This window comes from Pseudophryne corroboree, chromosome 2 (genome assembly GCF_028390025.1).
Source record: "Pseudophryne corroboree isolate aPseCor3 chromosome 2, aPseCor3.hap2, whole genome shotgun sequence".
Lineage (NCBI taxonomy): Eukaryota > Metazoa > Chordata > Amphibia > Anura > Myobatrachidae > Pseudophryne > Pseudophryne corroboree.
Genome location: NC_086445.1, coordinates 972364684 through 972508862, shown reverse-complemented (window position 1 = coordinate 972508862; position 144179 = coordinate 972364684).

Genomic DNA, 144179 nt, shown 5'->3' with positions numbered 1-144179 from the left:
GGTGGTCACTGTCAGCAAATTTCAAAACGAAAATGCACCACAGGTATAGAATCTAGATGGATAGTATACTTGACGACAAAGAGGTAGGTAGAGCAGTGGCCTTCCGTACCGTACTGCTATATATACTGGTGGTCACTGTCAGCAAACTGCAAAACTAAAATGCACCACAGGTATAGAATCTAGATGGATAGTATACTTGACGACACAGAGGTAGGTAGAGCAGTGGCCTTCCGTACCGTACTGCTATATATACTGGTGGTCACTGTCAGCAAAACTCTGCACTGTACTCCTCCTATATAATACTGCTGGTCCCCAGTCCCCACAATAAAGCAGTGTGAGCACAGATATATGCAGCACACTAAGCACAGATATGGAGTGTTTTTCAGGCAGACAACGTATACTGGTGGTCACTGGTCAGCAAAACTCTGCACTGTGCTCCTCCTATATAATATGCTATTGTTCCCCAGTCCCCACAATAAAGCAGTGTGAGCACAGATATATGCAGCACACTGAGCACAGATATGGAGTGTTTTTTAGGCAGACAACGCATACTGGTGGTCACTGTCAGCAAAACTCTGCACTGTACTCCTCCTATATAATACTGCTGGTCCCCAGTCCCCACAATAAAGCAGTGTGAGCACAGATATATGCAGCACACTGAGCACAGATATGTAGTGTTTTTCAGGCAGACAACGTATACTGGTGGTCACTGTCAGCAAAACTCTGCACTGTACTCCTCCTATATAATATACTGGTGGTCCCCAGTCCCCACAATAAAGCAGTGTGAGCACAGATATATACAGCACACTGAGCACAGATATGTAGTGTTTTTCAGGCAGACAACGTATACTGGTGATCACTGTCAGCAAAACTCTGCACTGTACTCCTCCTATATAATACAGCTGCTCCCCAGTCCCCACAATTAAGCAGTTTGAGCACAGATATATGCAGAACACTGAGCACAGATATGGAGTGTTTTTCAGGCAGACAACGTATACAGGTGGTCACTGTCAGCAAAACTCTGCACTGTACTCCTCCTATATAATACAGCTGCTCCCCAGTACCCACAATTAAGCAATAAGCACAAATATTTGCATCAAGTTTAATAAACGGAGAGGACGCCAGCCACGTCCTCTCCCTAACATTTCCAATGCACAAGTGAAAATGGCGGCGATGTGCGGCTGCTTATATAGAATCCAAATCTTGCGAGAATCCGACAGCGGGATGATGACGTTCGGGTGCGCTCGGGTTAACTGAGCCATACGGGAGAATCCGAGTATGCCTCGGACCCGTGTAAAATGGGTGAAGTTTGGGGGGGGTTCGGTTTCCGAGGAACCGAACCCGCTCATCACTAGCGTTAACACACAGAATTTGTGATAACTTTCCATATCGTGCATTAACAGGGTATCGGCACTCATTAACCTGCTAGTTACCAAATTTTTTTTCGACCTGCTGAGGCAAGTGAAAAAAATCCCCGATAACTTTTGGCTTCAGGGATAATTTTTTTTTGGGGGGGGGGAATTGTCTCAAAGTTGACTACTGCAGCTAATTGAATCACAGCCTTAAGCTTGCAGTCCATCATGAAGGGACCCCAATTCTGTGCAAGTCCTTATGAATACAGTATATGACCAGAACACCATTACAGTGCATACATAGTACTGAAGTTGTAGTATAGAAGTTGTATCCCTGCCAACATTTTATCAGAACCTCTGTCTAAAATATGGGCCCTCATTCCGAGTTGTTCGCTCGCAAGGCGATTTTAGCAGAGTTACACACGCTAAGCCGCCGCCTACTGGGAGTGAATCTTAGCTTCTTAAAATTGCTAACGATGTATTCGCAATATTGCGATTACACACCTCGTAGCAGTTTCAGAGTAGCTTCAGACTTACTCGGCATCTGCGATCAGTTCAGTGCTTGCCGTTCCTGGTTTGACGTCACAAACACTCCCAGCGTTCGCCCAGACACTCCTCCGTTTCTCCGGCCACTCCTGCGTTTTTTCCGGAAACGGTAGCGTTTTTTCCCACACGCCCATAAAACGGCCTGTTTCCGCCCAGTAACACCCATTTCCTGTCAATCACATTACGATCGCCAGAACGATGAAAAAGCCGTGAGTAAAATTACTAAGTGCATAGCAAATTTACTTGGCGCAGTCGCAGTGCGGACATTGCGCATGCGCATTAAGCGGAAAATCGCTGCGATGCGAAGATTTTTACCGAGCGAACAACTCGGAATGAGGGCCATGGTTTCTAAGGCTCTTATATCCCAAATAGACTTCAACAGCTCTTGTAGTCTGAACACTTAAGCCTTAGATAGCTGTCCGTGTCCTAATAGAGAATGTGCAATGAAAGGACAGGGCCCCATTGTGGCTACTTTGCAATATAATGCTGTATATCATGTAATCTATAGCACAAAATAGATAGTAGAATGTAGCTGTAAAAGCTTGTGCTAACAGACATAAGATTGATTATTTGATGACAGCCGTACAGAAATATAAAATATCAGTCACCACTGAAAAATATTAAAATTATATAAAAATGCATCTGTAAATGAAAAAGTTTATCTCAGTGCTGAGGTTTAAGTACATAAAATTACTAATCCTATTTTTTCTAAGTTTTTTAAAATTTATATTAGGCAAATATTTATGTAAATAGCTTTTAATAAAATAAAAATGAAATGAGACAAATTGCAGTACTGGTCTGCCTCCCAATGTATTGGTAAAGTCTATATAAAGATAAATGATGCAAACATATATACAATAATCCCTAATAAATTAATTAAAAATAACCTTATTTCTCATGCTGCACATTAATTATAGGTCTCCTCTATGCTCATTGTTTTTCATAATATGGGCCCTGATTATGTGGTGCAGGCAGTGGCACTGAGAGGGGGGTGGGGGGTGAGAGAGAACTGGTTTCCCAGGCTCAGGCTTCTTGAAGGGGACCAGCGCAAACATGGGTCAAGCCTCCCCTCAGCTTCCACTCTTACCTATCACTGACAGGAGCCTCTTACCCCAGCCTAGTGATTGCAATGATCACGTTTTCTCCCTGAATCTGACCCTGCCTGAAGGGCATACGATGGCACTTTTCTGTATTTCTGTACTTATTTTTTCAAAAGGGGGCATGGTCAGACCACCTATTAGGTCACACTCCTTTCATTATCAGGGCCCAGTAAAGTACTGCCTACAAACTCTTATGGTGCATGTGTTACACGGTGTGTATGCATAGAGGCTCAGTACCAATTGAGACACACAGTTGGTAAAATATATTGGAAATGTGCTGTATTGGGTACTCTGGGGTGGTGACACAGAGGTGGCTTTGCGTAAGACTGGGGCCATAAAGCAACCCTTACATGTCACTGTAAGGGCATGTGACTATGGCTGAGGGGCATGGCCAAGGAAGAAGATGACAAGTGCAGTGCATCCACAGCTCATGGGGGCTCAAGTCAGGGATCCTGACATCGCCGCATGCGCCCATCTATATATATATATATATATATATAAAGCAGTCGGGGTCCGGCACAGCCACATGATGCAGTATTACACTGGGTGCCCTCACAGAAAAGTAGATTATAGTGTAGAGGTGGTGCAGCACTCCAATGATTTTCACAACTGACGCCAAATAGGTGAATGCAACGTTTCAATGCCCGTTTATTAAATTGGCATTTTCGTCAGGTATTAATAAACAGTAAAACCATCTTACCTTAAATAGATGATATCACCCAGTGTGGCGCGAATGCCACCGCGGCGCTGCAAGCTCGGTGGTCGCGCATAGTGAGTGACATCATGACGCACTGAAAGCGTCCGGCGTCACGTGACACAACCCGTAACCAAGCAACATGACATACACATAAAACCAAATACAGGCACTAATAGCACGGCTAAACACGGAGAGCGATCTCCACAGTAATATCATATATAGTAGAATAATAAATATACATAAAGCACCAAAACAAGTAGTTAATAGCTACCATGACCAAAAATATATAACTACAATGGCAGAAGAAAGAAGGATAAGAATTATACTAGCCATGCAATATGAAAGAGATATACAAATAGCGTCATATTAACAGATACATTAATGTAGCACAACACCTACTAGGACAAACCATATAGATAAAGTTATGCTGAGAAAAACCACATTAACTATTGTTAGCCAGAATGCTAATTCCTGAGTGCTCGTTGAGTCCCTTAGGAGCCAACGTCCCCAAGCGAAAAATCCAGCGAGCCTCACATTGCAATAACTTGAGACCACGATTCCCACCGCGCAAAGAGGGTGGGATGTGGTCAATCATTCTGTACTTAAGGGAGGCAAGATTGTGAGCTGCCGCTGCGAAATGCCTCGCAACTGGCTGGTCACTCTTACCAGTCATTAATGCAGCTTTAATGGACGAGCGATGTGCCGCCATCCACTCCTTAAAAGGCCGTTCGGTCTTTCCTATATAGGAAAGTCCGCACGGACAAATTATTTGATAAACCGTAAAAGAAGAGTTACACGTGAGTCTATGATGAATCTGTAAGGTTTTACCAGTTAAAGGATGATAAAAGAAATTACCTGAAATCAAATATTTACAAGTCACGCATGTACATCTTATACAGCCTACTTTACCCCTATAGATACTGGGGGCTGGCTCTGTGATGTCTGACTTTACTAATATATCACGGATGTTTCGCCCCACGCTTATAGCTGGGCATCAATTGTGAGTCAGATAAAGAACAGTCAGGATCAGATTTAACAATGGGCCATAGGTTTTTAGCTATTTTGTTTATCATAGGACTAGATGTTGTATATTGCGTGACCCAAGGAAAAATCGATTTCTTATTTCTGGGTTTGGGCTGTAGAAGTGTCATTCTATCAATACCTAATACCTTAAGTTTAGTTTGTTGTAACTGATTATAATCATAGCCACGTGTCAAAAATTTCTGTAACAACATATCAATCTGAAGTTCAGCTTGCTTGATGTCAGATGTTATGCGTCTTATTCTAATGAACTGTGAATAAGGGAGTCCTTTAAATAGGGACCTAGGATGACAACTATTAGATGCTAGCAAATTGTTACGGTCCGTAGGGTTTGAATAAAGGTTAGTTGCAATGTATCCATCATTGATGGAAATAGACACAACCAAATAATGGATCTCAGTAGTACTCAATGAAAAAGTTAATTTGACAGGGCTATCACTAGAATTATGTACATTAAGATGATTAACAAGATCTTTGCTATCACCCTGCCAAAAAACAAGCAGATCGTCGATATAATGACAAAAGAATAAAATCCTATTAGCAATGGAGCTATCAGAAAAAAATATGGAATGTTCTATCTCAAACATGAATATCATTGCATATGAGGGGGATACCGCCGCCCCCATAGCACATCCAATTAGCTGTAAATAGAATGCTCCATCGTAAAGAATTTTTTTTTTTGTCAAAGTAAACCATAGCAGATCTAGTATAAACCCGATGTCAGGACCATTATAAGACCTCTGTCTATTCAAAAACAGTCCCACAGCCGCCAAACCAAGGGAATGTGGTATGACGGTATACAGACTGACTACATCAATAGTAAACATGGTAACATCAGAAGTAAATCTAGGTAAAGCCAAAAGTTTAACTAATAAAGAAGTTGTATCCAGCAAATACCTCGGGTGTTCCCTTATGTAAGGTTGTAATATACTATCTACATATACCGAAGCACGTTGAGTAAGACCACCACGGGCAGCAATTATGGGCCTACCCGGGGGGTCAATGGAAGACTTATGTATCATCGGTATAGTGTAAAAAAGGGGAACCAAGGGATATGCAGGAAGTAATGCTTTAAACAGATGATCAGAAATTAATCCATTGTCCAACGCCTGTTTCAAAATGGAGGACAGTTCATTTTTAAATAAACTTGAAGGATCTTGCGGAAGACGTCTGTAAGTAAAGGAGTCATCCAAATGGACTGCAACTTGTTGTTTATATTTAGCCAAGTCCTGGATCACCAGGGCCCCCCCTTTATCAGCAGGTCGAAATACCAGGTTCTTATTGTTGGCTAGACCATCCAAAGCAACCTGTGCACTTGAAGATAAATTGCATCTTTGGAATGATTAATTTGATAATGCTGTATCTACATCATTATGTAATAGTCGCATAAATGTCTTGATTGAGGGATTGGATGACTGGGGCTCAAATGATGAACGTGGAATCAATTTTGAAAGCTGAGGCGGATTCTCTGGAGAAGAGTTAGTTTGTACGGGCAGCTGTTCTGTGGTCAATACGTCACATTTACCATAAAATTCTTTCAGTTTCAATTGTCATTGGAGTCTATGCTGTTCGACACTCCACTCCAAAGGCCTAAACTTAGAGGTCGGCACAAATGACAAACCTCTAGACAAAACGGATGTTTCAGATGTGGATAGTTCATAGGAAGACAGATTAACAATTAGGATTTGCTCTTGGTCTGTTTTCTTCCACGACCTCTGCCTTTGTTTTTGGCCACCGCTCCTTGTGAATTTGCATCATCTCGGGTATATTGCGCCCGGGTAGTGACCCCTAAAGGGTCATTCTGGCCGCGTGAAGCAAAACCAACACCATCTCTATCTGTATCACTCGCTGAGGAATTAAATTCCGTGGATGAATCCAACTGCCTTACAGCCGGTCTCCTATTACGTCTAAAGAACGGTTTCCTGTACTCAGACCCTCTGGCAGGATAAGTCCATTGATATACAGTGTTCAATTCATAGTCAGCATCAACTTTTGCCAATTTGGCCTTTTTAAATTTTATCAAATCTCTTTTATACACCTGAATTTGTGAATAAGAATTACACTAGCCATGCAATATGAAAGAGATATACAAATAGTGTCATATTAACAGATACATTAATGTAGCACAACACCTACTAGGACAAACCATATAGATAAAGTTATGCTGAGAAAAACCACATTAACTATTGTTAGCCAGTTGAAAGGCATTTCGCAGCGGCAGCTCACAATCTTGCCTCCCTTAAGTACAGAATGATTGACCACATCCCACCCTCTTTGCGCGGTGGGAATCGTGGTCTCAAGTTATTGCAATGTGAGTCTCGCTGGATTTTTCGCTTGGGGACGTTGGCTCCTAAGGAACTCAACGAGCAGTCAGGAATTAGCATTCTGGCTAACAATAGTTAATGTGGTTTTTCTCAGCATAACTTTATCTATATGGTTTGTTCTAGTAGGTGTTGTGCTACATTAATGTATCTGTTAATATGACGCTATTTGTATATCTCTTTCATATTGCATGGCTAGTATAATTCTTATCCTTGTTTCTTCTGTCATTGTAGTTATATATTTTTGGTCATGGTAGCTATTAACTACTTGTTTTGGTGCTTTATGTATATTTATTATTCTACTATATATGATATTACTGTGGAGATCGCTCTCCGTGTTTAGCCGTGCTATTAGTGCCTGTATTTGGTTTTATGTGTATGTCATGTTGCTTGGTTACGGGTTGTGTCACGTGATGCCGGACGCTTTCAGTGCGTCATGACGTCACTCACTATGCGCGACCACCGGGCTTGCAGCGCCGCATTGGCATTCGCGCCACACTGGGTGATATCTTCTATTTAAGGTAAGATGGTTTTACTGTTTATTAATACCTGACGAAAAGGCCGATTTAATAAACGGGCATTGAAACGTTGCATTCACCCATTTGGCGTTAGTTGTGAAAATTATTGGAGTGCCGCACCACCTCTACACTATATAAAAAAAAAATATATATATATATATATATCATCTGCAAGTGGGTGGTATGGAGGAATAGTGGCTGATCGAAGAGCAAGGAGGCTGTACTGCTTGGCCAGCCCCCACTCTGTGTGGCCAACCGTCCTGACATTTTCCAGAAGTGTTAGTGTCCTAGTCCAGCCCTGGTGTCAGGGCCATGTCACAGAATTGGTTGCAAACACAGTCACTTCATAGTTCACACTGGAGGCCATACGCTGATGAAGAATATGCACTTCAAATGGGGCTGGTGAAAGTTTTTATGGTGCTACAATGGTTACATCAAAATACCACCATGCAGGATTTCAGCATCTAAGATTGCTCAAAGTGGGCGTCTCAGTCCTTGCAAATTCAGATGTATGGCTGCACACCAGGGAAAGACTTCTACTGGTGTTATCATAAAGTTGCATATGTAGATATGGCAGCATGCATTTCAGAGTCTATCCCTGCAGTTTGTGTGATTTGGATTTTATATAGCAAATTATAAAAGTGGTGCTTATTGAATTAACCATTTACAAATTTTTAGTATTTTTTTTTTGGGGGGAGAAGTACAAAACAATATTATTTGCATGAAATAGCTACATACATTTCATGTTGCGTTAACTAGATAGATAGATAGATAGATAGATAGATAGATAGATAGATAGATAGATAGATAGATAGATAGATTTTTTTATTATTTAATAGCATGTAAATATCACAGATAGTAAATGTTATTATTTATTTTTTATTTTGCATTACATCTGCTGGAAAATTGCCCTGAGTGGGTAGCCAGCTCTCCAATTTAATTGAACTATTTTTAATTTCATCTTTATTTTATCACTTAAAATTTTAATTTAGAAACTGAACTTTGGAATAATAATATACATGAGTTTTAAGATTATTTATTTCCCCGATGGTGAGTCCTGAGATACAAATTAAATTTACAGAAAAATAATGAAAAGTTCTTAAAATAAAATAAAAGAAACAGAGCCAATTTCAAACTCCAGAAATAAGCGGTGCAAAGGGAATACTGTAGACGTAATGTGTATGGCTTTCAAAATCTACATTGTGCCACACTATGGTAAGGTACGTTATAGGTTTTGGTTGAGTTGGTTTTCTGCGATAAAGTGAATGATCTAATTTACTGAAACACCTGAATTCTTTATTCCTAGTTGGACTGAAATTACATTTTATCTCTCTTGATATCAAACTTTCTCTGTCAATATTTCAAACCATTTAGAGAAACTGAAAAATGTCAAGTCTTACTGCAAACACAGACACTGCTTTGACATTTGCCATTGGCCATTCTAGCATAATATCACAGTGTGACATAATGTGATGGATGGTACAGACAGTAATATTTACTTTTACAGACCATCTGTGATACGTTTTAATACATTGCAGTACAATGCAATAAAATGATGGCCAGTGGCACAAAAGCATGGATGCACATTTTTTTGCACAGCGTGAGTTAGTCATAGCAAGATAAGACACACCAGAGGTCCTAAAATGAACAGATTTTGTGTATGTATGTGTGTGTGTCTGTCTGTCTGTTTGTGTATGTGTGTGTGTGTCTGTGTAGTTTATTTCTATCTTTTTTCCTTATCTTAACCACATTAATCTTTATAGTTAATTTTACATATGTGCCCTCATACAGTTAATATTAAATATGTGCCCTCATACAGATATATATATATATATATATATATATATATATATATACACAAAATCGAAAAGTCAGTGCGCTACTTCTCTTTCTTCCAAGGTCAAATGGTTCTGAACAATAAAGAACAGGGGTATTCCTGTAAGTCTTTAATGCACACTTCTTCACAGGTGTCCCTGTAACTGGCTGCTCAATTCTTCAATACACTACATGGTAAGTAGCAAAAGAATCTGTAATCAAAGAAGATGGAACAAACTGAATAAATCACTGGTTGCTTGATACCCTATAGCAGTCACTCCTAACCGTGGTTCTCAGTGAGTGATTCACTCATAGAGAAGATCCTCTCTAAGGTTGGGGTTGGCCGTGCTAAAGGTGACGAGTCCATTAGAGCTGATATGCGCAACTGAACTTATTATCTGGTACGCAGAATACCTATATACACACTGTGTGCATTTTCAGTATGTTCAGCATATTGAGAAGTTGCTGCACCATGAGGCGCATGTTCCATCTTCTTTGATTACTGTGAATATATCGAGTTCCAAATCACTCAAGCTTGGTGGTAGATTAAAAACCAACCGTGGTTTATTGATAGAATAGGTTATAACACAGTTCAGCACACTTCTGTAATCCAATTCTACATGATGATTCCCTCTTGGAACTCCTGACAGAACATTATTTCATAGTCAGTCACCTGCAACATTCTGCCCTTCCCACAACTCACACTCTCCTTGTCCCTCAGTCGAGGTCACTCCCCTTGTTTCACCCCACCCCACCCCCTCCCCATCTATGCCTCACACAAGCAGGTCAGTGAGGGTGTTACAGAGGAGTGGAGACAAGGTGTCTGGGTTACTGCACACAATGGGGTGTACATGATCAGATTATCTGCAGGCCCATACACAACCTGTTTACTGTTTAACCTGCTCATTTTACTAACATCTGATTGTGCAGCTAGGGGACTTAAATTACAATGGACTGACTTTACTATATTAAACAACTCTGGGCTCCACTTATCCTGTTACCAGTTACATTGCACACAGTATAACTAAAAAGCCTACATCTTCCAAATATAGCAGATAAACATAACTGTACACTGTAACAATAACATCATACAATATAATACAATATTGCCTATTATATAGCCAAATGCAGATAGGCAATTAGTATAGTCCATGGGATTGGACCAGGGCTAGGATGTAATTGTGTTTCTTTTACCACTGTGCGACACAACGCGCCGGCTGTGTCGTTACAATTACATATATATATATATATATATTACTTTATGAGGGCACATATATGTAACTATGAAGCTTTTCTTACACATTATTCTAAACACAAATGGAACTAATACACATACTGTACATAGAAATATATACCTTGAGAGTGGTATCAAAGATCAGATAATATTTTCAAGATAAGGTATGACAAATATTATTTAGTTGAATAAATATCCATACCCCCAGGTCTTATACATTCCCTAAAAAACAATTATTTCTAGGTAATACTAAAATATCCTAGAACAGTGGTTATAAATATTATTGAAAGCTTCCATATTGTTTCTCTCAAAAGAGGTAGAGCAAAAAAACTGCTATGGATAGTGCCATTAGGTTGGATATAATCAAGAAACATGCTCAGAGGCCCATATCTTTAATTAATGACTGATAAACTCTTGTATCCAGCTGTTCATAGCCACCAACGTTTGTTCCTGGAGTGACACAAACAACCTTTAACTTCATAACAAGTTTTAAATAGTAATGTGTTACACAACAGGCATGATTTGCAAATTGGTGACAATGTTATAAAAGACAGACAGATGGACAGACAGAAGGAACCATGGCACTAATAGTCAATCAGGTCCCAGAAACTGGATAAAGTATACCTATGATCCATTTGCTGAGTTCAGTCCAGAATGAAGTCCTCGCCATAAAAAGGAAAATCTGGGGAAAAAAAAAAAAACACAGTAATTTTATAGAGCAATAATCGCAAAAGTACTGCTAATGTGTAAATTAAATAATATGTGTTTGTTGTTTAGTATAAGTAGCCAAATCCTTTACCAGGGATGTTCCACTTTCCAGAATTTATGAGCAATACATCATGACACCAACATGAATTGTTCAAAATTAAGAAAAGTAACCAAACATGAACATGAAAGGCAGAATATTTCCACAATAAAGCTAACACACACACACACACACACACACACACACACACACACACACACACACACACAGCTTTTGAGGTACTGTATCTTTCAAATGCATTCATGTGGCATGCTGGTCCCAGCAATTAGTATAAGATTTTCTCCTCCACTATCTCTCCATCTCCAACCTACACCATGGCAATCTCTTCCCAAGTCTCTCATTAATCTATTAGACTAATCCAGAGATGGACACTAATAACACAGCTGCTGCATCTTTGTATAGTACGCAGTGGCTGTGCATGCAAAATCTGCAGCAGTTGACTTATGTATAAAGATGCCCACTACAGGTCTCTGTGATCTGCTACTGTATCCGAAGCTGCAACATCGGAGCAACTGCATTAACATCAGACATCTGAGTAACCTTCAGGTTGCTCAGGATGTCCAGCAAAATCACGCTGATGGGGTCCAAGGATACAGCTACTGGGCTTTGGTATTTTCAGCAACACATCCTCATGTTCTGGAATGCTAGTTGTCACCCCAACATACAAGCAGCACGTCAATAATGTTACAGCCACTCCTGGAGGCTGGAGGGAATTGAGAAATGTAAGATGGAAAATATTCTACATTGGAATGACCTATCCTTACTGGTTGGTCGAGGTGGTTTAATGATAAAATCTCCTCTGGTGGCAAGGTGCTTAATGTTAGATAGAACTAATTTCCCATTCCATTGAGGGATAGGTAGACTTAGGCTACCTGTGGCTTTCACGTTGCTGTGGAACTACAAATGTTGGGAAAATTTATGATGAACAATCATTGTCACCAGTGACCTAGAGTAGGCCAGGTTTAAAGTAAAACAATAACCACATATTTGCAGTTAAATACTGTAGATGCATTCCTTTAAAATAATAAAGGATAACTTTATGTACTCCAGAATTTACTATAGTAAGTGCATTATTTGTAAAAGACCATTCATTGAAATGTAGTTTGGAGTGTTTAGAAATAACATTGAAATGAATTGAGCTTTTATATTTTTGGGGGAAGCTGCAATAGTAAATAAATAATTATAATTTTTATTAAAATTCATTACCAGCCTTAATGCTTTACAGCCCAAGCTTGTTGTACTGCGATAGGGGAACAATGACCAATGTGTTCCCTTGCTAAAGTGAAAACAGAACCAGAATAGAAAGATTTTGCTACCTAGTCATACCATAACATGGAATCCCACAGTAGTATGTCACCCTGCCACAGTGTGAACTACAGTAGTACCAGCTCAGCTGGGCATGAAGAGTCAATAATTGAGCCTGCAAAAAGCAAGCATCTTCCCATACTGAAAAGCAATTGGGAATTTACAAGCAGTTCACCGGGCTGTGTATACTGGGATAATTTATATATATATATATATATATATATTTATATATGTATATATATACAGTATATATATATATATATATATATATATATATATAGAGAGAGAGAGAGATAGAGAGAGAGGAACCCATTTAGTATCGAGTTAACCAAACAATGGATTAAGAGAACTCATTTGGTCAGGACTCCCTTAACCACTCAATCAATCAGAAGCAAAGTCGCACACATTTTTGCAATCTCTGTTGATGTGGCAATAAACAATTACCAGTGTTGTGCAACTATATTGTCATCTAATGTCTATTATATTATCTAGCTCCCTCACTTTTATGGCATTTCACTTTATATGTAGGAAATGCTGCTGCAATGAATGGTCTAAATAAACAAAATAACGGACTACAGTATTTAAAACAATACAACAGCAGCCAATTTACTTGTTTAAGATACTATTGGGTATGCATACTTCCATAAAGTAGGCACTCCTGCCAATGAACAAGCAGCATTAAAATCCTATGACATGATATAGCCACACACAGAAATACATGTGAACATAACAGGACGTGGAGTTAAAATTAAGCGTTGGGTATGAAATGCCAGCATTGGTAATGCCAGTGGTCAGAATACTGACCGCAGCATCCCAATGGTGGGAATCCCAACAAGGGAAAGGTAAGAATACTTACCTTTCCCAATGCCCCCTTACCTTAACCCTCCCTACCCACAGGCTAGACCTAACCCTCCCTTCCATACAGCCTAACCTTAACCTTTATTAGGGGCAGGTAAACCTAACCCCCATTCCCACACCCTAACCTTAACCCGCCTCCCCGCAGCCTAACCTTAACCCCCCCCCCCCCTGCAGCCTAAATCTTACCTCCCCACATTCCACGGCTTACCTCTCTGGTGGGCTGGCATACGCTCGTTTGCGATCCCAGCTGTTGGGATCCCAACAGTGGGTTTGCAAACCTTATTGGGATGCCAGCGCAGTCAAGATTCCAGCATCGGCATTACAACTGCCAGGCTCCCGACAGCCAGGATCCCGACCAGATACCAAATAGCGTTGGGTACCTAACCTCCCCCAATTCCATGGTTTACCTTTCCGGTGGGCCGGCATATGCTGTTGGGATCCTGCCGGTGGGTTTGTGAACCTTGTCAGGATGCCAGGGCGACCATTGCGAGCAGTGTCGGGATTCCGGCATCAGCATTTTGACTGCCGGAGTCCCGACAGCTGGTATCCTCACCGGATCCCAAATAAAACCCATTTTGTAGTTGCAAAAAAACAGAAATAAGGAAAAGTGTTTAATCACCAACAGGAAAATGGACTTATCTACACATTTGTCCTTTAAATGTAGCTATGCTAAAATATAATGTTAGTACTGTAGTTTTCTTTTTTAAAACGACACATACAATTCAAAATAATAACTATCAACAATGTGGGATATAATTGTTGTCGTAATGTTGTGTAATGGATTCAGCTAAAATAGCTCTTAGAACTATGGGATACAGAAGGTCAACTATTGCATCTACTCAGTTTGACATTCATTCTGAATGAAACTGTCAAACTGAGGTATCACCAACAGGATTATAGGAAATGGATTTTGCTTTGTGACTTTGAAATAAGACACAGCCAGCGAAGAACAAATCTTTGGTAATTTTTCTAACAAGAATTGTTCCTGATAATGTATGTTTACATCAAGAATAATTCAGATGTTCGGGATACGTATACACTCAGGGACATATTTTTCAATGAAGGAATGGCAAAATGCGAAGACAAAGAAAACAAAACCATTTATCAACAGAAAAAAAATTCCCTTATTTCTACAGGAACTTATCAAACTGATAAATATGGAACATTTAGAGTACTTTGTCCAGCAATTGCTGCAATTTCGTTTTGACGATTATGCCTGCGTGTTTCAGAATGTGTGTCTTTGAAATTTAAAGTGAATATTTTTGTTCCTATATTTTAAGTGAGACTGTTGGCATAGACACGAAAACTGTGTAAAGTAGGTTATTTCTTCAGACTGAAAGGTGATAATTTTGAAGAGCCTAGAGATTTGTCATATAATCAGTTACATCCACAGGTGTCTGAGACATGACACGCATTGCATACATTTTCTATCAGTGACAAGATCTACATATCCGATGTCAAATTATGAGTCTGCACCATAAAAACATAATATCATAAATTTTAAAAACCTTTGGCTGAAATTCTAGCAAACTAGTTGTGAAAACACTGGATTTTTTTATATTTCTGAGTTTGATATACAGATGAGTCCACGTTTATCTTGACCTTTAATAGGATTAACTGAGACTGGCCAGTCGGATTTAATCCCCTGCTGTAATGACTTAATCCCTTCTGTATTGTTCTCTGTATTGTATTGCAGCTGAGAACAATAGATGAAGGGTTTATGCTAATAAATCATGTTGTGCCTAGGCGCAGCAAACTAGTCAAGATAACCGTGGACCCATCTATATACCACTTGAATTCTGTCCATCTGTCATTCCACAGAGCATTTTATTATCTTGAGTGCAGTACATCTCATGGCCATGCTAATGTTCTGGGCCAACATCAGTAGGGAACTACAAGGACTGGAGTCCCAGGTCTGATGGAGAGACGAGCATGGACCAGCAGCAGATTGTGGACCAGCAGCCAGGCATGAAGAGACAGAGGCTGCATTAGTTCAATGTAGCTAGTCATCCCTTTATCACAACAAAACTTTTGCTACGCGTACGGACATTGAGGCTGATTCAGAGTTGTCATTTTTAGCACTGTGCATGCTCCATAGCTGAGACCATGCATCTAGGGGCAATTACACATTTTAGTTGCAAATCCATATGTAAACCGATCGGCATATCAGGGTGATAATCGGATATTTGCACACAGAATCTATATATATTGAGTGGGGACGTGTAGACGGAATTTCAGACTATTCAGGCAGATCTCTTGCAACAGGTATAAGGCTACCAGCATGTTTAAGTTGATAATGATGACAAGCTGATGGATAGGGGCGTTGCAGTCACATAGATGCGTGTAGCAAAAGCAAATATCTGCATTAAGGGGGTCATTCCGAGTTGATCGCTCGCTAACAGTTTTTAGCAGCCGTGCAAACGCTATGCCGCCGCCCTCTGGGAGTGTATCTTAGCTTAGCAGTAGTGCAAATGAAAGGATCGCAGAGCGGCTACAAAAAAAAATGTGCAGTTTCTAAGTAGCTTCAGACCTACTCAGCGCATGCGATCACTTCAGACCATTCAGTTCCGGAGTTGACGTCACAAACACGCCCTGTGTTCACCCAGCCACGCCTGCGTTTTTTTCGAACAGTCCCTGAAAACCGTCAGTTGACACCTAGAAACGCCCCGTTCATGTCAATCACTCTGCGGGAAGCAGTGCGACTGAAAAGCTTTGCTAGACCCTGTGTAAAACTACATCAGCCGTTCTGAAAGTACGTTGCGCGTGCGCACTGTGCCGCATACGCGTGCGCAGAAGTGCCATTTTTTAAATTAATCACACCGCAGCAAACATTTTCAGCTAGCAATCAACTCGGAATGACCCCCCAAGTTCCATGCATGCAATGCAAAAGCAATTGCAGTTGACCTGCAATCTAGAAGGCATACGGTGTTCAGGGACTTCAAAATTAATTCCAATCTGGTGGTCAACTTGTCAAATATGGTGTAAATCTTTATATGGGGTGTTTTGAGCTAGCGCTTCTCAGTCTTATTAGTGAGTATGAATAAAATAACTTCCTCTTAGCAATGAGGTTAAAATTAGAGATGTGCGGCTGGCACCTTTCGTGTTTTGTGTTTTGGTTTTGGTTCTAATTCCACTTTCATGTTTTGGTTTTGGCTTGGTTTTGCAAAAACCACCCTTTCGTATTTTGGTTTTGGTTTTGGGTTTGAATGTGAATTATTAAAAAAAAAAACCCCATAAAAACAGTTAAAATCACAGAATTTGGGGGTAAATTTGATCCTACGGTATTATTAACCTCAATAACATTCATTTCCACTCATTTCCAGTCTAATCTGAACACCTCACAATATTGTTTTTAGGCCAAAAGGTTGCACCGAGGTGGCTGTATGACTAAGCTAAGCGACACAAGTGTGCAGCACAAACACCTGGCCCATCTAGGAGTGGCAATGCAGAGGCAGACAGGATGGCAGATTTAAAATATAGGCCCCAAATAGCACATGATACAAAGAAGCAAAAGAGGTGCAATGAGGTAGCTGGATGACTAAACTAAGTGACAGAAGTGTGCGGCACAATTACCTCGCCCATCTAGGAGGGGCACTGCAGTGGCAGACAGGATGGCAGATTTAAAAAATAGGCCCCAAACAGCACATGATGCAAAGAAGAAAAAGAGGTGCAATGAGGTAGCTAAATGACTAAGCTAAGCAACACTAGTGCGGCACAACACCTGGCCCATCTAGGAGTGGCACTGCAGTTACAAACAGGATGGCACTTAAAAAAACTAGTCTCCAAACAGCAAATGATGCAAAGAAGAAATAGAGGTGCAAGATGGAATTGTCCTTGGGCCCTTCCACCCACCCTTATGTTATAGAAACAGGACATGCACACTTTAACAAACCAATCATTTCAACGACAATGTCTGCCACACGACTGTGGCTGAACTGACTGATTTGTTTGGGCACCCACCAAAAAAGAAGCATTCAATCTCTCCTTGCACAAACTGGCTCTACAGAGGCAAGATGTCGACCTCATCATCATCCTCCGATTCCTCACTCCTTTCACTGTGTACATCCTCCTCCTCCTCACAGAGTATTATTTCGTCCCCACTAGAATCCACCATCACAGGTACCTGTGTACTTTCTGGAGGCAATTGCTGGTAAAGGTCTCCATGGAGGAATTTATAATTCATTTTGATGAACATCATCTTCTCCACATTTAGTGGAAGTAACCTCCTACGCCGATCGCTGACAAGGTGACCGGCTGCACTAAACACTCTTTCGGAGTACACACTGGAGGGGGGACAACTTAGGTAAAATAAAGCCAGTTTGTGCAAGGGCATCCAAATTACCTCTTTTTCCTGCCAGTATACATACGGACTGTCTGACATGCCTACTTGGATGCTGTCACTCATATAATCCTCCACCATTCTTTCAATGGTGACAGAATCATATGCAGTGACAGTAGACATGTAGGTAATCGTTGGCAGGACCTACAGTTTGAACCAGATGTCAGCTTTCGCTCCTGACTGCCCTGCATCACCGCCAGTGGGTGGGCTAGTTAATCTTATTCATTTCCTTGAAGCCCCAGTGGTGGGAGAAATTGAAGGATGAGTTGTTGACAGGTCACGTTCCACTTGAGTTGACAATTTACTCACCAGCAGGTCTTTGCACCTCTTCGCACTTGTGTCTGCTGGAAAGAGAGATACAACATAGGCTTTAAACCTAGGATCAAGCATGGTGGCCAAAATGTAGTGCTCTGATTTCAACAGATTGACCACCCTTGAATCCTGGCAAAGCGAATGAAGGGCTCCATACACAAGTCCCACATACTTTGCGGAATCGCTCCAACTTAGCTCCTCCTTCAATTTCCCCAGCTGCTTCTGCAAAAGCCTGAAGAGGGGAATGACCTGACTCAAGCTGGCTGTGTCTGAACTGACTTCACGTGTGGCAAGTTCGAAGGGTTGGAGAATCTTGCACAAGACGGAAATCATTCTCCAGTGCGCTTGAGTCAGGTGCATTATGTCATAGGTGGATGTATAGGCTTGAATGGCCTTTTGCTGCTCCTCCATCCTCTGAAGCATATAAAGTGTTGAATTCCACCTCATTACCACCTCTTGCTTCAGTTGATGGCAGGGCAGGTTCAGGCGTGTTTGCTGGCGTTCCAGTCTGCGGCATGCAGTGGCTGAATGCCGAAAGTGGCCCGCAATATTTCGGCCCACCGACAGCATCTCCTGCACACCCCTGTCATTTTAAAAAAAATTCTGCACCACCAAATTAATTGAATGTGCAAAACATGGGTCATGCTGGAATTTGCCCAGATGTAATGCAAGCACAATATTGGTGGCATTGTCCGATACCACAAATCCCCAGGAGAGTCCAATTGGCGTAAGCTATTCTGCAATGATGTTCCTCCGTTTCCGTAAGAGGTTGTCAGCTGTGTGCCTCTTACGGAAAGTGGTGATACATAGCGTAGCCTGCCTAGGAATGAGTTGGCGTTTGCGAGATGCTGCTACTGGTGCCGCTGCTGTTGTTGCTGCGGGAGGCCATACATCTACCCAGTGGGCTGTTACAGTCATATAGTACTTAGTCTGCCCTGTTCCACTTGTCCACATGTCCGTGGTTTAGTGGACACTGGATACAATTGCATTTTGTAGGACACTGGTGACTTTTTCTGACGTCTGTATACATTCTCGGTATCGCCTGCCTAGAGAAGTGGAACCTAGATGGGATTTGATACCTGGGACACAGTACCTCAAACAATTCTCTAAGTCCCACTGAACTGAACCAACATAGCTGTCAAGGGCTCAGTTATCCACTTTGCAAAAGGATGACTGCTGTTATAGTTCATCTTCCTCACAAAGGACTGTTGGACAGTCAATTGCTTACTGGAAGTAGCACAAGTTGTCTTCCGACTTCCCCTCTGGGATGACAATCGACTCCCAGCAGCGGCAGCAACAGCAGGCGTACCACTCAAGGATCCTACGGAGGAATCCCGGTTAGGAGAGGACTCCTCATTCTTGATAGTGACATAGCCTGCAGTACTACTGACGTTCCTGACTGATGAGGAAGTTGACGTTGAGGGAGTTGGTAGTGTGGCTTGCAGGAGCTTGGGTACAAGAGGAAGAAGGGATTTAGGTGTCAGTGGACTGCTTACACTCTTACCCAAAGTTTCACAACTTGACAATGACTTATGGTGAATGTGCAGCAGCTGACGTATAAGAGAGGATGTTCCTAGGTGGTTAACATCCTTACCCCTACTTATTACAGATTGACAGAAGCAACAGATGGCTTGACATCCGTTGTCCGGATTTGTGGAGAAATAATTTATTGGTAGTTTACCCAGGCATCACAGTGGGCTTTTTCATCCCACAGACAACAGGTGTCTCCCCCCGGTGCCTGACTTAAACAAACCACATCACCATCAGAATCCTCATCGTCAACTTTCTCCTCAGTGCCAGCAACACCCATATCCTCATCCTGGTGTACTGCAAAAGTGACATTTTCAATATCAGGAACTGGACAGTGGGTGCTCCTTCCAGCACTTGCAGGGGGCGTGCAAATGGTGTAAGGAGACACCTCTTCCCATCCAGTGTTGGGAAGGTCAGGCATCGCAACCGCCAACAAACTTGGACTCTCCTTGCGGATTTGTGATACCATCTCAGAATGCACAGTTCTTTTCTGTGTTCTTTCCAGCTTAACTCTTTTAATTTTTCTAGCGGGAGGATGAGGGCTTCCATCGTCATGTGAAGCTGAATCACTAGTCATGAACATAGGCCGTTCCTTGTCACTCCGTGTCGTAAATGGCATATTGGCAAGTTTACATTTCTCCTCAGACCATTTAAATTTATTTTTTTGGTTCTTTTTACTGAACTTTGGCTTTTTGGATTTTACATGCCCTTTACTGTCAGAATGGGCATCGGCCTTGGCAGACGACGTTGATGGCATTTCTTCGTCTATGTCATGGCTAGTGGCAGCAGCTTCAGCACTAGGAGGAAGTGGTTCTTCATCTTTCCCTATTTTATCCTCCAAGTGTTTGTTCTCCATTATTTTTCTGGAGTTATATATCACAATATGCTGCACAGGAATGACTGATGGCTGATGGCCAGGACACTACCACTGGTCAGATGCAGCACAACACAGCAACACTGTGAGGGACTTGTTGTTGTTATTATTATTATTATTATTATTATTGTTGTTATTATAATACTGTAGCAGTGGACACAGAGCAGCAGCGTATACCACTGTGACTGCCTGGTCACTGGAATGACTGATGACCAGGACACTACCACTGGTCAGATGCAGCACAACACAGCAACACTGTGAGGGACTTGTTGTTGTTATTATTATTATACATCAGCAGTGGACATATAGCACCAGCATATACCACTGTGACTGCCTGGTCACTGGAATGACTGATGGCCAGGACACTACCACTGGTCTGATGCAGCACAACACAGCAACACTGTGAGGGACTTGTTGTTATTTTTATTATACGTCAGCACTGGACATATAGCAGCAGCGTATACCACTGTGACTGCCTGGTCACTGGAATGACTGATGGCCAAGACACTACCACTGGTGTGATGCAGCACAACACAGCAACACTGTGAGGGACTTGTTGTTGTTGTTATTATTATTATTATTATTATTATAATACGTCAGCAGTGGACATATTGCAGCAGTGTTTACCACTGTGACTGCCTGGTTACTGGGATGACTGATGGCCAGGACACTACCACTGGTCTGATGCAGCACAACACAGCAACACTGTGAGGGACTTGTTGTTATTATTATTATTATTATTATACATCAGCAGTGGACATATAGCAGCAGCGTATACCACTGTGACTGCCTGGTCACTGGAATGACTGATGGCCAGGACACTACCACTGGTTTGATGCAGCACAACACAGCAACACTGTAATGGACTTATTATACAGCAGCAGTGGACATATGGCAGCAGAGGATACCACCACTGTGAATAGTCTCTGTACTGACTGATGCACAGGACACTAGCACTGGTCTGATGCAGGACAACATGGATAATTATACAGCAACATTGGGCATATGGCAGCAGATGACACCACCACTGTTGAATGGTCACTGGAATAACTAATGGCCAGGACACTACCAGTGGTCTGATGCAGCACTACACAGCAACACTGTGAGGGACTTGTTGTTGTTGTTATTATTATTATAATACTGTTGCAGTGGACATATAGCAGCAGCGTATACCACTGTGACTGCCTGGTCACTGGAATGACTGATGGCCAGGACACTACTACTGGTCTGATGCAGCACAACACAGCAACACTGTGAGGGACTTATTATACATCAGCAGTGGACATATAGCAGCAGCATATACCACTGTGACTGCCTGGTCACTGGAATGACTGATGGCCAGGACACTACTACTGGTCTGATGCAGCACAACACAGCAACACTGTAAGGGACTTATTATACAGCAGCAGTGTACATATGGCAGCAGAGGACACCACCACTGTGAATTGTCACTGGACTGACTGATGCACAGGACACTAGCACAGGTCTGATGCAGGACAACATGGATAATTATACAGCAGCACTGGGCATATGGCAGCAGATGACACCACCACTGTTGAATGGTCACTGGACTGACTGATGCCCAGGACACTACCACTGGTCTGATGCAGGACAACACAGCTACACTGTAAGGGACTTATTAAACAGCAGCACTGGACATATGGTAGCAGAGGACACAAGCACTGTGACTGGACAGACTCAGCACAAGTCACGGACACTGAGGACACTGAGAGAACGGAGACACATCCTCTCTGTACACTCTCCAATGCCGGAGTGAAAATGGCGGGGACTCGCGGCTCCTTATATGGAATCCAAATCCCGCGAGAATCCGACAGCGGGATGATAACGTTTTGCCTCGTTCGGGTTACCGAGTCAGGTGGGAAAACCGGAGCCGGGCTCGGAACCTGGTTCAGAGTGTGAAGCTCGGTACGGTTCGGTTCTCTGAGAACCGAATCCGCTCATCTCTAGTTATTATATATACGATAATCTCATAATTTATACAGTTGTACAGTCGTTTAGGTATACGGTGAAATATAAAACTTTCCCTATAATAATGACAAAGGTACAGTAGGCATTGAACAATCTTTACACTGTACTCCTGTAGTTGTTGCTCTGCAATGGAGTGTCCCTTGTATTGTGATTCCAAAGCTCAGAACATGGAAAAAAGGTAAAAAGAATGGGACTTTATTTATGAAGAAGCGCCTTATGCTGCAGATTAGAGAAAATTTAAAATGGCACTCATAGTCAGTGTAAAGCACGCCAGGATTTATAATGACTGTGAGTGCCGTTTTAAATATTTAACACACAGCCCCAGGTTGTAAATAAAGTAGAGATGTGCGGCGGGCACTTTTGTGTTTTGTGTTTTGGTTTTGGATCTGGATCCTCGCTCGTGTTTTGGATCTGGATTGGTTTTGCCAAAACCACCCTTTTGGGTTTTGGTTTTGGATCTGGATGATTTTTGGAAAAAAAAACCCTGCAAAACAGCTAAAATCACAGAATTTGAGGGTAATTTTGATCCTACATATTATTATCATTATCATCATCAGTAGTATTAATGTCCACTCATTTCCAATCTATTTTAAACACTGAACACCTCACATTCTTTTTAGGCCAAAAGGTTGCACCGAGGTAGCTTGATGACTTTGATAAGCGACACTAATGTGTGGCACAAACACCTGGTCCATCTAGGAGTGGCACTGCAGTGTCAGACAGGATGGCACTTTTAAAAACTAGGCCCCAAACAGCTCATCATGCAAAGAAGAAAAAAGGTGCAATGAGGTAGCTGGATGACTTTGATAAGCGACAAAAGTGTGCGGCACAAACACCTGGCCCATCTAGCAGTGGCACTGCAGTGTCAGACAGGATGGCACTTTTAAAAACTAGGCCCCAAACAGCTCATCATGCAAAGAAGAAAAAAGGTGCAATGAGGTAGCTGGATGACTTTGATAAGCGACAAAAGTGTGCGGCACAAACACCTGGCCCATCTAGCAGTGGCACTGCAGTGTTAGACAGGATGGCACTTTTAAAAACTAAGCCCCAAAAAGCACATCATGTAAAGAAGAAAAAGAGATGCAGTGAGGTCGCTGGGTGACTAAGCTAAGCAACACATGTGTGTGGCACAAACACCTGACCCATCTAACAGTGGCACTACAGTGTCAGACAGGATGGCACTTTTAAAAACTAAGCCCCAAACAACTCATCATGCAAAGAAGAAAAAGAGGTGCAATGAGGTAGCTGGATGACTTTGAAAAGCAACACAAGTGTGCGGCACAAACACCTGGCCCATCTAGGAGTGGCGCTACAGTGGCATAGAGGATGTCAGTTTAAAAACTAGGCCCCAAACAGCACATCATGAAAAGAAGAAAAAGAGATGCAATGAGGTTGCTGGGTGACTAAACTAAGCGATACAAGTGTGCGGCACAAACACCTGGCCCATCTAGCAGTGGCACTTTAGTGGCAAACAGGATGACACTTAAAAAAACTAGGCCCCAAACAGCTCATCATGCAAAGAAGAAAAAGAGGTGCAAATGAGGTAGCTGGATGACTTTGATAAGCAACACAAGTATGCGGCAAAAACACCTGGCCCATCTAGGAGTGGCCCTGCAGTGGCAGACAGGATGTCACTTTTAAAAACTAGGCCCTAAACAGCTCATCGTGCAAAGTAGAAATAGAGGTGCAATGAGGTAGCTGGATGACTTTGCTAAGCAACACAAATGTGCAGCAAAAATACCTGACCAATTTAGGAGTGGCACTACAGTGGCTGAATGTCGAAAGTGGCCCACAATTTTTCGGGCCACCGACAGCTTCTCCTGCACAACCCTGTCATTTTTCAAAAAATTCATTGTATGTGAAAAACATGGGACATGCTGGAATTTGCCCAGATGTAATGCACGCACAATATTGGTGGACTTATACGACAGTACCCCTGGAATTATACGGCAGTACCCCTGGACATATACGGCAGTTCCCCTGGACATACAGTATACGGAAGTACCCCTGGACATATACGGCAGTACCACTGGGCTTATACGGTCGCACCCCTGGACTTATACGGCAGTACCACTGGACTTTTACGGCTGCACCACTGGACATTTACGGCTGCACCACTGGACTGGGCTTATACGGCAGTACCACTGGACTTATATGGCATTACCACTTAACTTATATGGCAGTACCACTGGACTTGTCTTATACAGCAGTACCACCCGACTTATACAGCAGTACCACTGGACTTATATGACAGTACCACTGGACTTATACAGCAGTACCACTGGACTTATATGGCTGCACCATTGTACTGGACTTATATGGGAGTACCCCTGGACTTGTACGGCAGTACCACTGGACTTATACAGCAGTACTACTGGACTTATATGGCTACACCACTGGACTGGACTTATACGGCAGTACCCCTGGACTTCTACGGCTGCACCACTGGACTGTACTTATACAGCAGTACCACTGGACTTATTTGGCTGCTCCACTGGATTGGACTTATACAGCAGTACCCCTGGACTTATACTGCAGTACCCCTGGACTTATACGGCAGCACCACTGGACTGGTCTTATATGGCAGTACTATTGGTCTTATACAGCAGCACCACTGGACTTATAGCAGCACAGGACACCACCACTTGACTGATGCAGCACAAGACAGCACCACTGCACTGGACTGGACTTATACAGCAGCACTGGACTTAAAGCAGCACAGGGCACCACTACTGTGACTGGACTGATGCAGCACAAGACATCCCCACTGGACTGATGCAGCACAAGACAGCACTGGAATGACACAGAAGAGCAGGTCACCACCCCTCGCACCACACCACTTTCCCATACAGACAATAAGGAGACACGTCCTCTCATTACACTCTCCAGGACTTGAGTGAAAATGGCGGCGATGCTCGGCTCCACCTTTATATGGAATCCAAAAACAGCGGGATTATGACATTTTGCCTCATTCTGGTATCCCAGTCTGGTGGGAAGTCCCGAGCTGGACTCGGATCTTTGTTCGGGACATGATGTTCGGTAGGGTTCGGTTCTCAGGGAACCGAGCCTGCTCATTCCTGAAATAAAGGCCAAAATTTACAGTATAACTTTTAAACCCTATGATGGATACAGTTGCTTATAATGGTTGGGAGAACGGAATGACAGAATAGGAGTGTGGTATGTTAAACCTCCTAGGCTGGGGGCAGGCCTGTAGGGGCATCATGCGCTGGATGATTGTCCTATAGGGGTTGAGGGTGGGGATTTTTAGTGTATTTTGAAGCTGTTAGTGGGTTGGGTCAGTCTCTTTTTTTCCAACGTCCCACCTTCCCTTCCTAATTTTGTTGCGGTTTGATGTTGGGTAGTTCTTTGTCGGCTATTTTGTGGGTGGGGAAGTGTGGCAAGTTACCTGTTTTTTATTAGGAAATTGGTTGGAGGTCAAATTATGGTTGATTACTTTGGTGCACTCACCTTCGTTGACTGTTATACATCTGCTGGACCACCTTTTTTACAGGGGGGGGGCTGCCTCATCACTCATACGGGTGGGTAGTCAAGAAGAATTTTCACCTATACATATATATAGATATCACACTAAGATACCGGCCAGTACCAATTTTAATCTAAAAAATATATATTAAAATTATCTCTGCAACAAAAACAATACATTCAAAATATCCAACTAGAGTAACAATTGCCCTGTATCTCTATAATTCTCCTATTAGGGCTATTAAGATGTATATTCCTTAAATTTTCTATATAGCACAATAAGCCTTTGTTAGTAAGCAGAGAAATCCACATGCATCTGTTAATTTAGGCAAGGAAGAATTTAAAGTAGAGGATTTTATCCAACAGTTCAAGCAGGTTGTTTGTTAGTGCACTATAGATGTAATTGGCGGTGCAGCTGTTAATTTGAGATCAGCTGTTAGTGTTTTAATCAGATAGATATTGAGCCTGTGTTATAATCAATACCGTCCATACCTTACAACAGACTTGATGTTGTTATATTAAGCATTTATCGCTATTATTATATAATCAACTGTGTATACAAATAGGCAGTATGTATACAACTCCGTCTGGATATCAGAGAATCCACAATACACCACAAGTGTGGTACACTCTGTACTCTAATGGATACCTCTCCTCACAATGCTTGTGGGCATATCAGCCTTCCAGCCAGTGGCAGTGATGCTGTGATCCTTATCTCACTCTCTGGTGTAAGGGCTTTTTCTCCTTAATGCTTTTGGATGCCTGGTTATTCAATTATTCACTGAGGAATCCGCCGAAGCCGGAGGGTAGGCGGAGAAACGCATTTGTGGACTCATTGTGCTAGCACCACATCATCATTTTGCTGCTGCTGCCGTGACTGAGTGCTCGTACCGGCGCTGGCTGTGCTGAGGAGAGCCGGGATTCACTGCAGCTTTCATCACGCTGTGTTGCTGCGGCCGCGGCTGTTTGAAGTAGCCACCAGGCATCCAAAAGCATTAAGGAGAAAAAGCCCTTACACCGGAGAGTGAGATAAGGATCACAGCATCACTGCCACTGGCTGGAAGGCTGATATGCCCACAAGCATTGTGAGGAGAGGTATCCATTAGAGTACAGAGTGTACCACACTTGTGGTGTATTGTGGATTCTCTGATATCCAGACGGAGTTGTATACATACTGCCTATTTGTATACACAGTTGATTATATAATAATAGCGATAAATGCTTAATATAACAACATCAAGTCTGTTGTAAGGTATGGATGGTATTGATTATAACACAGGCTCAATATCTATCTGATTAAAACGCTAACAGCTGATCTCAAATTAACAGCTGCACCGCCAATTACATCTATAGTGCACTAACAAACAACCTGCTTGAACTGTTGGATAAAATCCTCTACTTTAAATTCTTCCTTGCCTAAATTAACAGATGCATGTGGATTTCTCTGCTTACTAACAAAGGCTTATTGTGCTATATAGAAAATTTAAGGAATATACATCTTAATAGCCCTAATAGGAGAATTATAGAGATACAGGGCAATTGTTACTCTAGTTGGATATTTTGAATGTATTGTTTTTGTTGCAGAGATAATTTTAATATATATTTTTTAGATTAAAATTGGTACTGGCCGGTATCTTAGTGTGATATCTATATATATGTATAGGTGAAAATCCTTTTATATCTGTATTCTATATATATGAAATATAAAGTAAAGGCTATTTTTTCATACAACGTGAAAAGCGCTGTCTTATTGTTTGTTTTAGTTCTTTTAATTCTTGGGACAACTTGGATCAGTGTCCCGAGACTAGCTGCTTTCACATTGTAGGTGACAGCGCCAGGTGTATATTTTTAAATCTTTCTTAGTCAAGAAGAAGGTTGAGTGGAGACCGGTTTGGTGTTTTAGATGGTTTGCTTCAGTTGTTATTGAGTGGGATTTGTACTGTGGGTTAGGGTTGTTTATAGCCGTTCTTTCGGTGCCACCATACTTTTTGATTTAATGTATTATTCAAGCATTAAAACTTACTAGTTAATCTAAATAAATAGCTGACAATTTTTGCCAAATACATGCCTTCATGTCTTTATTTCAGGTTTTAATGTTAGAATGGTTATATTTGATGCACACACAGTACAATCATCAGCCGCTCACAGTACACTTACCTTTAGTGAATAATTATGGAGTTTTGGACATTTATTTATCTATTCCAATGTCCTTCAGTATGATGAAGAATTTTATTACAACCTGCCCATAAAATACAGAGGACTATGATAAATCCCAATAAATAAAAGGGTCTGGTTAAATAGAAAAATTAAAATAGAACTTTATTTTGGAATTTAAATACCTTTGGATATCTCACAGCCCAGGCACAATGTTGCAGCAAAATATATAAAGGTTAAAAGAGTTGTGAAAACAATTTCAAATAAAAATTATATACTAAAAATGTATAATTAAAAAGAGGATAAGGTAACAAGAGTCTTGTTCTAAAAGATTTGTAATTTTCTCAGCAAAAAATAACAACACGTTTCATGGTCACCTGACCACTTGATCAGACTAAATTTTATATATTACACTCAACCGGCAAAGGTGTATTCAAGGTGTATTCAATGAAGAGCTGTACTCAAACAATACCTCGGAACTATATAAACAATAAAATTAAAATACTGTTCTCCATTTATACAAGCTTTGATTTAAAGAATATGTGAAATGCACTGATATAGTATAGTTGGGAGATCATCTTTGTGCAAATAATATTTTATGAGAACATGCAATCTTGTAGAAGTGATCAAATTAATTAAATTCTATATTACATAATGTTGTCATAACTGAAAACCACCAGCAAGTTAGTTTTTGCATTTATGTAGTAGGACCAGTTTCTTGATTAGTACTTTTCTACTAATTTACTATAAAGATGTAAGGAGAACTTCCATAATTCATTATTCTATAAATAAATAAATAAATAACCGAAGAAATAAAAAACACAAATTGTGCAAATTCAATACATCAAATGGTCAAATTAAGGATCACATTTGGGTAACTTAACTCAATTTTAAGATAATAGCTGATCCTTGGACAATGAAGAGTGATGGGATCCTCAAATTGTTATTATCTTCAATATATTAATAGCAGAAGGACAACATTTATGAGTGACATTTTTATGATGATGTTGTCTGAGAAGGGCACATCATATGACAAATTAAAGGTCTTGATCTGTAGATGTGCAGAAAAATATTGACATTGTACTGTAAATGGTTGCCTTTTTTAAACGTTATGTGGCAAAATGTCTGCCATTTACATTGCATCACCATTGTGCTCTGGAAAATGTAACAGTTGCTATACTCTCCCTGTGCACCTGCTGGGTGACCTGGAACATGTGACCTGCTGGGAGGGCTAGAAACTGTGACAGTTATTTGCAGCTGCACACTAAGAAAATGAGTAAAATAATCCACCCAGCAAAGTTTTGCCCAGTTAAAACAGGGCACATCAGCTAATTATTATTATTATTATTATTATTATTATTATTATTATTATTATTATTATATTTTTTTATACAGCACTACTAGGGGCCTCATTCTGAGATGCATGCAATGGCAATGTTCACATATAGTTCATGAACAATTATTTGGTAACAGAAATGTTGCAAAAAATTGATGGGCATTGACAGGCAGTGACAAGGAGGTGGCTATAAATGCATACAAAAATGAGCTGTTAATGGGTGAGTTAAGGGAGTGTCACAGGTGTGTCAATTCAATCAGGAGCGTTCATAGATGCATAGCTGCAAGCATAGGAGGCCATGGTCAGATGGAGAAACTGCACCTTCTAAAGGGCTGTGGCAAGCTTTGATGGTGCGACCACTGGTGGCAGACAAGGATACACCTATTGGTAATTACAGCTTGCAGAGGAGCTAAAAGTAGGTTTCTCATTCCTTGCACTTTTGGCCACATGGAAGTACACAAGGTAAGGCGTTTGCGAGCCATTTGCATAAACTGTCAGACGGACGACCTTCAAAACATGCTGCTGTGTGCAATCATGCCCAAGATGTCTGCATTGCCGTAGAAGGATAAACTTTCCAATTGTACATCAATAATTTGGATAACATATGATAACTATAGCAAAAATATACAATAAAATACAGGGTGGAGTTACTGGTGGAAGTATGGGGAAGGGTGAGGCAACTTAATAGGGCTAGTAAAATCAAGTAATATTAATTTTGGTGTGGGATGGGGATATGAAGCATTCAACATACAGATGGGTCCATGTTTATCTTGGCCTTTAATAGGATTAACTGAGCCAGGTCACTCAGACTTAATCCCCTGCTGTAATGACTTAATCCCCGGATGTATTGTTCTCTGTATTGTATTGCAGCTGAGAACAATAGATGAAGGGTTTATGTTAATAAACCATGGTGTGCCTAGGCGCAGCAAAGAAGTCAAGATAAATGTGAACCCATCTGTACACAGGATTCCCCTGATGGGGGTTGGGATGCAAAGGATCAGAGTTGTACTGGTGTCAGCAAGAATGCTAGGAAGAGAGAATGAGGGAAGAGGGCCCTACGCCAGGGCTGTAGATGTGCCAGCTTCCACTGCCACTCTTTCCCAGATCATGTGACATCACAGCCTTATTGTATGTGTTTGACATATAAAATGTTTATTTTTGTCACATTTTTTGGTAATGTTACACACATTCTTAGAATTACAATTATTTTGAGGTTCCTACAGTATGTGTTCGACATATTGGCGTTTTGTTAGTTCATTCTGCTGCCCTATGAGTACCTGTTCCGGGGGCAGACACAGGATTTTAAGTGGGGGGGGGGGTTACTGAATAAGAAATTTATATACATGTGTGCAAGTGTGTGTGTCATTATGCATCTTTGTGGCATATAGCAGTGTTTCATAGTTCTGCCACTAGACTGCATCCACCACTATCCCCAAACACACAAGTGGCAGGGGATAGATTGGGGGTCCTAAGGTGTGCCAAAACAGGCAAAGTTCAATAACACCCTTATTATCCTGCTTGAAGTGTGAATTTCATGTGGCTGAAACCTTTTGTTTCTGGATCTACGGAGGAATAGGATGGGTTCTTCTTTTTGTTTCTATAACAAGACCATCCCACCAGAGTTCACTCAAAAATTAAACGAATCAGACTACGTAGTTGACTCATAGTTGGTTTTATAATTAAAAAATCAATAAAAACCTTACTTATCTCCATCCGTCAAGGTGGGTGGGGGGAATTTTTAGGGTACCCAGAAACCCCCCTAAGTGCGCTACTGTATTCTTTATCTAGGCTGCAAAAGATTCCTTGGGACTGATCCTGATCACCTGAAGCCTATGTGAAGCACCAGTTTCTGTACAAATTCAGATCCTGTATTTCCTTACAGATGTACTGAAGCAAGCACCATGACATGGCCTGATGTGTAGTGTGCCACAATTTTATCTTTTTCTGCTATTCAAATGTAACTATCTTGCAACATGCCCGTAAATGCTGTAACTTTAGCATGAATTGCCATTTTTGTTAAAATAATCACTTAATTGTCACCTTGGTTCAGTTATTTGATTATTTTTGAACATTTATTTGATGCCTTAATTTATTTAGCTACCCTGCCACAGCAATCTAATCTGGGAACCTTTGTAGCTTAGGGGTCTTTTCATAAAGAAAGTGAAAATAGAATTGTTACTTATCACTATACATCATATCGGTTCGATGCGATGTATAGCTGGGATAAGTTACAATTCACGTATACTCCGGTGAAGTGCTGTGGTGTCCAGGGCTCCAGCGATGCTGTCTCCACCGGCGGTGCCCTCCTGCGATGTCCAGAGTCAACCGGCGGTTCCCTCTGCTCATGCGCCGCCTGTTGACCTCCTGGCATGCCACAGTGGCTGCTGGGAGGTCAGGGGGCTGAGCTAGTGCCAGGTGCAGACAGAGAGCAGGGAAGCATTGACTTCATGAATCGCATTCACCATACTAAGGCATGGTGATACGATTCAGGCACGGAGCAGGGGTGCCGCTGGAGAAGTCAGAGACTTTTCCATGGTAACCTGCTCTGTGAATTGCGGTAAGCAGAGAAAAGAATTGTTTAACGCAAAACAGGGCTTTCTTCTGCTTTATGAATAGACCCCCTAATTAGAGATGAGCGGATTCGGTTTTACTCGGTTTTACTCGGTTCTCAAAACCGAATCTTATTGGCTCACGGATGTCACGTGTTTTGGATAGCCAATAAGATTCGGTTTTGAGAACCGAGTAAAACCGAGTAAAACCGAATCCGCTCATCTCTACCCCTAATACTGTAGCTAAGGTTTGGTATCTTGTAGTTGCATGTAATGTAATTATGATTTCAGCACAATTCTAATATTTGTGCCACCTTACAAATTGAACAATGATGATGATAATCATTGGCGGCTCATATCCTACAGCCCTGCAGCCCCTTAGGTAAGATCTATCTTTGACTGCAATTCTTCTTCAATTATCCTCAATCACTGTATACTAATAAGTAAAGATGTTCAATTCTCCAGAAATCTGAATGCAACTGAATTTTGTGGATGCAAACTGAACCAAAACCCAGTATGGACCTCCTAAGAAGATCCCATCTGAACCGAGTCCCAAATTTTGGAATTCGGATTTTAGATCTAAATTTCAGAGTTTGGAGCTATTTATGTTGGAAGACCAATCAGAAAGTGCTGGCCCGTGATTGAGTCTTATTCATCCTCCAGATTACAGACACCCTCCATAGAAAGATACAGCCGTGGTTATAAGCCAGGGTTGTCATACTAACCATAGAGTCCTGGGGAAGGGGACTGAGTTAGTAAACTGCATATTGTAAAGCAGCTTTAATAAATATGCTTAAAATGTGTTCACTGAAGTTATCTATAACAACATTTAAATACATGTTTTTAAGTGTTCTCGTAAAACCTATTTCTAGTATCATGTTTCCATACAGAAAATGGCCCAGTCAGTGGGTAAAGGAGGCAAAACTTTTTTTAGGTATATAAGCGAAAGGAGAAAAACAAAAGGCGGAATTATAAAACTAAAGACGGACACTGGGAGTCTTGTTGAAGGAGACAATTTAATAGCAGATCATCTTAATGATTATTTTTGCTCAGTATTTACTACTGAAAGAGATGGGAAGGGGCCACAGTTAAGTTGCAGGGATATTCAGGAAAATGAAACAAGTACATTTACAGAGGAGAAGGTCCTAACAGAACTCTCAAAGCTGAAAGTGGACAAATCTATGGGGCCAGATGGGATACATCCAAGGATACTAAAAGAACTTAAAGAGGTGCTGGTAGCACCATTGACAGAATTATTCAACCAGTCATTAGCTACAGGAGTAATTCCAGGGGACTGGAAAAGAGCAAACGTAGTCCCACTGCACAAAAGTGGAAGCAAGGAAGAGGCAAACAACTACAGACCAGTGAGTCTTACATCAGTAGTAGGGAAATTGATGGAAACACTCTTAAAAGAAAGAGTTGTAGATTATCTCAAATCCGGCAATTTACTGGATCCCAAACAGCATGGATTCACTGGGGGGAGATCATGTCAAACAAATCTTATTGACTTTTTTGATTGTGTGACTAAAGTGATGGATAAAGGTGGAGCCATGGATATAGCTTATCTAGACTTTAGTAAGGCTTTTGACACAGTTCCACATCGCAGACTGCTAAATAAACTTGAAAGTTTGGGATTGGATATTAGGATTATTGAATGGATAAGATCTTGGTTGAAGGATAGAAAACAGAGAGTTGTGGTAAATGGAGTGCATTCACAGGAGGGAAATGTTACCAGTGGAGTACCCCAGGGATCAGTACTTGGACCAGTGCTTTTTAATATCTTTATTGGTGACATTGCAAATGGCATTAAAGGGAAAGTACTGTATGCCTTTTTGCAGATGACACAAAGGTATGCAACAGGGTAGACACACCAGGTGGGGTAAAACAAATGATTGAGGATCTAGGTAGATTAGAGGAATGGTCAAGAGTCTGGCAATTACAGTTTAATGCCAAAAAATGCAAAATCATGCACTTGGGTCTCAAAAATCCTAAAGCTAAATACAGTATTAATGGCACTATACTGGAAACTACTGAGGAGGAAAGGGATCTAGGAGTCACTATTTCAAATGACTTAAAGGCAGGTAAGCAATGTAACAAGGCAATGAGGAAGGCTAGTCAGATGCTTGGCTGCATTGGGAGAGGAATCAGCAGCAGGAAGAAATAAGTAATAATGCCACTGTATAGGTCATTGGTACGGCCTCATCTAGAATACTGTATTCAGTTCTGGAGGCCATATCTTCAAAAGGATATTAATACATTAGAAACTGTACAAAGGAGGGCAACTAAAATGGTGTATGGCCTACATCACAAAACATACCCAGAAAGACTAAGAAATCTCAATATGTATAGTTTGGAGCAGAGAAGGGAAAGGGGGGACATGATAGAAACTTTCAAATATATCAAGGGTTTTAACAAAGTCCAGGAGGGAAACATTCTCCAAATGAAGAGAAGCAATAGGACACGAGGACATGCACTGAGACTGGAGGGGGGGAGGTTCAGGGGAAATTTGCGAAAAAATTATTTCACAGAAAGCGTAGTGGACAAGTGGAATAGCCTCCCATCAGAGGTGGTAGAGGCTAAGACAGTAGAGCAATTTAAACATGCATGGGATAGACATAAGGATATCCTTACAAAGAAATAAGGATAAAATAAGGTTAGAGATAAAAATAATATTAAAAAAAAGGGGCAGACTAGATGGGCCAAGTGGTTCTTATCTGCCGAAAATTCTATGTTTCTATGTTTCTATACACTACATTGTGTTGATTACATATATTGCGTGTAAATAATGTTGGAAAAATGTCTGTACAATACAGGCTTCAGGTTGTAGCAGAGTTCCTGTAAACACCAGCTGATGCTTTGAAACAACAAACAGCCCAGTTGCTTAACCAGTGGAGTAATTTATTAAAAAGATAATGTATACATCCGTGCTCACTGTTATACACACTAGTTGGATGGAGCAGAGTTTGAACAGAGCAGAGTACCATACAGCTCACCAGCTGGTGAGTGTACATATAGAAGCTTCTGGGAAGCAAAATAATATGATGGAACAGCGTTTGGTAGGTACGTGATCACGGGTCTCACCAGTTGTAAGTATAAGACTACTTTCTCCTAATGAGGTGCTCTAATACAGTGACAACATGGCACCGGGCTTGTGCTGGTGGTCAGCGGCTATCTTGGTACAGGGAATGAAGCTTCCCTGGTGAAAAAAACATGAAATCTGCGCACTAGCGCATTTCTCTTTCAACAAATAAGGCACTTGTTAGTTATATGGACACCACTGACTGATGCAGGGATTTAGGCCTAAAATTGGCTGGGATTCAATCCCGAGGATTTGAAGATTAGAAGCCCCCTTGTTTTCTCAATGCCAGGCAGCGTTGTGCTTCCTCAGGAGTCTCAGACGCTGCCCAGCTCCCTTCTCCCAGCTCCCCCTGCCCCTGGCTGTGTGCACTGCGCAGCTTGATGTGAAGTCAGAGGTCAAGTTGCGCAGTCTGGCATAGTGATGAGCGGGTTCGGTTTCTCGGTAACCGAACCCCCCCAAACTTCACCCTTTTTACATGGGTCCGAGCCATACTCGGATTCTCCCGTATGGCTCGGTTAACCCGAGCGCGCCCGAACTTCATCATCCCGCTGTCGGATTCTCGCGAGATTCGGATTCTATATAAGCAGCCGCGCGTCAACGCCATTTTCACTCGTGCATTGGAAATGTTAGGGAGAGGACGTGGCTGGCGTTCTCTCCGTTATTGTTGAACTTGATTGTGCACTATTGCTTAATTGTGGGGAGGGCTGGGGAGCAGCTGTATAATATAGGAGGAGTACAGTGTAGAGTTTTGCTGATCAGTGACCACCAGTTATCCGTTCTCTGCCTGAAAAAAACGCTCCATATCTGTGCTCAGTGTGCTGCATATATCTGTGCTCACACTGCTTAATTGTGGGGACTGGGGAGCAGCTGTATTATATAGCAGGAGTACAGTGCAGAGTTTTGCTGACAGTGACCACCAGTATACGTTGTCTGCCTGAAAAACACTCCATATCTGTGCTCAGTGTGCTGCTTTATTGTGGGGACTGGGGACCACCAGTATAATATTATATAGGAGGAGTACAGTGCAGAGTTTTGCTGACCAGTGACCACCAGTATATAATATGTAGCATTACGGTACAGTAGGCCACTGCTGTACCTACCTCTGTGTCATCATTAAGTATACTATCCATCTAGATTCTATACCTGTGGTGCATTTCAGTTGTGCAGTTTGCTGACACAGTGACCACCAGTATATATAGCAGTACGGTACGGAAGGCCACTGCTGTACCTACCTCTGTGTCGTCATTAAGTATACTATCCATCTACATTCTATACCTGTGGTGCATTTTAGTTTTGCAGTTTGCTGACACAGTGACCACCAGTATACTATATATAGCAGTACGGTACGGAAGGCCACTGCTGTACCTACCTCTGTGTCGTCATTAAGTATACTATCCATCTACATTCTATACCTGTGGTGCATTTTAGTTTTGCAGTTTGCTGACACAGTGACCACCAGTATACTATATATAGCAGTACGGTACGGAAGGCCACTGCTGAACCTACCTCAGTGTCGTCATTAAGTATACTATCCATCTACATTCTATACCTGTGGTGCATTTCAGTTGTGCAGTTTGCTGACACAGTGACCACCAGTATACTATATATAGCAGTAGGGTACGGAAGGCCACTGCTGTACCTACCTCTGTGTCGTCATTAAGTATACTATCCATCTACATTCTATACCTGTGGTGCATTTTAGTTTTGCAGTTTGCTGACACAGTGACCACCAGTATACTATATATAGCAGTACGGTACGGAAGGCCACTGCTGTACCTACCTCTGTGTCGTCATTAAGTATACTATCCATCTACATTCTATACCTGTGGTGCATTTTAGTTTTGCAGTTTGCTGACACAGTGACCACCAGTATACTATATATAGCAGTACGGTACGGAAGGCCACTGCTGTACCTACCTCAGTGTCGTCATTAAGTATACTATCCATCTACATTCTATACCTGTGGTGCATTTCAGTTGTGCAGTTTGCTGACACAGTGACCACCAGTATACTATATATAGCAGTACGGTACGGAAGGCCACTGCTGTACCTACCTCTGTGTCGTCATTAAGTATACTATCCATCTACATTCTATACCTATGGTGCATTTTAGTTTTGCAGATTGCTGACACAGTGACCACCAGTATACTATATATAGCAGTACGGTACGGAAGGCCACTGCTGTACCTACCTCTGTGTCGTCATTAAGTATACTATCCATCTACATTCTATACCTGTGGTGCATTTTAGTTTTGCAGTTTGCTGACACAGTGACCACCAGTATACTATATATAGCAGTACGGTACGGAAGGCCACTGCTGTACCTACCTCTGTGTCATCATTAAGTATACTATCCATCTACATTCTATACCTGTGGTGCATTTTAGTTTTGCAGTTTGCTGACACAGTGACCACCAGTATACTATATATAGCAGTACAGTACGGAAGTCCACTGCTGTACCTACCTCTGTGTCGTCATTAAGTATACTATCCATCTACATTCTATACATGTGGTGCATTTTAGTTTTGCAGATTGCTGACAGTGACCACCAGTATATATAGCAGTACGGTACGGAAGGCCACTGCTCTACCTACCTCTGTGTCGTCAAGTATACTATGCATCCATACCTGTGGTGCATTTTAGTTGTGCGCAGTATATATAGTAGTAGGCCATTGCTATTGATAGTTACTGGCATATAATTCCACACATTAAAAAATGGAGAACAAAAATGTGGAGGTTAAAATAGGGAAAGATCAAGATCCACTTCCACCTCGTGCTGAAGCTGCTGCCACTAGTCATGGCCGAGACGATGAAATGCCATCAACGTCGTCTGCCAAGGCCGATGCCCAATGTCACAGTAGAGAGCATGTAAAATCCAAAAAACAAAAGTTCAGTAAAATGATCCAAAAATCAAAATTAAAAGCGTCTGAGGAGAAGCGTAAACTTGCCAATATGCCATTTACGACATGGAGTGGCAAGGAACGGCTGAGGCCCTGGCCTATGTTCATGGCTAGTGGTTCAGCTTCACATGAGGATGGAAGCACTCATCCTCTCGCTAGAAAAATGAAAAGACTTAAGCTGGCAAAAGCACAGCAAAGAACTGTGCGTTCTTCAAAATCACAAATCCCCAAGGAGAGTCCAATTGTGTCGGTTGCGATGCCTGACCTTCCCAACACTGGACGGGAAGAGCTTGCGCCTTCCACCATTTGCACGTCCCCTGCAAGTGCTGGAAGGAGCACCCGCAGTCCAGTTCCTGATAGTCAAATTGAAGATGTCACTGTTGAAGTACACCAGGATGAGGAAATGGGTTTTGCTGGCGCTGGGGAGGAAATTGACAAGGAGGATTCTGATGGTGAGGTGGTTTGTTTAAGTCAGGCACCCGGGGAGACACCTGTTGTCCGTGGGACGAATATGGCCATTGACATGCCTGGTCAAAATACAAAAAAAATCAGCTCTTCGGTGTGGAATTATTTCAACACAAATGCGGACAACAGGTGTCAAGCCGTGTGTTGCCTTTTTCAAGCTGTAATAAGTAGGGGTAAGAACGTTAACCACCTCGGAACATCCTCCCTTATACGTCACCTGCAGCGCATTCATCATAAGTCAGTGATAAGTTCAAAAACTTTGGGTGACAGCGGAAGCAGTCCACTGACCACTAAATCCCTTCCTCTTGTAACCAAGCTCCTACAAACCACACCACCAACTCCCTCAGTTTCAATTTCCTCCTTACCCAGGAAAGCCAATAGTCCTGCAGGCCATGTCACTGGCAAGTCTGACGAGTCCTCTCCTGCCTGGGATTCCTCCGATGCATCCTTGAGTGTAACGCCTACTGCTGCTGGCGCTGCTGTTGTAGCTGCTGGGAGTTGATCGTCATCCCAGAGGGGAAGTCGGAAGACCACTTGTACTACTTCCAGTAAGCAATTGACTGTCCAACAGTCCTTTGCGAGGAAGATGAACTATCACAGCAGTCATCCTGCTGCAAAGCAGATAACTCAGGCCTTGGCAGCCTGGGCGGTGAGAAATGTGGTTCCGGTATCCACCGTTAATTCAGAGGCAACTAGAGACTTGATTGAGGTACTTTGTCCCCAGGTACCAAATATCATCTAGGTTCCATTTCTCTAGGCAGGCGATACCGAAAATGTACACAGACTTCAGAAAAAGACTCACCAGTGTCCTAAAAAATGCAGTTGTACCCAATGTCCACTTAACCACGGACATGTGGACAAGTGGAGCAGGGCAGACTCAGGACTATATGACTGTGACAGCCCACTGGGTAGATGTATTGCCTCCCGCAGCAAGAACAGCAGCGGCGGCACCAGTAGCAGCATCTCGCAAACGCCAACTCGTTCCTAGGCAGGCTATGCTTTGTATCACCGCTTTCCAGAAGAGGCACACAGCTGACAACCTCTTACGGAAACTGAGGAAGATCATCGCAGAATGGCTTACCCCAATTGGACTCTCCTGGGGATTTGTGACATCGGACAACGCCAGCAATATTGTGCGTGCATTACATCTGGGCAAATTCCAGCACGTCCCATGTTTTGCACATACATTGAATTTGGTGGCGCAGAATTATTTAAAAAACGAGAGGGGCGTGCAAGAGATGCTGTCGGTGGACCGAAGAATTGCGGGCCACTTTCGGCATTCAGCCACCGCATACAGAAGACTGGAGCACCACCAAACATTCCTGAACCTGCCCTGCCATCATCTGAAGCAAGAGGTGGTAAGGAGGTGGAATTCAACCCTCTATATGCTTCAGAGGATGGAGGAGCAGCAAAAGGCCATTCAAGCCTATACATCTGCCCACGATATAGGCAAAGGAGGGGGAATGCACCTGACTCAAGTGCAGTGGAGAATGATTTCAACGTTGTGCAAGGTTCTGCAACCCTTTGAACTTGCCACACGTGAAGTCAGTTCAGACACTGCCAGCCTGAGTCAGGTCATTCCCCTCATCAGGCTTTTGCAGAAGAAGCTGGAGACATTGAAGGAGGAGCTAAAACAGAGCGATTCCGCTAGGCATGTGGGACTTGTGGATGGAGCCCTTAATTCTCTTAACCAGGATTCACGGGTGGTCAATCTGTTGAAATCAGAGCACTACATTGTGGCCACCATGCTCGATCCTAGATTTAAAACCTACGTTGTATCTCTCTTTCCGGCAGACACAAGTCTGCAGAGGTTCAAAGACCTGCTGGTGAGAAAATTGTCAAGTCAAGCGGAACGTGACCCGTCAACATCTCCTTCTTCACATTCTCCCGCAACTGGGGGTGCGAGGAAAAGGCTAAGAATTCCGAGCCCACCCGCTGGCAGTGATGCAGGGCAGTCTGGAGCGAGTGCTGACATCTGGTCCGGACTGTAGGACCTGCCAACGATTACTGACATGTCGTCTACTGTCACTTCATATGATTCTCTCACCATTGAAAGAATGGTGGAGGATTATATGAGTGACCGCATCCAAGAAGGCATGTCAGACAGTCCGTACGTATACTGGCAGGAAAAAGAGGCAATTTGGAGGCCCTTGCACAAACTGGCTTTATTCTACCTAAGTTGCCCTCCCTCCAGTGTGTACTCCGAAAGAGTGTTTAGTGCAGCCGCTCACCTTGTCAGCAATCGGCGTACGAGGTTACTTCCAGAAAATGTGGAGAAGATGATGTTCATCAAAATTAATTATAATCAATTCCTCCGTGGAGACATTCACCAGCAGCAATTGCCTCCACAAAGTACACAGGGACCTGAGATGGTGGATTCCAGTGGGGACGAAATATTAATCTGTGAGGAGGGGGATGTACACAGTGAAAGGGGTGAGGAATCGGAGGATGATGATGAGGTGGACATCTTGCCTCTGTAGAGCCAGTTTGTGCAAGGAGAGATTGATTGCTTCTTTTTTTGGTGGGGGCCCAAACCAACCAGTCATTTCAGTCACAGTCGTGTGGCAGACCCTGTCGCTGAAATGATGGGTTCGTTAAAGTGTGCATGTCCTGTTTATACAACATAAGGGTGGGTGGGAGGGCCCAAGGACAATTCCATCTTGCACCTCTTTTTTCTTTCATTTTTCTTTGCATCATGTGCTGTTTGGGGACAATTTTTTTGAAGTGCCATCCTGCCTGACACTGCAGTGCCACTCCTAGATGGGCCAGGTGTTTGTGTCGGCCACTTGTGTCGCTTAGCTTAGTCACACAGCGACCTTGGTGCGCCTCTTTTTTTCTTTGCATCATGTGCTGTTTGGGGACAATTTTTTTGAAGTGCCATCCTGCCTGACACTGCAGTGCCACTCCTAGATGGGCCAGGTGTTTGTGTCGGCCACTTGTGTCGCTTAGCTTAGCCATCCAGCGACCTCGGTGCAAATTTTAGGACTAAAAATAATATTGTGAGATGTGAGGTGTTCAGAATAGACTGGAAATGAGTGGAAATTATGGTTATTGAGGTTAATAAAACTATGGGATCAAAATGACCCCCAAATTCTATGATTTAAGCTGTTTTTTAGGGTTTTTTGTAAAAAACACCCAAATCCAAAACACACCCGTATCCGACAAAAAATTTTCGGTGAGGTTTTGCCAAAACGCGTCCGAATCCAAAACACGGCCGCGGAACCGAATCCAATACCGAAACACAAAACCCGAAAAATGTCCGGTGCACATCACTAGTCTGGCATCAGCCGCCCACACTGTCTGGACTGCACCTTATCGCCCACCACCTGCAGCAAGTGAACTCGCCCGCACTCCCAGAGGATGGTGAGTAGTTCTGTGGGTTGGACGGGTATGGGAAGGGGTATCCTGGGAATCCCGGGAATGATCATTTTTCAATCCCAACACCCAGGACTGAAAAAAAGGGCTGGGATTGGCCTCCCTATTGGGTATACTTTTTCAAAAAATTCCACTGCACTGCTGATAATATAACAGATCCATAAGGAGGCAGTCACATCAAAAGCTTTTGCAGTTAGTATTGACACTGACAGACACCCCAGACAAACATTCACATACTATAGCTACCTAGGTTTCAGTGTATTACGTGACGTCTTTGAAAATGGTCAATTCTCGGCATGTTTAATTCCAAAATTGAAAACTACAATAACATTTAAAGCAAACTTGTGTGTGTGTTTGCTTTTTATATCACTGCCATTTACAATGTCTTTTTTAACAAAGCCTCATGTTGGGGGTGAAACGTTTCATAGGATTATTGGCTACTTTTTTATACAAGCCCTTTGTTTTGGCTATTAGCCCTGTTCATTCTGGAGAACATCAGCATCAGTGCATCTTTCTTTGTGCTTCCAGGCGAGACAGAGATGTAGCAGCAGTGAGCAGCAGTGAAGAATTACAATTTGGGTGGCGTCCTGCATATTCACCGGAGTTAGGATTTCAGTATACAGCATTCTGGTAATAAAGAACCCATCACTCATTCAGCAATCTGAGACCGAGCTCAGGGCCAGATGTACTAATCCTTAAAAAGTGATGAAGTGGATAGTGATAAACTACCAGACAATTAGCTACTAACTGACATTATTTAAACACAGCCTGTAACATGGCAGTTAGGAGCTGATTGGCTGGTACTTTATCTGTCTCCACTTTATCACTTTTCAAGGCTTAGTACATCTCCCCCAATATAACACACTTTGGGACTTGTGGTTTCTTACTTTGGGTCTGATTCAGCTTGGGACGCCTCTGAGATGCGTTTGTATTCTCTCCGGGGGCCGCCCTAGTGCACATGTGCAGGACCTGAAAACTGGCGATGCTGCACCTGACTTTGCTTCCACAAATCGGCAATGCGATTGCAATTACATTGTGATTACATAGCTGGCGGGCATTTAAATGCTGGGCAGCCTTGCCCTGTGCTGGGAATCCTGAGAACACTGATCAGCTTCTATTTTGCAAAATACAGTAGTTTTGTCAGTGTGCTATACTTTTAGAGCGGTATTAACCTATTAACTACCTCAATTGTGATTTTCTTATGTGAATAAATATTTGTACTGATTACATGTACACGTATGATAAATATTCATTAAAATTGTTTATATTATGAACAGCGTGCCATGACAATATTCTGCCATACCAATAAATGTTGTATTTTTTTATGAGTGGAGTTTCTTATACTGTATGCACTATTCATTTACAATGATGGAGTTAAGTGGCAATTTATTGGTTCCCAACTAATTAACAGTAAGTAAGCCTTAATTGCCTGAAGTAGGTGATTTTTGTACAGTACAGAAAAGTTTCCTGAGAACTTTTTCAGTAATTTTACAGATTTAGGCCCAATTTTATCAAGCCTTGGAGAGTGATAAATTACACGGTGATAAAGTACCAGCCAATCAGCTCCTAACTGCCATTTTTTAAACGCAGCCTGTAACATGGCATTGAGCAGCTGATTGGCTGGAACTTTATCACCATGCAAAATATCACTCTCAAAGACTTGATAAATATGGGTCTTAGGGTCTATTTACTAAGCTTTGGAGAGAGAGAAAGTTGACAGAGATTGAGTACCAGCCAATCAGATCCTAACTGCCATGTTACAGGCTGTGTTTGAAAAATGACAGTTAAGAGCTGATTGGTTGGTACTATGGCCCTCATTCCGAGTTGTTCGCTCGCAAGGCGATTTTAGCAGAGTTGCTCACGCTAAGCCGCCGCCTACTGGGAGTGAATCTTAGCATCTTAAAAATGCGAACGATGTATTCACAATATTGCGATTACACTCCTCGTAGCAGTTTCTGAGTAGCTTCAGACTTACTCGGCATCTGCGATCAGTTCAGTGCTTGTCGTTCCTGGTTTGACGTCACAAACACTCCCAGCGTTCGCCCAGACACTCCTCCGTTTCTCCGGCCACTCCTGCGTTTTTTCCGGAAACGGTAGCGTTTTTTCCCACACGCCCATAAAACGGCCTGTTTCCGCGCAGTAACACCCATTTCCTGTCAATCACATTACGATCGCCAGAACGATGAAAAAGCCGTGAGTAAAATTACTAAGTGCATAGCAAATTTACTTGGCGCAGTCGCAGTGCGAACATTGCGCATGCGCATTAAGCGGAAAATCGCTGCGATGCGAAGATTTTTACCGAGCGAACAACTCGGAATGAGGGCCTTTATCACCATGTAACCAGATTTTATAGCAATTAAAACAAATAATACTGTAGCTGTTTTAAAATTGTGTCAACACACTAGCTGAAGAGATAGCATCCACTCAGGAAGTTATCCGGTCTATAGATCTACACTAAAAAGGTATACAGTCAATAGGTCGACCACTAATGGTCGACATGCATTAGGTCCACATGGTCAAAGGTCAACAATCAAAAGGCCAACACGACCAAAAAGTCGACAGGGTCAAAATGTCAACACATATTTTTACGTTTTTACCCCCTACATTTTTACAACTTTTGCTGCATTTACTATCCATGTCACAAACTATTACCTTTAGTAACCTTGATGGTGCATTTCATCAGATTAACTATCTATGTCGCAAACTATCACCATTAGTAAGCTTGTGGCGAGCGGACGCATTTCAACAAATTAGGGGTAAAAAATGTTTAACACAAAACACCCAATTGTTTTTGTTTGTCAACCTTTTGACCATGTCGATTTTTGACCCTGTCGACCTTCTGACTGTCGACATTTTGACCCTGTTGGCCTTTTGACTGTCAACCTTTTACTGTCTATCTTTTTAATGTCTAACTTCTGTATCACAACCCTCAGGAAATCTCAGTAGATACGACAATCATGAAAATAGTTACCTTTCCAAATATTTGTTGACTGTGAATATCAAGTATTTGTTCCTCACTATCAATCCATGCTTAGGGTAAAGTGAAAAACACACAGACATTTTCATGGCATATTGGTATTACTTTGTTAAAAATGGGGCTTACATGATTCATACTGTTTATGATTGCAATGCACTATATAACGGTGAGACCAAAGGTCCACTCATGTTGGCATTTTATACTCCGTAGACTGCTTTTGGGGACATCAATGTCATCTTCACTTATTTACCATTCTCTTTGTTTGGGCTTCACAGAACACATCAGTGCCTCTTTCAGCCTCTCTTGTGGCAGTATGTGCCGTCACCTGGTGATGTTAAATGACAACACATAGAAACTGAAGACCTTACTGAAGTAAATACTTTTTTCCATAGAATTTACACAAACACTGTGTTAACCTATTTGCTATGTACAAAGCACTTACAAGCTGTATGAATGCAATACTGTAGGTAAATAAAGTGAAATAAATTTTACTTGCTTTTTAGCCTAGAGTAAAAGATAATAAGATAGTGGCTGGAAAGACTGGATTTGAGAACCAGAAAAAGCCTATTTATATTTACAGTGGGGGCTTGCGCCAGATCACCCTTCCCTACATACAGTATATAGAAGGTTCTTGTTAGAGATACTGCGGACAAAGGGGGTGATTCAGACCTGATCGCTGGGCTGCTAGCCCAGAACTTACTCCTATAGGGGTTCATTCCGAGTTGATCGCTCGCTAGCTAGTTTTAGCAGCCGTGCAAACGCTATGCCGCCGCCCACTGGGGAGTGTATTTTAGCTTAGCAGAAGTACGAACGCTTGTGCAGCCGAGCTCTGCAAAAACAGTTTGTGCAGTTTCTGAGTAGCTCTGAGCTGACTCAGCGCTTGCGATCACTTTAGTCTATTCGTGTCCGGATTTGACGTCATACACCCACCGAGAGAACGCCCAGCCACACCTGCATTTTTTCAGACACGCCTGCGTTTTTGCAAACACTCCCTGAAAACGGTCAGTTGACACCCAGAAACGCACCCTTCCTGTCAATCTTCTTGCGGCCGTCAGTGCGACTGAAAACTTCGCTATAACCTGTGCACAACCACAACGGGCTTTGTACCCATACGTCGTGCGTGCACATTGCGGGGCATACACATGCACAGAAATGCAGATTTTTAGCCTGATTGCTGCACTGCGAACAACGGCAGCTAGCGATCAACTCGATAGTGTGATGAGAACAGGCTGATCGGGGCCGGAGCTGATGCCAGACACCCTCCCTGAAAACACTTACGTTTTTCCGGACACTCCCAGTAAATGGTCAGTTACCACCCATAAATGGCCTCTTCCTGTCAATTAAATTTTCGCACCATCCTGTCACTGACCGGCATTGCCCGTTGTTGTTGGCTGACACGCATGTGCATTGCGGTGCATATGCATGCTCATTTATTTCCTGATCGCAGTGACCAAGTCTGAATCAAGTCCAATGACAGGTAGTTATAGACCTCTAGGAATGCTGATCATATGTATCATAAGATTTGGGATCGCTTGTGTCAGTCTTAATGCGCCCTTCACCCGGGACAGGAACAGTGGTGTTTTTTGAGTTTGTTGTTTTTTTATTTATTTATTTATTTTAACCTGAGCCTGTACACCAAGGAATGGCTGATATGCATTAGAGATGAGCGGGTTCGGTTCTCTGAGAACCGAACCCTACCGAACTTCTCATGTCAAACACGGGTCCGAGCCAGGCTCGGTTGTTCCCGCCTGACTCTGAAAACCCGAAAGAGGCAAAATATCATCATCCCGCTGTTGGATTATTGCGAGATTCGGATTCCATATAAAGAGCCGCACGTCGCCGCCATTTTCACGTGTGCACTGTAGAGGGTATAGAGAGGACGTGGCTACGTTCTCTCAGTGTCAAATCTCAGTATCAGTGCTCAGTATCAGTGCTTATTGCTGCTCAGTAATACTAGTACAGTGTCTCTCTTGTGCTGCATCTTGCTGCTGTAGGGTGCTCTGGTGGTAGTGTCAGGTTACTGCATTGGTCATCATTATTCCAGTCACAGTGGTATCTGGGGGTGGTGACAATTCCAGAGTGCTTTTGTGCTGCTCAGTAATACTAGTACAGTGTCTCTCTTGTTCTGCATCTTGCTGCTGTAGGGTGCTGTGGTAGTAGTGTCCTGTGACTGTGTATCGGTCATCATCAGTCCAGTCACATCTGGGGGGTGACAATTCCAGAGTGCTTTTGTGCTGCTCACTAATACTAGTACATTGTCTTGTGCTGCATCGTGCTACTCAGCGTCAGTTCTCTGTAGTATAATCAGTGCTCAGTATCATCAATGCTCAGTATCACTACTCATTGTCTTGTGGTGCTCAGTAATACTACATTACTAATACTAGTACAGAGTCTTGTGCTAATCATGTTGCTCAGTGCCAGTTCTCCGTAGTATCATCAGTGCTCAGTATCATCAGTGCTCATTGTCTTGTAGGGCTCAGTAATACTACATTGCTAATACTAGTACAGTGTCTTGTGCTAATCGTGCTGCTCAGTGTCAGTTCTCCGTAGTATCATCAGTGTTCAGTATCATCAGTGCTCAGTATCATCAGTGCTCAGTATCACTGCTCATTGTCTTGTTGTGCTCAGTAATACTATATTACTAATACTAGTACAGTGTCTTGTGCTAATCGTACTGCTCAGTGTCAGTTCTCCATAGTATCATCAGTGCTCAGTATCATCAATGCTCAGTATCACTGCTCATTGTCTTGTGGTGCTCAGTAATACTACATTACTAATACTAGTAAAGTGTCTTGTGCTAATCGTGCTGCTCAGTGCCAGTTCTCCGTAGTATCATCAGTGCTCATTGTCTTGTAGGGCTCAGTAATACTACATTACTAATACTAGTACAGTGTCTTGTGCTAATCGTGCTGCTCAGTGTCAGTTCTCCGTAGTATCATCAGTGTTCAGTATCATCAGTGCTCAGTATCATCAGTGCTCAGTATCACTGCTCATTGTCTTGTGGTGCTCAGTAATACTATATTACTAATACTAGTACAGTGTCTTGTGCTAATCGTGCTACTCAGTGTCAGTTCTCCGTAGTATCATCAGTGCTCAGTATCATCAGTGCTCAGTATCACTGCTCATTGTCTTGTGGTGCTCAGTAATACTACATTACTAATACTAGTACAGTGCCTTGTGCTAATCGTGCTGCTCAGTGTCAGTTCTCCATAGTATCATCAGTGCTCAGTATCATCAGTGCTCAGTATCACTGCTCATTGTCTAGTGGTGCTCAGTAATACTACATTACTAATAGTAGTACAGTGTCTTGTGCTAATCGAACTGCTCAGTGTCAGTTCTCCGTAGTATCATCAGTGCTCAGTATCATCAGTGCTCAGTATCATCAGCCACCACGTGCCGAAGACTGGAGCACCAGCAAACACTCCTGAACATGCCCTGCCATCAGCTGAAGCAAGAGGTGGTAACGAGGTGGCATTCAACCCTCTATATGCTTCAGAGGATGGAGGAGCAGCAAAAGGCCATTCAAGCCTATACATCTGCCTACGATATAGGCAAAGGAGGGGGAATGCACCTGACTCAAGCGCAGTGGAGAATGTTTTCCATGTTGTGCAAGGTTCTCCAACCCTTTGAACTTGCCACACGTGAAGTCAGTTCAGACACTGCCAGCCTAAGTCAGGTAATTCCCCTCATCATGCTTTTGCAGAAGAAACTGGAAAGATTGAAGGAGGAGCTATAATGGAGCGACTCCACTAGGCATGTGGGATTTGTGAATGGAGCCCTTCATTCGCTTAACCAAGATTCATGGGTGGTCAATCTGTTGAAATCAGAGCACTACATTTTGGCCACCGTGCTCGATCCTAGGTTTAAAGCCTACGTTGTATCTCTCTTTCCAGCAGACACAAGTCTGCAGATGTTCAAAGACCTGCTGGTGAGACAATTGTCAAGTCAAGTGGAACGTGACCCGCCAACAGATCCTCCTTCATTTTCTACCGCCACTGGAGCTGCCAGGAAAAAGGATAAAATTTCCAAAACAACCTGCTGGCAGTGATGCAGTGCAGTCAGGAGCAAGAGCTGACATCTTGTCCAGACTGAAGGACCTGCCAACGATTACTGACATGTCGTCTACTGTCACTGCATATGATTCTGTCACCATTGAAAGAATGGTGGAGGATTATATGAGTGACAGCATCCAAGTAGGCATGTCAGACAGTCCGTACATATACTGGCAGGAAAAAGAGGCAATTTGGAGGCCCTTGCACAAACTGGCTTTATTTTACCTAAGGCCCCCCCCTCCAGTGTGTACTCTGACAGTGTTTAGTTTAGCCGGTCACCGTGTCAGCGATCGGCGTAGGAGGTTACTTCCAGAAAATGTGGAGAAGATGATGTTCATCAAAATGAATTATAAATTCCTCCGTGGAGACATTTACCTGCAATTGCATCCAGAAAGTACACAGGGACCTGTGATGGTGGAGTCCAGTGGGGATGAATTAATACTCCGTGAGGAGGAGGATGTACACAGTGAAAGGGGTGAGGAATCGGAGGATGAGGATGAGGTGAACATCTTGCCTCTGTAGAGCCAGTTTGTTTGATTGATTGCTTCTTTTTTGGTGGGTGCCCAAATCAACCAGTCATTTCAGCCACAGTTGTGTGGCAGACCCTGTCACTGAAATGATTGGTTTGTTAAAGTGTGCGTGTCCTGTTTATACAATATAAGGGTGGGTGGGAGGGCCCAAGGACAATTCCATCTTGCACCTCTTTTTTTATTTCTCTTTGCATCATGTGCTGTTTGGGGACTATTTTTTAAGTGCCATCCTGTCTAACACTGCAGTGCCACTCCTAGATGGGCCAGGTGTTTGTGCTGCCCACTTGGGTCGCTTAGCTTAGTCATCCAGCGACCTTGGTGCGAAGCTTAGGACTAAAAATAATATTGTGAGGTGAGGTGTTCAGAATAGACTGGAAATAAGTGGAAATTATGGTTGAGGTTAATAATACTATAGGATCAAAATTACCCCCAAATTCTATGATTTTAGCGGTTTTTGAGTTTAAAAAACAAACACCTGAATCCAAAACACATCGGAATCCGACAAAAATCTGAAAGGGTGGTTTTGCCAAAATGCGTCTGAATCCAAAACACGACCGTGGACCCGAATCCAAAAGCAAAACACGAAAAATGCCGCTGCAAATCTCTAATACAGTATGTATATAATTAATATTGACTCAAAGACTTTTGTCGTTTTAAAATCCGTTTATATCTATTTCCATTCTTTTATATATATTAGGGATTTGAGGGTTCGGTACCTCAAGAACCAAACCCACCCGAACTTGGGGATCCGTGCCCGGATCCGAGTCAGGCTAAGTTATGCGCACCTGACTCAGATCCCCAGTCAAGGCAAAACCTCAGGATCCCGCTGTTGGATCCTGAGGTTTTGGATCGGATGCTGGTTACCATAGTAACCTACAGATGGGTCCACATTTATCTTGACCTTTAATAGGATTAACTGAGACTGGCCAATTGAACTTAATCCCCTGCTGTTATGACTTAATCCCCTGCTGTTTTGTTATCTGTATTGTATTGCAGCTGAGAACAATAGATGAATGGTTTATGCTAAAAGTCATGTTGTGCCTAGGCGCAGAAAACTTCTCAAGATAACCGTGGACCCATCTGTATGGAAGACCGCTGATTGGCTGACAGAGCCATCTACCATGACTCTCAGCCAATCAGCGTCTTCCCATAGGCTACTATGGGCAAGATGGATGCCCCCACAGTGCTAATAGCACTGCAGTCTGCACTGCCGCCACCGCCACCTGTACTGCCAACACTGCTGGCACTCCTGCTCTGGGGACACTGCCAGCACTCCTGCACTGAGGACACCTCCAGCACCCCCACACTGCTTACACTGCCGGCACCACTGCATTGAGGACACTGCTGGCACCCCAGCACTGCTGACACTGCCAGCAACATCACACCGAGGACACAGCTGGCATCCCTGCACTGCTGATACTGCCGCACTAAGAACACCTCTGACACCCCTGCACTGCCAGCACCACCACACTGAGGACACCACTGAACCCTAGCACTGCCAACACTACCGCATTGAGGACACCGCTAAACACCCTGATCTGCCAACACTGCCGACACCAGCACACTGAGGACACCGATGATACCTCTGCACTGCCGATGTTACCGCATTGAGGACAATGCTGACACCCCTGCACATTCGACACTGCTGGCACCAACACATTGAGGACACCCCTGGCACCCCTGCACTACTGACACTGCCAGCACCACCGCACTGAGGACACCACTGGCACCTCTGCACTGCTGGCACCACAACACTGAGAACACCATTGTCACCCCTGCACTGCCGGCACCAGTGCACTGAGGATACTGTTAGCACCCCTGCACTGCCGATACTACCGAACTGAGAACACCTCTGTCTGGTCGACACTACCGCTCTAAGGACACCGCTGGCACCCCTGCACTGCTGATACTGCTTGCACCACCACACTGAAGACACTGCTGACAACCCCACACTGAGGATCCACTGTCACAGTAAGTGCACTATTGGTGTATCTAACCTGCACTGTATCTGACCTGCACTGTAACCCGTGCTGTATCTGTCTCATATTGTATTTGACCTGTACTGAAACCTGTGCTGTATCCGACCCACACTGTATCTGACCCGCATTGTATTTGCAATACATACAAATATTCTCAAATGCGCCTGCAGAAAAAACAGTGGCAGCCCGTGCGGACACAAAGACAGAGCTTTCACCAAACCCCTAAGTGCAACAGTGGAATAGATAGAATGGCCACACGTGGCGCTACCGTTTAGAAAGACGCAGTAAATTGCTTACACAATGGTAACTGACAGTAAATATCACTATCAAATCAAATCAGAAATCCATCATGATGTAGATCATTAATCCTAAAATTAAAGGAAAATCCAATAGTGCAAATAAGAGATGGCACCATAGAAAAAAAGGCTTGTTTATTGGTCCCACTCACATGGACACAGATGAATCAGCGCTTATCACCCTCATAGGGTTATCACGAAGATCAATCAGTCTTTATTATCCTCATACGGTCGACAAGAGAACAATCTTTATATGACTAAAACTTAAAGAGAGCAATATAGTGCAATTCTGTTTGTATAAAGAATAAATATTTAATATAACATTGCACTCACATAAAGAAATAACATAAAAGCATAAATCACCAGTTCCCTGGTTAAAGTCCCCAACAATCACGTCAGTCCAGATGTACTTGGAGCCCCTCAGAGAATCAGATGTCTCACCCAGTGCTGGGAAGATCAATGAAGAGACTCCTGGATCTGTTGTGGCTGCAAGGTCCAATTGTCCCAGAGTCCCCTTTGTCCTGCTTAAATGCGTTTTCGGATTATACAATCCTTCCTCAGAAGCATGGGGCAAGGAGGGCACCTATCCCACCTTAAATACTCACCACAATGTAGTGTGCTGATCGAGAACAGCTATGGAGCGGCGCCAATCCGGTCGCCGAAAACGGAAGTACGTCACCGGAAGTGACGCGTAATGCGTTCCACAGCTACCTCCCGAACTTCCTGTTTGCGTTCCAGCAACAGGAAGTAACTCTGCAATGCAGCGATTTTTATCCCAAAGACTGCTTTTTTCCTTTCGGAATATGTTGCCATAATGCAGATCACAATCAAGAGGCCCATATAGACATATCCAGCATGGAACATAAACATAAAAAAATACATAATATAAGAATAATGACAGTAAAAATGCATATACATATATACACATATTAATGCATGTACCAACATGTATATATGCCTGTACATCAATTTCATAAAACAAAAGCAGAAGAGATGTAGATAAAAGCTCCTCATAGAGACTCAGAAAATACATTAAAACTTTAGGAACCATTTTAGTTCAAAATCGCTATTCAAACCCTCTGGTGCTAATGTGCCCAATTTGTATATCCTGCGCATTTCAGATTTTGCAAGGAATATATCAATATCCTTGTTGCGCCAGGTTGGGTTTATCAATTGGATACCCCAAAAGGATTTTATACCATTTGGATTACAACCATGTACCCTCTTAAAATGGGCCGAAAGAGTGTGAGATTCCAAACCTTTTTTGATGTTATATAAGTGTTCAGAAAGTCTCACTCTAAGGTTACAAGTGGTTTTACCCACATAAACAAGCCCACATTTGCATTCTATTGCATAAATCACGTTCTTTGAGTTACACGTTATGAACTCATGTATTGTGTGTTTGTTTTTATTTACCTGTTGTTGCCCTGCACATGTTGCACATAGCACAACGATGAAAGCCTTTAGTTCTTATACTGCTTCTTTTTACTGGTTCGATAGAACTATGAACTAATCTATCTTTAAGTGAACGTGATTTCCTATAAATAAATACAGGTTTGGCAGGTAAATCGTTCCCCAAAATGGGGTATTTTTTCAGGATTTTCCAATGTCTCCTGAAGACATTCTCAATTTCCCTGAATTGAGAATTATATTCAGATACAGAAGCCCACTTTACGTTATCCCCTTTACTTTTCTGTTTACTCTCTCTATTCGCGATTAAATCTGCTCTGTCTAAGAGATCAACCCTTTCACGTGTCTCTATAAGAGATTTTTTATTATAACCTTTCTCTAGGAAACGATCCATCATCTCATTTGTCTCCTTATCATATATCTCCACTTCTGTGCAGTTACATTTTGAACGTATAAATTGGCTATATGGGATACCATCTAGCCAATTTGCATGATGTTGACTAGTTTTTTGAATAAGGCTATTTGAATCCGTGGGTTTACGGTACAGTCGAGTCTGCAAGCCCTGTTCGTTCACATAGATGCACAGATCTAAAAAAAAATATTTCTTTAGTACTTTTGGTTATGACAAGATTAATATTAAAGTCATTGGAATTAAGGAGCTCACAAAAAAAGTCAAGTTCATCAAGACTCCAATCCCAAACAAAAAATGAGGTCATCAATATAACGACGCCAGAGCACCAGGACCGCCCCGAGCACACCATCCTGCCATACTGTAAGATCTTCCCAGTAGGCTATAAAAAGATTGGCGTAACTCGTGCGAACCTGGTGCCCATCGCCGTACCCACCTTCTGCAAATAATAGATCCCGTTAAAAACAAAATAATTATTTCTAAGGATAAATCTGATGCTTTCTATCAGGAACCATTTCAAATCTGTTGAGTAGTCTGATTGTTCTAAAAAATAATTAACGGACTCTATCCCCTTATCCTCCTGTATAATTGTATACAGTGAGGACACGTCTGCGCTTACTAAGACATAGTCTTGATTCCAGATGGTATTCTTTAATAAAGTCAGCACATCTCCTGTGTCTTTAAGAAAAGCTCTCGTATTTCTTACTAAGGGTTGTAAATAATGATCAACTACCGAGGAAAGATTTGCTGTAATACTATTTACACCCGATACTATGAGTCGACCAGGCGGGTGGAGGGGGTCCTTATGGACTTTAGGCAGTGTATAAATAGTCGGAATAGAGGGATATTCCACAATTAAATATTCATATTCCGATTTTGTAATGACCCCTTTAAGTAATGCATTATCCATAAATTCTCGTAGTGCTTTCATCATCCTAGGGGTCTGATCTCCCTTTAATTTGCTATAAGTGATGCCATCATTCAACTGGCGATCAATTTCCACTACATAATCTGCCTTGTCCATAAGGACCACACCCCCACCTTTATCGGCTGGTTTAATAATCAGTTGTTCATCGGCCCTTAGATTCTTCAACGCCTCCCATTCTTTCCTCGTCAAATTACAGTTTCTACGTTTCCTTTTTAATATTTGTTCTACATCATCCAAAATAAGTTTGTTAAAACAATCAACAAAACTCCCTCTCGCATGTGTTGGATAAAATGATGATTTGGGTTTAAAATGGGAACCCGAAAGATCTCCAGTGTCCCCACCCTCCATCTCATTCTTATTAGAAAAAAATCTTTTAACGGTTAAATCGACATAGAAGTCGAATGAATTAATTTGGCTAGTGGGGGCGGGCAAACTTTAAGCCTCTTTTAAGGACTTTTTCTTTATCACTAGTCAAAATCCTACTACTTAAATTAAAAATCTTTACAGAATTATCCTGTGGTTCCTGATCCTTCAATGCCTGTTTCGTGGGTTTTGAAATTTTTTCCTTATTTTTATTTTTATTACCTGCTCTTTTACCCCTTTTTTACCTTTCTTTTCTTGGGCTTTTCCTTATCATGTCCTATATTCTCCTCCTTGTCCTTCGGTTCCACTCCTGAAAAGGGGAATTATTCCTCTCACTTCTCCCCCAATCATTTTCTCGATTCTCATTATACTCATCAAACCTCCTTGAATGATTGTCATTATAGTAATCACGTCTCTTATTAAAAGCTCCCCTTTCATTATAATTCTCATTCCTCCAATTAGTACGAGGCCTATTGAAATTATTTGGTCCCTTTTTATGATGGACATGCCAAATATCATCCTGATCCTCATCTCTATTTCCCCATTGTGATGGTTTTACATATTTATTAACCTTTGGTATTTTTTTTGAGGGCAGCATCTCTCTGATTTTCTACTTTTTCCATATAGGATTGTTGTTTATTACCTAGTTTGACATCCTCAATATCTCTTAAATATTTTTTCTTCTTTTTCTATCTTGGATCCCTAGTCTCTTTATTCAATTTCCTCACTCTCTCTATTTCTGCTTCCCTAAACTCATCATGATCTTTAAATGGTGCGACCATCGTTTGTAGATTTGTTATTTCTTCATTTAACTGGTTTAAATTTATTTTTCGTTCTTTAATAATCGAATCTATCAAACAATGAGAGCATTGGTCACATATAAGATCCCATTCTTTCTTGAACTCTTCATTTCCAAACCCAAAAGATGGAGCCTTTGATACCCTTAACCCTCTAGGTATTAGGTTTTCAATCTGATAACGCTCAAGTGTACATATTTCCCACCACATACGATTCTCCTTTAATACTGACCCATCCAATTTATGGAGAAGAGAAGATAAATCCTCATCTCCCATAGTAATATCCATAGTTTCGCTTGAAAAGAGACTGTATAGGAGCTCCTTTCTACCTTCTCTGAAGGACAACATTGCAGCAACAGTGAGAATAAAAGGTGAAAACGGAAAATCCAATAGATACAAATATTCTCAAATGCGCTTGCAGAAAAAACAGTGGCAGCCCGTGCGGACACAAAGACAGAGCTTTCACCAAACCCCTAAGTGCAACAGTGGAATAGATAGAATGGCCACACGTGGCGCTACCGTTTAGAAAGATGCAGTAAATTACTTACACAATGGTAACTGACAGTAAATATCACTATCAAATCAAATCAGAAATCCATCATGATGTAGATCATTAATCCTAAAATTAAAGGAGAATCCAATAGTGCAAATAAGAGATGACACCATAGAAAAAAAGGCTTGTTTATTGGTCCCACTCACATGGATACAGATGAATCAGCGCTTATCACCCTCATAGGGTTATCATGAAGATCAATCAGTCTTTATTATCCTCATACGGTCGACAAGAGATCAATCTTTATATGACTAAAACTTAAAGAGAGCAATATAGTGCAATTCTGTTTGTATAAAGAAAAAATATTTAATATAACATTGCACTCACATAAAGAAATAACATAAAAGCATAAATCACCAGTTCCCTGGTTAAAGTCCCCAACAATCACGTCAGTCCAGATGTACTTGGAGCCCCTCAGAGAATCAGATGTCTCACCCAGTGCTGGGAAGATCAATGAAGACACTACTGGATCTGTTGTGGCTGCAAGGTCCAATTGTCCCAGAGTCCCCTTTGTCCTGCTTAAATGCGTTTTCGGATTATACAATCCTTCCTCAGAAGCATGGGGCAAGGAGGGCACCTATCCCACCTTATATACTCACCACAATGTAGTGTGAAGATTGAGCACTGCTGTGGAGCGGCGCCAATCCAGACGCCGAAAACGGAAGTACGTCACCGGAAGTGACACGTAATGCGTTCCACAGCTACCTCCCGAACTTCCTGTTTGCGTTCCAGCAACAGGAAGTAACTCTGCAATGCAGCGATTTTTATCCAGAAGATTGCTTTTTTCCTTTCGGAATATGTTGCCATAATGCAGATCACAATCAAGAGGCCCATATAGACATATCCAGCATGGAACATAAACATAAAAAGATACATAATATAAAAATAATTACAGTAAAAATGCATATACATATATACACATATTAATGCATGTACCAACATGTATATATACCTGTACATCAATTTCATAAAACAAAAGCAGAAGAGATGTAGATAAAAGCTCCTCATAGAGTCTCAGAAAATACATTAAAACTTTAGGAACCATTTTAGTTCAAAATCGTTATTCAAACCCGCTGGTACTAATGTGCCCAATTTGTATATCCAGCGCATTTCAGATTTTGCAAGGAATATATCAATATCCTTGTTGCGCCAGGTTGGGTTTATCAATTGGATACCCCAAAAGGATTTTATACCATTTGGATTGCAACCATGTACCCTCTTCAAATGGGCCCAAAGAGAGTGAGATTCCAAACCTTTTTTGATGTTATATAAGTGTTCAGAAAGTCTCACTCTAAGGTTACAAGTGGTTTTACCCACATAAACAAGCCCACATTTGCATTCTATTGCATAAATCACATTATTTGAGTTACACGTTATGAACTCATGTATTGTGTGTTTGTTTTTATCTACCTCAAAGTCTTTTATTTTACTTATGCCCGTTGTTGCCCTGCACATGTTGCACATAGCACAACGATGAAAGCCTTTAGTTCTTATACTGCTTCTTTTTACTGGTTCGATAGAACTATGAACTAATCTATCTTTAAGTGAACGTGATTTCCTATACATAAATACAGGTTTAGCAGGTAAATTGTTCCCCAAAATGGGGTCTTTTTTTCAGGATATTCCAATGTCTCCTGAAGACATTCTCAATTTCCTTGAATTGAGAATTATATTCAGATACAAAAGCCCACTTTACGTTATCCCCTTTACTTTTCTGTTTACTCTCTCTATTCACGATTAAATCTGCTCTGTCTAAGAGATCAACCCTTTCACGTGTCTCTATAAGAGCTTTTTTATCATAACCTTTCTCTAGGAAACGATCCATCATCTCATTTGTCTCCTTATCATATATCACCACTTCTGTGCAGTTACGTTGTGAACGTATAAATTGTCTATATGGGATACCATCTAGCCAATTTGCATGATGTTGACTAGTTTTTTGAATAAGGCTATTTGAATCCGTGGGTTTACGGTACAGTCGAGTCTGCAAGCCCTGTTCATTCACATAGATGCACAGATCTAAAAAAAAATATTTCTTTAGTACTTTTGGTTATGACAAGATTAATATTAAAGTCATTGGAATTAAGGAGTTCACAAAAGGAGTCAAGTTCATCAAGACTCCTATCCCAAACAAAAAGGAGGTCATCTATATAACGACACCAGAGCACCAGGCCCGCCCCGAGCACACCATCCTGCCATACTGTAGGATCTTCCCAGTAGGCCATAAAAAGACTGGCATAACTCGGGGCGAACCTGGTGCCCATCGCCGTACCCACCTTCTGCAAATAATAGATCCTGTTAAAAACAAAATAATTATTTCTAAGGATAAATCTGATGCTTTCTGTCAGGAACCATTTCAAATCTGTTGAGTAGTCTGATTGTTCTAAAAAATAATTAACGGTCTCTATCCCCTTATCCTCCTGTATAATTGTATACAGTGAGGACACGTCTGCGCTTACCAAGACATAGTCTTGATTCCAGATGGTATTCTTTAATAAAGTCAGCACATCTCCTGTGTCTTTAAGAAAAGCTCTCGTATTTCTTACTAAGGGTTGTAAATAATGATCAACTACCAAGGAAAGATTTGCTTTAATACTATTTACACCTAATACTATGGGTCAACGAGGCAGGTGGAGGTGGTCCTTATGGACTTTAGGCAGTGTATAAATCGTCAGAATAGAGGGATATTCCACAATTATATATTCATATTCCGATTTTGTAATGACCCCTTTAAGTAATGCATTATCCATAAATTCTCGTAGTGCTTTCATCATCCTAGGGGTCGGATCTCCCTTTAATTTGCTATAAGTGATGCCATCATTCAATTGGCGATCAATTTCCACCACATAATCTGCCTTGTCCATAAGGACCCCCCACCTTTATCGGCTGGTTTAATAATCAGTTGTTCATTGGCCCTTAGATTCTTCAACGCCTCCCATACTTTCCTCGTCAAATTACAGTTTCTACGTTTCCTTTTTAATATTTGTTCTACATCATCCAAAATAAGTTTGTTAAAACAATCAACAAAACTCCCTCTCGCATGTGTTGAATAAAATGACGATTTGGGTTTAAAATGGGAACCCGAAAGATCTCCAGTGTCCCCACCCTCCATCTCATTCTTATTAGAAAAAATCTTTTAACGGTTAATTTCCGTATATACTTTTGCAAATCGACATAGAAGTCGAATGAATCAATTTGGCTAGTGGGGGCAAACTTTAAGCCTCTTTTGAGGACTTTTTCTTCATCACTAGTCAAAATCCTACTACTTAAATTAAAAATCTTTACAGAATTATCCTGTGGTTCCTGATCCTTCAATGCCTGTTTCGTGTGCTTTGAAATTTTCTCCTTATTTTTATTTTTATTACCTGCTCTTTTACCCCTTTTTTACCTTTCTTTTCTGGGGCTTTTCCTTATCATGTCCTATATTCTCCTCCTTGTCCTTGGGTTCCACTACTGAAAAGGGGAATTATTCCTCTCACTCCTCCCCCAATCATTTTCTTGATTCTCATTATACTCATCAAACCTCCTTGAAGGATTGTCATTATAGTAATCACGTCTCTTATTAAAAGCTCCCCTTTCATTATAATTCTCATTCCTCCAATTAGTACGAGGCCTATTGAAATTATTTGGACTCTTTTTATGATGGACATGCCAAATATCATCCTGATCCTCATCTCTATTCCCCCATCGTGATGGTTTAACATATTTATTAACCTTTGGTGTTTTTTTGAGGGCAGCATCTCTCTGATTTTCTACTTTTTCCGTATAGGATTGTTGTTTATTACCTAGTTTACCAGCCTCAATATCTCTTAAATATTTTTTCTTCTTTTTCTCTCTTAGATCCCTAGTCTCTTTATTCAATTTCCTCACTATCTCTATTTCTGCTTCCCTAAACTCATAATGATCTTTAAATGGTGCGACCATCGTTTGTAGATTTGTTATTTCTTCATTTAACTGGTTTAAATTTCTTTTTCGTTCTTTAATAATCAAATCTATCAAACGATGAGAGCATTGGTCACATATAAGATCCCATTCTTTCTTGAACTATTCATTTCCAAATCCAAAAGATGGAGCCTTTGATACCCTTAACCCTCTAGGTATTAGGTTTTCAATCTGATAACGCTCAAGTGTACATATTTCCCACCACATACGATTCTCCTTTAATACTGCCCCATCCAATTTATGGAGAAGAAAAGATAAATCCTCATCTCCTATAGTAATATCCATAGTTTCCCTTGAAAATAGACTGTCTAGGAGCTCCTTTCTACCTTCTCTGAAGGACAACATTGCAGCAGCAGTGAGAATAAAAGGTGAAAAAGGAAAATACAATAGATACAAATATTCTCAAATGTGCTTGCAGAAAAAACAGTGGCAGCCCGTGCGGACACAAAGACAGAGCTTTCACCAAACCCCTAAGTGCAACAGTGGAATAGATAGAATGGCCACACGTGGCGCTACCGTTTAGAAAGATGCAGTAAATTGCTTACACAATGGTAACTGACAGTAAATATCACTATCAAATCAAATCAGAAATCCATCATGATGTAGATCATTAATCCTAAAATTAAAGGAGAATCCAATAGTGCAAATAAGAGATGGCACCATAGAAAAAAAAGGCTTGTTTATTGGTCCCACTCACATGGATACAGATGAATCAGCGCTTATCACCCTCATAGGGTTATCATGAAGATCAATCAGTCTTTATTATCCTCATACGGTCGACAAGAGAACAATCTTTATATGACTAAAACTTAAAGAGAGCAATATAGTGCAATTCTGTTTGTATAAAGAATAAATATTTAATATAACATTGCACTCACATAAAGAAATAACATAAAAGCATATATCACCAGTTCCCTGGTTAAAGTCCCCAACAATCACGTCAGTCCAGATGTACTTGGAGCCCCTCAGAGAATCAGATGTCTCACCCAGTGCTGGGAAGATCAATGAAGAGACTCCTGGATCTGTTGTGGCTGCAAGGTCCAATTGTCCCAGAGTCCCTTTTCTCCTGCTTAAACACGTTTTCGGATTATACAATCCTTCCTCAGAAGCATGGGGCAAGGAGGGCACCTATCCCACCTTAAATACTCACCACAATATAGTGTGCTGATCGAGAACAGCTATGGAGCGGGGCCAATCCGGACGCCGAAAATGGAAGTACGTCACCGGAAGTGACGCGTAATGCGTTCCACAGCTACCTCCCGAACTTCCTGTTTGCGTTCCAGCAACAGGAAGTAACTCTGCAATGCAGTGATTTTTATCCCAAAGATTGCTTTTTTCCTTTCGAATATGTTGCCATAATGCAGATCACAATCAAGAGGTCCATATAGACATATCCAGCATGGAACATAAACATAAAAAGATACATAATATAAGAATAATTACAGTAAAAATGCATATACATATATACACATATTAATGCATGTACCAACATGTATATATGCCTGTACATCAATTTCATAAAACAAAAGCAGAAGAGATGTAGATAAAAGCTCCTCATAGAGTCTCAGAAAATACATTAAAACTTTAGGAACCATTTTAGTTCAAAATCGCTATTCAAACCCGCTGGTGCTAATGTGCCCAATTTGTATATCCAGCGCATTTTTAGATTTTGCAAGGATTATATCAATATCCTTGTTGCGCCAGATTGGGTTTATCAATTGGATACCCCAAAAGGATTTTATACCATTTGGATTACAACCATGTACCCTCTTAAAATGGGCCGAAAGAGAGTGAGATTCCAAACCTTTTTTGATGTTATATAAGTGTTCAGAAAGTCTCACTCTAAGGTTACAAGTGGTTTTACCCACATAAACGAGCCCACATTTGCATTCTATTGCATAAATCACATTCTTTGAGTTACACGTTATGAACTCATGTATTGTGTGTTTGTTTTTATGTACCTCAAAGTCTTTTATTTTACTTATGCCCGTTGTTGCCCTGCACATGTTGCACATAGCACAACGATGAAAGCCTTTAGTTCTTATACTGCTTCTTTTTACTGGTTCGATAGAACTATGAACTAATCTATCTTTAAGTGAACGTGATTTCCTATAAATAAATACAGGTTTGGCAGGTAAATCGTTCCCCAAAATGGGGTCTTTTTTCAGGATTTTCCAATGTCTCCTGAAGACATTCTTAATTTCCCTGAATTGAGAATTATATTCAGATACAGAAGCCCACTTTACGTTATCCCCTTTACTTTTCTGTTTACTCTCTCTATTTGCGATTAAATCTGCTCTGTCTAAGAGATCAACCCTTTCACGTGTCTCTATAAGAGATTTTTTATCATAACCTTTCTCTAGGAAACGATCCATCATCTCATTTGTCTCCTTATCATATATATCCACTTCTGTGCAGTTACATTTTGAACGTATAAATTGGCTATATGGGATACCATCTAGCCAATTTGCATGATGTTGACTAGTTTTTTGAATAAGGCTATTTGAATCCGTGGGTTTACGGTACAGTCGAGTCTGCAAGCCCTGTTCGTTCACATAGATGCACAGATCTAAAAAAATTATTTCTTTAGTACTTTTGGTTATGACAAGATTAATATTAAAGTCATTGGAATTATGGAGCTCACAAAAAGAGTCAAGTTCATCAAGACTCCTATCCCAAACAAAAAGGAGGTCATCTATATAATGACGCCAGAGCACCAGGCCCGCCCTGAGCACACCATCCTGCCATACTGTAAGATCTTCCCAGTAGGCCATAAAAAGATTGGCGTAACTCGGGGCGAACCTGGTGCCCATCGCCGTTCCCACCTTCTGCAAATAATAGATCCCGTTAAAAACAAAATAATTATTTCTAAGGATAAATCTGATGCTTTCTATCAGGAACCATTTCAAATCTGTTGTGTAGTCTGATTGTTCTAAAAAATAATTAACGGCCTCTATCCCCTTATCCTCCTGTATAATTGTATACAGTGAGGACACGTCTGCGCTTACTAAGACATAGTCTTGATTCCAGATGGTATTCTTTAATAAAGTCAGCACTTCTCCTGTGTCTTTAAGAAAAGCTCTCGTATTTCTTACTAAGGGTTGTAAATAATGATCAACTACCGAGGAAAGATTTGCTGTAATACTATTTACACCCGATACTGTGGGTCGACCAGGCAGGTGGAGGGGGTCCTTATGGACTTTAGGCAGTGTATAAATCGTCGGAATAGAGGGATATTCCACAATTATATATTCATATTCCGATTTTGTAATGACCCCTTTAAGTAATGCATTATCCATAAATTCTCGTAGTGCTTTCATCATCCTAGGGGTCGGATCTCCCTTTAATTTGCTATAAGTGATGCCATCATTCAATTGGCGATCAATTTACACTACATAATCTGCCTTGTCAATAAGGACCACCCCCCACCTTTATCGGCTGGTTTAATAATCAGTTGTTCATCAGCCCTTAGATTCTTCAACGCCTCCCATTCTTTCCTCGTCAAATTACAGTTTCTACGTTTCCTTTTTAATATTTGTTCTACATCATCCAAAATAAGTTTGTTAAAACAATCAACAAAACTCCCTCTCGCATGTGTTGAATAAAATGACGATTTGGGTTTAAAATGGGAACCCGAAAGATCTCCAGTGTCCCCACCCTCCATCTCATTCTTATTAGAAAAAAATCTTTTAACGGTTAATTTCCGTATATACTTTTGCAAATCAACATAGAAGTCGAATTAATCAATTTGACTAGTAAGGGCAAACTTTAAGCCTCTTTTGAGGACTTTTTCTTCATCACTAGTCAAAATCCTACTACTTAAATAAAAAATCTTTACAGAATTATCCTGTGGTTCCTGATCCTTCAATGCCTGTTTCGTGTGTTTTGAAATTTTCTCCTTATTTTTATTTTTATTACCTGCTCTTTTACCCCTTTTTTACCTTTCTTTTCTGGGGCTTTTCCTTATCATGTCCTATATTCTCCTCCTTGTCCTTGGGTTCCACTCCTGAAAAGGGGAATTATTCCTCTCACTCCTCCCCCAATCATTTTCTCGATTCTCATTATACTCATCAAACCTCCTTGAAGGATTGTCATTATAGTAATCACGTCTCTTATTAAAAGCTCCCCTTTCATTATAATTCTCATTCCTCCAATTAGTACGAGGCCTATTGAAATTATTTGGACTCTTTTTATGATGGACATGCCAAATATCATCCTGATCCTCATCTCTATTCCCCCATTGTGATGGTTTAACATATTTATTAACCTTTGGTGTTTTTCTGAGGGCAGCATCTCTCTGATTTTCTACTTTTTCCGTACAGGATTGTTGTTTATTACCTAGTTTAACAGCCTCAATATCTCTTAAATATTTTTTCTTCTTTTTCTCTCTAGATCCCTAGTCTCTTTATTCAATTTCCTCACTATCTCTATTTCTGCTTCCCTAAACTCATAATGATCTTTAAATGGTGCGACCATCGTTTGTAGATTTGTTATTTCTTCATTTAACTGGTTTAAATTTCTTTTTCGTTCTTTAATAATCAAATCTATCAAACGATGAGAGCATTGGTCACATATAAGATCCCATTCTTTCTTGAACTCTTCATTTCCAAACCCAAAAGATGGAGCCTTTGATACCCTTAACCCTCTAGGTATTAGGTTTTCAATCTGATAATGCTCAAGTGTACATATTTCCCACCACATACGATTCTCCTTTAATACTGCCCCATCCAATTTATGGAGAAGAAAAGATAAATCCTCATCTCCTATAGTAATATCCATAGTTTCCCTTGAAAAGAGACTGTCTAGGAGCTCCTTTCTACCTTCTCTGAAGGACAACATTGCAGCAGCAGTGAGAATAAAAGGTGAAAAAGGAAAATACAATAGATACAAATATTCTCAAATGTGCTTGCAGAAAAAACAGTGGCAGCCCGTGCGGACACAAAGACAGAGCTTTCACCAAACCCCTAAGTGCAACAGTGGAATAGATAGAATGGCCACACGTGGCGCTACCGTTTAGAAAGATGCAGTAAATTGCTTACACAATGGTAACTGACAGTAAATATCACTATCAAATCAAATCAGAAATCCATCATGATGTAGATCATTAATCCTAAAATTAAAGGAGAATCCAATAGTGCAAATAAGAGATGGCACCATAGAAAAAAAGGCTTGTTTATTGGTCCCACTCACATGGATACAGATTAATCAGCGCTTATCACCCTCATAGGGTTATCATGAAGATCAATCAGTCTTTATTATCCTCATACGGTCGACAAGAGAACAATCTTTATATGACTAAAACTTAAAGAGAGCAATATAGTGCAATTCTGTTTGTATAAAGAATAAATATTTAATATAACATTGCACTCACATAAAGAAATAACATAAAAGCATATATCACCAGTTCCCTGGTTAAAGTCCCCAACAATCACGTCAGTCCAGATGTACTTGGAGCCCCTCAGAGAATCAGATGTCTCACCCAGTGCTGGGAAGATCAATGAAGAGACTCCTGGATCTGTTGTGGCTGCAAGGTCCAATTGTCCCAGAGTCCCTTTTCTCCTGCTTAAACACGTTTTCGGATTATACAATCCTTCCTCAGAAGCATGGGGCAAGGAGGGCACCTATCCCACCTTAAATACTCACCACAATGTAGTGTGCTGATCGAGAACAGCTATGGAGCGGGGCCAATCCGGATGCCGAAAACGGAAGTACGTCACCGGAAGTGACGCGTAATGCGTTCCACAGCTACCTCCCGAACTTCCTGTTTGCGTTCCAGCAACAGGAAGTAACTCTGCAATGCAGTGATTTTTATCCCAAAGATTGCTTTTTTCCTTTTGAATATGTTGCCATAATGCAGATCACAATCAAGAGGTCCATATAGACATATCCAGCATGGAACATAAACATAAAAAGATACATAATATAAGAATAATTACAGTAAAAATGCATATACATATATACACATATTAATGCATGTACCAACATGTATATATGCCTGTACATCAATTTCATAAAACAAAAGCAGAAGAGATGTAGATAAAAGCTCCTCATAGAGTCTCAGAAAATACATTAAAACTTTAGGAACCATTTTAGTTCAAAATCGCTATTCAAACCCGCTGGTGCTAATGTGCCCAATTTGTATATCCAGCGCATTTTTAGATTTTGCAAGGAATATATCAATATCCTTGTTGCGCCAGATTGGGTTTATCAATTGGATACCCCAAAAGGATTTTATACCATTTGGATTACAACCATGTACCCTCTAAAAATGGGCCGAAAGAGAGTGAGATTCCAAACCTTTTTTGATGTTATATAAGTGTTCAGAAAGTCTCACTCTAAGGTTACGAGTGGTTTTACCCACATAAACGAGCCCACATTTGCATTCTATTGCATAAATCACATTCTTTGAGTTACACGTTATGAACTCATGTATTGTGTGTTTGTTTTTATGTACCTCAAAGTCTTTTATTTTACTTATGCCCGTTGTTGCCCTGCACATGTTGCACATAGCACAACGATGAAAGCCTTTAGTTCTTATACTGCTTCTTTTTACTGGTTCGATAGAACTATGAACTAATCTATCTTTAAGTGAACGTGATTTCCTATAAATAAATACAGGTTTGGCAGGTAAATCGTTCCCCAAAATGGGGTCTTTTTTCAGGATTTTCCAATGTCTCCTGAAGACATTCTTAATTTCCCTGAATTGAGAATTATATTCCGATACAGAAGCCCACTTTACGTTATCCCCTTTACTTTTCTGTTTACTCTCTCTATTTGCGATTAAATCTGCTCTCTCTAAGAGATCAACCCTTTCACGTGTCTCTATAAGAGATTTTTTATCATAACCTTTCTCTAGGAAACGATCCATCATCTCATTTGTCTCCTTATCATATATATCCACTTCTGTGCAGTTACATTTTGAACGTATAAATTGGCTATATGGGATACCATCTAGCCAATTTGCATGATGTTGACTAGTTTTTTGAATAAGGCTATTTGAATCCGTGGGTTTACGGTACAGTCGAGTCTGCAAGCCCTGTTCGTTCACATAGATGCACAGATCTAAAAAAATTATTTCTTTAGTACTTTTGGTTATGACAAGATTAATATTAAAGTCATTGGAATTAAGGAGCTCACAAAAAGAGTCAAGTTCATCAAGACTCCTATCCCAAACAAAAAGGAGGTCATCTATATAATGACGCCAGAGCACCAGGCCCGCCCCGAGCACACCATCCTGCCATACTGTAAGATCTTCCAAGTAGGCCATAAAAAGATTGGCGTAACTCGGGGCGAACCTGGTGCCCATCGCCGTACCCACCTTCTGCAAATAATAGATCCCGTTAAAAACAAAATAATTATTTCTAAGGATAAATCTGATACTTTCTATCAGGAACCATTTCAAATCTTTTGAGTAGTCTGATTGTTCTAAAAAATAATTAACGGCCTCTATCCCCTTATCCTCCTGTATAATTGTATACAGTGAGGACACGTCTGCGCTTACTAAGACATAGTCTTGATTCCAGATGGTATTCTTTAATAAAGTCAGCACTTCTCCTGTGTCTTTAAGAAAAGCTCTCGTATTTCTTACTAAGGGTTGTAAATAATGATCAACTACCGAGGAAAGATTTGCTGTAATACTATTTACACCCGATACTGTGGGTCGACCAGGCAGGTGGAGGGGGTCCTTATGGACTTTAGGCAGTGTATAAATCGTCGGAATAGAGGGATATTCCACAATTATATATTCATATTCCGATTTTGTAATGACCCCTTTAAGTAATGCATTATCCATAAATTCTCGTAGTGCTTTCATCATCCTAGGGGTCGGATCTCCCTTTAATTTGCTATAAGTGATGCCATCATTCAATTGGCGATCAATTTACACTACATAATCTGCCTTGTCAATAAGGACCACCCCCCCACCTTTATCGGCTGGTTTAATAATCAGTTGTTCATCGGCCCTTAGATTCTTCAACGCCTCCCATTCTTTCCTCGTCAAATTACAGTTTCTACGTTTCCTTTTTAATATTTGTTCTACATCATCCAAAATAAGTTTGTTAAAACAATCAACAAAACTCCCTCTCGCATGTGTTGAATAAAATGACGATTTGGGTTTAAAATGGGAACCCGAAAGATCTCCAGTGTCCCCACCCTCCATCTCATTCTTATTAGAAAAAAATCTTTTAACGGTTAATTTCCGTATATACTTTTGCAAATCGACATAGAAGTCGAATTAATCAATTTGACTAGTAAGGGCAAACTTTTAGCCTCTTTTGAGGACTTTTTCTTCATCACTAGTCAAAATCCTACTACTTTAATTAAAAATCTTTACAGAATTATCCTGTGGTTCCTGATCCTTCAATGCCTGTTTCGTTGGTTTTGACATTTTCTCCTTATTTTTGTTTTTATTACCTGCTCTTTTACCCCTTTTTTACCTTTCTTTTCTGGGGCTTTTCCTTATAATGTCCTATATTCTCCTCCTTGTCCTTGGGTTCTACTCCTGAAAAGGGGAATTATTCCTCTCACTCCTCCCCCAATCATTTTCTCGATTCTCATTATACTCATCAAACCTCCTTGAATGATTGTCATTATAGTAATCACGTCTCTTATTAAAAGCTCCCCTTTCATTATAATTCTCATTCCTCCAATTAGTACGAGGCCTATTGAAATTATTTGGTCACATATAAGATCCCATTCTTTCTTGAACTCTTCATTTCCAAACCCAAAAGATGGAGCCTTTGATACCCTTAACCCTCTAGGTATTAGGTTTTCAATCTGATAACTCTCAAGTGTACATATTTCCCACGACATACGATTCTCCTTTAATACTGAACCATCCAATTTATGGAGAAGAAAAGATAAATCCTCATCTCCTATAGTAATATCCATAGTTTCCCTTGAAAAGAGACTGTCTAGGAGCTCCTTTCTACCTTCTCTGAAGGACAACATTGCAGCAGCAGTGAGAATAAAAGGTGAAAAAGGAAAATACAATAGATACAAATATTCTCAAATGTGCTTGCAGAAAAAACAGTGGCAGCCCGTGCGGACACAAAGACAGAGCTTTCACCAAACCCCTAAGTGCAACAGTGGAATAGATAGAATGGCCACACGTGGCGCTACCGTTTAGAAAGACGCAGTAAATTGCTTACACAATGGTAACTGACAGTAAATATCACTATCAAATCAAATCAGAAATCCATCATGATGTAGATCATTAATCCTAAAATTAAAGGAGAATCCAATAGTGCAAATAAGAGATGGCACCATAGAAAAAAAGGCTTGTTTATTGGTCCCACTCACATGGATACAGATGAATCAGCGCTTATCACCCTCATAGGGTTATCATGAAGATCAATCAGTCTTTATTATCCTCATACGGTCGACAAGAGATAAATCTTTATATGACTAAAACTTAAAGAGAGCAATAAAGTGCAATTCTGTTTGTATAAAAAATAAATATTTAATATAACATTGCACTCACATAAAGAAAAAACATAAAAGCATATATCACCAGTTCCCTGGTTAAAGTCCCCAACAATCACGTCAGTCCAGATGTACTTGGAGCCCCTCAGAGAATCAGATGTCTCACCCAGTGCTGGGAAGATCAATGAAGTGACTCCTGGATCTGTTGTGGCTGCAAGGTCCAATTGTCCCAGAGTCCCCTTTGTCCTGCTTAAACGCGTTTTCAGATTATACAATCCATCCTCAGAAGCATGGGGCAAGGAGGGCACCTATCCCACCTTATATACTCACCACAATGTAGTGTGCTGATCGAGAACAGCTGTGGAGCGGCGCCAATGCAGAGGCCGAAAACGGAAGTATGTCACCGGAAGTGAAGCGTAATGCGTTCCACAGCTACCTCCCGAACTTCCTGTTTGCGATCCAGCAACAGGAAGTAACTCTGCAATGCAGCGATTTTTATCCCAAAGATTGCTTTTTTCCTTTCGAATATGTTGCCATAATGCAGATCACAATCAAGAGGTCCATATAGACATATCCAGCATGGAACATAAACATAAAAAGATACATAATATAAGAATAATTACAGTAAAAATGCATTTACATATATACACATATTAATGCATGTACCAACATGTATATATGCCTGTACATCAATTTCATAAAACAAAAGCAGAAGAGATGTAGATAAAAGCTCCTCATAGAGTCTCAGAAAATACATTAAAACTTTAGGAACCATTTTAGTTCAAAATCGCTATTCAAACCCACTGGTGCTAATGTGCCCAATTTGTATATCCAGCGCATTTAGGATTTTGCAAGGAATATATCAATATCCTTGTTGCGCCAGGTTGGGTTTATCAATTGGATACCCAAAAAGGATTTTATACCATTTGGATTACAACCATGTACCCTCTTAAAATGGGCCGAAAGAGAGTGAGATTTCAAACCTTTTTTGATGTTATATAAGTGTTCAGAAAGTCTCACTCTAAGGTTATGAGTGGTTTTACCCACATAAACGAGCCCACATTTGCATTATATTGCATAAATCACATTCTTTGAGTTACACGTTATGAACTCATGTATTGTGTGTTTGTTTTTATGTACCTCAAAGTCTTTTATTTTACTTATGCCCGTTGTTGCCCTGCACATGTTGCACATAACACAACGATGAAAGCCTTTAGTTCTTATACTGCTTCTTTTTACTGGTTCGATAGAACTATGAACTAATCTATCTTTAAGTGAACGTGATTTCCTATAAATAAATACAGGTTTGGCAGGTAAATCGTTCCCCAAAATGGGGTCTTTTTTCAGGATTTTCCAATGTCTCCTGAAGACATTCTTAATTTCCCTGAATTGAGAATTATATTCAGATACAAAAGCCCACTTTATGTTATCCCCTTTACTTTTCTGTTTACTCTCTCTATTCGCGATTAAATCTGCTCTGTCTAAGAGATCAACCCTTTCACGTGTCTCTATAAGAGATTTTTTATCATAACCTTTCTCTAGGAAACGATCCATCATCTCATTTGTCTCCTTATCATATATATCCACTTCTGTGCAGTAACATTTTGAACGTATAAATTGGCTATATGGGATACCATCTAGCCAATTTTCATGATGTTGACTAGTTTTTGAATAAGGCTATTTGAATCCGTGGGTTTACAGTACAGTCGAGTCTGTAAGCCCTGTTCGTTCACATAGATGCACAGATCTAAAAAAAATATTTCTTTAGTACTTTTGGTTATGACAAGATTAATATTAAAGTCATTGGAATTAAGGAGCTCACAAAAAGAGTCAAGTTCATCAAGACCCTATCCCAAACAAAAAGGAGGTCATCTATATAACGACGCCAGAGCACCAGGCCCGCCCCGAGCACACCATCCTGCTATACTGTAAGATCTTCCCAGTAGGCCATAAAAAGATTGTCGTAACTCGGGGCGAACCTGGTGCCCATCGCCGTACCCACCTTCTGCAAATAATAGATTCCGTTAAAAACAAAATAATTATTTCTAAGGATAAATCTGATGCTTTCTATCAGGAACCATTTCAAATCTGTTGAGTAGTCTAATTGTTCTAAAAAATAATTAACGGCCTCTGTCCCCTTATCCTCCTGTATAATTGTATACAGTGAGGACACGTCTGCGCTTACTAAGACATAGTCTTGATTCCAGATGGTATTCTTTAATAAAGTCAGCACATCTCCTGTGTCTTTAAGAAAAGCTCTTGTATTTCTTACTAAGGGTTGTAAATAATGATCAACTACCGAGGAAAGATTTGCTGTAATACTATTTACACCCGATATTATGGGTCGACCAGGCGGGTGGAGGGGGTCCTTATGGACTTTAGGCAGTGTATAAATCGTCGGAATAGAAGGATATTCCACAATTATATATTCATATTCCGATTTTGTAATGACCCCTTTAAGTAATGCATTATCCATAAATTCTCGTAGTGCTTTCATCATCCTAGGGGTCGGATCTCCCTTTAATTTGCTATAAGTGATGCCATCATTCAATTGGCGATCAATTTACACTACATAATCTGCCTTGTCCATAAGGACCACCCCCCCCCCACCTTTATCGGCTGGTTTAATAATCAGTTGTTCATCGGCCCTTAGATTCTTCAACGCCTCCCATTCTTTCCTCGTCAAATTACAGTTTCTACGTTTCCTTTTTAATATTTGTTCTACATCATCCAAAATAAGTTTGTTAAAACAATCAACAAAACTCCCTCTCGCATGTGTTGGATAAAATGACGATTTGGGTTTAAAATGGGAACCCGAAAGATCTCCAGTGTCCCCACCCTCCATCTCATTTTTATTAGAAAAAAATCTTTTAACGGTTAATTTTCGTATATACTTTTGCAAATCGACATAGAAGTCGAATGAATCAATTTGGCTAGTGGGGGCAAACTTTAAGTCTCTTTTGAGGACTTTTTCTTCATCACTAGTCAAAATCCTACTACTTAAATTAAAAATCTTTACAGAATTATCCTGTGGTTCCTGATCCTTCAATGCCTGTTTCGTGTGTTTTGAAATTTTCTCCTTATTTTTATTACCTGCTTTTTCCCCCCTTTTTACCTTTCTTTTCTTAGGCTTTTCCTTATCATGACCTATATTCTCCTCCTTGTCCTTGGGTTCCACTCCTGAAAAGGGGAATTATTTCTCTCACTCCTCCCCCAATCATTTTCTCGATTCTCATTATACTCATCAAACCTCCTTGAATGATTGTCATTATAGTAATCACGTCTCTTATTAAAAGCTCCCCTTTCATTATAATTCTCATTCCTTCAATTAGTACGAGGCCTATTGAAATTATTTGGTCTCTTTTTATGATGGACATGCCAAATATCATCCTGATCCTCATCTCTATTCCCCCATCGTGATGTTTTAACATATTTATTAACCTTTGGTGTTTTTTTGAGGGCAGCATCTCTCTGATTTTCTACTTTTTCCATATAGGATTGTTGTTTATTACCTAGTTTATCATCCTCAATATCTCTTAAATATTTTTTCTTCTTTTTCTCTCTTAGATCCCTACTCTCTTTATTCAATTTCATCACTATCTCTATTTCTGCTTCCCTAAACTCATCATGATCTTTAAATGGTGCGACCATCGTTTGTAGATTTGTTATTTCTTCATTTAACTGGTTTAAATTTCTTTTTAGTTCTTTAATAATCAAATCTATCAAATGATGAGAGCATTGGTCACATATAAGATCCCATTCTTTCTTGATCTCTTCATTTCCAAACCTGAAAGATGGAGCCTTTGATACCCTTAACCCTCTAGGTATTAGGTTTTCAATCTGATAACGCTCAAGTGTACATATTTCCCACCATATACGATTCTCCTTTAATACTGCCCCACCCTTATGTTGTATAAACAGGACATGCACACTTTAACCAACCCATCATTTCAGTGACAGGGTCTGCCACACGACTGTGACTGAAATGACGGGTTGGTTTGAACCCCCACCAAAAAAGAAGCAATTAATCTCTCCTTGCACAAACTGGCTCTACAGAGGCAAGATGTCCACCTCATCATCATCCTCCGATATATCACCGTGTACATCCCCCTCCTCACAGATTATCAATTCGTCCCCACTGGAATCCACCATCTCAGCTCCCTGTGTACTTTGTGGAGGCAATTGCTGCTGGTCAATGTCTCCACGGAGGAATTGATTATAATTCATTTTAATGAACATCATCTTCTCCACGTTTTCTGGATGTAACCTCGTACGCCGATTGCTGACAAGGTGAGCGGCGGCACTAAACACTCTTTCGGAGTACACACTTGTGGGAGGGCAACTTAGGTAGAATAAAGCCAGTTTGTGCAAGGGCCTCCAAATTGCCTCTTTTTCCTGCCAGTATAAGTACGGACTGTCTGACGTGCCTACTTGGATGCGGTCACTCATATAATCCTCCACCATTCTTTCAATGGTGAGAGAATCATATGCAGTGACAGTAGACGACATGTCCGTAATCGTTGTCAGGTCCTTCAGTCCGGACCAGATGTCAGCATCAGCAATCGCTCCAGACTGCCCTGCATCACCGCCAGTGGGTGGGCTCGGAATTCTGAGCCTTTTCCTCGCACCCACAGTTGCGGGAGAATGTGAAGGAGGAGATGTTGACAGGTTGCGTTCCGCTTGACTTGACAATTTTGTCACCAGCAGTTCTTTGAACCCCAGCAGACTTGTGTCTGCCGGAAAGAGAGATCTAAGGTAGGTTTTAAATCTAGGATCGAGCACGGTGGCCAAAATGTAGTGCTCTGATTTCAACAGATTGACCACCCGTGAATCCTTGTTAAGCGAATTAAGGGCTCCATCCACAAGTCCCACATGCCTAGCGGAATCGCTCTGTGTTAGCTCCTCCTTCAATGTCTCCAGCTTCTTCTGCAAAAGCCTGATGAGGGGAATGACCTGACTCAGGCTGGCAGTGTCTGAACTGACTTCACGTGTGGCAAGTTCAAAAGGTTGCAGAACCTTGCACAACGTTGAAATCATTCTCCACTGCGCTTGAGACAGGTGCATTCCACCTCCTATATCGTGCTCAGTTGTATAGGCTTGAATGGCCTTTTGCTGCTCCTCCAACCTCTGAAGCATATAGAGGGTTGAATTCCACCTCGTTACCACTTCTTGCTTCAGATGATGGCAGGGCAGGTTCAGGCGTTTTTGGTGGTGCTCCAGTCTTCTGTACGTGGTGCCTGTACGCCGAAAGTGTCCCGCAATTCTTCTGGCCACCGACAGCATCTCTTGCACGCCCCTCTCGTTTTTTAAATAATTCTGCACCACCAAATTCAAGGTATGTGCAAAACATGGGACGTGCTGGAATTTGCCCATATTTAATGCACACACAATATTGCTGGCGTTGTCCGATGCCACAAATCCACAGGAGAGTCCAATTGGGGTAAGCCATTCTGCGATGATCTTCCTCAGTTGCCGTAAGAGGTTTTTAGCTGTGTGCGTATTCTGGAAAGCGGTGATACAAAGAGTAGCCTGCCTAGGAAAGAGTTGGCGTTTGCGAGATGCTGCTACTGGTGCCGCCGCTGCTGTTCTTGCGGCGGGAGTCCATACATCTACCCAGTGGGCTGTCACAGTCATATAGTCCTGAGCCTGTCCTGCTCCACTTGTCCACATGTCCGTGGTTTAGTGGACATTGGGTACAACTGCATTTTTTAGGACACTGGTTAGTCTTTTTCTGAGGTCTGTGTACATTTTCGGTATCGCCTACCTAGAGAAATGGAACCTAGATGGTATTTGGTACTGGGGACACAGTACCTCCAACAAGTTTCTAGTTGCCTCTGCAGTAATGATGGATACCGGAACCACGTTTCTCACCGCCCAGGATGCCAAGGCCTCAGTTATCCGCTTTGCAGCAGGATGACTGTTGTGATATTTCATCTTCCTCGCAAAGGACTGTTGGACAGTCAATTGCTTGGTGGAAGTAGTAAAAGTGGTCTTACGAGTACGACTTCCCCTCTGGGATGACCATCGACTCCCAGCAGCAACAACAGCAGCGCCAGCAGCAGTAGGCGTTACACACAAGGATGCATCGGAGGAATCCCAGGCAGGAGAGGACTCGTCAGAATTGCCAGTGGCAGTGACATGGCCTGCAGGACTATTGGCATTCCTGGGGAAGGAGGAAATTGACACTGAGGGAGTTGGTGGGGTGGTTTGCGTGAGCTTGGTTACAAGAGGAAGGGATTTACTGGTCAGTGGACTGCTTCCGCTGTCGCCCAAAGTTTTTGAACTTGTCACTGACTTATGATGAATGCGCTGCAGGTGACGTATAAGGGAGGATGTTCCGAGGTGGTTAACGTCCTTAACCCTACTTATTACAGCTTGACAAAGGCAACACACGGCTTGACAAATGTTGTCCGCATTTCTGTTGAAATACTTCCACACCGAAGAGCTGATTTTTTTGGTATTTTCACCAGGCATGTCAATGGCCCTATTCCTCCCACGGACAACAGGTGTCTCCCCGGGTGCCTGACTTAAACAAACCACCTCACCATCAGAATCCTCCTGGTCAATTTCCTCCCCAGCGCCAGCAACACCCATATCCTCCTCATCCTGGTGTACTTCAACACTGACATCTTCAATCTGACTATCAGGAACTGGACTGCGGGTGCTCCTTCCAGCACTTGCAGGGGGCGTGCAAATGGTGGAAGGCGCATGCTCTTCACGTCCAGTGTTGGGAAGGTCAGGCATCGCAAACGACACAATTGGACTCTCCTTGTGGATTTGTGATTTCGAAGAATGCACAGTTCTTTGCTGTGCTTTTGCCAGCTTGAGTCTTTTTATTTTTCTAGCGAGAGGCTGAGTGCTTCCATCCTCATGTGAACCACTAGCCATGAACATAGGCCAGGGCCTCAGCCGTTCCTTGCCACTCCGTGTGGTAAATGGCATATTGGCAAGTTTACGCTTCTCCTCTGACAATTTTATTTTAGATTTTTGAGTCCTTTTTTTACTGATTTTTGGATTTTACATGCTCTGTACTATGACATTGGGCATCGGCCTTGGCAGACGACGTTGCTGGCATTTCATCGTCTCGGCCATGACTAGTGGCAGCAGCTTCAGCACGAGGTGGAAGTCGATCTTGATCTTTCCCTATTTTTGGAACCTCAACATTTTTGTTCTCCATATTTTAATAGGCACAACTAAAAGGCACCTCAGGTAAACAATGGAGATGGATGGATACTAGTATACTTATGGATGGACGAGCGACTGCCGACACAGAGGTAGCTACAGCCGTGGACTACCGTACTGCGTCTGCTGCTAATATAGACTGGATGATAATGATATAAAAAATATATATATATATCACTACTGCAGCCGGACAGGTATATATTATATAATGACGGACCTGCTGGACACTATCAGCAGCACTGCAGACTCCTAAAGTAAGCTACTAGTAGTATCAAGAAGATAGAAAAAAAAAAACACCACAGGTAGGTGGTATAGAATTATGGATGGACGAGCGACTGCCGACACAGAGGTAGCTACAGCCGTGGACTACCGTACTGCGTCTGCTGCTAATATAGACTGGATGATAATGATATAAAAAATATATATATATATCACTACTACAGCCGGACAGGTATATATTATATAATGACGGACCTGCTGGACACTGTCAGCAGCACTGCAGACTCCTAAAGTAAGCTACTAGTAGTATCAAGAAGATAGAAAAAAAAAAAACACCACAGGTAGGTGGTATACAATTATGGATGGACGAGCGACTGCCGACACAGAGGTAGCTACAGCCGTGGACTACCGTACTGCATCTGCTGCTAATATAGACTGGATGATAATGATATAAAAAATATATATATATCACTACTGCAGCCGGACAGGTATATATTATATAATGACGGACCTGCTGGACACTGTCAGCAGCACTGCAGACTCCTAAAGTAAGCTACTAGTAGTATCAAGAAGATAGAAAAAAAAAAACACCACAGGTAGGTGGTATACAATTATGGATGGACGAGCGACTGCCGACACAGAGGTAGCTACAGCCGTGGACTACCGTACTGCGTCTGCTGCTAATATAGACTGGATGATAATGATATAAAAAATATATATATCACTACTGCAGCCGGACAGGTATATATTATATAATGACGGACCTGCTGGACACTGTCAGCAGCACTGCAGACTCCTAAAGTAAGCTACTAGTAGTATCAAGAAGATAGAAAAAAAAAAAAACACCACAGGTAGGTGGTATACAATTATGGATGGACGAGCGACTGCCGACACAGAGGTAGCTACAGCCGTGGACTACCGTACTGCTTCTGCTGCTAATATAGACTGGATGATAATGATATAAAATATATATATATCACTACTGCAGCCGGACAGGTATATATTATATAATGACGGACCTGCTGGACACTGTCAGCAGCACTGCAGACTCCTAAAGTAAGCTACTAGTAGTATCAAGAAGATAGAAAAAAAAAAACACCACAGGTAGGTGGTATACAATTATGGATGGACGAGCGACTGCCGACACAGAGGTAGCTACAGCCGTGGACTACCGTACTGCGTCTGCTGCTAATATAGACTGGATGATAATGATATAAAAAATATATATATCACTACTGCAGCCGGACAGGTATATATTATATAATGACGGACCTGCTGGACACTGTCAGCAGCACTGCAGACTCCTAAAGTAAGCTACTAGTAGTATCAAGAAGATAGAAAAAAAAAAAAACACCACAGGTAGGTGGTATACAATTATGGATGGACGAGCGACTGCCGACACAGAGGTAGCTACAGCCGTGGACTACCGTACTGCTTCTGCTGCTAATATAGACTGGATGATAATGATATAAAATATATATATATCACTACTGCAGCCGGACAGGTATATATTATATAATGACGGACCTGCTGGACACTGTCAGCAGCACTGCAGACTCCTAAAGTAAGCTACTAGTAGTATCAAGAAGATAGAAAAAAAAAAAAACACCACAGGTAGGTGGTATACAATTATGGATGGACGAGCGACTGCCGACACAGAGGTAGCTACAGCCGTGGACTACCGTACTGCGTCTGCTGCTAATATAGACTGGATAATAATGATATAAAAAATATATATATATATATCACTACTGCAGCCGGACAGGTATATATTATATAATGACGGACCTGCTGGACACTGTCAGCAGCACTGCAGACTCCTAAAGTAAGCTACTAGTAGTATCAAGAAGATAGAAAAAAAAACAACACCACAGGTAGGTGGTATACAATTATGGATGGACGAGCGACTGCCGACACAGAGGTAGCTACAGCCGTGGACTACCGCACTGCGTCTGCTGCTAATATAGACTGGATGATAATGATATAAAAAATATATATATATCACTACTGCCGCCGGACAGGTATATATTATATAATGACGGACCTGCTGGACACTGTCAGCAGCACTGCAGACTCCTAAAGTAAGCTACTAGTAGTATCAAGAAGATAGGGAAAAAAAAAAACACCACAGGTAGGTGGTATACAATTATGGATGGACGAGCGACTGCCGACACAGAGGTAGCTACAGCCGTGGACTACCGTACTGCGTCTGCTGCTAATATAGACTGGATGATAATGATATAAAAAATATATATATATATCACTACTACAGCCGGACAGGTATATATTATATAATGACGGACCTGCTGGACACTGTCAGCAGCACTGCAGACTCCTAAAGTAAGCTACTAGTAGTATCAAGAAGATAGAAAAAAAAAAAACACCACAGGTAGGTGGTATACAATTATGGATGGACGAGCGACTGCCGACACAGAGGTAGCTACAGCCGTGGACTACCGTACTGCGTCTGCTGCTAATATAGACTGGATGATAATGATATAAAAAATATATATATATCACTACTGCAGCCGGACAGGTATATATTATATAATGACGGACCTGCTGGACACTGTCAGCAGCACTGCAGACTCCTAAAGTAAGCTACTAGTAGTATCAAGAAGATAGAAAAAAAAAAACACCACAGGTAGGTGGTATACAATTATGGATGGACGAGCGACTGCCGACACAGAGGTAGCTACAGCCGTGGACTACCGTACTGCGTCTGCTGCTAATATAGACTGGATGATAATGATATAAAAAATATATATATATCACTACTGCAGCCGGACAGGTATATATTATATAATGACGGACCTGCTGGACACTGTCAGCAGCACTGCAGACTCCTAAAGTAAGCTACTAGTAGTATCAAGAAGATAGAAAAAAAAAAAAACACCACAGGTAGGTGGTATACAATTATGGATGGACGAGCGACTGCCGACACAGAGGTAGCTACAGCCGTGGACTACCGTACTGCGTCTGCTGCTAATATAGACTGGATGATAATGATATAAAATATATATATATCACTACTGCAGCCGGACAGGTATATATTATATAATGACGGACCTGCTGGACACTGTCAGCAGCACTGCAGACTCCTAAAGTAAGCTACTAGTAGTATCAAGAAGATAGAAAAAAAAAAAACACACCACAGGTAGGTGGTATACAATTATGGATGGACGAGCGACTGCCGACACAGAGGTAGCTACAGCCGTGGACTACCGTACTGCGTCTGCTGCTAATATAGACTGGATAATAATGATATAAAAATATATATATATATATCACTACTGCAGCCGGACAGGTATATATTATATAATGACGGACCTGCTGGACACTGTCAGCAGCACTGCAGACTCCTAAACTAAGCTACTAGTAGTATCAAGAAGATAGAAAAAAAAAACACTACAGGTAGGTGGTATACAATTATGGATGGACAAGCGACTGCCGACACAGAGGTAGCTACAGCCGTGGACTACCGCACTGCGTCTGCTGCTAATATAGACTGGATGATAATGATATAAAAAATATATATATATCACTACTGCAGCCGGACAGGTATATATTATATAATGACGGACCTGCTGGACACTGTCAGCAGCACTGCAGACTCCTAAAGTAAGCTACTAGTAGTATCAAGAAGATAGGGAAAAAAAAAACACCACAGGTAGGTGGTATACAATTATGGATGTACGAGCGACTGCCGACACAGAGGTAGCTACAGCCGTGGACTACCGTACTGCGTCTGCTGCTAATATAGACTGGATGATAATGATATAAAAATATATATATATATCACTACTGCAGCCGGACAGGTATATATTATATAATGACGGACCTGCTGGACACTGTCAGCTCAGCACTGCAGACTCCTAAAGTAAGCTACTAGTAGTATCAAGAAGATAGAAAAAAAAAAACACCACAGGTAGGTGGTATACAATTATGGATGGACGAGCGACTGCCGACACAGAGGTAGCTACAGCCGTGGACTACCGTACTGCGTCTGCTGCTAATATAGACTGGATGATAATGATATAAAAAATATATATATATCACTACTGCAGCCGGACAGGTATATATTATATAATTAATGACGGACCTGCTGGACACTGTCAGCAGAATGCGTTTATAGAATAAAAACACCACACGGACACGACGAGTGTTTAACTTTTTCAGGCAGACAATCACAATATACTGGTGGTCAGACAGTGGTCACTGGTCAGTCACACTGGCAGTGGCACTCTGGCAGCAAAAGTGTGCACTGTTAAATAATATGTACTCCTGCTACTGCTCCCCAGTCTCCCCCACAATTAAGCTGTGTGAGCACTGAGCACTCAGCACAGTCAGATATACATAGATGATGCAGCACACTGAGGCTGAGCACAGATATGGTATACTGTTACTGTGTCACTGTGTATCGTTTTTTTTCAGGCAGAGAACGGATTATATTAAATAATAATATAATAAAAAAACTGCACTGGTGGTCACTGGTCAGTCACTAGTAAACTCTGCACTCTCTGAGTACTCCTAAGCTCCAGTAAATCAAGTGTCTCACTCTCACTCTCTCTCTTCTAATCTAAATGGAGAGGACGCCAGCCACGTCCTCTCCCTATGAATCTCAATGCACGTGTGAAAATGGCGGCGACGCGCGGCTCCTTATATAGAATCCGAGTCTCGCGATAGAATACGAGCCTCGCGAGAATCCGACAGCGGGATGATGACGTTCGGGCACGCTCGGGTTAGCCGAGCAAGGCGGGAAGATCCGAGTCTGCCTCGGATCAGTGTAAAAAGGCTGAAGTTCGGGGGGGGTTCGGATTCCGAGGAACCGAACCCGCTCATAACTAGGAGATATATGATAAGGAGACAAATGAGATGATGGATTGTTTCCTAGAGAAAGGTTATGATAAAAAATCTCTTATAGAGACACGTGAAAGGGTTGATCTCTAAGACAGAGCAGATTTAATCGCGAATAGAGAGAGTAAACAGAAAAGTAAAGGGGATAACGTAAAGTGGGCTTTTGTATCTGAATATCATTCTCAATTCAGGGAAATTGAGAATGTCTTCAGGAGACATTGGAAAATCCTGAAAAAAGACCCCATTTTGGGGAACGATTTACCTGCCAAACCTGTATTTATTTATAGGAAATCACGTTCAATTAAAGATAGATTAGCTCATAGTTCTATCGAACCAGTAAAAAGAAGCAGTATAAGAACTAAAGGCTTTCATCGTTGTGCTATGTGCAACATGTGCAGGGCAACAACGGGCATAAGTAAAATAATAGACTTTGAGGTAAATAAAACAAACACACAATACATGAGTTCATAACGTGTAACTCAAAGAATGTGATTTATGCAATAGAATGCAAATGTGGGCTTGTTTATGTGGGTAAAACCACTCGTAACCTTAGAGTGAGACTTTCTGAACACTTATATAACATCAAAAAAGTTTGGAATCTCACTCTCTTTAGGCCCATTTTTAGAGGGTACATGGTTGTAATCCAAATGGTATAAAATCCTTTTGGGGTATCCAATTGATAAACCCAACCTGTCGCAACAAGGATATTGATATATTCCTTGCAAAATCCGAAATGCGCAGGATATACAAATTGGGCACATTAGCACCAGCGGGTTTGAATAGCGATTTTGAACTAAAATGGTTCCTAAAGTTTTAATGTATTTTCTGAGACTCTATGAGGAGCTTTTATCTACATCTCTTCTGCTTTTGTTTTATGAAATTGATGTACAGGCATATATACATGTTGGTACATGCATTAATATGTGTATATATGTATATGCATTTTTACTGTAATTTTTCTTATATTATGTATCTTTTTATGTTTATGTTCCATGCTGGATATGTCTATATGTGCCTCTTGATTGTGATCTGCATTATGGCAACATATTCCGAAAGGAAAAAAGCTATCTTTGGGATAAAAATCGCGGCATTGCAGAGTTACTTCCTGTTGCTGGAACGCAAACAGGAAGTTCGGGAGGTAGCTGTGGAACGCATTACGCGTCACTTCCGGTGACGTACTTCCGTTTTAGGCGTCCGGATTGGCCCCGCTCCACAGCTGTTCTCGATCAGCACACTACATTGTGGTGAGTATATAAGGTGGGATAGGTGCCTTCCTTGCCCCATGCTTCTGAGGAAGGATTGTATAATCCAAAAACGCATTTAAGCAGGACAAAGGGGACTCTGGGACAATTGGACCTTGCAGCCACAACAGATCCAGGAGTCTCTTCATTGATCTTCCCAGCACTGGGTGTGACATTTGATTCTCTGAGGGGCTCCAAGTACATCGTGACTGACGTGATTGTTGGGGACTTTAACCAGGGAACTGGTGATATATGCTTTTATGTTATTTCTTTATGTGAGTGCAATGTTATATTAAATATTTATTCTTTATACAAACAGAATTGCACTATATTGCTCTCTTTAAGTTTTAGTCATATAAAGATTGATCGCATTGCATTTGATCCACACTGTATCCAACCCACACTGTATTTGACCTGCGCTATATCCAATCCACACTGTAGCCGACCTGCGCTGTATCCATCCAACCCACACTGGATTTGACCAGCACTTTAACCTGCACTTTATCAGGCCCACGCTGTATCTTACCCACAATATATACAACTCACAGTGTATGTGACCCGTACTGTATCTGACCTGCACTGTATCTCGCACTGTGGGGTTAATTCAGACGTGATTGCTGCTGTGAGTTTTCGCACAGCGGGCGATCAGGTCTGAACTGCGCATGCGCAGGTGCTGCAGTGTGCTGGCACATGCCAGAGATGCGAACGGCATCTCAGCCCAGCGATCGCCTCTGCCTGTCAGTCAGGCAGAGGCGTTCCCTAGGCGGGAGGGGGCGGGTCGGCAGCATTGGGCCACCATTTTGGGGGGGTGGCACAGGCAATACAGGCATGCCCAGACTGTGCTGGGGTGGGCCACGGTGGCTGCATGACATCACATGCAGCCGCTGCGATCCGGAGAGTGATGGGTAGCTCCCTGCCAGTGCGCAGAAGCTGCGCTCAGGCTTGGACTGGCCCACAGGGGTACAGGGGAAACCACCGCTGCGCCCTCCTGCCTGGGTACCCACCTCCTGCTCTAAGAATCAGATTTCAGATTATGCAGTTGAGTTATACATCATACATATGTTACCTTAAAAGGGACTATGGTGTATTTTCTACAGTGCATTGCTGTTATTAATCTGTTATTAATCTGGTACATTATCATGCATGCAGCAGCTGAATTTACTGTATATATTTATGAAGGGGCCCAAACATTGCACTCTCTAATGGTTAGTCAAACCAATGAGGTGGCAGACCCCACCCCCTCTGAAGACTGGCCACACCCCTAACATGGGTCCCTACCACTGCATCCCCGGTGGGCCCTATATGCCCCAGTTCGACACTGGCTGCGCTGGAGGGAGCTACTCTTAAAGTACAAAAATATTGCTGCCGTGCGATGCTTTTGTACCTGTGCTGGGGAGGACGCAGAGCCAGACATGCGGGGCGGACTAGCCCTGTGCTGGGCGTCTCCCTGTATGTCTCTGAAAGTGATGGTAGATGTGCTGAATTACCCCCTGTATCCGACACGCACTGTATCTGACCTTGCACTGTAGCAAACCCTGTATGCAACATGCACTGTAACAAACCTGCACTGTAGCCAACACTGGGGCAGATGTATTAACCTGGAGAAGGCATAAGAAAGTGATAAACCAGTGATATGTGCAAGGTGATAAAGGCACCAGCCAATCAGCTCCAATATGTAAATTAACAGTTAGGATCTGATTGGCTGGTGCCTTTATCACCTTGCACATATCACGGGTTTATTACTTCCTTATGCCTTCTCCAGGTTAATACATCTGCCCCACTGTATCCAACCCAACCCATATCAACCCGCACTTTGACCTGCTCTGTATCCGACCTGCACTGTGAGGGTCATTCAGACCTGATCGTAGCAGCAAATTTGTTAGCAGTTGGGCAAAACCATGGGGGTCATTCCGAGTTGATCGCACGTAGCAACCTTTTGCTGCCCGTGCAATCAACTAGACACTGCCTATGGGGGAGTGTATATATGCATAGCAGGTCAGCGAATGCTTGTGCAACCCTGCTATGCAAAAAAAGTTTCCTGTAAAAGAAGACCAGGGTAAGAGTTACTTACCCTGTGCGATCGTTCCAGCAATGCAGGTCCCGGAATTGACGTCAGACATCCGCCCTCCAAATGCCTGGATACACCTGCGTTCACCGAACCACTCCCGGAAAATGGTCAGTTGACGCCCCGGAACGCCTTCCTCCTGTCAATCTTCTTGCGGTCGTCGCTGCAAGAACTGACCCATTTGCACCGCTGCGACAAACAGCAGCATGCGAACGGGTCGGAATGACCCCCCATGTGCAATGCAGGTGTGGCAGATATAACATTTGCTGAGAGAGTTAGGTTTGGGTGGGTTATTTTGTTTCTGTGCAGGGTAAATACTAGCTGCTTTATTTTTACACTGCAATTTAGATTACAGATTGAACACCACACCCAAATCTAACTCTCTCTGCACATGTTATATCTGCCTTCCCTGCAGTGCACATGGTTTTGCCCAACTGCTAACAAAGGGTGTAATTCCAAGTTGATCGCAGCAGGAATTCTGGCCCTCATTCCGAGTTGTTCGCTCGGTATTTTTCATCGCATCGCAGTGAGAATTCTCTTAGTGCGCATGCGTAATGTTCGCACTGCGCATGCGCCAAGTAACTTTACTATGAAGAAAGTAATTTTACTCACGGCTTTTTCATCGCTCCGGCGATCGCATTGTGATTGACAGGAAATGGGTGTTACTGGGCGGATGTATGGCGTTTTATGGGCGTGTGGCTGAAAACGCTACCGTTTCCGGAAAAAACGCAGGCGTGTCTGGAGAAACGGTGGGAGTGCTTGGCCGAACGCTGGGTGTGTTTCTGACGTCAGCCGGGACCGAAAAGCACTGAACTGATCGCACAGGCAGAGTAAGTCTGGAGTTACTCAGAAACTGCTAACTCGTTTTTGATCGCAAAAATGCGCATACATCGGTCGCACATTTAAGAAGTTTAGATTCACTCCCAGTAGGCGGCGGCTTAGCGTGTGTAACTCTGCTGAAATCGCCTTGCGAGCGAACAACTCGGAATGAGGGCCTCTGTTAGCAACTGGGCAAAACCATGTGCACTGCAGGGGAGGCAGATATAACATGTGCAGAGAGAGTTAGATTTGGGTGTGGTGTGTTCATCTGCAAGCTAATTTGCAGTGTAAAAATAAAACAGCCAGTATTTACAGAAATAAAATAACCCACCCAAATCTAACTCTCTCTGCACATGTTATATCTGCCTCCCCTGCAGTGCACATGGTTTTGCCCAACTGCTAAAAAATTTCCTGCTGCGATCAACTCAGAATTACCCCCCAGGTTCCAGACTGAGCACTTCCTTATACCATACCTCCCAACATGACCCTCTCCAGGAGGGACACAATGCTCTGCTCCTGGACTTCCCTATTAATTTATGATTGCCATCACCTGTGCAGAAACACCTTTCTTATCCATTAGCCTGTTCAAATCAGGTGCCTGCAATTATCAATTAAGAGAAAAGTCCAGGAGCAGAGCATTGTGTCCCTCCTGGAGAGGGTCATGTTGGGAGGTATGTTATACACTATACATAGGTTACCTTATACTGCACAGGACTATGGTGTATTCACTACAGTACATTGCTGTTATTAATGTGGTATATCATCATGTATTCACTAGCAGTATTTACTATATATATTTATCAAGGGGCCCAGATCATTCATTAATGGTTTGTCAAGTATCTAAACATGGGCCCCTACCACTGCATTTCCCCGGTGGGCTCTTCATGCCCCAGTCCGACACTGTCTGCAATCATTTCTATGGCATGCTGGGGGACGCCCAGCACAGGGTTAGACCGCTCAGCATGATGCCCGTTGCCAGCGGCTGCGACCGCTGGGCGCTCGCAGCCATCTTTTCCATCAGAACGGCTGTGTTTGACATCACAGAGCCGCCACAAAAATTGTCCAGCCATGCCTGCGTTGGTCGTACCACTCCCCCGTAGTAATGCAATCACACTGTGAATGCAAATGCATGTGCTGTGTGGCCACAGCGAATGCGCAGTGTACCGAAAATTGCTTTGTTGCAATTTTCGGTACATAGCGATCCGTGCTGAATAACCCCCTATATACATAATCCGGGTGGTCTTCAGTATGCCGACTGTCGGGATCCCTGCGCACAGTATACCGGCGCCGGAAACCCGACAGCCAGCATACAGACACTTTTTCTCCCTCTCCCGACCTACGCGCGCCACCGTGCCCGCAAGGGGCTCATTTGCGCTCGCCACGCTGTCGGTATGCCGGCGGTCGGGCTCCCGGCACCGGTATGCTGGTCGCCGGGAGCCCGGCCGCTGGCATACCGTACTACACCCCATAATCCACTCAAACGGTTTCTTGTAGATACGATCAGTTTTTCAAAACAACATTTTTTGACAATTTTATCTTGTTCTGCCAAAATATAGGTACTGTAAGTCAGTTTTGCTTTTCTCTATATATTGGGTTGAAACCTGGTGGTATATTTACAAAGTGAATGCTTTTGAAAGCTGACACTTTTCTGGGAGTTTCACCTTTAAAATTATATGCCGGTGTTTGCGCTTAATATAAGTGGGTTTTAAATGTTAAAGTTAAACCGCTGAGAAGCATAAATGTACCCCCTTGTGTTCATGATTATAAGGATTCTCATTTTTGTAACAAAACATTGAATGGTTTACCCTATACTAATTAGTTCTAAAAAAAAGTTTATGTGTATGACAATTTCAAAGAAAACATCCCTTTCTGGATTATTTTTCTGTTATTGTTATTGCTATTTTTATCAGATTTTCTTTTGAAAAGAATTTATACTTACCTGAGGCTGAAAATCTTCAAGGGCCTAATGAAAGAAGTGGAGGAGGTGTGGCCTGTGGTGTGTGGGTGTGGCCAGTGCCATGTGGGCATTTACACCCCCTCCACTATAAGACCCAATATCTCCCTAAATATTTAAAAGTATAAAAAATTGCATCATTTTGTGAGTAAATTAGATACACAGCCTTAATACTTATGATTTATGGCTGACTGTGTGACCACAGAGGCATTTAGTCATCATCAGGCTTTCATGCTAATGTGCATATTTTTTTGCGTGGAGTCCTGGAGCTGGAGCTCAATCTGCCCCATTGATCATCTGGCCCTGGTGATAAAGTCACAGGAGCGATTGCATACTACTCACATCTTTCCAGTGTGTGTAGCCTGTGACACAAGAAACCACCTACATCATTTCTGCATGCAGTAATTGAAGGTTATAAATTATGCCCTTCATATCTCAACTGTGTAGACTTTATGGATGTACCTCTTCTAGTTCTAATATAGGTACCATCTAGCATCCAAGGAATCTAAACCTTAGAGGAATCAGCCACATCTACAGATTGTATTGCAATAAAGATGTGGCAGTTGAATTCAAAATAATCAAGCAGGTGTTGATTATAATTAGAAATGTGCAGCTGGCATTTTTCGTGTTTTGTGTTTTGGTTTTGGATTCGGGTCCGCGGTCGTGTTTTGGATTCGGATGTGTTTTGGATTCTGATGATTTTAAACAAAAAACATAAAAACAGCTAAAATCATAGAATTTGGGGGAAAATTTTATCCTATAGTATTATTAACCACAATAACAATAATTTCCACTCATTTGCAGTCTATTCTGAACACCTCACAATATTATTTTTAGTCCTAAGATTTTTACCGAGGTCGCTGGATGACTAAGCTAAGCGACCCAAGTGGGCGGCACAAACACCTGGCCCATCTAGGAGTGGCACTGCAGTGTCAGACAGGATGGCATTAACAAAAAAGTCCCCAAACAGCACATGATGCAAATAATAAAAAAAAAATAGGTGCAAGATGGAATTGCCCTTGGGCCCTCCCAACCACCCTTATGATGTATAAACAGGACATGCACACTTTAACAAACCAATCATTTCAGCGACAGGGTTTGCCACACGACTGTGGCTGAAATGATTAGTTTGTTTGGGCCCCCACAAAAAAATAAGAAATTAATCACCCCACCAAAAAAGAAGCAATTCATCTCTCCTTGCACAAACTGGCTCTACAGAGGCAGGATGTCATCCTCATCCTCACCCTCACCCTCAGATTCCTCACCCCTTTCACGGTGTAGATCCTCCTCCTCCTCATCACAGATTATTAATTCGTCCCCATTGGAATCCACCATCACAGGTCCCTGTGTACTTTCTGGAGGCAATTGCTGGTAAATGTCTCCATGGAGGAATTTATAATTCATTTTGATTAACATCATCTTCTCCATATTTAGTGGAAGTAACCTCCTACGCCGATCGATGACAAGGTGACCAGCTGCACTAAACACTTTTTCGGAGTAAACACTGGAGGGGGGGGGGGGGGTCAACTTAGGTAAAATAAAGCCAGGTCGTGCAAGGGACTCCAAATTGCCTCTTTTTCCTGCCAGTATACATACTGACTGTCTGACATGCCTACAGTGATGCTGTCACCCATATAATCGTCCACCATTCGTTCAATGGCGACATAATCATATGCAGTGACAGTTGACGACATGTCAGTAATTGATGGCAGGTCCTTCAGTCCAGACCAGATGTCAGCACTTGCTCCTGACTGCCCTGCATCACCGCCAGCGGGTGGGTTTAATTTTTTTTATCCTTTTCCTGGCAGATCCAGTTACGGTAGAAAATGTAGGAGTGCTGTTGACGGGTCACGTTCCGCTTGACATGACAATTGTCTCACCGGCAGGTCTTTGAACATCTGCAGACTTTTGTCTGCCGGAAAGAGAGATACAATTTAGGCTTTAAACCTAGGATCGAGCACGGTGTCCAAAATGTAGTGCTCTGATTTCAACAGATTGACCACCCGTGAATCCTGGTTAAGCGAATGATGGGCTCCATCCACAAGTGCCACATGCCTAGCAGAATCGCTCCATCTTAGCTCCTCCTTCAATCTCTCCAGCTGCTTCTGCAAAAGTCTGATGAGGGGTATGACCTGACTTAGGCTGGCAGTGACTGAACTGACTTCACGTGTGGCAAGTTCAAAGGGTTGGAGAACCTTGCACAACACGCAAATCATTCTCCACTGCGCTTGAGTCAGGTGCATTCCCCCTCCTTTGCCTATATCATAGGCAGATGTATAGGCTTGAATGGCCTTTCGCTGCTCCTCCATCCTCTGAAGCATATAGAGGGTTGAATTCCACCTTGTTACCACCTCTTGCTTCAGCTGATGGCAGGGCAGGTTCAGGAGTGTTTGCTGGTGCTCCAGTCTTCGGCACGAGGTGGCTGAATGCCGAAAGTGGCCCGCAATATTTCGGGCCACCGACAGCATCTCCTGCACGCCCCTGTCGTTTTTCAAAAAATTCTGCACCACCAGATTAATTGTATATGCAAAACATTGGGACGTGCTGGAATTTGCCCACATGTAATGCATGCACAATATTGGTGGCGTTGTCCAATATCACAAATCCCCAGGAGAGTCTAAGTGGGGTAAGCCAATGTGCGATGATGTCCCTCACTTTCTGTAACAGGTTGTCAGTGGTGTGCCTCTTATGGAAAGCATTGGCATTTGCAAGATGCTGCTACTGGTGCCGCCGCTGTTGTTGCTGCGGGAGGCAATACATCTACCCGGTGGGCTGTCACAGTCATATAGTCCTTAGTCTGCCCTGCTCCACTTGTCCACATGTCCGTGGTTAAGTGGACATTGGGTACAACTGCATTTTGTAGGACACTGACAACACTTTTTATGACGTCTGTATACATTCTCGGTATAGCCTGCCTACTGAAGTGGAACCTAGATTGGATTTGGTACCAGGGACACACTACCTCAAGCAATTCTCTAAGTCCCTGTGAACTAACGGTGGATACCGGACGCACGTCTAACACCAACATAGCTGTCAAGGCCTGAGTTATCCGCTTTGCAACAGGATGACTGCTGTGGTATTTCATCTTCCTCGCAAAGGACTGTTGGACAGTCAATTGATTAATTGAAGTAGTACAAGTGGTCTTCTGACTTCCCCTCTGGGATGACGATCGACTCCCAGCAGCAACAACAGCAGCAGCAGCAATAGGCGTTCCACTCAAGGATCCATCGGAGGAATACCAGTTAGTAGAGGATTCGTCAGTCTTGCAAGTGACATGACCTGCAGGACTATTGGCATTCCTGTCTAAGGAGGAAATTGACATTGCGGGAGTTGGTGGTGTGGTTTGCACCCTACAGCAGCAAGATGCAGCACAAGACCCTAAGCACTGACCAGTGATGCTGAGCACTGATGATACTACTGAGCAGTGGTACTGAGCACTGATGATACTACTGAGCAGTGATACTGAGCACTGATACTACTGAGAACTGACACTGAGCAGCACAATGCTGCACAAGACACTAAGCACTGACCAGTGATACTGAGCACTGATGATACTACTGAGCAGTCATACTGAGCACTGATACTACTGAGAACTGACACTGAGCAGCACGATGCAGCACAAGACACTGAGCACTGACCAGTGATACTGAGCACTGATAATACTACTGAGCAGTGATACTGAGCACTGATGATACTCCTGAGCAGTGATACTGAGCACTGATACTACTGAGAACTGACACTGAGCAGCACAAGACACTGAGCACTGACCAGTGATACTGAGCACTGATGATCCTACTGAGCAGTGATACTGAGCACTGATGATACTACTGAGCAGTGATACTGAGCACTGATACTACTGAGAACTGACACTGAGCAGCACAAGACACTGAGCACTGACCAGTTATACTGAGCACTGATGATACTACTGAGCAGTGATACGGAGCACTGATGATACTACTGAGCAGTGATACTGAGAACTGACACTGAGCAGCACGATGCAGCACAAGACACTGAGTACTGACCAGTGATACTGAGCACTGATGATACTACTGAGCAGTGATACTGAGCACTGATGATACTACTGAGAACTGACACTGAGCAGCACGATGCAGCACAAGACACTGTACTAGTATTAGTGAGCAGCACAAAAGCACTCTGGAAATGTCACCCCCCAGATACCACTGTGACTGGAATGATGATGACCGATGAACAGTCACAGGACACTACTACCACAGCCCCCTACAGCAGCAAGATGCAGCACAAGACACTGTACTATTATTACTGAGCAGCACGATGCAGCACAAGACAATGAGCACTGATATTGAGCACTGATACTGAGAACTGACACTGAGAGAATGTATCCACGTCCTCTCTGTACTCTCTACAATGCCCGAGTTAAAATGGTGGCAACGCGCGGCTCTTTATATGGAATCTGAATCTCGCGAGAATCCGACAGCGGGATGATGACGTTTTGCCTCATTCGGGTTTTCCGAGCCAGGCGGAATAACCGAGCCAGGCTCGGAACTGTGTTTGACACTTGGAGTTCGGTAGGGTTCGGGTTCTCGGCGAACCGAACCCGCTCATCTCTAATTATAATACTGAGATTTATGTGACTCTGGCTATATATTGATTATAGGGGTAATTCAGATCTGATCGCTGCTGTGCATTTTCGCACAGCGGGCAATCAGATCTGAACTGCGCATGTGTATGCACCACAATGCGCCGGTGCATCACATGGCTGCTACGGCATTTGCCGTTCAGTGACGGGAAGGTGCGAAGGATCCATTCACACTGGCGTTCACAAGGAGATTGACAGGAAGAGGCCATTTGTGGGTGGTAACTGACCATTTTCAGGGAGTGTCCGGAAAAACGCAGACGGGCTCAGGCGTTTCAGGGAGGGTGTCTGACGTTAACTCCGGCCCCGATCATCAGGATTCTATTGCACAGGAAGAGCAAGTCATGGGCTGCGCAGAAACTGCACAAAATCAGTTTGTGTAACTCTGCTACACATGCGATCACACACAAAACACACTCCTCCTGTAGGCGTGTGTACTCCGAAAGAGTGTTTAGTGCAGCCTATAACCTTATCAGCGACTGGCGTAGGAGGTTACTTCCACAAAATGTGTAGAAGATGATGTTCATCAAAATGAATTATAAATTCCTCCGGGAAGACCTTGACCAGCAATTGCCTCCAGAAAGTACACAGTGATCTGTGATGGTGGATTCCAGTGGGGACGAATTAATAATCTGTGAGGAGGGGGATGTACACAGTGAAAGGGGTGAGGAATCGGACGATGATGATGAGGTGGACATCTTGCCTCTGTAGAGCCAGTTTGTGCAAGGAGAGATTGATTGCTTCTTTTTTTGGTGGGGGCCCAAACAAACCAGTCATTTCAGCCACAGTTGTGTGGCAGACCCTGTCGCTGAAATGATTGGTTTGTTAAAGCATGCATGTCCTGTTTATACAACATAAGGTTGGGTTGGAGGGCCCAATGACAATTCCAACTTGCAAATCTTTTTCTTCTTTGCATCATGTGCTGTTTGGGGCCTAATTTTTGTAAGTGCCATCCTGTCTCCCACTGCAGTGCCACTCCTAGATGGGCCAGGTGTTTGTGCCGCACACTTGTGTCGCTTAGCTTAATCACCTCGGTGCAACGTTTTGGCCTAAGAACAATATTGTGAGGTGTTCAGAATAGACTGGAAATGAGTGGAAATGAATGTTGTTGAGGTTAATAATACTGTAGGATCAAAATTACCCCCAAATTCAGTTATTTTTAGCTGTGTTTTTTTTTTTTTAAATCATCCAGATCCTAAACCAAAACGATCGGGGAATTAGAACCAAAACCAAAACACGAAAAGTGCCCGCCGCACATCTTTAATTATTTTAGCCATTTCCACTCTGACCAATTAAGCTTTACTTGATTGGGAGATTATGCCATTCAGCCAAGTCTGCTTGTGAAATCATTATATAGGGATATTATGAAATTTAATAGTTGCCATCTCTGTGGGTCACAAATGAATAACCTTGCTTATTGATACCAGGGTAGCTAGGAAGGGCTAGTTCTGGTTCCCCGAAAAATTGTAAGCTTTCCGATTCTCCTTTTACTTACAGCAGCCATAACTACAGTGAATAGCCTTAGAACTAGTTATCATGACTAGGGCTAGATGTGTCATTGCTTGGAGAGTGATAAAATTGAGAGATAAAGTACCAGCCAACCAGCTCCTAACTGTCATTTTAAACACACCCTGTGACATGACAGCTAGGAGCTGACTGTTTGGTACTTTTTCTCTCTCCATTTTATCACTCTCCAAGTGAAGACGCGTCTAGTGATGTGAGTCTGCTCTTTTAGTCTTACTAAAAGTATTATAGCTGGCTTGACTCCATGCAATAGGAAATGTACATTCTGGTGGTCATTCTGAGTTATTCGCTCGCTAGCTACTTTTAGCAGCAATGCAAACGCAAAGCCGCTGCCCTCTGGGAGTGTATCTTAGCATAGCAGAGTTGCTAACAAAAGATTAGCAATTCTGCTATTAAGTATTTCCTTGCAGTTTCTGAGTAGCTCCAAACCTACTCCTAGACTGCGATCACCTCAGTCCGTTTAGTTCCTGGTTTGACGTCACAAACACGCCCTGCGTTCGGCCAGCCACTCCCCCGTTTCTCCAGCCACTTCTGCGTTTTCTGTTGGCACGCCTGCGTTTTTTAGCACAGTCCCGGAAAACGCTCAGTTACCACCCAGAAACACCCACTTACTGTCAATCATTCTCCGATCAACAGAGCGACTGAAAAGCTTAGTTCGCCCGTGAGTAAAATAGCATAGTTTTGTGTAAAATTGCTTAGTGCGTGCGCCCTGCGGTGCATACGCATGCGCAGAACTGCCGGATTTTAGCCTATTAGCAATTCTGCTAAAAATAGCAGCGAGCGAACAACTCGGAATGACCACCTCTATGAGTCAGTACCACATCAAATTATCAAAAATACTAACAATGTTGTTCATGTTAATAAAGCACTACTTTGCATTAGAGATGAGCGGGTTTGGCTTCCGAGTCCGGATCCAAGCCAGACTCGGATCTTCCCTCTTGACTCGGAAACCTGAACTCGGCAAAACGTCATCATCCCGCTGTCAGATTCTCGTGGGATTTGGATTCCATAAAAGGAGCCGCGCGTTGCGGCCATTTTCACTCCAGTCTCGGAGAGTGAGAGGACGTGTACTATTCACTGTGCTCAGTCTCTGTTTATTCAGGCGGTAAAGTGGTGTGGCAAGTGTTGTGCTGCTCAGTCCAGTCCATATAGGCAGTGTAGCTGTAAACTGGTGCTGTGTTGTGCAGACCAGTCCAGTGTAGTCACTCAGTGTATTGTGTTGCATCAGTCCAGGCAGTCACAGTGTTAATGTTCTCTGCTTACATATATCCAGTGTAACTGTAAAGTGGGGCTGTGTTGTGCAGACCAATCCAGTGTAGTCACTCGGTGTATTGTGCTGCATCAGTCCAGGCAGTCACAGTGTTGGTGTTCTCTGCTGCCATATATCCAGTGTAGCTGTAAAGTGGGGCTGTGTTTTGCATAGAGATGAGCGGGTTCGGTTTCTCTGAATCCGAACCCGCACGAACTTCATGTTTTTTTTCACGGGTCCGAGCGACTCGGATCTTCCCGCCTTGCTCGGTTAACCCGAGCACGCCCGAACGTCATCATGACGCTGTCGGATTCTCGCGAGACTCGGATTCTATATAAGGAGCCGCGCGTCGCCGCCATTTTCACACGTGAATTGAGATTGATAGGGAGAGGACGTGGCTGGCGTCCTCTCCATTTAGATTAGGAGAGAGAGAGAGAGATTGACCTGAGGCTGATACTGTAGAAGAGAGTGCAGAGTTTAGTGACTGACCACAGTGACCACCAGCAGTGCAGTTGTTTTATTTAATATATCCGTTCTCTGCCTGAAAAAAACGGTACACACAGTGACTCAGTCACATACCATATCTGTGTGCACTGCTCAGCCCAGTGTGCTGCATGCCTGCATCATCTATGTATATATTATATATCTGACTGTGCTCAGCTCACACAGCTTATAATTGTGGGGGAGACTGGGGAGCACTGCAGTGCCAGTTATAGGTTATAGCAGGAGCCAGGAGTACAAGACAGTCACATACCATATCTGTGTGCACTGCTCAGCCCAGTGTGCTGCATCATCTATGTATATATATTATATATCTGACTGTGCTCAGCTCACACAGCTTATAATTGTGGGGGAGACTGGGGAGCACTGCAGTGCCAGTTATAGGTTATAGCAGGAGCCAGGAGTACATATTATATTAAAATTAAACAGTGCACACTTTTGCTGCAGGAGTGCCACTGCCAGTGTGACTGACCAGTGACCTGACCACACTGACCACCAGTATAGTTAGTAGTATACTATATTGTGATTGCCTGAAAAAGTTAAACACTCGTCGTGTGACTTCACTTGTGTGGTGTTTTTTTTTTTTATTCTATAAAAAACTCATTCTGCTGACAGACAGTGTCCAGCAGGTCCGTCATTATATAATATATATACCTGTCCGGCTGCAGTAGTGATATATATATATTTTTTATATCATTATTTATCATCCAGTCGCAGCAGACACTGTACGGTAGTTCACGGCTGTAGCTACCTCTGTGTCGGCACTCGGCAGTCCATCCATAATTGTATACCACCTACCCGTGGTTTTTTTTTCTTTCTTCTTTATACATACATACTACTACATCTCTTTATCAACCAGTCTATATTAGCAGCAGACACAGTACAGTACGGTAGTTCACGGCTGTGGCTACCTCTGTGTCGGCACTCGGCAGTCCGTCCATAATTGTATACCACCTAACCGTGGTTTTTTTTTCTTTCTTCTTTATACATACATACTACGACATCTCTTTATCAACCAGTCTATATTAGCAGCAGACACAGTACAGTACGGTAGTTCACGGCTGTGGCTACCTCTGTGTCGGCACTCGGCAGTCCGTCCATAATTGTATACCACCTAACCGTGGTTTTTTTTTCTTTCTTCTTCATACATACATACTACGACATCTCTTTATCAACCAGTCTATATTAGCAGCAGACACAGTACAGTACGGTAGTTCACGGCTGTGGCTACCTCTGTGTCGGCACTCGGCAGTCCGTCCATAATTGTATACCACCTAACCGTGGTTTTTTTTTCTTTCTTCTTTATACATACATACTACGACATCTCTTTATCAACCAGTCTATATTAGCAGCAGACACAGTACAGTACGGTAGTTCACGGCTGTGGCTACCTCTGTGTCGGCACTCGGCAGTCCGTCCATAATTGTATACCACCTAACCGTGGTTTTTTTTTTCTTTCTTCTTCATACATACATACTACGACATCTCTTTATCAACCAGTCTATATTAGCAGCAGCCACAGTACAGTACGGTAGTTCACGGCTGTGGCTACCTCTGTGTCGGCACTCGGCAGTCCGTCCATAATTGTATACCACCTACCCGTGGTTTTTTTTTCTTTCTTCTTTATACATACATACTACTACATCTCTTTATCAACCAGTCTATATTAGCAGCAGACACAGTACAGTACGGTAGTTCACGGCTGTGGCTACCTCTGTGTCGGCACTCGGCAGTCCGTCCATAATTGTATACAACCTACCCGTGGTTTTTTTTTCTTTCTTCTTCATACATACATACTACGACATCTCTTTATCAACCAGTCTATATTAGCAGCAGACACAGTACAGTACGGTAGTTCACGGCTGTGGCTACCTCTGTGTCGGCACTCGGCAGTCCGTCCATAATTGTATACCACCTAACCGTGGTTTTTTTTTCTTTCTTCTTCATACATACATACTACGACATCTCTTTATCAACCAGTCTATATTAGCAGCAGACACAGTACGGTAGTTCACGGCTGTAGCTACCTCTGTGTCGGCACTCGGCAGTCCGTCCATAATTGTATACTAGTATCCATCCATCTCCATTGTTTACCTGAGGTGCCTTTTAGTTGTGCCTATTAAAATATGGAGAACAAAAATGTTGAGGTTCCAAAATTAGGGAACGATCAAGATCCACTTCCACCTCGTGCTGAAGCTGCTGCCACTAGTCATGGCCGAGACGATGAAATGCCAGCAACGTCGTCTGCCAAGGCCGATGCCCAATGTCATAGTACAGTGCATGTCAAATCCAAAACACCAAATATCAGTAAAAAAAGGACTCCAAAACCTAAAATAAAATTGTCGGAGGAGAAGCGTAAACTTGCCAATATGCCATTTACCACACGGAGTGGCAAGGAACGGCTGAGGCCCTGGCCTATGTTCATGGCTAGTGGTTCAGCTTCACATGAGGATGGAGGCACTCAGCCTCTCGCTAGAAAAATGAAAAGACTCAAGCTGGCAAAAGCAGTAGCACCGCAAAGAACTGTGCGTTCTTCGAAATCCCAAATCCACAAGGAGAGTCCAATTGTGTCGGTTGCGATGCCTGACCTTCCCAACACTGGACGTGAAGAGCATGCGCCTTCCACCATTTGCACGCCCCCTGCAAGTGCTGGAAGGAGCACCCGCAGTCCAGTTCCTGATAGTCAGATTGAAGATGTCAGTGTTGAAGTACACCAGGATGAGGAGGATATGGGTGTTGCTGGCGCTGGGGAGGAAATTGACCAGGAGGATTCTGATGGTGAGGTGGTTTGTTTAAGTCAGGCACCCGGGGAGACACCTGTTGTCCGTGGGAGGAATAGGGCCGTTGACATGCCTGGTGAAAATACCAAAAAAATCAGCTCTTCGGTGTGGAACTATTTCAACAGAAATGCGGACAACAGGTGTCAAGCCGTGTGTTCCCTTTGTCAAGCTGTAATAAGTAGGGGTAAGGACGTTAACCACCTCGGAACATCCTCCCTTATACGTCACCTGCAGCGCATTCATAATAAGTCAGTGACAAGTTCAAAAACTTTGGGTGACAGCGGAAGCAGTCCACTGACCAGTAAATCCCTTCCTCTTGTAACCAAGCTCACGCAAACCACCCCACCAACTCCCTCAGTGTCAATTTCCTCCTTCCCCAGGAATGCCAATAGTCCTGCAGGCAATGTCACTGGCAATTCTGACGAGTCCTCTCCTGCCTGGGATTCCTCCGATGCATCCTTGCGTGTAACGCCTACTGCTGCTGGCGCTGCTGTTGTTGCTGCTGGGAGTCGATGGTCATCCCAGAGGGGAAGTCGTAAGCCCACTTGTACTACTTCCAGTAAGCAATTGACTGTTCAACAGTCCTTTGCGAGGAAGATGAAATATCACAGCAGTCATCCTGCTGCAAAGCGGATAACTGAGGCCTTGACAACTATGTTGGTGTTAGACGTGCGTCCGGTATCCGCCGTTAGTTCACAGGGAACTAGACAATTTATTGAGGCAGTGTGCCCCCGTTACCAAATACCATCTAGGTTCCACTTCTCTAGGCAGGCGATACCGAGAATGTACACGGACGTCAGAAAAAGACTCACCAGTGTCCTAAAAAATGCAGTTGTACCCAATGTCCACTTAACCACGGACATGTGGACAAGTGGAGCAGGGCAGGGTCAGGACTATATGACTGTGACAGCCCACTGGGTAGATGTATGGACTCCCGCCGCAAGAACAGCAGCGGCGGCACCAGTAGCAGCATCTCGCAAACGCCAACTCTTTCCTAGGCAGGCTACGCTTTGTATCACCGGTTTCCAGAATACGCACACAGCTGAAAACCTCTTACGGCAACTGAGGAAGATCATCGCGGAATGGCTTACCCCAATTGGACTCTCCTGTGGATTTGTGGCATCGGACAACGCCAGCAATATTGTGTGTGCATTAAATATGGGCAAATTCCAGCACGTCCCATGTTTTGCACATACCTTGAATTTGGTGGTGCAGAATTATTTAAAAAACGACAGGGGCGTGCAAGAGATGCTGTCGGTGGCCAGAAAAATTGCGGGACACTTTCGGCGTACAGGCACCACGTACAGAAGACTGGAGCACCACCAAAAACTACTGAACCTGCCCTGCCATCATCTGAAGCAAGAAGTGGTAACGAGGTGGAATTCAACCCTCTATATGCTTCAGAGGTTGGAGGAGCAGCAAAAGGCCATTCAAGCCTATACAATTGAGCACGATATAGGAGGTGGAATGCACCTGTCTCAAGCGCAGTGGAGAATGATTTCAACGTTGTGCAAGGTTCTGATGCCCTTTGAACTTGCCACACGTGAAGTCAGTTCAGACACTGCCAGCCTGAGTCAGGTCATTCCCCTCATCAGGCTTTTGCAGAAGAAGCTGGAGACATTGAAGGAGGAGCTAACACGGAGCGATTCCGCTAGGCATGTGGGACTTGTGGATGGAGCCCTTAATTCGCTTAACAAGGATTCACGGGTGGTCAATCTGTTGAAATCAGAGCACTACATTTTGGCCACCGTGCTCGATCCTAGATTTAAAGCCTACCTTGGATCTCTCTTTCCGGCAGACACAAGTCTGCTGGGGTTGAAAGACCTGCTGGTGAGAAAATTGTCAAGTCAAGCGGAACGCGACCTGTCAACATCTCCTCCTTCACATTCTCCCGCAACTGGGGGTGCGAGGAAAAGGCTCAGAATTCCGAGCCCACCCACTGGCGGTGATGCAGGGCAGTCTGGAGCGACTGCTGATGCTGACATCTGGTCCGGACTGAAGGACCTGACAACGATTACGGACATGTCGTCTACTGTCACTGCATATGATTCTCTCACCATTGAAAGAATGGTGGAGGATTATATGAGTGACCGCATCCAAGTAGGCACGTCACACAGTCCGTACTTATACTGGCAGGAAAAAGAGGCAATTTGGAGGCCATTGCACAAACTGGCTTTATTCTACCTAAGTTGCCCTCCCACAAGTGTGTACTCCGAAAGAGTGTTTAGTGCCGCCGCTCACCTTGTCAGCAATCGGCGTACGAGGTTACATCCAGAAAATGTGGAGAAGATGATGTTCATTAAAATGAATTATAATCAATTCCTCCGCGGAGACATTGACCAGCAGCAATTGCCTCCACAAAGTACACAGGGAGCTGAGATGGTGGATTCCAGTGGGGACGAATTGATAATCTGTGAGGAGGGGGATGTACACGGTGATATATCGGAGGGTGATGATGAGGTTGGCATCTTGCCTCTGTAGAGCCAGTATGTGCAAGGAGAGATTAATTGCTTCTTTTTTGGGGGGGGGTCCAAACCAACCCGCCATATCAGTCACAGTCGTGTGGCAGACCCTGTCACTGAAATGATGGGTTGGTTAAAGTGTGCATGTCCTGTTTTGTTTATACAACATAAGGGTGGGTGGGAGGGCCCAAGGACAATTCCATCTTGCACCTCTTTTTTCTTTTATTTTTCTTTGCGTCATGTGCTGTTTGGGGAGGGTTTTTTGGAAGGGACATCCTGCGTGACACTGCAGTGCCACTCCTAAATGGGCCCGGTGTTTGTGTCGGCCACTAGGGTCGCTAATCTTACTCACACAGTCAGCTACCTCATTGCGCCTCTTTTTTTCTTTGCGTCATGTGCTGATTGGGGAGGGTTTTTTGGAAGGGACATCCTGCGTGACACTGCAGTGCCACTCCTAAATGGGCCCGGTGTTTGTGTCGGCCACTAGGGTCGCTAATCTTACTCACACAGTCAGCTACCTCATTGCGCCTCTTTTTTTCTTTGCGTCATGTGCTGATTGGGGAGGGTTTTTTGGAAGGGACATCCTGTGTGACACTGCAGTGCCACTCCTAAATGGGCCCGGTGTTTGTGTCGGCCACTAGGGTCGCTAATCTTACTCACACAGTCAGCTACCTCATTGCGCCTCTTTTTTTCTTTGCGTCATGTGCTGATTGGGGAGGGTTTTTTGGAAGGGACATGCTGCGTGACACTGCAGTGCCACTCCTAAATGGGCCCGGTGTTTGTGTCGGCCACTAGGGTCGCTTATCTTACTCACACAGTCAGCTACCTCATTGCGCCTCTTTTTTTCTTTGCGTCATGTGCTGATTGGGGAGGGTTTTTTGGAAGGGACATCCTGCGTGACACTGCAGTGCCACTCCTAGATGGGCCAGGTGTTTGTGTCGGCCACTAGTGTCGCTTAGCTTAGTCATCCAGCGACCTTGGTGCAAATTTTAGGACTAAAAATAATATTGTGAGGTGTGAGGTATTCAGAATAGACTGAAAATGAGTGGAAATTATGGTTTTTGAGGTTAATAATAATATGGGATCAAAATGACCCCCAAATTCTATGATTTAAGCTGTTTTTTAGTGTTTTTTAAAAAAAACACCCGAATCCAAAACACACCCGAATCCGACAAAAAAAATTCGGTGAGGTTTTGCCAAAACGCGGTCGAACCCAAAACACGGCCGCGGAACCGAACCCAAAACCAAAACACAAAACCCGAAAAATTTCAGGCGCTCATCTCTAGTTTTGCAGACCAGTCCAGTGTAGTCACTCAGTGTATTGTGCTGCATCAGTCCAGGCAGTCAAAGTGTTGGTGTTCTCTGCTGCCATATATCCAGTGTAGCTGTAAAGTGGGGCTGTGTTGTGCAGACCAGTCCAGTGTAGTCACTCAGTGTATTGTGCTGCATCAGTTCAGGCAGTCACAGTGTTGGTGTTCTCTGCTGCCATATATCCAGTGTCCGGTGTCATCAGTAATTCCAGTGACGATATACGCTGCTGCTATATATATCCACCGCTGCTGCAGTATAACAAATTACTTACAATTATATTATTTTTAAAAAGCTGTTGGGCTACATCAGACCAGTGGTAGTGTATGTCCTGTGTCATCAGTAATTCCAGTGGCGATATACGGTGCTGCTAAATATATCAACTGCTGCAGTATAACAAATTACTTACAATTAAATTATTATTAAAAAGCTGTTGGGCTGCATCAGACCAGTGGTAGTGTGTGTCCTGTCTCATCAGTAATTCCAGTGGCGATATACGCTGCTGCTATATATCCACTGCTGCAGAATAACAATTATAACAACATGTTAGGCTGCATCAGATTATTGGTAGTGTTCTGTGTCATCAGTAATTCCAGTCATTCTTGTGACGCATATTGTCTCTTATAATTCCCAAAAAATAATGGAGAACAAAAATTTTGAGGAGAAAATAGGGAAAGATCAAGAAGAACCATTTCCTCCTATTGCTGAAGCTGCTGCCACTAGCCATGACATAGACAATGAAATACGATCAACGTCGTCTGCCAAGTCCGATGTCCAATGTGATAGTAGAGGGCATTTAAAATCCAAAAAGCCAAAGTTCAGTAAAAAGACCAAAAAAAGAAATTTAAATAATCTGAGGAGAAACGTAAACTTGCCAATATGCCATTTACGACATGGAGTGGCAAGGAACGACTGAGGTCCTGGCCTATGTTCCAGGCTAGTGGTTCAGCTTCACATGACGATGGAAGCCCTCATTCTCCCGCTAGAAAAATTAAAAGAGTAAAGCTGGATAGAGCACAGAAAAGAACTGTGTGCTCTGAGATGGTATCACAAATCCCCAAGGAGAATCCAATTGTGTCAGCGGTTGCGATACCTGACCTTCCCAACACTGGACAGGAAGAGGTAGCTCCTTCCACCATTTGCACGCCCCCTGCAAGTTCTGGAAGGAGCACCCACAGCCCAGTTCCTGATATTCAAATTGAAGATGTAACTGTTGAAGTACATCAGGATGAGGATATGGGTGTTGTTGGCGCTGAGAAGGAAGATAACGATGAGGATTATGATGGTGATGTGGTTTGTTTAAGTCAGGCACCCGATGAGACACCTGTTGTCCTTGGGACGAAGAAGCCCATTGTGATGCCTGGGCAAACTATCAAAAAAGCCACCTCTTCGGTGTGGAATTATTTCTCCTCAAATCCGGACAACAGGTGTCAAGCCATCTGTTGCCTCGGTCAATCTGTAATAAGTAGGGGTAAGGATGTTAACCAACTAGGAACATCCTCCCTTATACGTCACCTGCTGCGCATTCATCAGAAGTCACTGTTAAGTTCAGAATCTTTGGGTAAGAGCGTAAGCAGTCCACTGACACCTAAATACACAATATTGTGGGCGCTCCAAAAAGATATATTTGCAACAGCTGCTGGTTTTGTAAATACAAATTTTATTTATATTATTCCCGGGTAATTAATATATAACTTAGATCCTATATATATCACAATGTAAAAACAATCATCAAATTAATAAAACATTTAAAAGACTATTGTCCAAGCGCTCAGAGCTTGCTGGCAGTCCTGAAGATAACTGGTGATTAGTGTAATTAATATGCATATGCCGGCTGTTAGTAATCGTTAGTATTTGTAACACAGTTTTGAGCTCAATAACGGATTAGTAGAAGCAGTTCATTGCTTTATAAAGCCTGTTATACTTCACCAAGTCCGGACTGGTCATATGTGAATCCGGTGATATATAGCATGTACTGCAATCAGCTGTTGTCCACGTCTGTTGTTGTGTCCGTGGATGGATCTCACTCGCTCTCGTTGGCTAACAGACAGGCCACTCTGCGGCGGTTCCCTGGAGCTGGGGGCTTCTGCTTGGTTGGTGGTGGTCTGTACCTTCCTGTGCCACTTGTTTGCCGAGAGGAGCGGTAGGGGCAGCAAGCCCTGAGCTGCAGGAGACGCTGTGTTTGGCCGCGATCAGCGGTTTCCGGGTTCGGTGCTTCCGGCTTCCGGTTGCGTTCCACCGAGATGCACCAGGCTTGACGGCAGACAACGGATAGTACAGTAGCTTGGAGCAATGAGGAATTCAACATAAATTGGCAGACACTGGCGTACACTTGTGTAAAGCCCAAAAAGCAAACCGAAAATCAGCAACCTGTTCACATGAAGACTGGAATACAATAATGACTGACACCTAAATCCCTTCTTCCTCCTGTACCCAAGCTCCTGCAAGACACATCAACAACTCCCTCAACGTCAACTTCCTCCTCAGTCAGGAACGTCCGTAGTCCTGCAGGCCATGTCAGTGTCAAGACTGAGGAGTCTTCTCCTAACTGGGATTCCTTGGGAAGATCCTTGAGTGGTACGCCTGCTGTTGCTGCCGCTGCTTTTGTTGCTGCTGGGAGTCGATCGTCATCCCAGAGGGGAAGTCGGAAGACCACTTGTACTACTTCCAGTAAGCAATTGACTGTCCAACAGTTCTTTGTGAAGAAGATGAAATATGACAGCAGTCATCCTTTTGCAAAGAAGAAAACTGAGGCCTTGACAGCTATGTTGGTGTTAGAGGTGAGTCCGGTATCCACCATTAGTTCAGAGTCACTTAAAGATTTGTTTGAGTTACTGTGTCCTCGGTATCAATTCCCATCTAGGTTCCACTTCTCCAGGCAGGCGATACCGAGAATGTACACAGACGTCAAAAAAAGAGTCACCATGGTCCTAAAAAATGCGGTTGTATCCAGTGTCCACTTAACCACGGACATGTGGACAAGTGGAACAGTGCAGACTAAGGACTATATGACTGTAACAGCCCACTGGGTAGATGTATGGCCTCCCGCAGTGACACCAGTAGCAGCATCTTGAAAATGCCAACTCATTCCTGGGCAGGATACGCTATGTATCACCGCTTTCCAGAAGAGGCACACAGCTGATAACCTCTTACGGAAACTGAGGGACATCATCGCAGAATGGCTTACCCCAATTGGACTCTCCTGGGAATTTGTGATATCGGACAACGCCACCAATATTGTGCATGCATTACATGTGGGCAAATTCCAGCATGTCCCATGTTCTGCATATACAATTAAATTGGTGGTGCAGAATTTTTTGAAAAATGAGAGGGGTGTGCAGGAAATGCTGTCGGTGGCCCGGAAAATTGCTGAATTCTGCCACTGCGTGCTGAAGACTGGAGCGCCAGCAAACTCTACTGAACCTGCCCCGCCATCAACTGAAGCAAGAGGTAGTAATGAGGTAGAATTCAACACGCTATATGCTTCAGAGGATGGAGGAGCAGCAAAAGGCCATTTAAGCCTATACATCCACCTACGATATAGGCAAAGGAGAGGTAATGCACCTGACTCAAGCACAGTGGAGAATGATTTCCGTCTGGTGCAAGGTTCTCCAACCATTCGAACTTGCTATACGTGAAGTCAGTTCAGACACTGCCAGATTAAATCAGGTCATTCCCCTCATCAGGCTTTTGCAGAAGCAGCTGGAGTAATTGAAGGAGGAGCTAAGACGGAGCGATTCCGCAAAGTATGTGGATGGAGCCCTTCATTTGCTTTGCCAGGATTCAAGGGTGGTCAATCTGTTGAAATCAGGGCACTACATTTTGGCCACCATGCTCGATCCTAGGTTTAAAGCCTACGTTGTATCTCTCTTTCCAGCAGACACAAGTCTGAAGAGGTGCAAAGACCTGATGTTTAGTAAATTGTCAACTCAAGCGGAACGTGACCCGTCAACAGCTCCTCCTTCAATTTCTCCCACCACTGGGGCTGCAAGGAAAAGGATAAGATTCCCTAGCCCACCCGCTGGTGGTGATGCAGGGCAGTCAGGAGCGAAAGCTGACATCTGGTCCGGACTGAAGGACCTTGCCAAAGATTACTGACATGTCTACTGTCACTGCATATGATTCTGTCACCATTGATAGAATGGTGGAGGATTATATGAGTGACAGCATCACTGTAGGTATGTCAGACAGTTTGTACGTATACTGGCAGGAAAAAGAGGCAATTTGGAGGCCCTTGCACCAACTGGCTTTATTTTACCTAAGTTGCCCCCCCCCCCCTCCGGTATGTACTCTGAAAAAGTGTTTAGTAACCTTGTCAGCGATCAGCGTAGGAGGTTACTTCCACAAAATATGGAGAAGATGATATTCATAAAAATGAACTATAAAGTCTTCTGGGAAGACCTTTACCAGCAATTGCCTCCAGAACGTACACAGGAACCTGTGATGGTGGATTCCAGTGGGGATGAATTAATACTCAGTGAGGAGGATGTACACGGTGAAAGGGGAGGATGAAGATGAGGTGGACATCTTGCCTCTGTAGAGCCAGTTTGTGTGAGGAGAGATTGATTGCTTCTTTTTTGGTGGGGGCCCAAACAAACCAGTCATTTCAGCCTCAGTCATGTGGCAGACCCTGTCGCTGAAATGATTGGTTTGTTAAAGTGTGTCCTGTTTATACAACATAAGGGTGGGTGGGAGGGCCCAAGGACAATTCCATCTTGCACCTCTTTTTCTTCTTTGCATCATGTGCTGTTTGGGGACTAGTTTTTTTAAGTGCCATCCTGTCTGTAACTGCAGTGCCACTCCTAGATGGGCCAGGTGTTTGTGTCGCTTAGCTTAGTCATACAGCCACCTTGGTGCAACTTTTAAGCCTAAAAACAATATTGTGAGGTGTTCAGAATAGACTGGAAATGAGTGGAAATGATTGCTATTGAGGTTAATAATACTGTAGGAGCAAAATTACCCCCAAATTCTGTGATTTTAGCTGTTTTTATGTTTTTTTTCTTAATCATCCAGATGCAAAACCAAAACACGAAAGGGTGGTTTTGGCAAAGCCAAGCCAAAACCAAAACATGAAAATGGAATAAGAACCAAAACCAAAACACAAAACACGAAAAGTGCCAGCCGCACATCTCTACTTTGCATTGAAATGTCAGAAATACGCAAATACAATACACATGGAGCCTGTAGATAAAGCAAAACTCATTTATTCAAATTCTTTATGTTAAAGTTTGGGATCAAATGTTTAACTTTTCCCAGACATTTATAGTATGTCTACATAAAATATATGGGGTCATTCCGAGTTGATCGCTAGCTTAAAATGTTTGCTGCGCAGCGATGAAGCAAAAAAATGGCACTTCGGCGCATGCGTATGCGGCGCAAGGCGCATGCATGTCATACTTTCACAACGGCAGATGCAGTTTTACACAAGGTCTAGCGAAGCTTTTCAGTCACACTGCTGGCCGCAAAGTGATTGACATGAAGTGTGCGTTTCTGGGTGTCAACTGAACATTTTCAGGGAGTGTTCGAAAAAATGCAGGCGTGCCAAGAAAAACGCAGGCGTGGTTAGGAGAACGCAGTGCGTGTTTGTGACGTCAAATCCGGAACTGAACAGTCTGAAGTCATCACAAGCTAGGAGTAGGTCTGGAGCTACTCTGAAACTGCACAATTTTTTTTTGTAGCCGCTCTGCGATCCTTAATTCGCACTCTGCTAAGCTAAAATACACTCCCAGAGGGAGGCAGCTTAGCATTTGCTCGACTGCTAAAAACTGCTAGCGAGCGATGAACTCAGAATGACCCCCAAAGTTTCTACTTGACTACCTGCTTGTATAATGCACCATGGACCCTTTTCAGGATTGATTGCAGAATCTGCAGTCATTTCTATGGCATGCTGGGGGTCACCCAGCACAGGGCAAGACCGCTCAGCATGTTGACCACTGCCAGCGGCTGCAACCGCAATATTATTGCGATCGCACCACAATTACATTGTGGTCTCAGCAACTGTGGATGCCTCCTGTTTTCGAAGGAAGGTGGCTCACAGCCATCTTTTCCATCAGAGCGGCTGTGTGTGACATCACACAGCCGCCTCAAAAATGGTCCAGCCATGCCTGCATTGGTCATACCACTCGGTACATAGGGATCCGTGCTGAATAACCCCCTATATACATAATCCACTCAAACTGTTTCTTGTAGATAGGATCAGTTTTTCAGAACATTTTTTGACAATTTTATCTTGTTCTGACAAAATATAGGTACTGTAAGTCAGTTTTGCTTTTCTCTATATATTGGGCTGAAACCTGGTGGTATATTTACAAAGTGACTGCTTTTGAAAGCTGACACTTTTCTGGGAGTTTGACCTTTAAAATGATATGCCGATGTTTGCGCTTAACATAACTGGGTTTTAAATGTTAAAGTTAAACCGCTGAGAAGCATAAATGTACCCCCTTGTGTTCATGATTATAAGGATTCTCATTTTTGTAACAAAACATTGAATGGTTTACCCTATACTAATTTGTTATAAAAAAAAGTTTATGTGTATGACAATTTCAAAGAAAACATCCCTTTCTGGATTATTTTTCTGTTATTGTTATTGCTATTTTTATCAGATTTTCTTTTGAAAAGAATTCAAATTTACCTGAGGCTGAAAATCTTCAAGGGCCTAATGAAAGAAGTGGAGGAGGTGTGGCCTGTGGTGTGTGGGTGTGGTCAGTGCCATGTGGGCATTTACACCCCCCCCAATACCCCCCCCCCCATATCAGATCCAATATCTCCCTAAATATGTAAAAGTATAAAAATTGCATCATTTTGTGAGTAAATTAAATACACAACCTTAATACTTATGATTTATGGCTGACTGTGTGACCAGAGAGGCATTTAGTCATCATCAGGCTTTCATGCTAATGTGCATATTTTTTTGCGTGGAGTCCTGGAGCTGGAGCTCAATCTGCCCCATTGATCATCTGGCCCTGGAAATAGCTTTGTAATACAAAAACAGAACCGACAAGAGTTTTTGGTTACAAAGAGTATAATTTTATGTTTTGTTTATGTTTAAGAAGATAATGCTATGTTGCCTTTCCACACTGTATAAGCTTTTCCAGATCTATCTGGTAGGAACTAAGATTATAAATTGCTATCATTGATTATTTTGATAGTGTTAGTGAAGTTTATATTTTGTTAGGGGAGAAAAGATAAAAATCCATTAAAGAAAATGACTCATGGACTGTCTTCTTCATAGCAACAAGTGAGAGAATGAAGGTGTTGTGGATTATCGAGTGATCACAGGAGTGACTGCATACCGCTCACATCTTTCCAGTGTGTGTAGCCTGTGACACAAGAAACCACCTGCATCATTTCTGCATGCAGTAATTGAAGGTTGTAAATTATGCCCTCCATAGCTCAACTGTGTATACCTTATGGATGTACCTCTTCTAGTTCTAACATAGGTACCATCTAGCATCCAAGGAATCTAAACCTTAGAGGAATCAGCCACATCTACAGATTGTATTGCCATAAAGACGTGGCAGTTGAATTCAAAATGATCAAGCAGGTGTTGATTATAATACTGACATTTGATTCTTATTTATGTTACTCTGGTTATTTATTGATTATGGGGATAATTCAGATCTGATTGCTGCTGTGCGTTTTTGCACAGCGGGCAATCAGATCCGAACTGCGCATGCGTATGCACCACAATGTGCCAGTGCATCACATGGCAGTTACGGTGTTCGCCGGTCAGCGACAGGATGGTGTGAAGGATCCATTTGCACGGGCGTTCGCAAGGAGATTGACAGGAAGAGGCCGTTTGTGGGTGGCAACTGACCATTTTCAGGGAGTGTCTGGAAAAACGCAGGCGAGATCAGGTGTTTTCAGGGAGGGTGTCTGACGTCAGCTCCGGCCCCGATCATCAGATTTTTATTGCACAGGAAGAGCAAGTCATGGGCTGCGCAGAGACTGCACAAAATCAGTTTATTCAGCTCTGCTACACATGCGATCACACACTTGCATGGCAAAAATACACTCCACCTGTAGGCGGTGACTATCTGATCGCAAGACTGCAAAATCACTGCCCAGCGATCAGATCTGAATTAGGTCCCATGTTTTTGCAGCCACAATGGTGATTTGCCTTTTGCACGTTAACAGCATTTAATGTCACTGTACACATATAAACTATGAAATCACAGAAGTCAAATAATGTGCACAAAATGCTAAATCTCATCTCAGCACAGGCTAGAGAATTTAGTAGAAAGAGAGTAACATACGGCAATCCCAGTTAACGACCATGATCATTTCAATGTCAAAAGTGACAATTACTTACAGTAGTTCATCAAATAATGGACTGACTACACAATCACTAGTACACTACATAATTTGCACAATGTGTTACACTGTAAAGCTTCTGAACCAAGCATTTTTTTTCCAGTTCACTGATGACAATTTATTGCAGAAAAAAAATGTAAACCTTAAAAAATGGTTATTTACTTTAATTAAGTCAGCAATAACTTCCCCTGGTAGGTAATAGAGTACACCAAGTGTCAAGATGGCAAAGTCCTGAGTATAGAATGGTCCAGAGCGAAGTCATAATGACAAGATTACCTTAGCAAGAGCATCGCCTCTTTGATCAGTCTTTCTAATATGTTTATTCCTGGAAAGTCCTTTTTGTGTCCACCTTAGATCACCTTGGGAACTAACTGCCCCTTGTCAGTAGGTACAATATGACTGACACGTGGTTATCTGTGGCTAAACTTGCCCATTTCCCCCATGTGATCTGGGACAGTTAATCCAGCAGGTGTAAATGCTCCAAGTCAAATAACGGCCAAATGATGCAATTTGATCACATACAATGATCTGTTGATGCACTTTCCATGTGCTTACCTTAGGTCATGCTGTGTATTAACCCTTCAGTCATTTCTGATGTCACTCACTGTTATAGCTTCCAACCGTCCTGATCTAGCCGTCAGGGAATGTTCCAAGCCATGATACTAAACTAAACTGTTTGTTTTCTTCACGTGAAGCCGAGACATGGGCCATCTTGCCTGAGATCAGCTGATCACTGCTCAACCAATTCCAGTCCAGGTCTCCTGTACATGACTTCAGAGACCTATTAGCAGCCAGGGCTCCATATATAAGTCTCTACCTGGCCATTACTCATTGCCAGAACAATTTCTTCTGTTTTCTGCCTACTTCCCAGTTTGCAGTTCCAGAGTTTGGCTCAAAGTTCCATAAATTGAATCAGCTGCTCTATATTTTCCATTGCTAGCTTGTGTATCTAAGCACTATCCAATTGTTCTAGTGCATTTCTGAATGTTTCAAGTCCAGCTAGTTCTGGCATTTTAGATGAACACCATTAAATAATTCTATGAGAGTTGATTAACACTTCCAGTGCTAATCTGCAATACTGAGCATTACTGTTTATTCTATGCATCATTTAGGCTTCCATTTCCTACATTTCTTTATGAACACCATTCTGGACTATTATTATAAAGGTGATCTTCTCAAGTACTACTGTGTACGATGCAAACTCCAAGTGTATGCAGTCTCCAATCTCCTGAGTATACCTGTGTATGATCCATTATTACACATCAGATCAGTTAGTGCTTCACAGAGACTCATCTTTATCATCCTGAGTATTATCAGCCAGGCTGTTCTACTGGCCATCACAGACCTCAGTGGTTCAGAGAAAGTGTTAACAACTCTTCATTATCTAGTGGTAACCTGACTATGGACCTAATTCAGACCTGATCGCTGGGCAGCGATTTTTGCAGCCCTGCGATCCCATAGTCACCGCCCACTGGGGGAGTGTATTTTAGCTGTGCAAGTGTACGAACGCATGTGTAGCATAGCTGCACAAACTGATATTGTACAGTCTCTGTGCAGCCCAAGACTTACTTTGCTGCTGCAATCACTTCAGCCTGTCCAGGACCAGATTTGACGTCAGACACCCTCCCTTCCAACGCTTGGACATGCCTGCGTTTTTCAAGACACACCCTGAAAATGGTCAGTTGCCACCCAGTCAGTTGCCCTCTACTTGTCAGTCACCTTGCAATCACCCATGCAATTGCTTTTTTTGCACCATCCCATTGCTATGCATCAATCCCTATTGCTGCGGTCCACCGCGCCTGTGCATTGCAATGCATATGCATGTGCAGTTCAGACCTGATCGCAGTCTGTGAGAAACTGCAGCCTAGCAATCAGGTCTGAATTTCCCCCTATATTTCCAGCTTCCTTCATCTGCAGTGTACTCAGCAACTGCCAAGAGCTCCAGGGTGCCATCTTCTGGTAAAGCTGGTTATTACTACCTTGAAGTCTCAGCCATGCACCATTCATATTCATACTCACTTATGAACAATGATTAATTATACATTACTTAGATAAAAGTCCTTATTCCAGATGTTTCTGAAGATACAAAGAATTTCTCAATTCTTATTGAGAGTATCTTCAGTCCATGAATGTTCCTGAAGAGGATATCCTCAATATAGGAAAAAGAATAATAAACACCATATAGTGTAGTATGTTCGGATTTAGCAAAGTAGGAGATGGTGATTTATAGAGAACTTCTCCTTCACCACAAGTAGGTTCAATAGATTAGCGCACTGTACTCACACCTAAGTGAAGTAGAGTCCACATATAAAGGTTTCTCTAGGTCCACCACAGTAGAAGTATTTCCACAGACCACTCCCTCTTCTACAGGTTCCCCAAAGTGTGCTCTTAAATTTAACGCATAGCTGGTCTACCCAACTTACAGTAGAATTCGCTATGACCTGCACATCCTGGCCCTCATTCAGAGTTGTTCGTTCGCTAGCTGATTTTAGCAGCCGTGCAATTGCTAAGCTGCCGCCCTCTGGGAGTGTATCTTAGCTTAGCAGAAGTGCGATCGAAAGGATCGCAGAGCGGCTACAAAATAATTTTGTGCAGCTTCAGAGTAGCTCCAGACCTACTGCTAGCATGCGATCACTGCAGACTATTTAGTTCCTGTTTTGACGTCACGAACACGCCCTGCGTTCGGCCAGCCACGCCTACATTTACCCAACCACGCCTGCATTTTTATCTGGCACGCCTGCATTTTTATCTGGCTCGCCTGCGTTTTTTCACTCACTCCTTGATAACGGTCAGGTGACACCCAGAAACACCCACTTCCTGTCAATCACTCTGCGGTCAGCAGTGCGACTGAAATGCTTCGCTAGACCTTGTGTGAAACTACTTCGGCTGTTGCGAAAGTACATCGCGCTTGCGCATTGCACCGCATGCGCAGAAGTGCATTTTTTTTTGCCTGATAGCTGCGCTGCGAACGAAAGCAGCTATCCATCAACTCGTAATGACCACCCATATACAATATACAGAGTTTGTGCGAGTGTTTAATGGCATACCAGCAGCAAACAAACTTCATACCAAACAAAAGAAATACATTGTCCAATCCACTGACCATATGCACAGTCTCTCGGTGCCTCCGAGCACTGATGGTCCAAGTCACTAGCACTAGTGGAAACGTTCCCTACTCGCTGGCCGCTTATCGGCACCAGTGTGTTGAGCAGTAAACTTAGCAGGGTTTAAATCCCTGCCAGTACAATTAGACCAATACCCAGCTGTGGCTGGAAAGGTCCGAAAACCTGGACCAGAGCCGTGTGGTTGAGAGCCCACCCTTCTCTCCCTGAACCACACCTCAGAGTCCCTATCTGGGCTTTGCACTACTAAACCAGGTTCTTTTACCTGGCTGCAAAGCACTTTCTCTGAGGCTGGATGGCTTTTCTTTAACCCTCTACAGGGAAGTTGTGACCAGGGAAATACTGCATTCCCCGGTGAAACTATCCCTATCGCACCACAATATATATATAGAACTATTGTTTGTGCTGTTCAGTGACTATACCCCTGTACACTGTGGCGATATTTCATAGACATGCTATAAACTGACGTGTATTTGTACCGCTGCCCTGTTGCTTATTAAACAACCAGTTTGTTGCAGCCTTTGGCCAATATTGGTGAAAACAATACTGTGAGCTCTGAAATGGTCAAAATTGACTGGAAATGTCTGGAAATTAATGATATTGAAGTTAATAGTACTCTAGAAACCAAAAAAGGCACACATTATGTGATTTTAGCTTTTTTTGTAAATTTTAGAAAAAAAATCCAAATCCAAAATAAGTCATGGCGGTTTGACAAATATAAATCTAAAACCTTTAACGACGAACCAGAGCCAAATCCAAATTCAGCAAAAATGGTCCGCGCACATCTCTAATACATACCTAAGATATTTAACAATATTTATTGCAAAGTTAATGTGAAACATGCTGATTTTGCTATTGTATGTGACTGTGATTTTTTTGGCATGTTTTACTGAATATGCCCCCATATGCTCTCCACATAAAAGTACCACTTAGTAAATGTACACCGTTGTTATGTATTATATTTAAATATTGACTGATAAAAGAATAACCACTTTATTTTTACTGAAATTATGTCTTTCGTGCAATCTTTGTAGATATGAATATAACTCTCTTTGCAGTATTTGACCAGGTATATTTCCTGGTTATAACTTGGGATTTGTACATTAATGGTAAATAATGGCTTTAGTTATTATCAATTCATTATTAAAAGGTCATAATAGTACATCTGCTTCAACATTATAATAATAATATATAGTAATGCATCAATGCTTTATTATACAACATCACCATGACCTCTTCATATCGGTTCCCATCCTATGCCAACATTGTGAGAAATCAATTTCTAAGCTCTAACACATATCTCTACCTGGCTGAGAACCTCATGTTTATAAAGAATCCATACCTAATTTAGCGATATTGCGGCATTTCCACATATTGCTTGGTTGTGTAAATATTGTAAAATAGTTAGCAGTGTATTTCAGGCAGAAAATAATGATGAAAAGGTCCTGTCAGTGGGTTTTTCAATTTCTTGCTCTGCATTTGAATTATTCAGCTCATTTCTAGACTGAGCAATTCATAACATATCTGGCTATTTATGAGCTCTACATCATTCCAAGAGCTTCTCTCCGGCTGCTCCTGTAGGCACAAATACATGTACAAATCCATTTTCATAATGCTGGTCAGTTGCTAAACAAGTTTGGTTTCCATTTGCAGAGGGAAAAAAACAAACACTGAATCTACCACAATTTAAAATATTTTCAGTCTCCATTAAATTTGCATTAGAATGGTCTAATCATAATGCATTTCTGCGTTTTGAGGATTTTTAGATACCGAATGCAAAATGTGTATGGGTCTTTTTTACATTTACTGAGGTTCCAGACAAGGCAGCTTTTGAAAAAATCATATATATATATATATATATATATATAGATTCTCGGCGGCGCGGCACTCGGCTATATAGAAAAGAAAGGTACGGCTAGCTTCTTGCTTGTCAACGTTTCAATGTATTTCTTTCACATTTTCGTCAGTGAAACAATCCAGTGCCCGGCACTCCAAGTAGAACAACATAGCTGCGATGGTACCCTCACGAATAGTTCATAAAATGCATTTTAGGTGCAGCACTCAGCTCCAAATTCCAAGAAGTACTAACAGAGGGTTGTGTTTGTATTGTATGGATTTTGGAGATAAGTGTCGTACCTGAGATGCAATATATATATATATATATATATATATATATATATATTGTAGCACGGGTATTGTAAATAAGGACTCGCAGGCAGGTTTTCTGGCCAGAGCCACAGTGTCTTTACTGGCATCAGACACTGTAGCACAGCATACACAGGCTTGGGCCTGGTCACACAGGTATACAGAGAAAATAAACAGATGAACATAAAAGGTCCTAGCACTTCCCGTGCTCAAAAGTCATTCTGCTGCAGTGGCTTACAGCTACACATGCCATGCTCTCCTGGCACGGCCAATGTACACCCTGGCGCTATAAACTGAGCCTTGCTCACTGGCCTCTAACAGGCATCAGTGCAATGCATTGTTGGTGAGCTGGAAAACCCGGACAACTGTTTCTCCAGCTGAAGCTGTGCAATTTAGAAAGCCTGGAATTATAAACTTCCACTACAGGTGCAGAATGTGCAGACATTGTTTTCTTCTCCCTTGGAGGGAGCTGATCCCACCAGAATGTGGGCAATTGTAGTGAGACACAAGCCCTCTCACCACAATATATATATATATATATATATATATATATATATAAAATTAGAACCTGTTGTACACCATGCCCCACCAGGCCAATTCTTCCCTTGCTTGCAAAATCACATGTGGGGATAACAGGAATACTGATAGAGAAGGGTGAGCAGATAACCCATATGAAGAGGGCACTGTGATGTTCCTCCAGAGAAGGTCTGTCTCCTAATTTTAACTGCAGGGAGAGCTGCATTGACATGCTTCACTAAGGGCCTGATTCAGAAGTGCACGCAATGCCGGCTCAGATGCAGCTGACCAATGGTTGTAGTACTGTGTGAGTCACACAGCACATGTGATGCAGTAGTCTTGCAAAGGAGGCTGCAGATAAGATTATGACACAGAGGGTTTGACAGATGGCAGATATTCGGGGGTGGTAACGAGGAATGGCAAAAAAACCACAGGCATGTTGCATCCATTTTTGAGAAGTGTCTCAGACTGCCAGGGACTGTGTCTTTTCTTTTAGCACAGATTCACTGCTTCTGGTGTTCAAGCAGCCATTCTGAGAACCTGTAAACAAACAGAAGACACAGCGCTTTGAGACATTTATGAATTATCACGTAAATTAATCAATTTAATGATACACAATTAAAATGTACAGTTAATAAAGGAATTCATGAATATAAATAGAATAAATATAAAATATGACAACAGTCTCAATAAGAAGGACCCCTCTTGGAAGCCAGTGTATTGAATCCGGTGGTACAGTAAGTATCACCAAATAACTGGTGAGTGCATGGACAGTCAATATATACTTCAATCAAGCAAATTTCATGAAATAGTCCAGCTGGATATATTTTACCAGTTCTGTGTTCCAATAAGCGGAGTTCCGGTGGGTGACGGCTCGTGTGGCATCGGCAACCTTGGTTAATGGAATCCAGGTTCACAGATGGAAAGCTGTCGTTTTTTAATAAAGTTGTCCTTGCAGTATTTTGGTGAAGCAAATCTGGCACTGGTTAATTCGGTCCACTGACTGGGTATTTAGGGCTAACGCATTTTGCTGCTCCAGGCAGCTTTTTCAAAGAGAACCTGTGGTTTGCTCAGAGGTCCGATCTGAAACTGATATATGACCGATGTTGCCCCTCATATGCAAGACACAGACTTGTAGGCGACTCAATACACAACCCTGCAACGAGAATTGTGTGCACCTCTAAATCAGACCCTCAGGGATCAAACAGTGCTGTGCACGTAGGGCTCAGGATGGGAGAGAAGAACGGTTCATTGATTTGGAATAGACCATAATATTCACTGCACATCCTGTATACAGTCACTCATCTAGAGGCCTTCGGATGACACAGCCTGTGAAGAGATCCTGACCTACATTGCCACAGTCTGTTTCTCAAATATAACTCGATAGATGATCATATGGAAGTGACACAGGGTTGCTGTGTCTGGAAGTAGGAGGTGAAGAGGGTTTTTCTCTTACCCCTGCTCAACCCCGGCTATGACCTTGTCTCATCCACCGTAATAATTTGCAATACTCATCTTTTACCTTGGCGACACAGCGGCATTATCCATTTTGTGTCTCCCTGCACCCAGTGGGCCAGAACGGGGCTGAAGGGGGACATGTAAACACAGCCAAAGTAGAATAACAGCAGGTTGGCTTCAAATACATACCAAAATTACCTAATAACGGGTGAATGCAGCTGTTCGATGACTTGCTAGATTATGTTGATGATGGCAATTATGGGCCGTATCTGATTTTCTACAGCACATGATATAGATGGCACAGACCTTCTATTTTTTTATTTTTTATGACGTGACATTCAATAATAAACATTACATATGGGTGTTACAGTACTTTGTAACAGAGATAAGTAGTGAACAATGTTATGATAAGTAAAAGAATTTAAGTATTTCCTTATATATGTGTGTGTACCAATATATAGCTGTTTTCTTACTTCTTTGGTCATCTGGACTATGGTGGTCATTCCGAGTTGATCGCTAGCTGCTTTCGTTCACGCGCGACGTACTTTCACAAAAGCTGATGCAGTTTTACACAAGGTCTAGCGACGCTTTTCAGTCGCACTGCTGACCGCAGAGTGATTGACAGGAAGTGGGTGTTTCTGGGTGGTAACAGAATGATTTCGGGGAGTGTGTGTAAAAACGCAGGCGTGTCAGATATAAACGCAGGTGTGCCTGGAAAAACGCAGGCGTGGCTGGCCAACGCAGGGCGTGTTCGTGATGTCAAAACAGGAACTAAACAGTCTGAAGTGATCGCAAGCTAGGAGTAAGTCTCGAGCTACTCAGAAACTGCACAATCTTTTTTTGTAGCAGCGCTGCGATCCTTTCGTTCGCACTTCTGCTAAGCTAAGATACACTCCCAGAGGGCAGCGGCTTAGCGTTTGCACTGCTGCTAAAAGCAGCTAGCGAGTGAACAACTCGGAATGAGGGCCAATGTGTCTTAAAAAATAATCTTTGTAGGGTAAAAATTATATGTTTGTAAATAATCTACTAGTACATGGTATTATGTTATGACAGATATCCTATAGAGATTTTCTATCCAGATTGACCTGTTAATCAATAAAACATTTATTGTTTCTGAAGAAACTCAATTATTTCTATGACAAAACTGTGATGAGGAGATGGGATCAATATCAATATCAGTAATTGTAACATATGAGCAAGGATTGGGAAACAGATGTGATCCATGGTGAAGGGCCTCCTCTACTGGCTGCTTGGTTGCTATGGATAACTTGGTTGCTATGGATAGCTGAGAGGGTAACGCAACTAGTGATGAGCGGGTTCGGTTCCTCGGAATCCGAACCCCCCCGAACTTCACCCATTTTACACGGGTCCGAGGCAGCCTCGGATCTTCCCGCCTTGCTCGGTTAACCCGAGCGCGCCCGAACGTCATCATCCCGCTGTCGGATTCTCGTGACATTCGGATTCTATATAAGGAGCCGCGATTCGCCACCATTTTTCAATCGTGCATTGGAAATAATAGTGAGAGGACGTGGCTGGCGTCCTCTCACTTTGTTTCAGGGGGCTGCAGTGCAAATATCTTTATTCTGGGGACCAGTAGTATTATAGGAGGAGTACAGTGCAGAGTTTTGCTGACCAGTGACCACCAGTATTATACGTTGTCTGCCTGAAAAACGCTCCATATCTGTGCTCAGTGTGCTGCATATATCTGTGCTCACACTGCTTTATTGTGGGGACTGGGGACCAGCAGAATTATATAGGAGGAGTACAGTGCAGAGTTTTGCTGACCAGTGACCACCAGTATTATACGTTCTCTGCCTGAAAAATGCTCCATATCTGTGCTCAGTGTGCTGCATATATCTGTGCTCACACTGCTTTATTGTGGGGACTGGGGACCAGCAGTATTATATAGGAGGAGTACAGTGCTGAGTTTTGCTGACCAGTGACCACCAGTATTATACGTTCTCTGCCTGAAAAATGCTCCATATCTGTGCTGCATTGTAGTATATAGTAGGAGTACAGTGCATAATTTTGCTGACCACCAGTATATAATATATAGGAGTACGGTACAGAAGGCCACTGCTCTACCTACCTCTGTGTCGTCAAGTATACTATCCATCCATACCTGTGGTGCATTTCAGTTTTGCACAGTTTGCTGACCACCAGTATATAATATATAGCAGTACGGTACAGTAGGCCACTGCTCTACCTACCTCTGTGTCGTCAAGTATACTATCCATCCATACATGTGGTGCATTTAAATTTTGCACAGTTTGCTGTCCACCAGTATATAATATATAGCAGTACGGTACAGTAGGCCACTGCTCTACCTACCTCTGTGTCGTCAAGTATACTATCCATCCATACATGTGGTGCATTTAAATTTTGCACAGTTTGCTGTCCACCAGTATATAATATATAGCAGTACAGTACAATAGGCCACTGCTCTACCTACCTCTGTGTCGTCAAGTATACTATCCATCCATACCTGTGGTGCATTTCAGTTTTGCACAGTTTGCTGACCACCAGTATATAATATATAGCAGTACGGTACAGTAGGCCACTGCTCTACCTACCTCTGTGTCGTCAAGTATACTATCCATCCATACATGTGGTGCATTTAAATTTTGCACAGTTTGCTGTCCACCAGTATATAATATATAGCAGTACAGTACAATAGGCCACTGCTCTACCTACCTCTGTGTCGTCAAGTATACTATCCATCCATACCTGTGGTGCATTTCAGTTTTGCACAGTTTGCTGACCACCAGTATATAATATATAGCAGTACGGTACAGTAGGCCACTGCTCTACCTACCTCTGTGTCGTCAAGTATACTATCCATTCATACCTGTGGTGCATTTCAGTTTTGCACAGTTTGCTGACCACCAGTATATAATATATAGCAGTACGGTACAGTAGGCCACTGCTCTACCTACCTCTGTGTCGTCAAGTATACTATACTACTATGATATATTACTGACATATAATTCCACACATTAAAAAATGGAGAGAAAAAATGTGGAGGGTAAAATATGGAAAGATCAAGATCCACTTCCACCTCGTGCTGGAGCTGCTGCCACTAGTCATGGCCGAGACGATGAAATGCCATCAACGTCGTCTGCCAAGGCCGATGCCCAATGTCATAGTAGAGAGCATGTAAAATCCCAAAAAATAAAGCTCAGTAAAATGACCCAAAAATCTAAATCAAAATCATCTGAGGAGAAGAGTAAACATGCCAATGTGCCATTTACGACACGGAGTGGCAAGGAACGGCTGAGGCCCTGGCCTATGTTCAAGGCTAGTGGTTCAGCTTCACCTGAGGATGGAAGCACTCATCCTTCTGCTAGAAAACTTAAAAGAGTTAAGATGGCAAAAGCACAGCAAAGAACTGTGCGTTCTTCTAAATCACAAATCCCCAAGGAGAGTCCAATTGTGTCGGTTGCGATGCCTGACCTTCCCAACACTGGACGGGAAGAGGTTGCGCCTTCCACCATTTGCACGCCCCCTGCAAGTGCTGGAAGGAGCACCCGCAGTCCAGTTCCTGATAGTCAAATTGAAGATGTCACTGTTGAAGTACACCAGGATGAGGATATGGGTGTTGCTGGCGCTGGGGAGGAAATTGACAAGAAGGATTCTGATGGTGAGGTGGTTTGCTTAATCAGGCACCCGGGGAGACACCTGTTGTCCGTGGGATGAATATGGCCATTGACATGCCTGGTCAAATTACAAAAAAAATCACCTCTTCGGTGTGGAATTATTTTAACACAGGTGTCAAGCCGTGTGTTGCCTTTGTCAAGCTGTAATAGGTAGGGGTAAGGACGTTAACCACCTCGGAACATCCTCCCTTATACGTCACCTGCAGCGCATTCATCATAAGTTAGTGACAAGTTCAAAAACTTTGGATGACAGCGAAAGCAGTCCACTGACCACTAAATCCCTTCCTCTTGTAACCAAGCTCCTGCAAACCACACCACCAACTCCTTCAGTGTCAATTTCCTCCTTACACAGGAAAGCCAATAGTCCTGCAGGCCATGTCACTGTCAAGTCTGACGAGTCCTCTCCTGCCTGGGATTCCTCCAATGCATCCTTGAGTGTAACGCCTACTGCTGCTGGCGCTGCTGTTGTTGCTGCTGGGAGTCGATCGTCATCACAGAGGGGAAGTCGGAAGACCACTTGTACTACTTCCAATAAGCATATGACTGTCCAACAGTCCTTTGCGAGGAAGATGAAATATCACAGCAGTCATCCTGCTGCAAAGCGGATAACTCAGGCCTGAGCGGTGAGAAACGTGTTTCCGTTATCCACCGTTAATTCACAGGCAACTACAGACTTGATTGAGGTACTGTGTCCCCGGTACCAAATACCATCTAGGTTCCATTTCTCTAGGCAGGCGATACCGAAAATGTACACAGACCTCAGAAAAAGAGTCACCAGTGTCCTAAAAAATGCAGTTGTACCCAATGTCCACTTAACCACGGACATGTGGACAAGTGGAGCAGGGCAGACTCAGGACTATATGACTGTGACAGCCCACTGGTAGATGTATTGACTCCCGCAGCAAGAACAGCAGCGGCGGCACCAGTAGCAGCATCTCGCAAACGCCAACTCGTTCCTAGGCAGTCTACGCTTTGTATCACCGCTTTCCAGAAGAGGCACACAGCTGACAACCTCTTACGGAAACTGAGGAACATCATCGCAGAATGGCTTACCCCAAATGGACTCTACTGGAGATTTGTGACATCGGACAACGCCAGCAATATTTTGCGTGCATTACATCTGGGCAAATTCCAGCACGTCACATAGTTTGCACATACATTGAATTTGGTGGTACAGAATTATTTAAAAAACGACAGGGGCATGCAAGAGATGCTGTCGGTGGCCCGAAGAATTGCGGGCCACTTTCAGCATTCAGCCACCACGTGCCGAAGACTGGAGCACCAGCAAACACTCCTGAACCTGCCCTGCCATCATCTGAAGCAAGAGGTGGTATCGAGGTAGAATTCAACCCTCTACTGTATAAGCTTCAGAGGATGGAGGAGCAGCAAAAGGCCATTCAAGCCTATACATCTGCCTACGATATAGGCAAAGGAGGGGGAATGCACCTGACTCAAGCGCAGTGGAGAATGATTTCAACGTTGTGCAAGGTTCTGCAACCCTTTGAACTTGCCACCCGTGAAGTCAGTTCAGACACTGCCAGCCTGAGTCAGGTCATTCCCCTCATCAGGCTTTTGCAGAAGAAGCTGGAGACATTGAAGGAGGAGCTAAAACAGAGCGATTCCGCTAGGCATGTGGGACTTGTGGATGGAGCCCTTAATTCGCTTAACCAGGATTCACGGGTGGTCAATCTGTTGAAATCAGAGCACTACATTTTGGCCACCGTGCTCGATCCTAGATTTAAAACCTACGTTGTATCTCTCTTTTCGGCAGACACAAGTCTGCAGAGGTTCAAAGACCTGCTGGTGAGAAAATTGTCAAGTTAAGCGGAACATGACCCGTCAACAGATCCTCCTTCACATTCTCCCGCAAATGGAGCTGCGAGGAAAAGGCTAAGAATTCCGAACCCACCCGCTGGTGGTGATGCAGGGCAGTCTGGAGCGAGTGCTGACATCTGGGGCGGACTGAAGGACCTGCCAACGATTACTGACATGTCGTCTACTGTCACTGCATATGATTCTCTCACCATTGAAAGAATTGTGGAGGATTATATGAGTGACCGCATCCAAGTAGGCACGTCAGACAGTCCGTACGTATACTGGCAGGAAAAAGAGGCAATTTGGAGGCCCTTGCAGAAACTGGCTTTATTTTACCTAAGTTGCCCACCCTCCAGTGTGTACTCCGGAAGAGTGTTTAGTGCAGCCGCTCACCTTGTCAGCAATTGGCGTACGAGGTTTCTTCCAGAAAATGTGGAGAAGATGATGTTCATCAAAATGAATTATAATCAATTCCTCCGTGGAGACATTTACCAGCAATTGCCTCCAGAAAGTACACAGGGACCTGAGATGGTGGATTCCAGTGGGGACGAATTAATAATCTGTGAGGAGGGGGATGTACACAGTGAAAGGGGTGAGGAATTGGATGATGAGGAGGAGGTGGGCATCTTGCCTCTGTAGAGCCAGTTTGTGCAAGGAGAGATTGATTGCTTCTTTTTTGGTGGGGGCCCAAACCAACCAGTCATTTCAGTCACAGTTGTGTGGCAGACCCTGTCGCTGAAATGATGGGTTTGTTAAAGTGTGCATGTCCTGTTTATACAACATAAGGGTGGGTGGGAGGGCCCAAGGACAAATCCATCTTGCACCTCTTTTTTCTTTCATTTTTCTTTGCATCATGTGCTGTTTGGGGACTATTTTTTTGAAGTGCCATCCTGCCTGACACTGCAGTGCCACTCCTAGATGGGCCAGGTGTTTGTGTCTGCCACTTGTGTCGCTTAGCTTAGCCATCCAGCGACCTTGGTACACCTCTTTTTTTCTTTGCATCATGTGCTGTTTGGGGACTATTTTTTTGAAGTCCCATCCTGTCTGACACTGCAGTGCCACTCCTAGATGGGCCAGGTGTTTGTGTCGGCCACTTGGGTCACTTAGCTAAGTCACACAGCTACCTCATTGCGCCTCTTTTTTTCTTTGCATCATGTGCTGTTTGGGGACTATTTTTTTGAAGTGCCATCCTGTCTGACACTGCAGTGCAACTCCTAGATGGGCCAGGTGTTTGTTTCGGCCACTTGGGTCGCTTAGCTTAGTCATCCAGCGACCTCGGTGCAAATTTTAGGACTAAAAATAATATTGTGAGGTGTGAGTTGTTCAGAATAGACTGAAAATGAGTGGAAATTATGGTTATTGAGGTTAATAATACTATGGGATCAAAGTGACCCCCAAATTCTATGATTTAAGCTTTTTTTGAGTGGTTTTTGTAATAAAACATCCGAATCCGACAAAAAAATTTCAGGGAGGTTTTGCCAAAACGCGTCCGAATCCAAAACACGGCAGCGGAACCGAATCCAAAACCAAAACACAAAATCCGAAAAATGTCCGGTTCAAATCACTAAACGCAACACAATCGAGTTCCCACTGTGGTGAACCAGCACTCAAAGTCCTTGCTCTCTTGGAGCCTCTTGTGTTTATAGTACATGTAGCTCCAGACTGCAATAGATGCAGTTACCCTGTACATGTGGGGCTCTAACTGTTTTTGTTTGTCTGGTTTCAGTTCTGGTTCTGATCTTTCTATATCGGGGTCTACATATTTACTCATTGTTTCGTGTGAATGTCATTTGGAATAAGGGATAACTTAGTTACATAGTTCCGCAGGAGTTAATATAGACCATGAACGCAAATGAGCCACTTCTGCTCCCACATTGGGAGCACAGAAATAATTGCATAAATTCACCCATATAGCCTACAGAATTGTATGCCGGTGTGCCTGTCCTCTGTCTGTATGTTCAGCCATCATAAGTACACCCATTCACTCTTTCACCAATCAATATGGCTTTGAAACAGATATATGTCTACCTAAATCAAACTCTACACAAAGTCTGTTGACACATCTTCACTGAACTTTGTCTATGGGCGAGATGTACTAAAGTGAACATTTTTGGATGTACTCACCTAGTCTCTGCCATGCAGGGTAACACCAGTTTTTGCTGGTGTTACCCTGTAGAAGTCTATGGGGCTTAATTCCGAAATGCAATGTGGAGAGGGTTCCGTCATGGGCGGCCTTGCCCAGCATGCAAATACTGGGCAGTGATGCGATCACAATGTAATTGCGATCGTATCGCTGATTTATGGAAGCCCCCCCTGCCAGTGCCGCCACTTTCCAAGTCACAGTGGCTGCATGTGATGTCTTGCAGACACCCCAAACCCATCCCCATTGTCGTCACCATACCGGTCCAACGTCACATCACCTCCCCCGCAACGCCGCCCTGTTCCGCCCCGTGAATACCTCTGCCTGTGATCACATATCCCTGCCCGCGCACGAGCAGAGTGGGTCCTGCACGTGCACACTACGGGGGCAGACAGGGAGGTGCGATCGAATCTCAATTCCTTCTGATGCTGAATCCCCCCCCCCCCAATCATTATGTATAAATAAGGAGGCAATGACACTGATAATTCTGGAGGAAATGTTAATAAATTTTAATACATTATTGAGGAAATTAGTGTTTCATTTTATTACAAGAGCTGTGTATTATATATTTCTGTGTGGTGAAAAAAACAAATAAAAACTACATAATTTTTTCTGTTCAGTGTCTGTGTGATTTAAAGAACCCCACATCCTCACGAGTTATCTACATTGGAAAACAAGAACAATTCTGACTGTCCAAAATACGTAAATACTTCTGGTACATTTGGGCATTTGCTGTAGAAATGCCCCTGGAATTATAAACTCTTGATGATGGCTGTATGGTATTGCAATTATAGAACATTTGGTGGATGTCACCCAGACGAATGACACAATACCAACATGTACCGAAATCTGGATATGGATATACTTACTTCTTATATAACAGTATATATAAAATACTGTTTCTCCTCCCTAAAGCCAGGGAGAGGGAGAGTAGTGTGGGTCATACATATAAAGCCCTTTTCCCAGCTCTGCCAATCAGCGGACATCGATGATCATTGATCCATTGGGGAATTGGGAAAAACTACTTGTTACAAATCTATACTAGCGATCAAAATAATGTTTTGGTCAGAATCAGCAAATCGAGGATTCCTAGCATGTTGGATTTCCTCGATCTCCTGACCCAGGCATCGGTAGATTCCCAGATACCTGCCAGATGTATGGGCTTATAAAATCTTGCTTCCACACTGCAAAATGAGCTGTGTTAGCTCATACAGGGCGGGATGTACCAAATGGAAAATGTGGTAAACCCGTTTACCGCATATTCCAAATGTACTAAGCCCCAGCCACTGGGTCAGCGCCATGGAGGGGATCGGCATCTTTCACGGGCGATATTCCAAAGAAGCTTATTGGCTTCTCTCTGCAGCGCTGGTATGAGGGATCCGATCAAATCCATCCCAGCATGCCACGCAGCTGCCTCCGTCACTCTGCACATGCGCAGACTGACTCCTGGGGCCGAAACCCGAAAGTCAGGGATCCACCGGAGATCATGAAGGATAGCTGTTATCGGAAGAGCTATCCTTTGCAATGTTAATCGCATATGTAAGTGCATATGCAATTAGTATCGTGATGATTGGCGGTAGAGATGTGCGGCGGGCACTTTTCATGTTTAGTGGGGGGTTTGGTTCTGGTTTCATGCTCGTGTTTTGGATCTGGATTGGTTTTGCCAAAACCACCCTTTCGTGTTTTGGTTTTGGATCTGGATGATTTTTGAATAAAACTTAAAAACAGCTAAAATCACAGAATTTTGGGGTAATTCTGATTCTATGGTAATATTAACCTCAATAACATTCATTTCCACTCATTTCCAGTCTATTCTCAACACCTCACACCTCACAATATTGTTTTTAGGCCAAAAGGTTGCACCGAGGTGGCTGGATGACTAAGCTAAGCGACACAAGTGTGCGGCACAAACACCTGGCCCATCAAGGAGTGGCATTGCAGTTACAGACAGGATGGCAGATTTAAAAAATAGGCCCTACACAACACATGATGCAAAGAAGAAAAAGAGGTGCAATTAGGTAGCTGGATGGCTAAGCTAAGCGACACAAGTGTGCGGAACAAATACCTGGCCCATCTAGGAGTGGCACTGCAATGGCAGACAGGATGGCACTTAAAAAAACTAAGCCCCAAACAGCACATCATGCAATGAAGAAAAAGAGGTGCAAGATGGAATTATCCTTGGGCCCTCCCACCCACACTTATGTTGTATAAACAGGACATGCACACGTTAACAAACCAATCATTTCAGCGACAGAGTGTGCCACACGACTGTAGCTGAAATTACTGGTTTGTTTGGGCACCCACCAAAAAAGAAGCAATCAACCTCTCCTTGCACAAACTGGCTCTACAGAGGCAAGATGTCGACCTCATCCCCCGATTACTCAACCCTTTCAGTGTGTACATCTTCCTCCTCACAGAGAATTAATTTGTCCCCACTGGAATCCACCATCACAGGTCCCTTTGTACTTTCTGGAGGCAATTGCTGGTAAAGGTCTTCCCGGATAAATTTAGAATTAATTTTGATGAACATCATCTTCTCCACATTTAGTGGAAGTAACCTCCTGCGCCGATCGCTGACAAGGTTACCGGGTGCACTAAACTATCTTAAGGAGCACACACTGGAGGGGGGGCAACTTAGGTAAGATAAAGCCAGTTTGTGCAAGGGCCTCCAAATTGCCTCTTTTTCCTGCCACTATACATACGGACTGCCTGACATGCTTACAGTGATGCTGTCACTCATATAATCCTCCACCATTCTTTCAGTGGTGACAGAATCATATGCAGTGACAGTAGACATGTCAGTAATTGTTGGCAGGTCCTTCAGTCCGCACCAGATGTCAGCACTCGCTCTTGACTGCCCTGCATCACCGCCAGCGGGTGGGCTAGGAAATCTTATCCTTTTCCTCGCAGCCCCAGTTGTGGGAGAAAATTAAGGAGGAGCTGTTGACAGGTCACATTCCGCTTGAGTTGATAATTTTCTCACCAGCAGGTCTTTGAACCTCTGCAGACTTGTGTCTGCCAGAAAGAGAGATACAACGTAAGCTTTAAACCTAGGATCAAGCTCGGTGGCAAAAATGTAGTGCTCTGATTTCAACAGATTGACCACCCTTGAATCCTGGCAAAGTAAATGAAGGGCTCCATCCACAAGTCCCACATACTTTGCGAAATCGCTCCTTCTTAGCTCCTCCTTCAATTTCTCCAGCTGCTTCTGCAAGAGCCTGATGAGGGTAATGAACTGATTGAAGCAGGCAGTGTTTGAACTGACTTCACGTGTGGCAAGTTCGAAGGGTTGGAGAACTTTGCACAAGACGGAAATCATTCTCCACTGTGCTTAAGTCAGGTGCATTCCCACTCCTTTGCCTATATCGCAAGTGGATGTATAGGCTTGAATGGCCTTTTGCTGCTCCTCCATCCTCTGAAGCGTATAGAGTGTTGAATTCCACCTCATTACCACCTCTTGCTTCAGGTGATGACAGGGCAGGTTCAGGAGTGTTTGCTAGTGCTCCAGTATTCGGCACGCAGTGGCTGAATGCCGAAAGGGGCCCACAATTTTTTGGGCCACCGACAGCATCTCCTGTACATGCCCATCATTCTTCAAAGAATTCTTCACCACCAAATTAACTGTATGTGCAAAACATGGGACGTGCTGGAATTTGCCCAGATGTAATGCACGCCCAATATTGGTGGCATTGTCTGATATCACAAATCCCCAGGACAGTCTAATTGGGGTAAGCCATTGTGCGATGATGTCCCTCAGTTTCCGTAAGAGGTTGTCAGCGGTGTGCCTCTTACAGAAAGCGGTGATACATAGCATAGCCTGCCTATGAACAAGTTGGCATTTGTGAGATGCTACTACTGATGCCGCTGCTGTTGTTGCTGTGGAAGGAAATACATCTACCCAGTGGGCTGTCACAGTCATATAGTCCTTAGTCTGCCCTGTTCCACTTGTCCACATGTCCGTGGTTAAGTGCACTGTGGGTACAAATGCATTTTGTAGGACACTGGGGACACTTTTTCTGACATCTGTGTACATTATCTGTATCGCCTGCCTTGTGAAGTGGAACCTAGATGGGATTGGTACCGGGAATACACTACCTGAAACAATTCTCTAAGTCCCACTGAACTAATGGTGGATACCGGACGCACGTCTAACACCAACATAGCTGTCAAGGCCTCAGTTATCCGCTTTGCAACAGGATGACTGCTGTCATATTTCATCTTCCTCACAAAGGACTGTTGGACAGTCAATTGCTTACTTGAAGTAGTACAAGTGGTCTTCCAACTGCCCCTCTGGGACGACAAACGACTCCCAGCCGCAAAAACAGCAGCAGTGGCGGCAGCAGCAGTAGGCGTACCACTCAAGTATCCTCCGGAAGAATTCCAGTTGAGAGAGGACTCCTCAGTCTTGCCAGTGATATGGCCTGCAGGACAACTGATGATCCTAACTGAGGAGTAAGTTGACGTTGAGAGAGTTGGTGGTGTGACTTGCAGTAGCTTGGGTACAAGAGAAAGAAGGGATTTAGGTGTCAGTGGACTGCTTACGCTCTTACCCAAAGCTTCACAACTTGACACTGACTGATGAATGCGCAGCAGGTGACGTATAAGGGAGGATGTTCCTAGGTGGTTAACGTCCTTCCCCTACTTATTACAGATTGACAGAAACAATACACGGCTTGACACCTTTTGTCCAGATTTGTGGAGAAATAATTCCACACCAAAGAGGTGGCTTTTTTGGTATTTTGCTCAGGCATCACAATGGGCTTATTCATCCACAGACAACAGGTGTCTCCCCCGATGCCTGATTTAAACAAACCACATCACCATCAGAATCCTCATCGTCAACGTCCTCCTCAGTGCCAGCAACACCCATATCCTCATCCTGGTGTACATCTTCAATTTGAATATCAGAAACTGGACTGTGAGTGCTCCTTCCAGCACTTGCAGAGGGCGTGTAAATGGTGGAAGGAGCCACCTCTTCCCTTCCAGTGTTGGGAAGGTCAGGCATCGCAACCGCTGACACATTTGGACTCTCCTTGGGGTTTTGTGATACCATCTTAGAACACACAGTTCTTTGCTGTGCTTTTGCCAGCTTAACTCATCATTTTTCTAGCGGGAGGATGAGGGCTTCCATTGTCATGTGAAGCTGAACCACTAGTCATGAACATAGGCCAGGGCCTTAGCCATTCCTTGCCACTCCGTGTCGTAAATGGCATATTGGCAAGTTTACGTATTTTACTAAACTTTTGCTTTTTGGATTTCACATGCCCTCTACTATGACATTGGGCATAGGCCTTGGCAGACGACGTTGATGGCATTTCATCATCTATCTCATGACTAGTGGCAGCAGCTTCAGCATTAGGAGGAAGTGGTTCTTGATCTTTTCCTATTTTATCCTCCTAATTTTTGTTCTCCATTATTTTTCTAGAGTTATATAACACAATATGCGGCACAGGAGAGCGTACCCCAACACCACACAAGGCAAACCCTGTAAAAATTATATTTGGATTAAATGTTAATATCATCTTTATTTGGAGTAAATAATATACAGCACAGGACACTACCACTGGTCTGATGCAGGACAACACAGCGATACTGTAAGGGACTTATTATACAGCAGCACTGGACATATGGCAGCAGAGGACACCACCACTGTGACTGGTCACTGGACTGACTGATGCACAGGACACTACCATTGGTCTGATGCAGGACAACACAGCGGCACTGTAAGGGACTTATTATATAGCAGCACTTGACATATGGCAGCAGAGGACACCACCACTGTAACTGGTCACTGAACTGACTGATGCACAGGACACTACCACTGGTCTGATGCAGGACAACACAGTGACACTGTAAGGGGCTTATTATACAGCAGCACTGGACATATAGCAGCAGAATACATCACCACCGTGACTGGTCACTGGACTGACTGATGCACAGGACTCTATCACTGGTCTGATGCAGGACAACACAGCAACACTGTAAGGGACTTATTATACAGCAGCACAGGACATATGGCAGCAGAGCACCACTGTGACTGGTCACTGGACTGACTGATGCACAGGGCACTATCACTGGTCTGATGCAGCACAACACAGCAACACTGTAAGGGACTTATAATACAGCAGCACAGGACATATGGTAGCAGAGGACACCACCACTGTGACTGGTCACTGGACTGACTGATGCACAGGACACTACCACTGGTCTGATGCAGGACAACACAGCGACACTGTAAGGGACTTATTATTAGAGATGAGCGGGTTCGGTTTCTCGGGATCCAAACCCCCCCAAACTTCACCCATTTTACACGGTTCTGAGGCAGACTCGAATGTTCCCGCCTTGCTCGGTTAACCATAACGCGCCCGAACGTCATCATCCCACTGTCGGATTCTCGCGAGATTTGTATTCTATATAAGGAGCAGTGCGTCGCCGCCATTTTCACTCGTGCATTGGAGATTGAACAGAGAAGACGTGGCAGCGTTCTCTCCCTGAAAAGCTCCGTAATCTGTGCTCAACGAGCTGCAAATATCTGTGCTCAGTGTACTGCAAATAATCTGTGCTCAGTGTGCTGAAAATATCTACGTTCTCTGCCCGAAAACGCTCCATATCTGTGTTCAGTGTGTTGCAAATATCTGTGCTCAGTGTGCTTTATTGTGGGGACTGGGGACTAGAGATGAGCGCCTGAAATTTTTCGGGTTTTGTGTTTTGGTTTTGGGTTCGGTTCCGCGGCCGTGTTTTGGGTTCGACCGCGTTTTGGCAAAACCTCACCGAATTTTTTTTGTCGGATTCGGGTGTGTTTTGGATTCGGGTGTTTTTTTCAAAAAACCCTAAAAAACAGCTTAAATCATAGAATTTGGGGGTCATTTTGATCCCATATTATTATTAACCTCAAAAACCATAATTTCCACTCATTTTCAGTCTATTCTGAATACCTCACACCTCACAATATTATTTTTAGTCCTAAAATTTGCACCGAGGTCGCTGGATGACTAAGCTAAGCGACCCTAGTGGCCGACACAAACACCTGGCCCATCTAGGAGTGGCACTGCAGTGTCACGCAGGATGGCCCTTCCAAAAACCCCTCCCCAAACAGCACATGATGCAAAGAAAAAAAGAGGCGCAATGAGGTAGCTGTGTGAGTAAGATTAGCGACCCTAGTGGCCGACACAAACACCGGGCCCATCTAGGAGTGGCACTGCAGTGTCACGCAGGATGGCCCTTCCAAAAAACCCTCCCCAAACAGCACATGACGCAAAGAAAAAAAGAGGCGCAATGAGGTAGCTGTGTGAGTAAGATTAGCGACCCTAGTGGCCGACACAAACACCGGGCCCATTTAGGAGTGGCACTGCAGTGTCACGCAGGATGTCCCTTCCAAAAAACCCTCCCCAAACAGCACATGACGCAAAGAAAAAAAGAGGCGCAATGAGGTAGCTGTGTGAGTAAGATTAGCGACCCTAGTGGCCGACACAAACACCGGGACCATCTAGGAGTGGCACTGCAGTGTCACGCAGGATGTCCCTTCCAAAAAACCCTCCCCGAACAGCACATGACGCAAAGAAAAAAAGAGGCGCAATGAGGTAGCTGTGTGAGTAAGATTAGCGACCCTAGTGGCCGACACAAACACCGGGCCCATCTAGGAGTGGCACTGCAGTGTCACGCAGGATGGCCCTTCCAAAAAACACTCCCCAAACAGCACATGACGCAAAGAAAAAAAGAGGCGCAATGAGGTAGCTGACTGTGTGAGTAAGATAAGCGACCCTAGTGGCCGACACAAACACCGGGCCCATTTAGGAGTGGCACTGCAGTGTCACGCAGGATGTCCCTTCCAAAAAACCCTCCCCAAACAGCACATGACGCAAAGAAAAAAAGAGGCGCAATGAGGTAGCTGTGTGAGTAAGATTAGCGACCGTAGTGGCCGACACAAACACCGGGCCCATTTAGGAGTGGCACTGCAGTGTCACGCAGGATGTCCCTTCCAAAAAACCCTCCCCAAACAGCACATGACGCAAAGAAAAAAAGAGGCGCAATGAGGTAGCTGACTGTGTGAGTAAGATAAGCGACCCTAGTGGCCGACACAAACACCGGGCCCATTTAGGAGTGGCACTGCAGTGTCACGCAGGATGTCCCTTCCAAAAAACCCTCCCCAAACAGCACATGACGCAAAGAAAAATAAAAGAAAAAAGAGGTGCAAGATGGAATTGTCCTTGGGCCCTCCCACCCACCCTTATGTTGTATAAACAAAACAGGACATGCACACTTTAACCAACCCATCATTTCAGTGACAGGGTCTGCCACACGACTGTGACTGATATGACGGGTTGGTTTGGACCCCCCCCAAAAAAGAAGCAATTAATCTCTCCTTGCACAAACTGGCTCTACAGAGGCAAGATGTCCACCTCATCATCATCCTCCGATATATCACCGTGTACATCCCCCTCCTCACAGATTATCAATTCGTCCCCACTGGAATCCACCATCTCAGCTCCCTGTGTACTTTGTGGAGGCAATTGCTGCTGGTCAATGTCTCCGCGGAGGAATTGATTATAATTCATTTTAATGAACATCATCTTCTCCACATTTTCTGGATGTAACCTCGTACGCCGATTGCTGTCAAGGTGAGCGGCGGCACTAAACACTCTTTCGGAGTACACACTTGTGGGAGGGCAACTTAGGTAGAATAAAGCCAGTTTGTGCAAGGGCCTCCAAATTGCCTCTTTTTCCTGCCAGTATAAGTACGGACTGTGTGACGTGCCTACTTGGATGCGGTCACTCATATAATCCTCCACCATTCTTTCAATGTTGAGAGAATCATATGCAGTGACAGTAGACAACATGTCCGTAATCGTTGTCAGGTCCTTCAGTCTGGACCAGATGTCAGCATCAGCAGTCGCTCCAGACTGCCCTGCATCACCGCCAGCGGGTGGGCTCGGAATTCTGAGCCTTTTCCTCGCACCCCCAGTTGCGGGAGAATGTGAAGGAGGAGATGTTGACAGGTCGCGTTCCGCTTGACTTGACAATTTTCTCACCAGCAGGTCTTTCAACCCCAGCAGACTTGTGTCTGCCGGAAAGAGAGATCCAAGGTAGGTTTTAAATCTAGGATCGAGCACGGTGGCCAAAATGTAGTGCTCTGATTTCAACAGATTGACCACCCGTGAATCCTTGTTAAGCGAATTAAGGGCTCCATCCACAAGTCCCACATGCCTAGCGGAATCGCTCCGTGTTAGCTCCTCCTTCAATGTCTCCAGCTTCTTCTGCAAAAGCCTGATGAGGGGAATGACCTGACTCAGGCTGGCAGTGTCTGAACTGACTTCACGTGTGGCAAGTTCAAAGGGCATCAGAACCTTGCACAACGTTGAAATCATTCTCCACTGCACTTGAGACAGGTGCATTCCACCTCCTATATCGTGCTCAATTGTATAGGCTTGAATGGCCTTTTGCTGCTCCTCCAACCTCTGAAGCATATAGAGGGTTGAATTCCACCTCGTTACCACTTCTTGCTTCAGATGATGGCAGGGCAGGTTCAGTAGTTTTTGGTGGTGCTCCAGTCTTCTGTACGTGGTGCCTGTACGCCGAAAGTGTCCCGCAATTCTTCTGGCCACCGACAGCATCTCTTGCACGCCCCTGTCGTTTTTAAAAAAATTCTGCACCACCAAATTCAAGGTATGTGCAAAACATGGGACGTGCTGGAATTTGCCCATATTTAATGCACACACAATATTGCTGGCGTTGTCCGATGCCACAAATCCACAGGAGAGTCCAATTGGGGTAAGCCATTCTGCGATGATCTTCCTCAGTTGCCGTAAGAGGTTTTCAGCTGTGTGCGTATTCTGGAAAGCGGTGATACAAAGCGTAGCCTGCCTAGGAAAGAGTTGGCGTTTGCGAGATGCTGCTACTGGTGCCGCCGCTGCTGTTCTTGCGGCGGGAGTCCATACATCTACCCAGTGGGCTGTCACAGTCATATAGTCCTGACCCTGCCCTGCTCCACTTGTCCACATGTCCGTGGTTAAGTGGACATTGGGTACAACTGCATTTTTTAGGACACTGGTGAGTCTTTTTCTGACGTCCGTGTACATTCTCGGTATCGCCTGCCTACAGAAGTGGAACCTAGATGGTATTTGGTAACGGGGGCACACTGCCTCAATAAATTGTCTAGTTCCCTGTGAACTAACGGCGGATACCGGACGCACGTCTAACACCAACATAGTTGTCAAGGACTCAGTTATCCGCTTTGCAACAGGATGACTGCTGTGATATTTCATCTTCCTCGCAAAGGACTGTTGGACAGTCAACTGCTTACTGGAAGTAGTAGAAGTGGGCTTACGACTTCCCCTCTGGGATGACCATCGACTCCCAGCAGCAACAACAGCAGCGCCAGCAGCAGTAGGCGTTACACGCAAGGATGCATCGGAGGAATCCCAGGCAGGAGAGGACTCGTCAGAATTGCCAGTGACATGGCCTGCAGGACTATTGGCATTCCTGGGGAAGGAGGAAATTGACACTGAGGGAGTTGGTGGGGTGGTTTGCGTGAGCTTGGTTACAAGAGGAAGGGATTTACTGGTCAGTGGACTGCTTCCGCTGTCGGCCCAAGTTTTTGAACTTGTCACTGACTTATTATGAATGCGCTGCAGGTGACGTATAAGGGAGGATGTTCCGAGGTGGTTAACGTCCTTACCCCTACTTATTACAGCTTGACAAAGGGAACACACGGCTTGACACCTGTTGTCCGCATTTCTGGTGAAATACTTCCACACCGAAGAGCTGATTTTTTTGGTATTTTCACCAGGCATGTCAACGGCCCTATTCCTCCCACGGACAACAGGTGTCTCCCCGGGTGCCTGACTTAAACAAACCACCTCACCATCAGAATCCTCCTGGTCAATTTCCTCCCCAGCGCCAGCAACACCCATATCCTCCTCATCCTGGTGTACTTCAACACTGACATCTTCAATCTGACTATCAGGAACTGGACTGCGGGTGCTCCTTCCAGCACTTGCAGGGGGCGTGCAAATGGTGGAAGGCGCATGCTCTTCACGTCCAGTGTTGGGAAGGTCAGGCATCGCAACCGACACAATTGGACTCTCCTTGTGGATTTGGGATTTCGAAGAACGCACAGTTCTTTGCGGTGCTACTGCTTTTGCCAGCTTGAGTCTTTTCATTTTTCTAGCGAGAGGCTGAGTGCCTCCATCCTCATGTGAAGCTGAACCACTAGCCATGAACATAGGCTAGGGCCTCAGCCGTTCCTTGCCACTCCGTGTGGTAAATGGCATATTGGCAAGTTTACGCTTCTCCTCCGACAATTTTATTTTAGGTTTTGGAGTCCTTTTTTTACTGATATTTGGTGTTTTGGATTTGACATGCTCTGTACTATGACATTGGGCATCGGCCTTGGCAGACGACGTTGCTGGCATTTCATCGTCTCGGCCATGACTAGTGGCAGCAGCTTCAGCACGAGGTGGAAGTGGATCTTGATCTTTCCCTAATTTTGGAACCTCAACATTTTTGTTCTCCATATTTTAATAGGCACAACTAAAAGGCACCTCAGGTAAACAATGGAGATGGATGGATACTAGTATACAATTATGGATGGACTGCTGAGTGCCGACACAGAGGTAGCTACAGCCGTGGACTACCGTACTGTACTGTGTCTGCTGCTAATATAGACTGGTTGATAAAGAGATGTAGTAGTAGTAGTATGTATGTATAAAGAAGAAAGAAAAAAAACCACGGGTAGGTGGTATACAATTATGGACGGACTGCCCAGTGCTGACACAGAGGTAGCTACAGCCATGGACTACCGTACTGTACTGTGTCTGCTGCTAATATAGACTGGTTGATAAAGAGATGTAGTAGTAGTAGTATGTATGTATAAAGAAGAAAGAAAAAAAAACCACGGGTAGGAGGTATACAATTATGGACGGACTGCCCAGTGCCGACACAGAGGTAGCTACAGCCGTGGACTACCGTACTGTACTGTGTCTGCTGCTAATATAGACTGGTTGATAAAGAGATGTAGTAGTAGTAGTATGTATGTATAAAGAAGAAAGAAAAAAAAACCACGGGTAGGTGGTATACAATTATGGACGGACTGCCCAGTGCCGACACAGAGGTAGCTACAGCCGTGGACTACCGTACTGTACTGTGTCTGCTGCTAATATAGACTGGTTGATAAAGAGATGTAGTAGTAGTAGTATGTATGTATAAAGAAGAAAGAAAAAAAAACCACGGGTAGGTGGTATACAATTATGGACGGACTGCCCAGTGCCGACACAGAGGTAGCTACAGCCGTGGACTACCGTACTGTACTGTGTCTGCTGCTAATATAGACTGGTTGATAAAGAGATGTAGTAGTAGTAGTATGTATGTATAAAGAAGAAAGAAAAAAAAACCACGGGTAGGTGGTATACAATTATGGACGGGCTGCCCAGTGCCGACACAGAGGTATCTACAGCCGTGGACTACCGCACTGTACTGTGTCTGCTGCTAATATAGACTGGTTGATAAAGAGATGTAGTAATAGTAGTATGTATGTATAAAGAAGAAAGAAAAAAAAACCACGGGTAGGTGGTATACAATTATGGACGGACTGCCCAGTGCCGACACAGAGGTAGCTACAGCCGTGGACTACCGTACTGTACTGTGTCTGCTGCTAATATAGACTGGTTGATAAAGAGATGTAGTAGTAGTAGTATGTATGTATAAAGAAGAAAGAAAAAAAAAACACGGGTAGGTGGTATACAATTATGGACGGACTGCCCAGTGCCGACACAGAGGTAGCTACAGCCGTGGACTACCGTACTGTACTGTGTCTGCTGCTAATATAGACTGGTTGATAAAGAGATGTAGTAGTAGTAGTATGTATGTATAAAGAAGAAAGAAAAAAAAACCACGGGTAGGTGGTATACAATTATGGACGGACTGCCGAGTGCCGACACAGAGGTAGCTACAGCCGTGAACTACCGTACTGTGTCTGCTGCGACTGGATGATAAATAATGATATAAAAAATATATATATATCACTACTGCAGCCGGACAGGTATATATTATATAATGACGGACCTGCTGGACACTGTCTGTCAGCAGAATGAGTTTTTTATAGAATAAAAAAAAAAACACCACACAAGTGAAGTCACACGACGAGTGTTTAACTTTTTCAGGCAATCACAATATAGTATACTATACTACTAACTATACTGGTGGTCAGTGTGGTCAGGTCACTGGTCAGTCACACTGGCAGTGGCACTCCTGCAGCAAAAGTGTGCACTGTTTAATTTTAATAATAATATGTACTCCTGGCTCCTGCTATAACCTATAACTGGCACTGCAGTGCTCCCCAGTCTCCCCCACAATTATAAGATGTGTGAGCTGAGCACAGTCAGATACGAGTGTTTAACTTTTTCAGGCAATCACAATATAGTATACTATACTACTAACTATACTGGTGGTCAGTGTGGTCAGGTCACTGGTCAGTCACACTGGCAGTGGCACTCCTGCAGCAAAAGTGTGCACTGTTTAATTTTAATAATAATATGTACTCCTGGCTCCTGCTATAACCTATAACTGGCACTGCAGTGCTCCCCAGTCTCCCCCACAATTATAAGATGTGTGAGCTGAGCACAGTCAGATATATACATAGATGATGCAGCACACTGGGCTGAGCAGTGCACACAGATATGGTATGTGACTGAGTCACTGTGTATCGTTTTTTTCAGGCAGAGAACGGATATATTAAATAAAACTGCACTGTCTGGTGGTCACTGTGGTCAGTCACTAGTAAACTCTGCACTCTCTACACAGTTCTACAGTACTCCTAATCTCCAGTAAATCAGGTCAATCTCTCTCTCTCTCTCTTCTAATCTAAATGGAGAGGACGCCAGCCACGTCCTCTCCCTATCAATCTCAATGCACGTGTGAAAATGGCGGCGACGCGCGGCTCCTTATATAGAATCCGAGTCTCGCGATAGAATCCGAGCCTCGCGAGAATCCGACAGCGTCATGATGACGTTCGGGCGCGCTCGGGTTAACCGAGCAAGGCGGGAAGATCCGAGTCGCTCGGACCCGTGAAAAAAAACATGAAGTTCGTGCGGGTTCGGATTCAGAGAAACCGAACCCGCTCATCTCTACTGGGGATCACCAGTATAAGTAAGTATATACATGATGTGGTCATTCACTGGTACCTGGTGACAGAACATATACTGGATTCCCCCACAATGTAACTTTATATCTGTCACCTATATATACATGATGCGGTCATTCACTGGTACCTGGTAACAGAACGTATACTGGATTCCCCCACAATGTAACTTTATATCTGTCACCTATATACATGGGCCCTCATTCCGAGTTGTTCGCTCGCAAGCTGCTTTTAGCAGCTTTACACACGCTAAGCCGCCGCCTACTGGGAGTGAATCTTAGCTTCTTAAAATTGCGAACGAAAGATTCGCAATATAGCGAAAAGACATCTCTGTGCAGTTTCTGAGTAGCTCGAGACTTACTCGGCATCTGCGATCAGTTCAGTGCTTGTCGTTCCTGGTTTGACGTCATAAACACACCCAGCGTTCGCCCAGACACTCCTCCGTTTCTCCAGCCACTCCCGCGTTTTTCCCGGAAACGGTAACGTTTTTTCGCACACACCCATAAAACGGCCAGTTTCCGCCCAGAAACACCCACTTCCTGTCAATCACACTCCGATCACCAGAACGAAGAAAAAACCGTGAGTAAAATTCCTAACTGCATAGCAAATTTACTTGGCGCAGTCGCAGTGCGGACATTGCGCATGCGCACTAAGCGCAAAATCGCTGCAATGCGAAAAAATTTACCGAGCGAACAACTCGGAATGACCCCCATGATGTGGTCATTCACTGGTACCTGGTGACAGAACGTATACTGGATTCCCCCACAATGTAACGTTATATCTGTCACCTATATACATGATGTGGTCATTCACTGGTACCTGGTGACAAAACGTATATTGGATTCCCCCACAATGTAACGTTATATCTGTCACCTATATACATGATGTGGTCATTCACTGGTACCTGGTGACAGAACGTATACTGGATTCCCCCACAATGTAACTTTATATCTGTCACCTATGTACATGATGTGGTCATTCACTGGTACCTGGTGACAGAACGTATACTGGATTCCCCCACAATGTAACTTTATATCGGTCACCTATATACATGATGTGGTCATTCACTGGTACCTGGTGACAGAACGTATACTGGATTCACCCACAATGTAAATTTATATCTGTCACCTATATATACATGATGTGGTCATTCACTGGTACCTGGTGACAAAACGTATACTGGATTCCCCCACAATGTAAAGTTATATCTGTCACCTATATAATATACATGATGTGGTCATTCACTGGTTCCTGGTGACAGAACGTATACTGGATTCCCCCACAATGTAACGTTATATCTGTCACCTATATACATGATGTGGTCATTCACTGGTACCTGGTGACAGAAGGTATACTGGATTCCCCCACAATGTAACTTTATATCTGTCATCTATATGATAATTATAGTAGTACAGTAAAGTAGGTCATTGCTGTATCTTGCAGCTCTGTGTCACTGCAAGTATCCATTCCATATCTGTGCGGCATTTTTGTGAGCAGTATATATATATAGTATTACAGTGCAGCATTTTGGTGACTAACAGTATATAGTTGTACAGTAGGCCATTGCTGTATCTTGCAGCTCTGTGTCACTGCAAGTATCCATTCCATATCTGTGCGGCATTTCTATGTGAGCAGTATATATATAGTATTACAGTGCAGCATTTTGGTGACCCAACAGTATATAGTTGTGTACAGTAGGCCATTGCTGTATCTTGCAGCTCTGTGTCACTGCAAGTATCCATCCATTCCATTTTCTTCCAGTGATTTGGACCAATAATACCATTGATTAGAACGAATAATTCCAGTGATTTTGTCATTTTCTTCCAGTGATTTGGACCAATAACACCATTGATTAGAACGAATAATTCCAGTAATTTTGTCATTTTCTTCCAGTGATTTGGACCAATAATACCATTGATTAGAATGAATAATTCCAGTGATTTTGTCATTTTCTCTTTTCTTTGTATCACGTGCTGTTTGGGGCCAATTTTTTTCAGTGCCATCCTGTCTGACACTGCAGTGCCACTCCTAGATGGGCCAGGTGTTTGTGCCGCCCTCTTGGGTCGCTTTGCTTAGTCATCCAGCGACCTCGATGCAAATTTTAGGACTAAAAATAGTATTGTGAGGTGTGAGGTGTGAGGTGTTCAGAATAGACTGGAAATGAGTGGAAATTGTGGTTATTGAGGTTAATAATACTATAGGATCAAAATTACCCCCAAATTCTATGATTCAAGCTGTTTTTGAGGGGTTTTTGAAAAAAAAAAACACCCGAATCCGACAAAAACTTTTCAGGGAGGTTTTGCCAAAATGTGTCCGAATCCAAAACACGGCAGCGGAACTGAATCCAAAACCAAAACACAAAACCCGAAACTGGACTGGCTGACTGATGCACAGGACACTACCACTGGTCTGATGCAGGACAACACAGCGACACTGTAAGGAAGTTATTATACAGCAGCACTGGACATATGGCAGCAGAGGACACCACCACTGTGACTGGTCACTGGACTGACTGATGCACAGGACACCACCACTGGTCTGATGCAGGACAACACAGCGACACTGTAAGGGATTTATTATACAGCAGCACTGGACATATGGCAGCAGAGGACACCACCGCTGTCACTGGACTGACTGATGCAGCTAAGACACTACACTGGACTGAGCAGCACAAGACAGTACTATAATCGCCACCCCACTTTCCCGCCTGCACAGACACTGAGGACAGAGACACGTCCTCTCACTACACTCTCCAGGACTGGAGTGAAAATGGTGGTGACGCGCGGCTCCTTATATGGTATTCAAACCCTGCGAAAATCCGACAGAGGGATGATTATGTTTTGACTCGTTCTGTTTTCCGAGTCAGACGGGAAGACCTGAGCCGGGCTCGGATCTGGGCTCGGGACGTGAAGTTCGGTAGGGTTCGGTTCTCTGAGAACCGAACCCGCTCATCTCTAATTGGCGGCGATAGACTGTGATGTCTCTTAGTACATCCTGCCCTCAGTCCAAATATCCAAATTCTACTCTGCTCGCCTCATACAGTAATTGGAGGGACTAGCTAACTGATAATGTGGAACTGGTTAAACTTTTATTGCACTTTACAGGATTATATTTAGCAATTCCAAACATCACAAATCACTGCAAAGGGGGAATTAATTGTTAAAGTTTAAGTTAAGAAACAAATAAACAAAAACACAGTTTTTTTTTACTTTATGTCTTTTAAAGCGTAGTATTTTCCCAAGCAGCATTGTTCTCATTTCAATATGTATGTGTAGATTTATACACCTGTAGAAGTGTACATTTTGCTTTGTCAAAACAGTAGGTGGTATTTTCTTGTTCTTTTACATGTATCACAACAGAGAGGATAATTATGGTAACTGTGAATCTCAGTTTTTTTCACAAAAGATGTAACAAATGTGCCTGTAAGGCTTTAACACGTATTATGTGCTGTGGCCTGTTTATTGTAGCATGAATTGCCATATCTTCTGTTGGCCTTGCTTTGCAAAACATTTAAAATACAGTATGTACTCTGTGGGTGTATAGAAAATATATACGAAACATGGGCGTAGAAAGAACTTTGTGGGCCCCAAAGCAACATTTGAAGGGGCTCCTGTCCCATTAATTTTATGCCCCTTGAAAGTACTCCAGTTTATTTTATGAACCAAAGTAGTGCCCTAGGTCACATGATGTAACATTGTAGTGCTGCCAGTACACACACAGTACCTTCAATTCACACTATAACATACAGCGTCCCCAGCTCATATTATGTCACATTACAGTGTCCCCACTACATATTGTGCCACATAACAGTGCCCCAGTTTATATTATGTGTCAAAGTCGGAAAATATTACAGTACACACATCACGTACAAACTCCACACAGATGGCCTCCGTGCGCGTACTTGTTCTGCCGTGCGTGCACATATTCGTAAGTTGCGTATGACCGCTCACGCAGTCCTGCATATTAGCGCGTGGTATGAGTAATTACGGTAGCATTTGTATTCTCATGGAAAAGCCACAAAAACATATCTCATCTTTATTCCACATAGTGCACAATGTACACATAGCCCACACACCACACCAACACCAACAAGTTATACTTGTTTAAAAGGTACTACAACAAAGGGATTCACCTTTACGGGATATGAGGGGACAGCATTAGGCTATAAGGTGGTGTTTGGTATCCAACTGTAGGGTATTTTAAGGGCAACATTCCGGTAGCAGTTTGCAGAAGATAGCACGCTCCTGCGCATAGTTATGCGCAGGAACAGGATATTAATATTATACTATGTTTACTGTACTCTGATATTCGGCGGGAAACCAGTGGAGACCAACTGCAAGCACACCTGGAACAGACATTGCCCACCTATTCAAACCAACTTATGACCCCTCCTGTACTGTAAATGACCAGCCCTTTGACCTATAGATGAAGAGGTTACAGTTTCTATTGTATTGTGTTTTGACCAACTGTATAAAAGCCAAGTTGCCTAGCCGGTCTCTCTCTCTC